Source organism: Rhinoderma darwinii, chromosome 11 (genome assembly GCF_050947455.1).
Source record: "Rhinoderma darwinii isolate aRhiDar2 chromosome 11, aRhiDar2.hap1, whole genome shotgun sequence".
Classification (NCBI taxonomy): domain Eukaryota; kingdom Metazoa; phylum Chordata; class Amphibia; order Anura; family Rhinodermatidae; genus Rhinoderma; species Rhinoderma darwinii.
The window spans coordinates 72,768,415-72,912,593 of record NC_134697.1 but is presented as its reverse complement, the minus strand read 5'-3'; the positions used below and the strand labels follow the sequence as shown (position 1 = coordinate 72,912,593).

General features: G+C 40.3%; 1 long non-coding RNA gene across 1 annotated transcript; it reads right to left on the bottom strand.

Annotated features, from left to right (window-relative positions):
• Positions 1–51,299: 51,299 nt before the first annotated feature.
• On the bottom strand, positions 51,300–123,700 carry LOC142664054 (uncharacterized). Its single transcript, XR_012851181.1, has 3 exons — positions 123,654–123,700; positions 118,087–118,200; positions 51,300–51,499 (listed from the first exon to the last, which is right to left on the bottom strand). It is a non-coding gene; the product is annotated as an uncharacterized LOC142664054 (long non-coding RNA).
• Between the last annotated feature and the right edge of the window lie 20,479 nt (positions 123,701–144,179).

Below are 144,179 nucleotides of genomic sequence, written 5' to 3'. Positions count from 1 at the left end.
TAGAGAGTCCTTTCACAGACCTGTTTAAGGTCAGATATGTAACATATAGATCTTATAGTGATAGATGGTCTTTTCACTGACCTTTAGGGTCAATATGTAGCCCTTAGACTTAAGCCTTAGAGGTTTTTACCTTGAACAGCCAGCGAATGCCAGGAATCCTTGCATGAAAGCAGTCGGTCCAATAGATGGAAGGTCAAGATCTTCACAAAAGGCAAAATTCACCTGTATGGCCATACATTTCATTTACGCCTCCAAATCTCCATCATCATATCAGTTGAGGATTTTTCTCCTCGGTCTCCACGGGCATTCGCCACTGCAGTCAGAGAGACACGGGCCCGGCAATGCAGGATCACACGCTGGCAGCCAGGTAAGTTTAAAATTTCAATCGTATGTCTCCTTCCACGTGGTATTTCCAACACTGGACAGGAATTCACAGGGCAAAGTGTAGACGTCACTACCCGCCCTGTCTAATTGAGACAGCTGACGCGTTTCATCCAGTACAGGATTTCTTCAGAGCCGTTTGACAGATACTGCCAAACCTGATACCTTTATAGTATCCCAAAGTTCATTCATTGGTTCCATGGTTGTACAAGTAATCTTCCATGGGGATAATCCAAAAAGCATTATAGGAGTCATATATAGATCTTTCAAAAAGTACAATGACCAATTTCAATAAAAGATAGAGGTATTTTTTTTGGGTCAAGTAAACAGTACATTTGTCCATTAATTTATATATATGTATAGACAATGTGTTTAGTGCTCTCATAGGGAGAAGAATTAATATTGCATCCCCATATAGTTTTAACAATAATATCAATTGAGTATGAATCCTCCATAAGAATATTAGTATTCCCTAGGTCTAATTATCAATATTAATTTATCCAAGAACATAATTAGCCAAAATTGCTATTTATTTAAACCTTGTGGCGGAATTATGGAGAAATAAGTTTTTTAAAAAAGAAATCCCTTGCTACACAGTTAATGTAATCATGCTATATCATAAGTTATATATAAAAAAAAAAAGAAGAAAATTGATTAGCTAAATTGATCACTATTTCGAAACTGAACAAATAATTTGTTCATTTTGCAGCTATCTTTATATATATATATATGGAATTCATAGTATATTTCAGGGGAAGCAGGGAGAAAGGACCCATATCCATTAAGGCATCAGGACCTGAGTCCCCACTTAAACCCAGACCTTCCATCTATTGGACCGACTGCTTCCCCTGAAATATACTATGAATTCCATATATATATATATAAAGATAGCTGCAAAATGAACAAATTATTTGTTCAGTTTCGAAATAGTGATCAATTTAGCTAATCAATTTTCTTCCTTTTTTTTTTATATATAACTTATGATATAGCATGATTACATTAACTGTGTAGCAAGGGATTTCTTTTTTAAAAAACTTATTTCTCCATAATTCCGCCACAAGGTTTAAATAAATAGCAATTTTGGCTAATTATGTTCTTGGATAAATTAATATTGATAATTAGACCTAGGGAATACTAATATTCTTATGGAGGATTCATACTCAATTGATATTATTGTTAAAACTATATGGGGATGCAATATTAATTCTTCTCCCTATGAGAGCACTAAACACATTGTCTATACATATATATAAATTAATGGACAAATGTACTGTTTACTTGACCCAAAAAAAATACCTCTATCTTTTATTGAAATTGGTCATTGTACTTTTTGAAAGATCTATATATGACTCCTATAATGCTTTTTGGATTATCCCCATGGAAGATTACTTGTACAACCATGGAACCAATGAATGAACTTTGGGATACTATAAAGGTATCAGGTTTGGCAGTATCTGTCAAACGGCTCTGAAGAAATCCTGTACTGGATGAAACGCGTCAGCTGTCTCAATTAGACAGGGCGGGTAGTGACGTCTACACTTTGCCCTGTGAATTCCTGTCCAGTGTTGGAAATACCACGTGGAAGGAGACATACGATTGAAATTTTAAACTTACCTGGCTGCCAGCGTGTGATCCTGCATTGCCGGGCCCGTGTCTCTCTGACTGCAGTGGCGAATGCCCGTGGAGACCGAGGAGAAAAATCCTCAACTGATATGATGATGGAGATTTGGAGGCGTAAATGAAATGTATGGCCATACAGGTGAATTTTGCCTTTTGTGAAGATCTTGACCTTCCATCTATTGGACCGACTGCTTTCATGCAAGGATTCCTGGCATTCGCTGGCTGTTCAAGGTAAAAACCTCTAAGGCTTAAGTCTAAGGGCTACATATTGACCCTAAAGGTCAGTGAAAAGACCATCTATCACTATAAGATCTATATGTTACATATCTGACCTTAAACAGGTCTGTGAAAGGACTCTCTATCATTATAAGTTTTATAAAAATCAGGATCCGCCTAGGAGGGAAAAAGATATGTTGTAAACTATATCCCCTTAACATATGGGACTGTCTTCCTATTTTGAGATCTATACTTCTTATAAAAAGAATGTCTTCGAAATTTCATTACTAATCACTCTACATAGGAACTCTGGCCACTTCGTGACAAAAACAGCATATATGGTCAAAAATCGCAAGTGTGAACATAACCCAGCGTTTTTGCTTTGAAAATTGTTATCTTTTCAAATTTGTTCTGTGCATATATGATGTTTATATACATACTCATGAGGTGACAGTATAGAAGCATAGAGGTGTTATTATATGTCTCTTTTCCTGGCCAGGAGAAAAATGTTTTAAATTATTGTTGTATAAACTTATACTGCCGGTACTATCTGGATTTATGAATAAAATATTTTGTTAAATTTTATCCAACCCAAGAGTGCCTAGTTATATTCCTGGATCATTTTTTTCTTTTTCTTTTTCAATATTCTTTATCAGGAATGGCACCGTGCTATATTATATTGCAAATTTGGGTATGTTTAGGTATGGTTTTCAATAACCACATCTTTTTTCTATAAATATATTTTGGAGGGTGGTTTTTTCCTTCCTTTTTTCTTATATACCTGTAGAATTGAATTAATTATAGTCTCTCCTCAAATTTGAGGGCGACTAGCCGTGTGTCTTCAGTATGGCGTATTGCCTAGACTTAGAGGTAGATGCTCGGATTGCTGCCCTATTAAATTGTGAAATGAATAAAAGTACTGAGGACTTTGGAGGAGACATATATGTTTTATTTAAAAATCATCGGAGATTAATTTTGAGTCATTTAAGACGTAAATGGGATATCCAGAGCCTAGAGGCATACAAGATGTCCAAAATAACTCCAAGAGGATTACGCAGACGTACAATACCTGCATCACACTTCAAGAGTGAGTTATTTTTGGAGAAATGGGATGAGGAATGTTTAAGACACTCAAGGAACCTGATGGATTTACTTATAGATGAGGAGAAAAAAATGCTAAGCTCGCTTAGTGTAGAGATTGAAGAGAGTGTCAAAAAATTGGATGTTTTCTGTAAGGATCCTGAATTTGAAAAATTAAATGATAATCTTAAAAAAGAGGTGGAAAAAGAACTTCGAGAAATATCGATACGTAAAAGGAAAAAATTTCAAAGGGATACCTTTGATTTTGAGCAGAAACAAATTTTCTCCTTCTCAAAAAATAGAGAGGGACAAAATAAAAGTAGACCACGAGTAAGAAGGAATACCTTTATGTCAACAGATGGGGAAACCACAAGTGACCCATCTAGTGACAATGAGATGGGAAAATACATTAGAGTGGAGGAATCACAGCCAAAGGTATCTTTTTTAGGGGATCGAAACAGAGGGAAATTCGGAGAGGAAAGAATAGTAGAGAAAAAAGGAGGACCCAATACAAGACAACGCAGGGGAAGATAGAAAATAATGCTAATAATGTAATAAATTTAACAGATTTTCCCTTATCAATACATCACATATCCCTATTGAACCGGGGATTGGGTTTTTCACCAGTCACCCCTGGAAAAGAATTTGAGATATGCAAAGATCTTCACCTTTTTCTCAGAAAGATTCTTTTGAGACTTTGGCATGGGGAAAAAAACGAGGGGAATAGTCAAAATGAGAATATTGCATCTCAGCTACAGAAAGACATAATGGAAGTTGATATGATCCCTAACTTAGAAATGTCTGATTTGGATACCTTGGCAGATTTAAATGAGTTATGGAGAGAAGGTAACACATTGGAGAATACAAAGGATCCTGAGGAGGATCCTATTGATATAATCCCAGAATATACGGGTCTGCGGAAAAAAAGTAGTACCATGCCAAGTGCATATTCCAATAGATACACACATGCATTCTTGGAGGCTATGCTCAGAGATATAAGTGTTATTGATTGGTCCTCGTTTCTGTGTGAGGACAACTTAACTGGAAGGGAACGGAAAGCCCTAAAAGAATTGCAGAATATTAAAAACATTGTAATTAAGCCCAGTGATAAGGGTGGAAATGTTGTCCTCCTCAGAGAGGAGGACTATGTCAGTGAAATTAAAAAACAATTGGAAACAGATGCATATTCTCTTTTGAATGACAACCCATCGGATAACATAATGACAACTTTAAATAGAAAATTAATTTTTGCGTTGGATGAGGGCTTAATTAACAAACATGAGTTCCAATATCTGGAAGTAAGGGAACCTCGCATGCCTACTATATATGTGCTTCCCAAGGTGCATAAAAATAGAAATTCACCTCCAGGTAGACCTATTATTTCGGGGTGTGATGGTCCAACAGATCACCTTGGGAAATACATAGATGAAAAATTGAAACCCTTTGTTCGTACACTCCCCTCATTTGTTTTGGACACAGGAGATCTTTTAAATAAAATTGACAAATTGACCCTAGAGGAGGATTTCATTTTGGTAGGTCTGGATGTGGAGTCATTGTATACTTCCATCCCACATGATGTTGGCCTAAAAGCGGTTGCACATTTTCTGGAGAGGAGAGGAGGAGATTGGGCTCACCAGAATGAATTTATTATTGAAATGTTGGAATTTGTTTTGAATTATAATTGTTTTTCTTTTGATGGCAAATTCTATCGCCAGATCCGTGGAACAGCCATGGGGTCCTCCTGTGCACCATCCTATGCCTGTTTACATCTGGGATGGTGGGAAGAATTTATAGTATACCCACACCCCCTCTTTAGAAAATGTGCTTCCGCTTGGCTTAGATACATGGATGATGTTCTCTTATGTTGGAGGGGATCATTGGATTTGTTGGAAAGTTTTATTAGAGATCTAAATGTCAATGAGCTAAATATTCTTCTGACCTTCACTTATAGTGAAGACCATATTAGTTTCCTTGATCTTAATATCCACAGGGAGGGAAATAGACTAAAAACGACCACATATCGAAAACCAACATCAGGTAATACCCTGTTGGCAGCAAGCAGCCATCATTTTCCATCTCAAATTAAGGGGATCCCGATAAGTGAATTTCTTCGAATTCGTCGCAATTGTACTGATTTTGGGGATTTCAAAAGTGAAGCACAAGATCTGTCTTCTCGTTTTGAAAATAGGGGATACTCCAAAAAATTGATTAAGAAAGGATATAATAGGGCATCCAGACAAAATAGAGAGGAAATCCTCAAAAGAGGTAAAAAAGACGACAGTGACAACAGAGTTAGATTCATTTCGAGATATGGGTCCCATTGGGATATACTTCGAAATTTGATGATAAAAAATTGGCCACACCTGACTTTGGATAAAAAAATCAAATCAATAGTAGGGAATGTACCGAGCATGGTCCCAAAAAAGGCCCCCACATTGAGAGATATGTTGGTGAGCTCGGAGTTTAAGAGAAGGACCCCAGGGAATGAGAACTGGCTACAAAAACGTCCAAAAGGAATGTTCATGTGCGGCTCTTGCAAATGTTGTAAGTATGTGTCAAAATCAGACACCTTTTTCGATAGTGAACATAGAAGGGAATTTAAAGTCCTTAATTTCATCAATTGCCGTTCGACTATGGTCGTCTACTCCATTGTTTGCCCATGTGGGAAACAATACATTGGTAAAACGAAGCGAGAGTTACACATTCGTATCAATGAACATGTCCGGGACATTATTAAAGGTGAAATAACAAATCCCCTAGCTGCACATTTTAAAACATATCATGCTCAATCACCGACTGGCCTAAAATTCATGGGGATCTACCAATTATTTCAAGATAGAAGGGGAGGTGATCTTAACAGAATACTTCTTCAAAAAGAAACCATGTGGATTTATACATTGGGAACCTTGAATCCTAGGGGACTTAATAATGAAATAAAATTTAATATGTTCCTCTGAGACTCTATCTATTGGGAGCTAATGGACTTCCACTGGGATGACTGTTTTCCAGCGCCCGCAGTGGTCTCCAGTTGCTCCTTTTGAATCTTGGGACAAGCATGCTGAGTGGTCTTATCTTTGTGGTACGGTGCTCTTCCTTCGATTTTCTGTATTTTTCGAGCTACATAGTATTAGCAAACAATATAAATATATATATGTACCCCTCTGAGAGCTCCATATTAAAATCGAATTTGAAACTCGTAGGTGACCTTATATATAGAAAACTCTTCCTTGGAATCGGACATTAATGTCAACAGTTGCCTCTGGTCTGGATGTCCCATTTCGTTTACATAATAGGATCTATTCTTTGTAGAATGAATGTGAATGGTTTTCTCTTAATATAAAATATTTAATCAATTGGGTGAATGTAATAAAATAAAATACTATATACCCCTTGCAATCCTTTACAGTGGGAGGGGTTGCTTATAGGTCCGCTGTGGGTGGTGGGGACTAGGGACCTGGTGCCCTTCGGGCATCCCTTGGGCATATGATCCCTCTCCCTGCCCCCCCTAGGGTTCCTTGGTGGCTCCCCTCATTAGTAATAGCTATATACATTTTACTAAACGACCACGAGATCTAGTGGTGAAAGTGTTCCTATTGGATCCTGCCACTATATCGATGGATCATTGTTTTTGAACATTTTCTGGGTTTAAGTGGGGACTCAGGTCCTGATGCCTTAATGGATATGGGTCCTTTCTCCCTGCTTCCCCTGAAATATACTATGAATTCCATATATATATATATAAAGATAGCTGCAAAATGAACAAATTATTTGTTCAGTTTCGAAATAGTGATCAATTTAGCTAATCAATTTTCTTCTTTTTTTTTTTATATATAACTTATGATATAGCATGATTACATTAACTGTGTAGCAAGGGATTTCTTTTTTAAAAAACTTATTTCTCCATAATTCCGCCACAAGGTTTAAATAAATAGCAATTTTGGCTAATTATGTTCTTGGATAAATTAATATTGATAATTAGACCTAGGGAATACTAATATTCTTATGGAGGATTCATACTCAATTGATATTATTGTTAAAACTATATGGGGATGCAATATTAATTCTTCTCCCTATGAGAGCACTAAACACATTGTCTATACATATATATAAATTAATGGACAAATGTACTGTTTACTTGACCCAAAAAAAATACCTCTATCTTTTATTGAAATTGGTCATTGTACTTTTTGAAAGATCTATATATGACTCCTATAATGCTTTTTGGATTATCCCCATGGAAGATTACTTGTACAACCATGGAACCAATGAATGAACTTTGGGATACTATAAAGGTATCAGGTTTGGCAGTATCTGTCAAACGGCTCTGAAGAAATCCTGTACTGGATGAAACGCGTCAGCTGTCTCAATTAGACAGGGCGGGTAGTGACGTCTACACTTTGCCCTGTGAATTCCTGTCCAGTGTTGGAAATACCACGTGGAAGGAGACATACGATTGAAATTTTAAACTTACCTGGCTGCCAGCGTGTGATCCTGCATTGCCGGGCCCGTGTCTCTCTGACTGCAGTGGCGAATGCCCGTGGAGACCGAGGAGAAAAATCCTCAACTGATATGATGATGGAGATTTGGAGGCGTAAATGAAATGTATGGCCATACAGGTGAATTTTGCCTTTTGTGAAGATCTTGACCTTCCATCTATTGGACCGACTGCTTTCATGCAAGGATTCCTGGCATTCGCTGGCTGTTCAAGGTAAAAACCTCTAAGGCTTAAGTCTAAGGGCTACATATTGACCCTAAAGGTCAGTGAAAAGACCATCTATCACTATAAGATCTATATGTTACATATCTGACCTTAAACAGGTCTGTGAAAGGACTCTCTATCATTATAAGTTTTATAAAAATCAGGATCCGCCTAGGAGGGAAAAAGATATGTTGTAAACTATATCCCCTTAACATATGGGACTGTCTTCCTATTTTGAGATCTATACTTCTTATAAAAAGAATGTCTTCGAAATTTCATTACTAATCACTCTACATAGGAACTCTGGCCACTTCGTGACAAAAACAGCATATATGGTCAAAAATCGCAAGTGTGAACATAACCCAGCGTTTTTGCTTTGAAAATTGTTATCTTTTCAAATTTGTTCTGTGCATATATGATGTTTATATACATACTCATGAGGTGACAGTATAGAAGCATAGAGGTGTTATTATATGTCTCTTTTCCTGGCCAGGAGAAAAATGTTTTAAATTATTGTTGTATAAACTTATACTGCCGGTACTATCTGGATTTATGAATAAAATATTTTGTTAAATTTTATCCAACCCAAGAGTGCCTAGTTATATTCCTGGATCATTTTTTTCTTTTTCTTTTTCAATATTCTTTATCAGGAATGGCACCGTGCTATATTATATTGCAAATTTGGGTATGTTTAGGTATGGTTTTCAATAACCACATCTTTTTTCTATAAATAAATGCAAACATACATACATGCAAACATATATATATATATATATATATATATATACACATGCAAATATACATAAAAACATGCACATATATACATACATGCATGACAACATACATGCAAACATACATACATGCAAACATACACACATGCAAACATACACACATGCAAATATATACATGCAAATATACATACACACATGCACATATATACATACATGCCAACATACATGCAAACATACATGCACAAATATACATACATACATGACAACATACATACATACATACATACATACATGACAACATACATACATGACAACATACATACATGCAAACATACATACAAACATACATAAATGCAAGCATACATACATGCAAACATACACACATGAAAACATACACACATGCAAACATACATACAAACATGCACATATATACATACATGCCAACATACATGCAAACATACATGCACATATATACATACATGACAACATACATACATGCATACATACAAACAAACATACATACATACATACATACATGCAAACATACATTCATGCAAACATACATACACACATGCACATATATACATACATGCAAACATACATACATGCAAACATACATACATACATACATACATGCAAATATATACATGCAAATATACATACAAACATGCACATATATACATACATGCCAACATACATGCAAACATACATGCACATATATACATACATACATGACAACATACATACATACATACATGACAACATACATGCCAACATACATACATGCCAAAAAATAATAATAATACGTTCATACTTACTTTCCTCCTGTCCGGCCTCCAGCGATGACGTTTCATCCATGTCGCCGCTGCAGCCTGTGATTGGCTGCAGAGGCGGTCACGTGGGATGAAGCGTCATCCTGACGTGCGTGACCGCCACTACAGCCTGTGATTGGCTGCAGCGGCAAAAGGGATGAAACGTCATCGCTGGAGGCCGGACAGGTGGAAAGTAAGTACGAACGTATTATTTTTATTCTTTTATTACATTATTTTCCGCGTGCCGAGCATGTACTGTCAAGGTTGCTGAAAGAGTTAGTGCAGCCCATTAACTCTATCAGCACCCTGGACAGTAGCATGCTCGGCGCACGGAAGTGACAGGTTCGGTCCGAACTAGTTCGGTCCGAATCAAACTTTTTTGTGAAATTCGGCGAACTAGCCGAACCGAACTTTTGATAAGTTCGCTCATCTCTACCCCTGATGAAACAAAAAAAAAAAAAGACCCCATTTAGAAACTACACCTGTCAAGGCATTTATCCTTTATGAGAATTTAGACCCACAGGTGTTTTGCAGAAATAAATACGCAGTGGATGATGCGAAGTGAAATTTGCAATTTTTCCACTGATCTGCCTATGCTGCTTGTGCCACTGGAGAATCTACCCCATAAATTGTTAAGCGGGTTCTCCTGAGTATGGTAATGCCTTACTTGTGGACGTAAACTGCTGATGGGCACACAGTAGGGTTAAGATGGGAAGTAGCGCCATTTGGAGCATGGATTTTGCTTGGTAATAGTTTGTTTGGAGTTATACTGGTATTTCAGTTTATAATATGAGGGCATATGTAATGTGTGCGGAGTACATCAGGGGCATAATAAGAGGGTATAATAATGGGTTAAATAATAAAATTATCCATAGATGTGTGGTATGATGTGAAGCAATCCGTTTTGCGCAGGCCAGTGTCGCACTTATAAACGGTTTTCTTACTTATCCCCTTTTGTAACACGCTGCAACTTTTGGGGACTTTTTCTCCTTTGTAGTTTAGGAAATTATGCTGGGAAAGTGTTGCGCTGGTATAATACGGGCACCCTCGCTTCCAGCAGATGTGCTATATCCCTTCCTAGTTACTAAATACTATGCCCCTGAAACTGAAGGAATGTTCCCCTCTGGCCTGCACATCGGGATGTTTTTTCATCACTGCATTACTAGTGGCATAACTTTTTTATTTTTCGTTGATAGAACTGTGTGCAGGCTCTTTTTTTGCGAGACAAGCTGTAGATTTTATTGGTATCATTTTGGGACACATACGACTTTTTGGTCACTTTTTATTTTATTTTTTGGAATGGGAAATTACTAAAAACAAACAATTCTGGAATAGTTTTTCATTGATTTTTTTTCGGCATTCCCCGTGTGCCATAAAATACAGTTAACTTTATTCTGCGGGTCGATACAATTATGGCGATACCAAAATTATATACTTTTTTATGTATTGCAGCATTTGCACGATATAATCACTTTTTTTAAAAATATTTTTTTTCTGTGTTGCCATATTCTAAGACCCATAACTTTTTACATTTTGTGTGGACAAAGCTGTGTCAGGGATTATTTTTTGCGGGATGGGTTGTCATTTTTATTGGTACTATTTTGGGGTAAATGTGACTTTTTCATCACTTTTTATACCCTTTTTTGTGAGGAGATGTGACATAAAAACAAAGATTCTGGCGTTGTTTTTCATATTTTTTTTTACGGCATTTACTGTGCGGGATAAATAACATAATCGTTTTAGAGATTGGGGTGTTATGGACGCGGCGATACCAATTATGTATATTTTCGGTTTTTTTAATGTTTTTTCCAATAATAAAAGACTTATTATGGGGAAAAAAAGGCAGTTTGGCTTTTTTTTACTTGAAACTTGTGTTTTTTTATTTTTTTACAACATTTTTACAACAACGTTTTTTTTACTTTTTTTACTTGTCCCACTAAGGAACTTGAAGGCCTGATACTCTGATCGCTACTCTAAAACAATACACTACATACGTAGTGCAGTGTATTAGAGCTGCCAGTTATTCACTGACAGCAAACCTATGAGGACCCGCCGGAGGCAGGTCATTATCGGCTTCATTACGAGGCAGACACGGAGGCCATTATTTGGCCTCAGGTTGCCATAGCAACCCAACGAATGTGTCGCTGGGTTGCCGTTTCGGTGAAAAAAAAACCTCTCAGATGCTGCGCTCTTTATTGAGCACAGCATCTGAGGGGTTAATCGCCTGAATCAGAGAATAGCTCCGGTCCTGGCTATTACAGGAGGGTTCCATCTGTATAATTCAGCTATCACCCTGCGGTGATGGTGCGGCCTCCGCTTCTGAGACCACACCATCACCATGACGTAACTGTACTGCGGTTTGCGGGAACACCTTCCTGACAGCGCCATATATATCCCAGGTGTTGGGAGACTCGTTGTGATCCAGTAGAGTAATACAGTTCATAGTGCTCTTTGCAAGTTGGAGGGAAGTTTTGGGGAGGGTATGGGTGGAGGTGAGGTTATTGTCTCATATTTGAATGTTTGGATACTATAAAAAACATGTCAATAAAAACCATTTGATTTAAAAAAAAATATACACATATTAGGTATCTACTCCACCGTAATAACCTGAAGAATTAATTTAACAGTTTATTTAGTGTGAAACGTGAACGGAATAAAAAAAAAAAAGACTATGCCGAGAATCCCTTCTTCCTATATTCACGCTGGAAAAATAGAAAATTGTTCTACCTCCAAACTGCAGGGAAAAAAAATACCATTTCACCCACATAAAATAATGACTCATATACCCACGTCGATGATAAAATAAGGTTATGACTGCTGAAAGGCAGAGGGGCAAAAATAGAAAATTTTAGCTGGTCATTAAGGCCTTTTCAGGCCCAGTAATTGAGGTGTTAAGTACCGGGCTTGAATACAAAATGTCCTCAAATAAACAAAAGGTGGGAAATGTGAAAGTGATTCAAATATGTTTAAATTATTCCATTTTGTGCAGCAGCCATCGCGCACGGTGTATCCATCTTGTTTCTTTTGTAGTGAATAAGAAAGTCATTGTTCCTTTAAGACAAGTATATTAATGCTGATTTTGTATGTTTCTAAGTTAGTTATCTTTGTCCTTGCTTCTCATGCGAAGCTTGTGGAAAGAAGGAAACGGGAGGAAGTGAGATAAGAGAAGGAGACACATACACATATGTATGTAAAACTCACCATCTTAGAAGAACCATCTATTATATCCTTGCCAAGAGAAATAAGACAGCTGCAAGACTGACGTCAGCAACTAATGAATTTCTAATATTATATTTAAAAATGTAATGCATGTCTTTGGCTGAATGTGAAATATTCTCATTGAATGCTATTGGCTGAATCAGAGTTATTGTCATATTGTAAACGATTGGCTGAAATTAAGCCTACTCCCTTTAATGAATGATATTACTGCAATTGATTTTGGCAATAAACCTCAAAGGAGTATTTTGAGCATGCCAGCAGCATCTGTGTGCTATTCCTCCCTGATATATTAATAAGATTTGGATCTGGATAAATCACTGAGGGTATCGGTTGATGTACCCATTACAAATTTCAGTCTAATATATTTTTGGGCCATGGTTGCGTTAATACCACCCAACCAATCCATTTAATATTTTGTCTTATAATATTGAAATTATAGCTGTAAAATAGTTTAATGCCAACTTTATTGTTTAATCATTATAATTATTGTTGTTTTTAATCAGAGCAAAGATTCTGAAAACATGTATAATTCTATTCCACTACATGAAAATTAACTTTGTTTTTAACGGTAAGGGGATCACATAAACATTTAATAAAAAGACACAGTAGGAGCATGATGACTGTGTCCATCATAAAACTAACAAGGGCAGTGATGTTTAAATACTTTAAAGCTTCTTTTGAAGTTTAAGAAGGGAACCTTAGATTATTATGCGATCTTAGTTTTAGTTAACATTGCTAGAGGATGCAGGTTTTGTTTTAATTTGTTTTTTTGAATCAATGACTTATCTTATAAAGCAACACTATGCCATATGCTAGATCAAAAACTTTTTATTGGTCTAAATATAGTGGTAACCTTGTTATCTAAGTCACAGCATTTCAAAAAGGCTCAGTTCACATTTTTTTTCAAAAACTAGTAATGGATCAGAAAAATATAAGTATTAAAAGCAACAGATTTCCGTGTGAAAATATTACCATTTCTGCATAAATTATTAGTCGTATTAATCATAACAGTTTCTCATAAATCATGCCAAATATACAATATCTGTAAGGTTTCATCTCATTCTTCTACCCAGTTCTGCTGTAAAATTGATTGTTTACTAGAATCCCTGGTAATAATTGTAAGCTCAATAAACCTAACTGTCAACATGTGTTTGTCAACACTATTGAAATATATAATACATTCCGATTTGATTCTTTGAAAGCTTCAAGAGATTTTGTAATTATGTTACGAATAGTTTAGGAATAAATCTTTATTCAAACAATAACCTTGACACAAAAAAATAAAACCTTTAACCCCTTAGTGACCAGCCCATTTTAGGCCCTAATGACCAAGCTATTTTATTCGTTTTTCTATAGTCGCATTCAAAGAGCTATAACGTTCTTATTTTTTCATCTACATAGCTGTATGAGGACTTGTTTTTTGCGGGATTAGTTGTGCTTTTTAATAGCACCATTTTTGGGTACATATAATTTTTATATTAACTTTTATTAACCTTTTTGGGGGGGATTATAAAAAAAACCTGAAATTCCGCCATTGTTCTATGCGTTTTTAAATTGACGCCGTTCACTATGCGACGTAAATAACATGTTACCTTTATTCTATGAGTCGGTACGATTACGGCGATACCACATATGTAGAGGTTTTTTTATGTTTTACGACTTTTGCACAATAAAAACACTTTTGAACTAAAATGATTTGTTTTTGCATCGTCGCTTTCCAAGAGCCGTAATTTTTTTATTTTTCCATCAATGTAGTGATTTTTTGGGCTTGTTTTCTGCGGGACAAGACGTAGTCTTGAATGGTACTGTTTTGGGGTGCATGGGACTTATTGATTCATTTTTATTATGACTTTTTTGGGGGGCAATGGAAAAAAATTGCAATTTCGCCATGGTTTTTTGTGTTTTTTTTTTACGGTGTTCACTTTGCGGTTTAAATTACATATTAACTTTATTAATGGAGTCATTACGGTCGCGGCGATACCATATATGTGTACTTTTTTTTTTTTTTTACACTTTTACTAAATAAAACCACTTTTTATGAAAAAAAATGGTTTTATTTATTTTTTTACTGTACTTTTTATTAATAATCTTTATTTCACTTTGATAACTGATTTTATTAGTCCCACTAGGGGACTTTACTGTGCGATGTTCCGATCGCTGCTATAATGCTTTGGTATACTTCGTATACCAGAGCATTATTGCCTGCCAGTGTAAATCTGACACGCAATCTGTTAGGACGTGCCGCTAACAGGAATATGTCCAGGGCAGACCTGGGGGCTTTTATCAAGCCCCCGGCTGCCATGACACCCCATCAGAGACCCGCGATTTCATTCGCGGGCCGCCGATGGGTGACAGAGGGAGCTCACTCCCTCTGTAAACAAAGTTAAATGCCGCGGTCGCTATTGACGGCGGCATTTAACGGGTTAAACGGCCGCGATCGAAGTAAGCTTCGATCGCGGGCGTTGGAGCAGGAGCTCAGCTGTCATCAGACAGCAGAGCCCCGGCTCCAGCCTGCACGGGAGACCCGTGCAGGACTTAGACTAGGCTGACGTGAAAAGGCGTCAGCCTAGCCTAAAGCCCATTAGTGACCGACGTAAAAAGGCGTATTAGTGGTCACTAAGGGGTTAATAAGCCTAGCGAAGATCATAACAAAATAGATTATATTAAAGAAAAATGCATATGCAAGAATTTATTTAAATTTTTGTAAATGGATAATAAATTTATTGTATTTTATAAAAATTCAACATACCAGCCATTAATGTCTGTTGCTTTTGAGAGCAAAAAGGAACAGAGAAAGCGTAAGAAATAATTGAAGTTGCATCCCGGGATAGGACTGCGATTTGCAGGCATGTGGGGCTGTTTATTTTGTCAGTTACTATCACAGCAAGTATTATTTCCTTATAAAGATAAAGTATACCTGGCCATAATGCGAAATGATTGTTCTTACAGTGAAGGAAATAAGTATTTGATCCCTTGCTGATTTTGTAAGTTTGCCCACTGTCAAAGACATGAACAGTCTAGAATTTTTAGGCTAGGTTAATTTTACCAGTGAGAGATAGATTATATAAAAAAAAAAAAAGAAAATCACATAGTCAAAATTATATATATTTATTTGCATTGTGCACAGAGAAATAAGTATTTGATCCCCTACCAACCATTACGAGTTGAGCCTCCTCCAGACCAGTTACACGCTCCAAATCAACTTGGTGCCTGCATTAAAGACAGCTGTCTTACATGGTCACCTGTATAGAAGACTGCTTTCCACAGACTCAATTAATCAGTCTGACTCTAACCTCTACAACATGGGCAAGACCAAAGAGCTTTCTAAGGATGTCAGGGACACGATGATAGACCTGCACAAGGCTGGAATGGGCTACAAAACCATAAGTAAGATGCTGGGTGAGAAGGAGACAACTGTTGGTGCAATAGTTAGAAAATGGAAGACATACAAAATGACTGTCAATTGACATCGATCTGGGGCTCCATGCAAAATCTCACCTCGTGGGGTATCCTTGATCCTGAGGAAGGTGAGAGCTCAGCCGAAAACTACACGGGGGGAACTTGTTAATGATCTCAAGGCAGCTGGGACCACAGTCACCAAGAAAACCATTGGTAACACATTACGCCGTAATGGATTAAAATCCTGCAGTGCCCGCAAGGTTCCCCTGCTCAAGAAGGCACATGTACAGGCCCGTCTGAAGTTTGCAGATGAGCATCTGGATGATTCTGAGAGTGATTGGGAGAAGGTGCTGTGGTCAGATGAGACTAAAATTTGACTCTTTGGCATTAACTCAACTCGTCGTGTTTGGAGGAAGAGAAATGCTGCCTATGACCCAAAGAACACCGTCCCCACTGTCAAGCATGGAGGTGGAAACATTATGTTTTGGGGGTGTTTCACTGCTAAGGGCACAGGACTACTTCACTGCATCAATGGGAGAATGGATGGAGCCATGTACCGTCAAATCCTGAGTGACAACCTCCTTCCCTCCACCAGGACATTAAAAATGGCTCGTGGCTGGGTCTTCCAGCTCGACAATGACCCGAAACATACAGCCAAGGCAACAAAGGAGTGGCTCAAAAAGAAGCACATTAAGGTCATGGAGTGGCCTAGCCAGTCTCCAGACCTTAATCCCATCGAAAACTTATGGAGGGAGCTGAAGGTCCTAGTTGCCAAGCGACAGCCTCGAAATCTTAATGATTTACAGATGATCTGCAAAGAGGAGTGGGCCAAAATTCCATCTAACATGTGTGCAAACCTCATCATCAACTACAAAAAATGTCTGACTGCTGTACTTGCCAACAAGGGTTTTGCCACCAAGTATTAAGTCTTGTTTGCCAAAGGGATCAAATACTTATTTCTCTGTGCACAATGCAAAAAAATATACATAATTTTGACTATGTGATTTTCTTTTTTTTTTTTTTTATATAATCTATCTCTCACTGGTAAAATTAACCTAGCCTAAAAATTCTAGACTGTTCATGTCTTTGACAGTGGGCAAACTTACAAAATCAGCAAGGGATCAAATACTTATTTCCTTCACTGTATATATAGGTTTATATGATTTAACACAGGAATTTTGAGTAAAAAGCAGGGTAAATCCTGAAAGGACTCCTAGGAGAAACAGTGAGAGTCCTGCTAACCCCGCCCACACACTGTGATTGACAGCTATCCCTGAAATAGCGTGTGTACCTAGCAGCCAGTGAATCACAGTGTGTGGGCTGGGTATGCAGGACTCTTCTTTCCTATGAGTTCTGTCAGGATTTAGTCTACGGTTTACTCAGAAATCCTGCTTCAAATCAAATAAACCTATATATCAAAGAGCTCCGCTTCTCTCCCTCTATCATATACTGTTCTCAGATAGGGCTGCATAAATTGAGTGACAGGTTCACCTTGAATAGTATTGATGTGGTTTAATACTTCTATAACATGTCTTAATGAGCTAAAAGAAAACTCAAGTTGTTATGATTTTTTTCGTGCAACCCCCTTAACCCCTTAATGACCGGGCCATTTTGCACGTTAATGACCAAGGATTATTTTTTGTTTTTTTCATGGTCGCATTCCAAGAGTCGTAACTCTTTTTTTATTCCGTTGACATAGCCGTATAAGGGCTTGTTTTTTCCGGGACGAGTTGTATTTTGTAATTGCACCATTTTTAGATGCTTACAATATATTGATTAACTTTTATTAACTTTATTTTAGGAGAGAATTGAAAATAAGCAGCTATTCCAGCATTAATTTTCACGTTATAAATTTACGCCGTTTACTATGCAGCGTAAATAACATGTTAACTTTATTCTATGGGTCGGCACGATTACGGGGATACCAAATATGTAAAGGTTTTATATGTTTTTTCTACGTTTGCACAATAAAAACCCTTTTAGAAAAAAATTACTTGTTTTTGCATCGCCGCATTCCAAGAGCCGTAATTTTTTTATTTTTCTGTCGATGTGGCCGTACGTGGGCTTGATTTTTGCGGGACAATGTGTAGTTTTCATTAGTACTATTTTGGGGTACATAGGACTTATAGATTAACTTTTATTTTATTTTTTATGGGGGGAATGGGAGAAAAGAGAGAATTTTGCCGTTGTTTTTTGCGTTTTCTTTGGACGCCGTTCATCCGACGGTTTAATTAATGTGTTCATTTTATTGGTCAAGTTGTTACGATCGCGGGGATACCATATATGTGTATGTGTGATTTGTTTTGACCGTTTTATTAAATAAAACCACTTTTTGGGGCAAAAAAGTAGTTTTATTTGACTTTGACTGTAATTTTTTATTTATTTTTTTCACAAACTTTATTTAACTGTTTTACATTTTTTTTTTAGTCCCACCAGGGGACTTCACTATGCGATGTGCCGATCGCATATATAATGCTTTGGTATACTTCGTATACCAAAGCATTATTGCCTGTCAGTGTAAAACTGACAGGCAACCTGTTAGGTCATGCCTCTGGCATCGCCTAACAGGCAGATGCTGAAGACAGACCTGGGGGTCTTTGTTAGACCCCCGGCTGTCATGGAAACCCGACGGCGACCCGCGATTTATTTGCGGGGGCGCCGATCGTGAGACAGAGGGAGTTCCCCCTTCTGTCAAACACATTAAATGCCGCTGTCACTATTGACAGCGGCATTTAATGGGTTAAACTGCCGGAATCGGCGCGCGCTTCGATTCCGGCAGTTGCAGCAGGAGCCAGGCTGTGTATAACAGCCGTGCTCCTGCCGCTGATCGCGTGGGTACACTGGCAGTACCCGCGCGATCACAGGACGGATATATCCGTCCTCCTGCGCGAACTAGCAGCTGCTGAGGACGGATATATCCGTCCTTCGGCGTTAAGGGGTTAAACTATAATAGCCATGCCTTGTTGGTTTTGTTGATATCAACATCATATCAGGTATACAGGTCTACCTCTCCATTCTGCTGCTCTTTTGTTTTACTTTCTGTGCTTGTTTACACCATTGTCACCTGTCAATTTCCTGTTGTCTATAATTGGTATAATGATAACATTGAGTGACAAGTATTGATGTTTACATTGCACTGAAGCAATTTTTTGTATACTATAGCAATATCATTATAGTCAAGGCACTCACCTCGCCTCATATGACTCTTACATGGGATGTTTACATTTTTTGTAACTGTAACAAGGTCTTTTCCTGGAACATACATTAAATATAATTAAATCCATCTTCCTATTCCTTTAAACATTGATATATGTTATCATGTTTATAGCTCCAGAGAAGTACAAATAATCTCCCATTTCTCAAAGCAAAGTCAGAGAGTTTATTTTTAATTAAATCTGGTGATTTAAGTGTGTACCTGTATTACTCCTAAAATACAATTTTAAGTCTATATGTAGGCGTCAGTTTTACTTCTTGTCATTTAACATTTACTCTTTGAGTAGTTACAAAATTAATGGGCACAATTCATGAACTTGGTACATAGTTAAAATTGTAATTTTACTCCAGGAAGTAATATATTTGTTTATTCCAAGCAATTGTCTCAGTTTTGTTCCAAGACCTATTCAAACATAAATATTTGTGAAATAAAACAAGTAGAAATTATCGAGACACTCACCGGATATTCAACAAACTTCTTTATTTCTGGATCTCGGTCAGGATGTGGAATTAGCCTACGGCCGTTTCACGTGCGTACACGCTTTCTCAAGGCCTTGGCGTCACTTCTTCTACCTGCCTTTTTATCCACATGTCAGTACAAAATGTTATGCAACAAAATACTAAAAGACAGGGAAATACACAATATATAATATGGTGAAGCAATATATCGTATTTAATCAAAATAAAGTAACAATATGTTACTATTTATTCATTATGTTTAAAAACAACAAGGTTCTTTTATGTTATAAAGGCACTGAGATCGTTCCAGTCATTAAGGCCGAGAGGTCCTAGTGCCCCTGTCTGTGAGATGATTTCTGCCTCTTTTTGCAATAGAACTCGATGCCTGTCTCCTCCAGACACTAACGGTTTAATGTGAACTATGCCCACAAAACGCATGCATCTAGCATTACCTTTATGTTCTTCCTGCATGTGCTGTATCAATCTAGGACAACCCTCACTTGTGACTAGTGATGTAATATGTTCATGAAATCTAATATACATGGGTCGGATAGTTTTACCTACATAAAATCTGCCACAGTTACAGACAATAGCATAAACAACATATTGAGTTCAGCATGTTATCAGCTCATTAATTTCAAACGCACAGCCCCCTAAATTAAGGTTCCTAGTGTGAATGATGGAGTTGCAATAATTGCACTGTCCACATTTATGATTACCTTTCGGTCCTATGGCTGATAACCAATTCTCATTTCCCTTCTCTTTTTGGGAAAAACTACCTCGAACTAATATGTCCTTCAAATTTTTGCATCTACGGAAAGATATTATTGGTTTCCTAACTGCGACCTCCATTAATAGAGGATCATTTTCCACAAGATGCCAATTTTTTCTAATGCTCATACGGATAACATCGCTCATTGGACTGTGACCAAAAGATAAAACAAACCTTTTATGTTATTTTGCATTAACTTTTTTCCTTCTCTTATTATTGTGTTGTAATAGAGATAACTGTTTATTGTTATTAGCTTTATTTAAAGCTTCTTCTACCAATCTAGAGGGATAGCCACGAATTTCTAGCCTTTTTCTCATTTCATCTGCCTGTTCAAGGAATATCACATCACTGCTATTAATTCTTCTTAAACGTAAAAATTGAGCATATGGTAAAGATTGAGTTACATGTTTTGGATGGTAACTATCATACCGTAAAAGTGTATTAGTAGCTGTGGGTTTTCGATATCCTTTTGTTTGTATTTCACCCTCCTCTATCGTCACATATACGTCCAAGAATTCGATTTCCTGATCACCAAACTTATGTGTAAAACTCATATTCATACTATTTTTATTTAGATATTGAACAAATTCTAAAAATTGTTCCTGAGTTCCAGACCACACTATGAAGATATCATCTATATAGCGCAGATATAACTGTAGATATATAGCATAAGGATTGGAAAGATTATAAATCATTTTTTTCCTCAAAATCTGCCAAAAATAAATTGGCGAAGGTTGGGGCCACTGGTGTACTTATTGCCATTCCTGACTTTTGACGATACCAAATGTCATTGAATTGAAAAGAATTATGACCCAACACGTACAGTAAAGCTTCACAAATTAAGTCAATAAATGTGGTATCACCTTTTGTATGCTGTAATTGACGTCTAATTGCCTGTACACCCGCATCCTGTGGGATGCGGGTGTATAGGCTTTCAACGTCAATACTAGCTAATTTAAAATCCTGCTGCCAACCGAAACCCATCAGAATGGATAGATAGGAAATCCTGAGTATCCTGTAAATATGAGGAATGTTTTTTAATAATGGGCGCATAACCCAGTCCAAATAGCGTGAAAGTGGCTCAGTAACTGATCCAATTCCTGCTATAATTGGACGCCCAGGAGGGACTTCAATTGATTTGTGTACCTTTGGAATAAAATACCAATATGGTATTTTTGGGAATGGTATAATTAATTTCTCTGCAAAATTTTCCGAGAAAAAAACACCCTCAACCCCCTTTCTTAATAATGATCTTAGTAACCGCAAGTACAATGATGTCGGTTCCTGTTTAAGAATCTTGTGGTGTTATAGGTAAGAGAATCAAAAGTAGGTTACTAGGAGGTAATTTCATAACTCCCTCTGACACAGAAGATACATCTGATTTGCATAGGAGATGCAGATCTTTGGCCATCAAAGGATGTCCACTGTCTGACAAATGTTTAATTGGCTCTTTCCTCACCAAGGTGCGAGATGTGCTGATTAAGGATTTGTCACTAGGGCTGACCAAACATCCTGACCAAACATCTAAAGCTATGCAAATGGATGCCTGTGGTGTGTCTGTCTGTGGACCAGGAGAAACATGGGAGAATGGCATGGTGTTCAAAGAAAGTATGATACATCAAGGCAAACCCCGTCATAATTTATATTTGTAATGACCCACATAGCTAGTTATGATCAGGGAAAATAGCCCTCATATATATGTCAAATTCAGATCCCTACACTCAGAGGAACTACCTGGGATTGGCTATTGGCTAAAAACATGGGCCTATTATAGTGGTGTTTGATATGCCCTGGTTGGTAAATGTCTGCACAGGTGAATGCAGGTAATATTATATTCCTAGGGGATTCCTGCAAGGACACATGATCACTTTTATGTTTCTCTATAGAAATCCAACTGTGTAATGGGAGGAGTACCCTTCATTATCATATGAACAGCCTCCTCTCAGTGACATCACCAGCCAGTGAACTGGAGGGAAAAAACTGGGTTTAAAATGCCATGAGAAGTGAGGGTCAGGGTCAGTCGTTGGGGATCCATATCTCGGTTGGAGTGACTGCCCATATTTTCAGCTGTCCCCACAGCCAGGATATCGCCGCTGTACATCAGTAAGGTTTTGTTCTGTTTCTTTTATCCCTTTTATTTTCATAAACTGTTTGATTGCATTGTAACTGTATGTATATTTTTTATCTTTTATTCTGACAACTATTTTATGTATTGCACTGCACTATTGTGTATTAAATCTGAAATATTTATAAGTCTCTTCCTTGTAGTCTTACAGAACTTAATCTTCCGAAGGTGAGGAACGTTACCTGTATTTTATGTTCAATTTAGATAACCTGTGTTATAGGAACTTGTGTTAAGGGAACATAGAGACTTAGGCCCCTATTGCCTAGATAAGTATAGGTGGTGGTAGCATACTGTGGTATAAATTATTGGGGTGTTGGAAACTACGGGAGTAATTTAGCATAATCCTGTCATCTAGAGTAGGTGGGCGTGGATTTATGAGGTAAATTAATAAACTCAGTAGTGTAGTTCACCCCTGTGACGTGACCTGAGATCGGCGATCGTCACAGATTGGTGGCAGCGGTGGGATGGTGTTATTGTCATTTACACTGTTAAAGACGTTAAGTGTTTTGTTTAAGAAATTAACCTTTACACTTAAGGGCTGGAGTATCCTTGAAAAGAATACAACAGTCCACAAGGAAGAACTCAGTGCATACTATTTGTCAGCTAACATACACACGTGCAAAACAGTTTCCCTTCCCCTTCTTGTTTTTTTTCTTTTCTTTCTTTTATTTTGAAAAACCGCTGATAAGATGGCAGAGGTGTATAGAAATAAGAGGAAAGATGAACTGCTAGTCCTCTGTGAGGAGAGAAGGCTGGACGGAACGAACAAAAGTAAAGTGGATCTGATCCTAGCGTTGGTGGCAGATGATACACAGCTCCACCATTCCGAGGGAACAGAGCAGGAAACTTCAGCCTCAGAGGAACGGACAGGAGACTCAAGTCAGGAACTGGCTGGGCATGGCAGTACCAGCAGTACCAGGTCTCAAAACGGTATGGAGTCTTCTCTTTCTTTACTCCTCCAGCAGATTGGCAACTGTGATCCGAATATGCGGATGCAACTGGTGATGCAAGAGCGCCAAGCAGAACGAGAAGCTGCACAACGCCAAGCAGAGCGAGAAGCTGCACAACGCAAAGCAGAGTTTGCGGAACGTCAAGCGGAGCGAGAGTATGCAGAACGCCAGGCAGAGCGGGAGTACCAGCTCAAGTTGACCCAAATGCAGCTGCCAAGTGCTTCATCCTCACCTCAGGGTGAGCCCACGGACACAGTAAACCTTAAACCCCGTCTAGAGCGTTTCCCTGTCATGGAGAAAGACGGCGATCTGGATGTTTATCTAAAAGGTTTTGAAAAGGTCTGCCGACAATTCCAACTGCCACCTGCAGACTGGGCTAAGTATCTGACTCCAGGGCTGAAAGGCAAAGCTCTGGAGGTGTTTGCAGCCCTGCCCACAACTATCGATCAAGATTATGAGGCTATTAAAAAGGCCTTAATCCAACGATTTAACCTCACCCCAGAGGTATACAGGAAACGATTTCGGGCTTTGCAGCACACGGGTACTGACAGTTACTCAGACCTGGCCGATGGACTAAAGAACCACTTCAGGCAGTGGACGCAGGGATTAGCTGTCAACACCTTTGAAGATTTGGAGGATCTGATGATCCTGGACCAGTTTCTCCACACCTGTCCTATGGAAGTACGACAGTTTATTTTGGACCGTGAGCCCAAGACCCTGGATAAAGCTGCCCAGATAGCGGATGTATATGCCGCCAACAGAGCGCCAGAGGCGCGAAAGCCTGCTGTTCCAGGCTGGAAAGGGGGAAAGCCCCCTATTAACACTTTTGCCCCTACTCGCAGATCACCAGGAGGTGTTGCCCCTGCCCCACTTCCCAGGCCTGCTGTTGATAATCGCAGGTGTTTTGGATGCAACCAAGTGGGGCATATCAGCACTGCTTGCCCAGAGAAGAGGAAAACTACCCCTTTGCCCAAACCATCTATTTTGTCCCCAGCAGTTTTGTTTGTGGGTGGGAGGGAGAGGGCATCTTGTGACAATTTACAAGCGGTCACTGTGGGCAAGACGGTTACCATGGGACTGAGGGACACTGGTGCCGAAATGACTCTTGTCCACCCAGAGCTTGTTTCTTCAGAAGACATTATCCCAGGAAAAACTCTAACTGTTTCTGGAGTTGGTGGTCTGATCCCGGCCTTACCCATGGCACGAGTTTACCTGGATTGGGGGGCGGGAAGAGGGATGATGGATGTGGGAGTGACGGATAAAATCCCCACTAATGTGTTACTAGGAACCGATCTGGGACGTTTAGTCTCCAGATATATTTCTTCAGACCATGAGGAGGACTCTAGCGTACTTGCTGCCCCATGTGTGTCACCGCAGGTAGTATATGATAATAATGAAACTGTCAATACTATGGAATGTGATGACCCTGTGTCCAGCAATGTTATAGAATTACATAATGTTACTGTGCTTAGTGATAGCCTAGACTCATCTAACAATGCATTGGATATAGACTGTATAACTAGCAATGATGTAGGATGTGGGGATTGTATAGCGTCAGATAATGATTTGTGTGTAGATTTAGTAGCGGGAAACGTCATAAACATGCATGAAATCCCTGTCACATGCACACACACACCAGTTCACCAAGACGGGGAGAAGGTTGTGTCCATTTCTCCTGTGACGCGCAGTCAGGGTGCCTGTAACACAAACCTGTGTCTGGGTTCTGGGCCCCCTACTGTGTCTGCTACAGAGGAAGTGGGGACAGCTGACAGCCCGCAGCCAGCGGCAGAAGTTAGTCAGAATGTGTTGCTATCAGCCAGTACAGACGCAGAATGTCAGTTGTTTCAGACGGCCCTACGCACTGACGATAGTCTGCAGAAGCTGCGACAGCTGGCTGATCGGACCCCAGAGGAGGGGGACACTGAAAAAATAACCTGGGACCAGGGGAGACTGTATAGACAAAGTATTTCCACTGACCCCCAGCAGGATGTATTAAAAGACAGGCAACTAGTGGTGCCACGTCAGTTCAGGGAACAACTCCTGCGGGTGGCTCATGAGATACCACTAGCTGGTCACCTAGGGATAAGTAAGACTAAGAGTCGTTTAAAACACAATTTTTACTGGCCTGGCCTGGGGAATGATGTGACAGATTACTGCCGTTCCTGTATTGTGTGCCAAAGGATGGGGAAGTCGGGACCTGTGCACCGGGCCCCCCTCATTCCTTTGCCCATAATTGATGAGCCTTTTCGACGGATTGCTGTGGATCTGGTAGGGCCCTTGGCCATACCCAGCAGTTCTGGAAAGCGCTTTATCCTGACGGTAGTGGATTATGCCACACGTTACCCAGAAGCCATAGCATTATCCTCCATCAGGGCTGATAAGGTAGCAGACGCCCTTCTGACCATATTTTCCCGTGTAGGATTTCCCAGGGAGATGCTCACAGATCAGGGGACCCAGTTTATGTCAAATTTGATGCAGTGCCTCTGTAAGAAAATACAGGTGCAACACCTGGTGGCCAGCCCTTACCATCCTCAGACTAATGGTCTGTGTGAAAGGTTTAACGGGACCCTCAAGCAGATGCTACGAATGCTTGTGGCGTCCCAAGGGCGAGACTGGGAGCGTTATCTCCCGCACCTGCTATTTGCTTACAGAGAGGTACCGCAGGCATCAACCGGTTTCTCACCCTTTGAGCTCCTGTATGGAAGGAGGGTACGGGGACCCCTAGATCTCATGAAAGAAGCATGGGAGGGAGAATTGGTTACACCAGAGGTCTCTGTGATAGATTATGTCTTGAAATTCAGAGAGAGGATGCAGGAACTGACAGGCCTAGTACATGAGAACATGGTGCAGGCACAGGCAAGTCAGAAGAGGTGGTATGATAGGAATGCCCGAGAGAGAGTGTATGCGGTGGGTCAGAAGGTATGGGTACTGGTCCCTATGACCCAAAACAAACTCCAGGCGGCATGGGAAGGCCCATATCCAATTCATCAACGCCTCAACGATGTGGACTACGTAGTCACGGTCGATCATGTTCGCAAGAAACACAAAGTTTTTCATGTGAATATGATCAAGGCGTATTATGACCGGGATATGTGCGCTCTGCCAGTCTGCAGTTTGCCAGAGGAGGGAGAAAGTGAAACACTGCTGGATTTAGTGGCTTCCGCAAAGGAGATAGGATCCATTGAAGATGCCGTAGTCAATTCACAGCTGTCTGAGGGTCAGAAGTTCCAGCTGCAGGAGGTACTTAACCCCTTCCTTGCCACTTTTACAGGGAGACCTGGGAGAACTCCGCTAGCAACTCACCATGTAGACACGGGGCATCACCAACCTGTTAGGCAAGCAGCTTATAGAGTTTCCCTAGAAGTGAGGGCTGACATGAAGAAAGAAATAGAGGAAATGTTAGGGCTGGGCGTGATCCAGGAGTCTCAAAGTGCCTGGGCATCACCTGTAGTGCTTGTCCCCAAAAAGGACAAGACAACACGATTTTGCGTGGACTACAGGAAGTTGAATACCATCACTGTGTTTGATGCGTATCCAATGCCCCGCATAGATGAGCTTTTGGATCAGCTAGCCGGTGCCCGGTACCTAACAATTATGGATTTAAGTCGGGGGTATTGGCAAATCCCTATGTCCGTGGAAGCGCAGGAGAGGTCCGCTTTCATCACCCCCTTTGGACTCTATGAGTCCAAGGTAATGCCCTTTGGTATGAAAAATGCTCCTGCCACATTCCAGCGCTTGGTGAACAAGCTGTTAGAGAAGTTTGAAGGGTTTGCTGTCGCTTACCTGGATGACATTGCTGTATTCAGTCAGACCTGGGAGGATCACTTGACCCACCTGTCACAGGTGCTCAGGCATATCCAGGATGCAGGACTGACCATCAAGCCTGGAAAGTGTCAAATCGGCATGACCGAAGTGCAGTACCTCGGGCACAAGGTGGGTGGAGGGACACTAAAGCCAGAGCCAGGAAAGGTTGATGCAATTTCTGCCTGGCCCACTCCTAAGACCAAAAAACAGGTTATGTCCTTTTTGGGGACCGCAGGATACTATAGAAAGTTTGTTCCTAACTATAGTTCCCTAGCAAAACCTTTGACAGACCTCACAAAGAAGAAACAGCCTCAAATAGTTAATTGGACTGCCGACTGCGAGAGTTCTCTGTCAGCTTTAAAAGCTGCCCTTGCTAGCTCCCCAGTCTTGCAAAGCCCGGATTTCACTCGTAAGTTTGTGGTGCAGACTGACGCCAGCGCCTATGGGCTAGGCGCAGTGCTCAGCCAGGTACATCCAGAAGGGCATGAACATCCAATAATGTATTTGAGCAGAAAGCTTCTACCGAGGGAGGTTGCGTATGCCACTGTAGAGAAGGAATGTTTGGCCATTGTATGGGCCTTGCAGAAATTACAGGCATACCTCTATGGGCGCAGATTTACCGTAGTGACCGACCACAACCCACTTAGTTGGTTGCACAGGGTAGCAGGTGATAACGGGAAGCTGCTGAGATGGAGTTTAGCCTTGCAACAATATGATTTCCCTATCCAGCACAAAAAGGGCAGTGAGCATGGCAACGCAGATGGGTTATCGCGCCAGGGGGAAGCTGCGGAGATCGGCTTGGGATATTGATGGCTATATCAATGATCCCATGCCATGTCTTAAGGGGGGAGGTGTGGTGTTATAGGTAAGAGAATCAAAAGTAGGTTACTAGGAGGTAATTTCATAACTCCCTCTGACACAGAAGATACATCTGATTTGCATAGGAGATGCAGATCTTTGGCCATCAAAGGATGTCCACTGTCTGACAAATGTTTAATTGGCTCTTTCCTCACCAAGGTGCGAGATGTGCTGATTAAGGATTTGTCACTAGGGCTGACCAAACATCCTGACCAAACATCTAAAGCTATGCAAATGGATGCCTGTGGTGTGTCTGTCTGTGGACCAGGAGAAACATGGGAGAATGGCATGGTGTTCAAAGAAAGTATGATACATCAAGGCAAACCCCGTCATAATTTATATTTGTAATGACCCACATAGCTAGTTATGATCAGGGAAAATAGCCCTCATATATATGTCAAATTCAGATCCCTACACTCAGAGGAACTACCTGGGATTGGCTATTGGCTAAAAACATGGGCCTATTATAGTGGTGTTTGATATGCCCTGGTTGGTAAATGTCTGCACAGGTGAATGCAGGTAATATTATATTCCTAGGGGATTCCTGCAAGGACACATGATCACTTTTATGTTTCTCTATAGAAATCCAACTGTGTAATGGGAGGAGTACCCTTCATTATCATATGAACAGCCTCCTCTCAGTGACATCACCAGCCAGTGAACTGGAGGGAAAAAACTGGGTTTAAAATGCCATGAGAAGTGAGGGTCAGGGTCAGTCGTTGGGGATCCATATCTCGGTTGGAGTGACTGCCCATATTTTCAGCTGTCCCCACAGCCAGGATATCGCCGCTGTACATCAGTAAGGTTTTGTTCTGTTTCTTTTATCCCTTTTATTTTCATAAACTGTTTGATTGCATTGTAACTGTATGTATATTTTTTATCTTTTATTCTGACAACTATTTTATGTATTGCACTGCACTATTGTGTATTAAATCTGAAATATTTATAAGTCTCTTCCTTGTAGTCTTACAGAACTTAATCTTCCGAAGGTGAGGAACGTTACCTGTATTTTATGTTCAATTTAGATAACCTGTGTTATAGGAACTTGTGTTAAGGGAACATAGAGACTTAGGCCCCTATTGCCTAGATAAGTATAGGTGGTGGTAGCATACTGTGGTATAAATTATTGGGGTGTTGGAAACTACGGGAGTAATTTAGCATAATCCTGTCATCTAGAGTAGGTGGGCGTGGATTTATGAGGTAAATTAATAAACTCAGTAGTGTAGTTCACCCCTGTGACGTGACCTGAGATCGGCGATCGTCACAAATCTCATAAATCCTATCATCATCTAACTGACGGTGAGCTTCCTGTATATAATACTCTCTAGACAGCAACACTATATTTCCTCCTTTGTCTGCCGGTTTTAGTATAACATTTTTATTGGAACTTAACCATTTCAAAGCTTTTCTTTCTCCCATTGATAGGTTATGAATGGCTGATGGATAAATCAAACATTTCACATCACGTAGTACTTCTTTTTGAAATAAATCCAATTGTGTACCGGCAGGCAATGGAGGATTAAAAGTGGATGGTGTTCCCCCCTGAAATCTCTCAGTATCCTGTAACTGTAGGTCACACTCTGTTTCATCTAATGGAACATCCATCAATATATGTAGCATCTTTTTTTCTTCAGCGGAAAAATTATCACTCAGGCTAAAACCTAAGGTACCAACAGTGACCTTCCTTTCCCCAATGGGAGGTATTCTGATTGGGATGTTATTAGAAAACACCCTGTGTAAATTTATTTTACGTGTTGATTTATAAAGATCTATTTCGAATTTAGTGAAATCAAATTCTGAATCAATGCAATAATTGAAACCCTTAGAGAGCAGTGAAATGCAATCTGAGGTCAGTGTGAGATCAGAAAGATTAATCACAGTGACCTCCTTGGTAGAATGAAGTACATCACGATCATATACAACTGTGGTGTCATTAGAGACACAATCTCCTATTGTCTCCAAGAGACCTGCTTTCTTTTGACACCGGCGTTCTTGCCTCTTCTGCCTTTGGCGCCCCCTATGGGGGCAAGCGGCCCCTCCTCCTGCACTATAATTGTACCTGTGTCGCAAGGACACAGGTACAATTAGAAGCAATGAATGACTGGGCACGTTCCGTGCCCGGCCATTCAGCGCTTCTCCACGAATGAAACGACTGGTACCTTTTGTACCAGTGACGCTTCCATCGATGAAAGGCGCTGACTGACTGGAAGGGAAAGTCATCCTGACCAGCCAATCAGCGCCTTTCATAGACGCCGCGTTCAAACCTCAGGAGACCTGCCCAGAAGAGAGCAGGTCTCCATGGCTGCCAGACGGCGTGGGAGCGGGAATAAGGTGAGTTTGATTATTTATTTTTTTAATTGTAATAGAAGTGTGGCTGTATCTGCGGGGGGGACTTTGTCTACACGGGGGACTTTATCTACGGGGGGTGTCTATCTACAGGGGGACTATATCTACAGGGCTGGGTTATATACAGGGGGACTATATCTACAGGGCTGGGCTATATACAGGGGGACTATATCTGCTGGGCTATATACAGGGGGACTATATCTACAGGGGGCTATATACAGGGGGACTATATCTACAGGGGGGCTATATCTACAGGGGGACTATATCTACAGGGGGGCTATATACAGGGAGACTATGTCTAGAGGGGGGCTATATACAGGGGGACTATATCTGCTGGGCTATATACAGGGGACTATATCTACAGGGGGGCTATATACAGGGGGACTATATCTACAGGGGGGCTATATACAGGGGGACTATATCTACAGGGGTGGGCTATATACAGGGGGACTATATCTACAGGGGTGGGCTATATACAGGGGGACTATATCTGCTGGGCTATATACAGGGGGACTATATCTACAGGGGGACTATATCTACAGGGGGCTATATACAGGGGGACTATATCTACAGGGGGGCTATATACAGGGGGACTATATCTACAGGGCTGGGCTATATACAGTGGGACTATATATGCTGGGCTATATACAGGGGGACTATATCTACAGGGGGACTATATCTACAGGGGGCTATATACAGGGGGACTATATCTACAGGGGGGCTTTATACTGGAGTGGGCTGTCTATAGAGCACCATATACAGGGGTGGGCTATATAGTATATATCCCCCTGTAGATATAGCCCACCCCTGTATATGGTGCTCCATAGATAGCCCACCCCAGTATATAGCCCCCCCTGTAGATATAGTCGCCCTGTATATAGCCCAGCCCTGTAGATATAGCCCCCTGTAGATATATTTCCCCTGTATATAGCCCACCCCTGTATATAGCCCCCCTATGTATAGCCCACCCCTGTAGATATAGCCCCCCTGTGTATAGCCCACCCCTGTAGATATAGCCCCCCTGTGTATATCCCAGCCCTGTAGATATGGTCCCCCTGTAGATATGGTCCCCCTGTAGATATGGTCCCCCTATAGATATAGTCCCCCTGTAGAGATAGCCACCCCTGTATATAGTATCCCACAAATAGCTCCACTATATACAGGGGTGGTCTATATGGGGGCACTATCTACAGGGGGTCTATGGCAGGCACTATCTACAGGGGGCTCTATGGCAGGCACTATCTACAGGGGGCACAGTGTGTGTGTGGGACACGGTGTATGGTGCTATTATAATTAGAGGTGCAGTGTATCGCGCTATTATATTTAGGGGCGTAGTGTGTGGTATAATGATAACTTTATATTTATTTATAGGTGCAGAAATGTTGGAAAAGTGAGAAGCTGAAGACATGTGAGCGGCAAACTGCAGAAATGGGCTGTGACCGGGAGAAGTCATCATAGAGGTCTGGACCAAATGGAGAAAAAGAACTAGAATCTGAGACGTCACCGGTGAGTCACTTAATGTAAATGTTCATTCTGCCTCTAATCAGCACTGTAGTCACTGTATGATCTGCAGCGAGATGATGGGTGGTATGATTATGATAGGATTTATTTTTTGTGAAACGGCATCTCCCAGCATATCCTTACCATTGTGCGGGCCATGCTGGGAGCTGTAGTTTTACGCCGTACACACCTATACAGCAGGGGTTGCACTAAATTGAGCTGTATTTGTTCTGGGGCTGTATATATGTACCGAGCTTGGTTCTGGTGTTGTGTATAGAACCATATTGCTTGTGAAATGTACAAATAATTTTATGCTCGCGTTACACAAAAAGAAATGACACGTCGATTGGTAGAGAAAACAAACACGGCGAGGGGGAAGGAGATGTCGGAAAAGAGGTGGGGGGGGCGCCAAACTGAATCTTTGCCCTGGGTGCTGGAGAACCTAGCTACGCCTCTGCCTAAAGGGTTGTTGTTTCCCTCAGTCACAGGACTGATAAAACTGTCCATCAACGGACCATATCTGGTCACTTCTTCTCCATGCTTTGAGTCGGATCCTGAATCTGTGGTCCAGTAATCAGAAGATCTATGTTGAATCCTCTTGGATCTAAACTTGCGATTTCTCCAATTGCCCCAATTGAAGATGTGACCGGTGGGGCAATCGGAGAAATCGCAAGTTTAGATCCAAGAGGATTCAACATAGATCTTCTGATTACTGGACCACAGATTCAGGATCCGACTCGAGCCAAGGAGAAGAAGTGACCAGATATGGTCCGTTGATGGACAGTTCTATCAGTCCTGTGACTGAGGGAAACAACAACCCTTTAGGCGATACACCCATAGGGAGCGCCAAAGGCAGAAGAGGCAAGAACGCCGGTGTCAAAAGAAAGCAGGTCTCTTGGAGACAATAGGAGATTGTGACTCTAATGACACCACAGTTGTATATGATCGTGATGTACTTCATTCTACCAAGGAGGTCACTGTGATTAATCTTTCTGATCTCACATTGACCTCAGATTGCATTTCACTGGTCTCTAAGGGTTTCAATTATTGCATTGATTCAGAATTTGATTTCACTAAATTCGAAATAGATCTTTATAAATTAACACGTAAAATAAATTTACACAGGGTGTTTTCTAATAACATCCCAATCAGAATACCTCCCATTGGGGAAAGGAAGGTCACTGTTGGTACCTGAAGAAAAAAAGATGCTACATATATTGATGGATGTTCCATTAGATGAAACAGAGTGTGACCTACAGTTACAGGATACTGAGAGATTTCAGGGGGGAACTCCATCCACTTTTAATCCTCCCTTGCCTGCCGGTACACAATTGGACTTATTTCAAAAAGAAGTACTACGTGATGTGAAATGTTTGATTTATCCATCAGCCATTCATAACCTATCAATGGGAGAAAGAAAAGCTTTGAAATGGTTAAGTTCCAATAAAAATGTTATACTAAAACCGGCAGACAAGGGAGGAAATATAGTGTTGCTGTCTAGAGAGTATTATATACAGGGAGCTCACCGTCAGTTAGATGATGATAGGATTTATGAGATTCTTAAACAGGAACCGACATCATTGTACTTGCGGTTACTAAGATCATTATTAAGAAAGGGGGTTGAGGGTGTTTTTTTCTCGGAAAAATTTGCAGAGAAATTAATTATACCATTCCCAAAAAGACCATATTGGTATTTTATTCCAAAGGTACACAAATCAATTGAAGTCCCTCCTGGGCGTCCAATTATAGCAGGAATTGGGTCAGTTACTGAGCCACTTTCACGCTATTTGGACTGGGTTATGCACCCATTATTAAAAAACATTCCTTCATATTTACAGGATACTCAGGATTTCCTATCCATTCTGATGGGTTTTGGTTGGCAGCAGGATTTTAAATTAGCTAGTATTGACGTTGAAAGCCTATACACCCGCATCCCACAGGATGCGGGTGTACAGGCAATTAGACGTCAATTACAGCATACAAAAGGTGATCCCACATTTATTTATTTTTTATAAATTCTTCATTTTAAAGTTTTTCATAACATATTCAAGGGGGATACAGAAAGGAAAAAAACAAAGGGGGAATACACAGTAAGGGGGGTAGATACATATCTCAAATTTGTCATATCATAAAACAAGTTATCAAGAGTACATAGGCGCATATACAGCAAATATCACAAGTTCTCATAAAATATTCCTAACATTGCATCTGATAGGCTGTTATTTCACAGAGAACCAATCATCTTATAATCACCGACAACACTCGTGGAGTCTACTAAAATTTACTACCAGGAGTAATCCAGGTACCTACTGTTCATAGGATTAGGGGGTAGGCAGGAATAGGCACCTTTCGGCGTGGATAAAACAGAGAGAGAAAAGAAAAAGACAAAGAACAAACTAAAATGCACCAGAGAGACGTATGTTTAAGAGTTAAGCGCCTCAAACTCTGGAGTGGTACGGAAATCATGCCACTTCTGCCAAGTCTGAAAGTGAGAGACAGTGCGCTGTTGGACTATAGCTATTGACTCTTCCATGTCGTGTATATGTGACATTTCCCTGATCCATTCCGACACCGTAGGGATAACAGTACTTTTCCAATGTCTGGGGATCACCGTTCTAGCTGCAACCAGGATGTAGCCCAATAACGTGCGGGCCCGTCCCTTGGTTGCCCCCGGTATTATGGATAGGAGTAATACTTCTGGGATGTCCTCTAAGGTTATGTCGAGGATGTTCTTGATCAAAGATAGTATTGATCCCCAAAATTGGCGAAGGATAGGGCAATCCCACCATATATGGGTCATCGTTCCCCTCGCTAGTCCACAGCGCCAACACCGATCTGATGTAGACGGGTATATCCGATTCAGTACTGCCGGCACCTTATACCACCGAGACAAGATTTTAAAATTAGTTTCTTGCACTTTGCATGAGATTGAGAATTTATGGCATAAAGTAAATGCCCTGGACCAGTCAGCGGGTGGAATAGATGCCCCCAGTTCTTTTTCCCAACTTAGGGCATAGGAAGGTTTGGATACCCTCTTCTCTTCCAGTAAAAGAGCATAAACCAGCGCTATCGGCCTCGGCGCTGTGGAGGACGAGGAGACCAGAGACTCGAAAGGGGTCAATTCCCTGGACAGATGTAGGGAGTGTTTATTTTTGCTAAAATAGTGCTGCAGCTGAAGATAGTCCCACTTCGACCGTAAGGACCTGGCGTCTACTGTGACCAAATCTTCATACTGTCTTATTTGACCCGATACCATCACGTTTTTAAACGGGACACCCAATACCCCATCACCTCCCAGTCTACCCAAAAAGGATGGCTGCAATCCCGGGGCGAAATTCTTGTTCCCTACTACTGGCGTCAACGGCCCATTTCTAGAGAACAGGCCAGTCCTGGCGAGGTACCTGTCTAGGGTACGCAATAGCTCCCCTACTACCATAGGTAAGGACTTGGATGCCAACCTACTGCCTGGTGGCCTAGGCGCCCAAGGAAGGGTGATCAATGGTAGTTTCATCTGGGCTGCATCTAACTGTATCCACCTCTTGTCCGATGGGGTATGAGCGATGTCAAGTAACCTCGCCAAGGTTGCAGCCATGTAATAGAAGAAGCAATCCAGTAAAGCCAACCCCCCATTATTTTTCCGTTGTACCAGGATGTGGCGTGCCACCCTTGGCCCTCTCGAAGCCCAGACAAATTTCTTAAAGCAAACATTTAAATCTCGAAACAGCGTCTTAGGGGGGGGGGGGGTACAGGGTAGCGTTTGATATAAGTATAGTAAGCGGGGTAATACATTCATTTTCAAGACATTGATTCTCCCTAGCCAGGACAGCCACTTTCCCTCCCATGTGTTCAAGTCTCGTCTTATAGTTTGTAAGAGGGGAACATAGTTCATGGCATATATTTGCGTTATGTCCGAGGGTATCAAATCGCCCTAGGTTGCCAGGTAAAGCCAAAAGAGGACTGCAAGTCTTGTAAGGTGCTGCTATCAAGAGATATGTTCAACGCCGTGCTCTTAGTGAGGTTGATCTTAAAATTGCTATGTCGGCTATATTCCTCAATAGTGGACATCAGTACCGGCAGGGAGATACGAGGTTGCGTGATGTATACCAGTACATCGTCTGCGAAAGCGGAGCATTTGACATGATGTGCCCCGAACTGTATGCCGCTGATGTCCGGGTTACGCCTAATCGCCTGTAGAAGGTGCTCCATGGTTAAGGCATAGAGAAGGGGAGATAGGGGGCAGCCCTGTCTGGTACCATTGTTTATTTTAAAAGTAGAGGATAGCTGACCGTTTATCCTGACCCTAGCTTGCGGGCCCGAATACAGCGCTTTTATACTTTGCAGCATGGATGGGCCTACTCCAATCTGTTCCAGAGTCTTCCACATAAATCCCCAGTCCACCCGGTCAAAGGCTTTCTCAGCATCGAGTGAGAGCAACATGCAGGGGAGTGAAGTCCGCTTTGCATGGTCTATAAGAGAGAAAGATTTCAGAGTGTTGTCTCGGGCCTCTCTGGTGGGGACAAAGCCAACCTGATCCGGATGGACTAGGGACCCCAGCAGGCCTCCCAACCTATTCGCCAATAGTTTTGCGTATATTTTTGCGTCTGTGTTTATCAAGGAGATAGGTCGGTAGCTAGTGCACAATTGTGGATCCTTGCCCTCTTTGGGAATAACGGTGATATGAGCTAATAAAAACTCAGGTGGTGTCGGTGCCCCTCCAGACAGCGCCTGTAAGGAATGTAACAATGTTGGAGAAATCCCGTCGGACAGAGACTTATAAAAGGCTGCTGTGAACCCGTCTGGTCCCGGACTCTTACCCATTGGCAGCTGTTTAATTACATTCGTTAACTCCTCTAATGTAAAGGGGGACTCTAATAGCTCAATATCTGCAGTGGCCAACGTGGGAAGAGCTGTGTCTAGCACGTACTTCGTCAGTGAGCGGGATTCCCCAAACGGGCTCTGGGGTTCCGCCGGAGCGGGGAGGTTGTACAATGCTCTATAATATTGTAGGAAAGTCTCCGCTATCTTTTCCGAGGTATGTACTGCTACCCCCGCCTCATCCTTGATCGAAGGGATATAGGAGGCTGAAATCCAGTTTTTAAGCGATAGGGCCAATGTTCTTCTGGGTTTATTTCCCCATTCATACATGGAGCGGGAAAATAGTTGGCGCAAGCGAGCATATTTTTTATTGAGCACATACTGAATTTCCTGTCTTTTTAGGAGTAACTTTTGTAGTGCGTCTGCCTGCAGTGTACGTTTATGTTGGGTTTCCTACGCGTGCAGTTCAGCAAGTAGGGAGATGGGTTTAGCGCTCGCCTCTTTTTTGAGTCGCGCTCCATGCTTTATAAGGATCCCTCTCAACACGCATTTGAGTGCTTCCCATTTAATTGGCGGGGAGGTAGGATCATCAGCATGATCCTGTTCAAAGTGCGTCACTGCTCTTTCAAGATCAAGCTTACATAAGGAGTCTTGTAGGAGTGACTCATTGAGCCTCCATGTGTAAGAACCCCTCTGTTTGGGGAGTAAGGTGATCGCACAGAAGACAGGTGCATGATCCGACAACAAAATATTCCCAATACGTGATGAGGTAATTTGAGGAAGCAAACTATGGTTCGACAAAATGTAATCAATCCTACTATAAGAGTTATGAACGTGGGAAAAGAAGGTGTAGTCCCTGTCCGACGGGTGCGCCAATCTCCATACATCGCAGAGCTGCATGTCATGGAAGAGTTTTTTTATTTTATTCAGCTTATTATGTGCAATGCTAGATCTCCCAGATGAGGTGTCCCAGGATGTGTTAAGAGGTATGTTAAAGTCACCGCATAAAAGCAGGCTCCCTTTCTTGAAGACTTGCAGTGCTTCTAGTGTCTTGATTAAAAATGCAACCTGATTTATATTTGGGGCGTATAAACTCGCAATCGTGTATATTTGTTCCCCTATCTCACAGGTAAGGAAGAGGAACCGTGCGTCGGGATCTGTTTGGACCTGAAGGACTTTGTGGGGGAGAGATTTATGAATAAAAATAGAGACCCCTTTTGTTTTACCCTCTGGATTAGTACTATGATACATGGATGTATAATATCTGTTCTTCATGTCAGGAAAATGGTTTGTGTGGAAGTGGGTTTCTTGTAGGCACACAATATGTGCTTTCTGCTTGTGCATTGCATAAAGGACTTGGGACCTCTTCTGGGGGACATTGAACCCCTGTACATTAAACGAGGCCACATTGATATCAGTCATCCTGTCAAGAAGCGAGCACCCTTAACCACGTCTGTCTCTTCAATAATAAACAAAAAAATAAAAAATATAGTAAGGTAAAGTAATGAAACGAAAAAGAGCAAGGTAAAAGGAGAGGTGAGGAAAAGGAACCAAAACAAGCGACAGTAGATACTGTCAGCAGGATAATCTATCAGTGAAGCGCACTCGCGCTAATTCTTTACTAGTAAACTAGTTTAAACCCTATGGGGGGGTCACAGAAGACTAGACCAGAGAACAATTACTCCCTCCGAAGGACCAGGTCTAACCCTATAAGTCAAACAGTAACATATGAAACAGGAGAATGCAAATGACATTAAGGAGAAAGAGAAACATTGGTAGAAATCTGCAATCACATCATCGGCCGTAGCATATTCACCCACTGGAAGCTGATAAAGAAACGGGAGTGAGGAGTCAGCGATCCCGGGGTCGTCTCGGCGGAGTGGCCGGTCTGCAACGCAGGCGCTGTGGTCTCGGCGATGATGGTCGCTCAGGAGCAATCCTCAGATCCCAAGAGGCGGCAGAAGATGATGTGCCCGATGGCTCTCGAAGGAAGCCTTCCCAGGCCGGGAGGGACATCCGCGGCAGTTCTAATTCTCGTAAAAAAGTAGGAAGCTTTTCCGGTACCGCAAGGCTTGCCATCGTGTTTCCCCACTTTACATGGAGAGCAAAAGGGAATCCCCATCTATAAGGAATGTTCCGGGACTGGAGAACCGCTAATAAAGGTTTCAAAAGTGCTCTTTGTCGCAGGGTGCGCTGCGAGAGATCTGGGAACAGTGAGATTGTTGCTCCATCGAAATCAATGGTCGGAAGAGCTCTTGTTTGCTGCATAATTTCCTCTTTGACTGCGAAGTAATGAATACGGCAAATTACGTCCCGGGGTCTACTGGGATCATTGCTGCGGGCTCTGAGCGCTCGATGGGCTCGATCAATTTCGATGTGGGACTCCACAGGTTTCTTCATGAGGCCATTGAAGATTCCTCTAAGGGTGGGAAGGAGGTCAGCCGTGCGTGTCGCTTCTGGAAGGCCTCGTACTCGTATGTTATTCCTTCGATTTCTATTCTCCAAATCGCCTTGTTGTGGCGCCAGGAATCGTTGTTGTGTCGCTTGAGTCTCAGTGACCCTTTCCAACTCCTGTACGGATTGCAAGATATGGATTTTCAACTCCTCCAAGTCGTCTACTCGGGCATGTAGTGCCGTGACCTCACCTTCTACTCTTTGAAGATCTTGACACCAAGCTGCTTTAAGGTCTGCAGCTAATAGAGACATGTCGTTCTTTGTGGGTAGAAGGGCAAGTAGTGCTTGTAGCTCCGGGTGTCCACTCAGGGTTAGCGCTGCTTCATCAGGAGGGGGCAGCCCCTGCATGGATCTCGCTCCCACGGCCGTTTTAGGTGGCCAGTGACCACGGTGATCGTGACCCGGCTCCCTGACAGGTAATGAGTCTGCCTCCACACATGAAAAGCCCCTCTCTCTACTAATGCCTGGTAAGGGGCTTGGTTTAGGTGCATACAGCGTTTGCTTCGCCGGCGGGCTCAGGATTCTGTCAGCATCTCCTGGGCTTATCGGGGAGTGCGCTGGACTAACAGGAGGAGAAGGCGATGTATGCTGTCCCAGGTAAGGTGCAGGGGAGGTTGCCACGTGGTCCTGCGGCTGGGGAGCTGTACCCGCCGCCGCCGCCCAGTCTCGCTGTCCCGTGGGCTGGTGATGGCGGTGATTCCGCTCTCCTTCCCCCCTATCTGAGGGCTGATCGTCGGGGCAGGGGCCCTGGTCTGACTCACCCTCCACCGAGGTTTTTTGCCAGGCTTGGCTCCATTTCCGGATGAGGCGCCTCCGCCTCTGTCTCATGGTCCGGGCAAGATGGTGCCTGCAGGCCTACTAATCCGGCGCCCTCTTCGTCTGGATCTGCCAGCTCCTGGAGCGGCTGAAAAAAGTTGCGGATGGGTACGTCCGAAGTGCCCGGTGTTTGTGGGCATTTGAGGGAGCTACGGGTCTTAGCTTTCCCCATTTCAGCGGTGTATTCTCCCGTTATTCACGGACCTGGCCTGGAGCTCTCTTTAGGTGCGTCCGCTCTCCAGTGCGCCTGATCCCACATTTATTGACTTAATTTGTTAAGCTTTACTGTACGTGTTGGGTCATAATTCTTTTCAATTCGATGACATTTGGTATCGTCAAAAGTCAGGAACGGCAATGGGTACACCAGTGGCCCCAACCTTCGCCAATTTATTTTTGGCAGATTTTGAGGAAATTTGTACAAGTATGATTTAAGTTATTCTGTACACGTGTTTGTTGTGACTTAGTTGTACAAATTTGCATATTTGAAAACAAATGGAAAAAAAGTGAAAAGGGGACTAACCTACGCATCAAATCTATATGGATCTTCTCTATCTGATTCTCAATCAATAGTTTCTATGCACTCATTTAGACCTAAATGTGTCGAATTAATGTATCCATGATGTCTCCCCTATTTTAAGGATCCCTAATCTACTTGTTCTGCATTGTTTTGGTATTTGTTCGAATGGGGTAATGTTGATACATCTAAGCTGAGAATCTTTCTATCTCTGCATTATAACATAGTTTACTGGAAGCTACAAGCAAATAAAAATAGTGCTGAATAAGTTTGAGAAAAGCAAAAGTTTCTACCTACACTTGTGGGCGAATAGAGCCACATGTAAGTGATGAAGGAAGAGTGGAGATGTATATTTCTTATTTTAAAAAAAGAGTTGTACTGAAATTAAAATGTATGTGTCTAAAATGTCAAATTACAATTCAAAATGCGGAGAAAATGTGGAGAAAATGTCAGTTCATGTTTAAGGCAAAAATATACTCCAGCAATGGAAAAAAAACTAAATGCACAGAAAAAGAAAAAGTGTTGCAATATTTTCGATAGAATGCCAAGAAGATGTTTTATTCAGTTGAATTCATTGTTTATTATATGTTTCTGCAAATAACAAAGCAAATACAGTTGCAAGAAAGTGTAAGTGAACCCTGGTTTTCTGCATTGAATTCTAAGTCTGATTGTTGTCTACAGTAAGTCACAATTAGACTGGCTTTTCGTCAAATTGCTGCAAAAGGTTGCGATTTTGACATGATTTGTAGCAAAAAAAACATGACGTGTGGACCCAGCCTTAACACCTTCCGCCCGTTTTGGCCTTGTGGCACAGCCGATTTTTTAAAATCGGACATGTGTCACTTTTTTGTGGAAATAACTTGGGAATGCTTTTACCTATCTAAGCGACTCTGAGATTGTTTTCGCGTGACATATTGTACTTTATGATAGTGGAAACATTTTGGTCGATAATTTCAATATTTATTCGTGAAAAACACCAACATTTTGAGAAAATTTGCAAAAATTTGCATTTTTCTAAAGGCTTAGAACTTTAGCAGCAATTTCTCACATTTTCAAGAAAATTTCAAAAGGCTATTTTTACAGGGACCAGTTTAGTTCTGAAGTGGTTTTGAGGGCCTTATATATTAGAATCCCCCAATAAATCACCCCATTTTAAGAACTGCACCCCGCAAAGTATTCAAAACAGCATTCAGAAAGTTTCTTAACCCTTTAGACGTTTCACAGGAAATAAAGAAATGTAGAGGGGAAATTTACAAATTTCTTTTTTTTTTGCCAAAATTCATTTGTAATAAAAAAAAATCTCTAACACAGAAGGTTTTACCAGAGAAACGCAACTCAATATTTATTGCCCAGATCCTGCAGTTTTTAGGAATATCCCACATATGGCCCTAGTGCCCTAATGGACCAAAACACCGGCACCTACGGGATTTTGGGGCCTGCTTATTTTTAGATTATATTTTAGGCACCATGTCGGGTTTGAAGAGGTCTTGTGGTGCCAAAACAGTGGAAACTCCCCAAAAGTGACCACCCTTTTTTGGAAACTAGACCCCTCAAGGAATTTATCTAGGGGTATAGTTAGCACTTTGACCCCACAGGTATTTTGCTATATTTATTGGAGTTAGTCTGTGAAAATGAAAATCTACTTTTTTTCTGAAAAAACATAGAAATTTGTAATATTTACAAGGAATAAAGAAGAAAATGCACCCCTACATTTGTTAAGCATCTTCTCCCGATTACGGAAATGCCCCATATGTGGTAATAAACTGATGTTTGGACACACAGCGGGGCTCAGAAGGGAGGGAGCGCCATTTGGATTTTGGAGCGCAGATTTTGCTGGATTGGTTTTTAGTGCCATGTCGCGATTGCAACGTCCTGGAGGGAACAAAACAGTGGAAACACCCCAAAAGGGACCCCATTTGGGAAACTACACCCCTCAAGGAATTTTCTAGGGGTATAGTAAGCATTTATACCACACAGGTTTTTGCATAATTTAGTAGAATTAGGCTGTGAAAATGAATATAATTTTTTTTGTCCACTAAAATGTTGCATTTTTTTTCATTTTCACAAGGGATAAAGGACCAAAAGTCACCCTAAATTTGTTACGTAATCTTTCCCGAGTATGCCAATACCCCACAAGTGGTAATAATTTATTTTTTTAATAGAAATGAATTAACCTTTGCAGGACTGATCCTTTTTTGCTTTTCCATTTTAGTTTTTCACTCCACGCCTTCCAAACGCCATAACTTTTTTATTTCTCCATGAATTGAGCGGTGTGAGGGCTTATTTTTGGCAGGACGAGCTGTAGTTTTTATTGGTACAATTTTTTGGTACATACAACTTTTTGATCACTTTTTATTACATTTTTTTAGAGCTTTGGTGACCAAAAAACAGTGATTTTGGTGTTTTAAATTCTTTATTTCTTACGGCGTTCATAATGCGCTACAAATGACAGTTTTACTTTATTTTGCGGGTCGGTATGATTACGGCGATACCATATGTTTATAGTTTTTTATGTTTTGCAGCGTTTGCACAATAAAATCACTTCTTTATAAAATAATTTATTTTCTGTCACCATATTCTGAGAGCCATAACTTTTTTATTTTTCAGTCAAAAAGTGGTGTGAGGGCTTGTTTTTTGCGTGACAGGTGTAGTTTTTATTGGTGCTATTTTGGGGTACATGCGACTTTTTGATCACTTTTTATTCTATATTTTGGGAGGGGTGGTGACCAAAAAATAATGATTCTGGCAATGTTTTTAGTTTGTTTTTTTTGTGGCGTTTACCGTGCGGTAAAAATAACATTATAGTTTTATAGATTGGGTCGTTACGAAAGTGGTGATACCAAATATGTGCACTGTTTTTTTAACGTTTTCATTTTTTTCCTATAATAAGAGACTTATTATAGGAAAAAAAAAATCTTTTATTTTTACACTTTTGCAAAACATTTTTCTTAACTTTTTTTTACATTTTTTCTTTACTTTTTACACTTTCTTTTTTTACCTGCAGCTCTGATCGCTGCTAGAATACATTACACTACCTAGGTAGTGTAACGTATTCCAACTGTCAGTGTGACGTCACAGTCACTCTGACAGTTAGTCTACGAGGACCAGCCAGAGGCTGATCCTCATAGGCTTGCATACATGGCAGACCCGGACGCCGTTGTCTGGCCCCTGGGTGCCATCACAAGCATCAGCAGCCCCCACAATTGCATGGGGGCTGCTGATGTGCTACAAAGCCCCTACATGCGAAGATCGCAATCGAGCTCTGCATTTAACAGGTTAATTGCCGAAATCAGCGGCAATGAGCTGCTGATCGGCAACAGTGGAGTGTCAGGGACAGCTGATGTTCCGGTTCCCGATGCACACTCTCACAGACACTGTCACCAACAGTGTGCATCGCGAACGGCAGTGACGTCTTGCCACTCTGACAGGAAGTCTATCACGAGGCTGGTCCCGATAGGCTTACTTGCATGGCAGACACGGAGGCCATTACTTGGCCTCCGGTCGCCATGCCATCCATCTGCAAACCTACTGATTTCAATGTGAGGTCTGGCGATGTGCTAGAAACCCCTAAAATGTGGCGATTGCAATAGATTACTGCAATTAAGGGGTTAATTGTCGAAATCAGCGGAAATAAGCCACTGATCGGCATACAATGGAGTGTCAGCTGTCAGGAACAGCTGGCCTCCCGGTTTCCGATGCACACTATCGCCGACAGTGGGCACCAAGAACTGCGTAGTAACTGTACGTCCCCGTGCGCTAAGACACAGGCCACCAGAACGTAGAGTTGCGTTGTGGTGCGCCTAGGGGTTAAAGACACAGACAATCTAACTAAATGAATAACACACAAACAGTTGTACTGTTCATGTCTTTTATTGAGCCCATTGAGTATACAGTGCAGGGAGAGAAACATAAGCGAACCTCTGGTTTAAAAACTTCCACTAGAGCTAATTGGCGAAAAGTGTTTCAATTAAGTAGATGAGATTGGTAGTGTGGGTTTTACAGGTGTTTTGCCCATTAAGTCCTTCCCGCACCTTCACGTAACTGCACTTCCAGGTGAGCAGTAACTTTTCACACCTAGACGTGCAGTTACGTCCGCACGTTTAAATGTTAACCGCCGCACGGCGCTGTAATGTAGCGGCGGTTAACTGCTGTGAGGGACTGCCCTTGTCTCTAGGCAGACTACAAGGGACCAATCAGAGTGGTCCTTTTGTCAGGGATCGCGCCAATTGGTTAGACTGTACAGACTAACCAATTGGAGCTCAGAAGTACAGTAAAAGTTTACGACAGACACTGATCTCCTCTGTTGGTGTATATGAAGTGGAGAGCCTGTATCATTGTCCTGAGAAAGATTTGTTCAGAGAGACCCCCAATTAACCCCTTGATAACTCTTTCCCACTGTGATAACTACCCTACCCCTACCATTGTATAAGGGAGATTATTTGTTGTTGTTTATTAAAAAGTTGTACAACGCTAAAAAAAAAGTAGATAGTCAGTGATTTAGTCAGTGTTCCTCAGTGTCAGTCAGTGTCAATTTAGTTTGTATCAGCCAGTGTCCATTTAGTTAGTGTCAGTCAGTGTAAATTTAGTTAATGCCAGTCGTTGTCAGTCAGATCGACAGACCGTCTGTTAGTCAGTGTCAGTCAGCGTCAGTCTGTTAGTGTCGATCAGCGTCAGTGCGTCAATCAGTGTCGGTTAGTGTCAGTCAGTTAGAGTCAGTCAGTGTGTGATTGTCAATCAGTCAGCATCGCTTAGTCATCGTCTTTTTGTCAGTGTAATTTAGTCAGTGTAAATTAGGCTATGTTCACATCTGCGTTGTGCCATTCCATTGCTCCGCTCCGTCAGAGGAGCATAACAAGGGAATAACGGAACCAATGGTCAAACCAACCCAAATCCATAGTAGCAAAGCATTGATGACTCGCCCCCTTTCTGCCTGAAAACACAAATTTGCATAAACACCACCTTTCCTAACCCGGCTTGATGGACTGTCTCCCACAAAACGGGGTTGTTGGCAAATATACCAAAATATACAACCTGCATATATATATATATATATATATATATATATATATATATATATATATATATATATATATATATATATATATATATATGCTAACCATTATCCAGTATAGTAGAAGGACTTTGATGTCTGCCATGTTACATGTAAGCAGTTGTTCTGATCATGTCCCAGGAAAACACAGTAGAGATGGCTTCTCTTTGTAGCAGGAGATGGAGTACGTTCTCTTGAGGAATATTGTGTGTCCTCTCCTGGATGTGGAGACTGGTGGCAGCAGGCGGTGTATCATCCCTACCAGCAGCCAAGGTAAGCTTTTATAATTTCCAAAGCAGGTATTAAAAAACCAAGCAGCGATCTGATTGGTTCTTATGGCTTACAGATGATGTGATCCATTTTAAACTAATGAAAAATCGGGCTTCAAACAAACTTTCGAAAATATATAATAGATGCAGACATCTTCTGCAAGGCAAGAGACAGACAAGTTCTGCAATCACTGGATCCCTGCATCATGCTAATATAATTGTGTGTGTGTGTGTGTGTGTGTGTGTGTGTGTGTGTGTGTGTGTGTGTGCGTGTGTGTGTGTGTGTGTGTTCCCGCCACAGACACTTTTGGGATTTTCACTTTAGTTTTTTCATCCCCACATTCCAAAAGCTATAACTTTTTAATTTTTCCATCAATATTGCCATATGAGGGCTTGGTTTTTGCGGGACACGTTTTAGATTTTCACGCCACCATTTAATGTACCATATAATGTAGTGGGAAACTGTAATAAAAATATTTATCTGGTAAAACAGGAAAAAAACAGAGGATATTTGGGGTGGTTTTGTTTTTACGGCGTTCACTCTGCAGTAAAAACGGTGCATTAATTTCATCAAGATGATTACAGTATTACCAAATTTATATAGTTTTTTTCATGTTTTAATACTTTTACAAGGAAAAAACTGATTGTTAAAAATAAAATTTTAGTTTTGTCGCCACATTCTGACAGCCAGGCATGACATTTAAATTTTTTCGTCGATTGAGCGGTGTGAGGGATTATTTTTTGCTGGGCGAGATGTAATTTCTATTGGTACCATTTTGGGGTACAAGAGACTTTTTGATCATGTTTTATTCCATTTTTTGTGGGCGATGTAGTGACCCAAAAAAAGTGTTTCTGGCATTTTTTTTTACAGCGTTCACCGTGCAGACTAAATAGTGATATATTGTAATAGTTCAGACTTTTACAGATGTATCGATACCAGTTGTGTTTATTTTTAATATTTTTTTTACATTGTGCTTGAGGGGAAAATTTATTTTTAATTTTTAATTTATTAAAAAAGTTATTTACTGTTCTTTATTTCCTCCCCAGGGGAGGAACCAGTGATCGTTAGATCGCTTGCACGATATACTGCAATACTAAAGTATTGCAGTACATCGTGATACTGACAGTCTCCTATGAAGCTGCCTTGCTTCATAAAAGTACAACCAATGGCACCCCGAAATCGTGTCGCAGGGGGGCCATTGGAAAGTTACAGGGGGCTGCGCATCCTGTTTCTAGTCGTTTAAATGCCGAGGTCGGTATTTACCACGGCATTTAACAGGTTAGACGAGCGGGATCGCGCTGAAGTGACGACTCTAACACCAAGCCGATCTGCTTGTTCTATGGAGAGGGCTCAGCCTGTGAGCCCGCTCCATGTTGCCCCATCCCACGTTCCCCCCCCCCCATATATGGCGGATGTCGGGAAGGGGATATATCATATATGTATATATATATATATATATATATATATATATACACACATATATATATATACACACACTCGTACGTACGTACGTACGTACGTACGTACGTACATATATATATATATATATATATATATATATATATATACAGAGAAGGAAATAAGTATTTGATCCCTTGCTGATTTTGTAAGTTTGCCCACTGTCAAAGACATGAACTGTCTAGAATTTTTAGACTAGGTTAATTTTACCAGTGAGAGATAGACAAGTTCTGCAATCACTGGATATTAAAAAAATCACATTGTCAAAATTATATATATTTATTTGCATTGTGCACAGAGAAATAAGTATTTGATCCCTTTGGCAAACAAGACTTAATACTTGGTGGCAAAACCCTTGTTGGCAAGCACAGCAGTCAGACATTTTTAGTAGTTGATGATGAGGTTTGCACACATGTTAGATGGAATTTTGGCCCACTCCTCTTTGCAGATCATCTGTAAATCATTAAGATTTTGAGGCTGTCGCTTGGCAACTCGTATCTTCAGCTCCCTCCATAAGTTTTCGATGGGATTAAGGTCTGGAGACTGACTTGGCCACTCCATGACCTTAATGTGCTTCTTTTTGAGCCACTCCTTTGTTGCCTTGGCTGTATGTTTCGGGTAATTGTCGTGCTAGAAGACCCAGCCACGAGCCATTTTTAATGTCCTGGTGGAGGGAAGGAGGTTGTCACTCAGGATTTGACGGTACATGGCTCCATCCATTCTCCCATTGATGCGGTGAAGTAGTCCTGTGCCCTTAGCAGAGAAACACCCCCAAAACATAATGTTTCCACCTCCATGCTTGACAGTGGGGACGGTGTTCTTTGGGTCATAGGCAGCATTTCTCTTCCTCCAAAAACGGCGAGTTGAGTTAATGCCAAAGAGCTCAATTTTTTTCTCATCTGACCACAGCACCTTCTCCCAATCACTCTCAGGGTATGTTCACACGTAGTCAACAAAAACGTCTGAAAATCCAGAGCTGTTTTCAAGGGAAAACAGACCCTGCTTTTCAGAGGTTTTTTTTACCAACTCGCATTTTTCGCGGCGTTTTCACGCCGTTTTCGCGGCGTTTTTTACGTCCGTTTTTGGAGCTGTTTTCCTTGGAGTCTATGAGAAAACAGCTCCAAAAACGTCCAAAGAAGTGTCCTGCACTTCTTTTGACGAGGCTGTATTTTTACGCGTCGTCGTTTGACAGCTGTCAAACGACGACGCGTAAATAACAGGTCGTCTGCACAGTACGTCGGCAAACCCATTCAATTGAATGGGCAGATGTTTGCCGACGTATTTGAGACGTATTTCCAGACTTAAAACGAGGCAAAATACGCCTCGTATACGTCTGAAATTTGGCCGTGTGAACATACCCTCAGAATCATCCAGATGTTCATTTGCAAACTTCAGACAGGCCTGTACATGTGCCTTCTTGAGCAAGGGGACCTTGCGGGCACTGCAGGATTTTGATCCATTACGGCGTAATGTGTTACCAATGGTTTTCTTGGTGACTGTGGTCCCAGCTGCCTTGAGATCATTAACAAGTTCCCCCCGTGTAGTTTTCGGCTGAGCTCTAACCTTCCTCAGAATCAAGGATACCCCACGAGGTGAGATTTTGCATGGAGCCCCTGATCGATGTCGATTGACAGTCATTTTGTATGTCTTCCATTTTCTTACTATTGCACCAACAGTTGTCTCCTTCTCACCCAGCGTCTTACTTATGGTTTTGTAGCCCATTCCAGCCTTGTGCAGGTCTATGATCTTGTCCCTGACATCCTTAGAAAGCTCTTTGGTCTTGCCCATGTTGTAGAGGTTAGAGTCAGAATGATTAATTGAGTCTGTGGACAGGAGTCTTTTATACAGGTGACCATTTAAGACAGCTGTCTTTAATGCAGGCACCAAGTTTATTTGGAGCGTGTAACTGGTCTGGAGGAGGCTGAACTCTTAATGGTTGGTAGGGGATCAAATACTTATTTCTCTGTGCACAATGCAAATAAATATATATAATTTTGAGAATGTGATTTTCTTTTTTTTTTTTTATATAATCTATCTCTCACTGGTAAAATTAACCTAGCCTAAAAATTCTAGACTGTTCATGACTTTGACAGTGGGCAATCTTACAAAATCAGCAAGGGATCAAATACTTATTTCCTCCACTGTATATATATATATATATATATATATATATATATATATATATATACATATATGTTGTGAAAAGGTGACATTTAAATTGTTGGAAATCAACCAAAAGTGTTTACTTATACCCAGGAGGACGTGGATCATATTCTACAGAGACTCACTGGAAATGTTGCTTTTTTTAAGTATACCTACAATTGAAAGTGTGAAAATTCCAAGAGGCTGATTGCTTTGGAACTACATCTCTCTTAATTGGGGGAATATTTTAAGTACCAACGCATATCACGTGGGATGCGATCTCATCTGAGACCCAACTTATTCCCATCGAATATCAGCTTTAAGGAGGGATTTGAGGGCATCTCAAATAAATATTCTCAGGACTTGTTACTATTGAATATTGAATATTTACATAAAAGAAATTGATATGATTAAGATACGACTCAGTGAAAGGGATGGTCAACTCAAGGAGTTGATGGTGGCATCTGAATATCAATTGTATCAAAACAAAATGTCTGATTTTCTCAAGAAATTTTGCAATGAGATTGAGGGAACAAAACGTCAAAAATGGCAACGTGATCTGGATGATTATACATCAGGAAAAATCTATTACTGGCAAGGAGATTAAGCAGAATACAGAGCACCAGTGAGGAAAGATAGAAACATACGGAGACGTCATAAGATGGCAGACAACTTTGTAACCGACTCAGAATTATCGGACGATCCATACAATGTTCATTCTTTGGGGGACAGCACCGAAACCCCAGGAGAAAGCAGTCTCGCAGGGGCGGTAGGAGGCACAAGAGAAATGGTAACCAACACCATATTAAGGGGCAAGGCAACCCTGGTGCGAGGGAATCGCCATTACCAGATGAGGAGAAAGAATCCTTAAGCCTCGTGGTGATTATTTCATCTATTTCATTGAATACGTTGCAATTGAAAGTACTTAATCGTGGGTTATCATTCTATCCCACAAACTTTGCTAATTGGTTTGAATTGGATCTTGATTTAAAGCGTTGCTTTTTAGAATGTTAAAATTAAAGCCACGTTTTTCAGATCAACCCAGTTTAGGTGCTCCTGATTTAAGTGTGCCTTTATATAAAGAGTGCATGTTTGATATGAAGAGTCTAAACTTAACTAAAAAGAGTATACTTCAACCTCCTAAAAACTCACATGAGATAGAGGCATATATTTCATTGGTAGATAAACACATTAAATCATTTTGTATAAAATAACTTAACAGAGAGAACCATCATAGGAATATGACACGGCTAGAACAGATAGCTTTAAAAGAACTAATTTATAATACTTGTCTTACTGTTAAACCAGCATAAAAAGGGTGTGCCATCGTGGTGATGAACACGTCCTTTTATCTGCAAGAAATGGAGACACAATTGAATGATCATGATGTGTATGTTAAACTATCAGGTGACCCCAAGTTTTTATTCATGAACGAATTGGGATTACTTGTTGATGAAGCTTTTTCTACAAAAGTCATTGACAAGGATCCCTGTGAATTTTTGAAGGTCAGACATCCGGTTACTCCACTACCGTACCTTCTCCCTAAGATTCATAAAGACCCATTAAAACCCCCAGGTCGTCCAATTGTATCAGGGAGTGAATCTTTATTTGAGGCAGTTTGCCATGGGGGCTAACTCCTACATCAAGATACCAGCGATTTTCTGGTCAGGATTGGCTCTCTTAGGGTCCCTGGCCAGTCGATCCTTGCCACCCTTGATGTTGAAAGTCTTTACACCTCCATAGATCATTCTTGAGGCGTTGATGCTGCTCTTCATACCTGATGCGTCTGGATTTTTCTAACAAGACAATTGAATTTGTTAGAATATTACTTGCGTTTATACTTACAAAAAATTAAGTCTGCCTGTAGTGAATGCCTGCTAGGTTATGCCGGAGGCATGTCCTAGCAGATGCCTGTCCATTTCAAACGGACAGGCAGTAATACACTGCAATTCAAAAGTATTGCAGTGTATTATAAAGCGATCGGATGATCGCATATTAAAGTCCATTAGTGGGACTAGTAAAAAAGTAAGAGAAAAAGCTTAATAGAGTTAATTTAAAAAAAATTTGGAAACTAATGAAAAATACACTTTTTCCCCTTACAAACTGCTTTACTATTAAAATAAAGTTCAAAACTTACACATATTTGGTATCGCCGCATCCGTAACGACCCCGACTATAAAACCATTACATTATTTAACCCGCACGGTGAACGCCGTAAAACATGAAAAAAAAACTATGGAAAAATTGCTGTTTTCTGTGAATCCTGATTTAAAAAATATGTGATAAAAAGTGATTAAAAGTTGCATCTACTTCAAAATGATACCAATAAAAATGACAAGTCTTTCAGCAAAAAAAAAAGGCCTCATACAACTGCATCGGCGGAACAATAAAAAAGGTATGGCTCTTCAAATATGGAGACACAAAAACAAATAATTTTGAAAAAAAAGCGTTTTCACTGTGTAAAAGTAGTAAAACATAGAAAATCTATACAAATTTGGTATAGTTGCAATCGTAACAACCCGCTGAATCAAATTATTGTGTTATTTATACCACACGGTAAACGGCGTAGATTTAGGACGTGAAAAAGTGTGGCGAAATTTCAGGTTCTTATCTACTCCCCCCCAAAAAAAAAGTTAATAAAAGTTAATCAATCGATAATATGTACCTCAAAATGGTGCTATTAAAAAATACAACTTGTCCCGCAAAATACAAGACCTTATACAGCTATGTCGATGCAAAAATAAAAACGTTATAGCTCTTGGAATGCGACGATGGAAAAACTTAAAAAATACCTTTGTCATTAAGGTTTAAAATAGGCTGATCACTAAGGGGTTAAGAAGGGATCTGTAAGTTTCAATGATTACATCATTATGGTCTCAATGAGATATTGGTATCAGTCTAATTTGTAGTTTGTCAGGTTCCTTCAGTTTTGTGTGGCCGTCTTTGCACATTTCCATCTCTTTCTACATATCGCTATACCATCATTAACCCCTTCCCAACATTTGACGTATGGGTACACCCTGGAAAACTATGCCAGAATTATGTTTTTTTGGTCACCTAGCCTCCCAAAAAATATGATAAAAAGTGATCAAAAAGTCGCATGTATCCCAAAATGGTAGCAATAATAACTACAGCTCGTCCTGCAAAAAAAACAGCCCTCATCCCACTACGTCTATGAAAAAATAAAATTAGTTAAGGCTCCAATAAATCAGGAAATAAAAAAAATATGCAGTTGTGTCAGCCCGAGGGGAACATTTCTTCTCTTTCAAGAGGCGATTTATCAAGGCTGTAAATTTAAGGAACCAGGAAGGGTAGGGCCCAAACATATCCACTGGAAGTGACGGTGCCCGTATTATACCAGGACACCACTTTCCTAGCAAAATTCCCAAAAATGCAAAGGTGCGGAGTATGGACCAAAATGGGGATAAGAAAGGATATTTATCAGTGCGACACTGGCCTGTGCACACATCTATGGATTATTTAATTGTTTTTTTTACCCCATTATTATACCACCTGACTATGCCCCTGTTGTACTCTGCCCAGCTCACATATGCCACCACATTGTAAACGGAAACACCAGCAATACTCAAACAAAACTACTACCAAGCAAAATCCGCCCTCCAAAAGCCAAATGGCGCTCCCTCCCCTCTGAACCCTACAGCGTGCCCAAACAGCAGTTTACTTCCACATATATGGCAATGTCATACAAGGGAGAACCCTTTTAAAAAAAATTGGGGTGTGTGTCTACAGTGGCATAAGCTGGACACAACATATTTGCCACAGAAACGGCATATCTAAGGAAAAATATTAGTTTATAATTTGCACCATCCGCAGCGCATTCGTTTATGGAAAATACCTGTGGGGTGAAAATGCTCACTATACCCCTTAATAAATGCCTTGAGGGGTGTGTTTTCCAAAATGGGGTCACTTTATTTTTATTATTTCACATCTGAGCCCTGCAATTGTGGACCAATACTTTGTAAATCGCCAAATTAGGCCTCGATTTTGCATGCTACTATTTCACTCCTGAGCCCTGTCAAATGTCCAGGCAAAAGATTAGGGTCACATGTAGGATGTTTCTAAAACTGGGAAACACCGCATAATAATTAGAGAGCTGTCTTGTTATGGTCGCAGAAGCTGGGCACCACATATTGGCATATCTATGGAAATAATCCCATTTTCATTCTGCAACATCGAGGCTACACTAATTTCTACAAAACACCTGCGGGGTTACCATGCTCACTACACCCCTAGGTGAATGCATTGAGGGTGTAGTTTCCAAAATATGGTCACTTCTGTGGGGTTTCCACTGTTTTGGTCCCACAGGCCTCCAGAAACCAATCCAGCAAAATCTGCACTCCAAAAGCCAAATGCCGCTCCTTCCCTTCTGAGCCCTATTGTGTGCCCAAATAGCAGTTTATGACCACATATCGGGTATTGCCGTACTCTGGAGAAATTGCTTTACAAATGTTGGGTTCTTTTTTTTCCTTTATTTGTTCATAAAATGAAAAATCTTGAGCTAAAGCTACAATTTATTGAAGAAAAAAGACTGTTTTTATTTTCACTGCCAAATTTTAATAAATTCTATGAAACTTCTGTGGGGTCAAAATGCTCACTACAACCCCAGATGAATTCCTCAAGGGGTGTAGTTTCCTAAATGGAGTCCGTTTTTGTGCGTTTTCATTGCTTTGTCCCCTCAGGTGATTTGCAAATGTGACATGGCCTCCGCAAACCATTCCTGCTAAATTTGAGCTCCAAAAGCCAAATGGCGCTCTTTCCCTTCTTAGCCCTGCCGTCTGTCCTAACAGCTGTTTATGACCACATGTGGGGCATCGTTTTACTCTGGAGAAATTGCTTTACAAATTTTGTGGGCTTTTTCTCCTTTAGTCCTTGTGGAAATGAGAAGAAAATCGCTAAACCTACATTTTCGTTGAAATAATGTAGATTTTAATTTTCACAGTCTACTTCCAATAATTTCTGTAAAAAACCTGAGGGGTCAAAATGCTCACTATACCCCTAGATAATTTCCTTGAGGTGTGTAGTTTCCCAAACAGGGTCACTTTTGATGGATTTCCACTGTTTTGGCAGTGCAAGAGCCCTTCAAACCTGACATGGTGCCTAAAATATATTCTAATAAAAATAAAGCCCCAAAATCCACTATGTGCTCCTTTTGCTTCTGAGGCCGGTGCTTCAGTCCAGTAGCACGCTAGGGCCACATTTGGGATATAACCTTGGCAATAAATATTGGGTTGCATTTCTCTGGTAAAACCTCCTGTGTTACAAAAAATGGATTAAAAATTTATTTCTGCAAAAAAATTTTAAATTTGTAAATTTCACCTCTACATTGCTTTAATTCCTGTGAAACGTCAAAAGGGTTAAGAAATTTTCTAAATGCTGTTTTGAATACTTTGAGGGGTGACATTTTTTAAAATGGGTGACTTTTTTTGTGGTTTCTAATATATAAGGCCATCAAAGACGCTTCACAACTGAACTGGCCCCTGTAAAAATAGCCTTTTGAAATTTTCTTGAAAATGTGAGAAATTGCTGCTAAAGTTCTAAGCCTTATAACGGGCTAGAAAAATAAAAGGACGTTCAAAAAACTATACCAATCTAAAGTAGACATATGGGGATGTTAATTAGCAACAATTTTATGTGGTATAACTGCCTGTCTTACAAGCAGATACATTTAGGCCTTATTTACACAAACGTGTTTCACGTCCGTGATATGCGTGTGAAAATCACACGCGTCATACGGACCTATGTAAGTCAATTGGGCCATTCAGACATTCCGTGTTTTTCATGCAGCGTGTGTCCGCTGTGTGAAACTCACAGCATGTCCTATACTTTAGCGTTTTTTGCGCATCACGCACCCATTGAAGTCAATGAAGGGAAAAAGAAAACCACCTCCTTCATTTGATTTTCTAAACCTCAAAACCGCATGTGATAAGGATGGCATATGCGCGAGAATCACGCAGCTACGCACCAAACACTGATGACACACGGAACTGTAACGCGCAAAAACGCAGCATTTTTTGCGCGCACAAAATGCACACGTTCGTGTAAATAAGGCCTTGAATTGAGAAAAATGCACATTTTTGCAATCTCTTGCTACATTTTTGTGTTTTTTATAATTAAATAAGGAACATATTTTGCCAGTAACATAAAGTCCAATGTGTCACGAGAAAACAATCTCAGAATCGCTTGGATAGGTAAAAGCATTCTGAAGTTATTACCGCATAAAGTGAAACATGTCAGATTTGAGAAATGAGGCTCTGTCAAGAAGGTCAAAGTGGGAAGGAGTTAAACACCAAGCCCGACTTTAGTTTCTGTATGGTTCAGAATGGTTTCTCTAAGCAGTTGGGATCGGGGCTAGCATCAGCACCTGGCAAAGTAGGGTAAGGGTATGTGCACACAATATCGACCATTACGCCTGAAATTACGGAGCTGTTTTCAGGAGAAAACAGCTCCGTAATTGCAGACGTAATTGCTCGTACTCGCATTTTGCGAGGTGTCTATGACGGCCTTAATTTAGAGCTGTTCTTCATTGAATTAAATGAAAAACGGCTCAAATTACGTCCAAAGAAGTGTCCTGCACTTCTTTGACGAGGCAGTCATTTTACGTGTCGTCGTTTGACAGCTGTCAAACGACGACGCGTAAATGACAGGTCGTCGGCACAGTACGTCGGCAAACCCATTCAAATGAATGGGGAGATGTTTGCCGACGTATTGGAGCCGTATTTTCAGGCGTAAATCGAGGCATAATACGCCTCGTTTACGCCTGAAAATAGGTCGTGTGAACCCAGCCTAAGGGGTTAGTAAGGATTTCTGCAACGTCCCAGTATATTGCTTTCATTTTAAACAACTTGTCTATGTCGGAGCACAAACTCGGGACCATGTGCATGCAAGGCAGAAACACTACCAGGGAGACAAAGGCTGCATTATTTTCTTTCTTTCTTTTTTTTTAAAGTATTTTCTCTGCCTAAATACTTTAATATATTATTATACACAGGCATAATGTACTTGAATGTAAAGATTTGGCAGTATTGTTTAAGGGATAAAAAAAGTTTTTCAAAAAATACAGCCAAAAAAATGCATTCGGGTTACAAATGTCTCTAAATATGGTTTTTAGTTGAGGCTACAACCTGCATATTTTTACAGAAAATTGCCAAAGGCAAATGAAGTCTGTTATTTTCCCAACTACACTAAATGAATTAAACTAATAGATACAATCTTTAATAAATAACAGAAATAGGGACACACCACATATAGTTAAAATTACAATACGCACTGACAGATGGGTATGAATACTAATACTGCTAGGTACAATTGAGGTATAATTGTGGTATAATGGTTTTGCTACAGACGTAGCGTCTTCAGGGGGTAGGGGCTAGTCCCTACCCCCTGAAGACGTTACGTCTGTAGCGAAACATGTCGCGGGGGTGGCTTTTCTGAATTTTATCTCAATATCTCTGGCAGTTACTATAGATCACAATCCGCACACTGCTGTTATTTACATCTAACTGTTTGGTCCGGTCTATACTTAGCCATCACTATACCCAGTAGTGTCAGTGCATATTAGGCACATGCTGCTACTCTACACCAACCATTCGTTCTGGTCTACATATGGCCGCAATTATACCTAGCAGTATTAGTATTTATACCCATCTGTCAGTACGCATTGTAAATTTAACTATAGGTGGTAGGTCCCTATTTTTGCTATTTAATAAAGATTGTATCTATTAGTTTAATTAGTTTAGTGTAGATGGGAAAATAACGGGCTTCATTTGCCTTTGGCAATTTTCTGTAAAAATGTAAGTGTTTTGCCCGCCAACTACTAGGACCTTCTATTAATATTTTTGAGTGCAACCTGGCATAGTTACGAATATGATTTAAGGAATATATCATGTTATATCATAACCATTTACAGCTGTCAATGCAATGTTTAATATCTATTTGTATTACATTATTCATATTTTAATGCTTTTCTTTTTATAAAAGTATTTTTCAGTTTCATAATATTTTATGTTAAAAAAAAACTATGCTTGAAGAATACCCGGGTCAAGGGTTAAAACACGCTGAAGATTTTACAGAATAAATATAATATTTATTTGTACATATTTTTACTCTGTTCACGTTCCTGGCTTTTTCTCAGCAGGTTCACTATAGGCCGGTAGCAGCGCCCAGTGTACTGTAATGTGTGTTGGCAGAAAAGGATATTTTTTTTTTACATTGGAGAATTAATGGCAGATAACATTAAATAGTATGTTGTGATATTTCCAGATTGAGCTGTCATAATGACAGCCTCATCTTTCAGTGCGATACTACAGATATAAGTAGAAAATCACAGAAACCACTGAACAGAGTGCTAAATATCACCGTTGTGTTCTTACTAGAAAAACAACCAACTATTTTTAGTTAACATATTTTACACACATATATATATATATATGATACATTTAGAGGATTTTTTTGGGTAAAAGGTTATTGGTTGCATCGGTTGGCAAACCTTGTATACTGGGTCCATATTTACTGTATTTCAGATTCAATTTTTTTTTTATAAGAGGCAAAAATGGGTCTGTAACAGGAAATTTGCCCATCAGCAAAATGTTATTTCCAAGTCTATACATCTATGCTGCAGAACATACACAGGAGTAGCTATAGCGGGTGCAGAGGTAGCAGTCGCACCCATGCCTTGGTGCTTGAGGAAGCCCAAAAGTCCCTCTGCCACAGAGAAGATATCAATATTAAATATATCACTGATGGAGCTTTTGATTTTATATCACAGTACAATATTTGTGGAAAAAGAACTGCAATACTATGATGTTAATAAAAGATTTTTCTCAATGCTTACGTAGTTAGGCTCCATGCACACGACCGTATTTTTCATCAGTAATAACGGACAGTAAATACGAACTCATTCATTTCTATTGGCCATGGACACCTATCAGTATTTTTACTGTTGGGTGTCTGTGCTGAAAAAAATTATAGAACCTGTATTATTCTTGTCCGTAATTACGGCAAGGACTCTCCCATAGAAGTCTATGGGGGCTTCGGTAAATAGGGACAGCTACTGATGTGCATCGGTATACCGTCTGTATTTACGGAAGCATTGCTATGCAACATGCTGATGACATCATGTGCATCCTCCCTCTTTATTTACGGACACCCTTCCGTGTATACGTATGAAATACGGATGCCTACGGATCCGTATTTACGGACAGTATTTTGGGATAGATGAAAATACGGTCGTGTGCATGGGGCCTTACACGGTATGTGTATTATTTCTGAGTTTTTACTATAAAATATGTTAAATCATTTGTATATTTAAAAAATAGATAAATGCAAAACATTGATATTTACATTGTGCATTTTTATTCACAATGTCTATTTCGGGGGCTGTTAAATCTCCAACTAATGCAATTAGAGAGAATTAGATGTAGAAGATTACGTTAGATATGTCATGCATCCCAACTCCATGGGGCTTTATTGGCAAGCAATTCTTTTGATATAAATGTTAGAAGAAATCTACTGTTATTTAGAGAATGCCAATGCAAATTAGTCCAAGGGAAATATTTAGAGAAGGGAAATCATACACGGCATTAATACTAAACAAAACATGGAGATGGAGGGGGCTGTTTTTGAAATAGAATTTGATTAATTCCACCCCCAGTGTCTGTTTATCTCTGTATGTTCCTACTCCTCTATGATTAGAAATCATTCCCGTAAATACTACCAACTCATTGATATAAATACTGCTTTGCGGAAAAACAAAAAAAAGGAATTCTTGAGTGAATTTATTTTATTTGAAATTATTTCATTATGTTTGGAACACAAAAGAATGTGATTGAAGGGACTTGTAGAAGCACTGCTTTCACTATTACAGACGGTCCATTAATGTAATGCCCCTTTCATTCTTTTATTGCTCAACTTGCTTCATTTTCATAAATTATGTTTTTAGATTCGTTTGGGTTTTATTTATTCTTTTTCTTTTATGGTTTTTGTATTTCTCCTGTCCTATGATTTGTCTTGAACATTATGTACTGCAACAGAGTGAGATTGTTATATTGATGTATATCTCTTTCTATGGTCTAATTAAACATTCTTACTAGCAGAAATCATTCATGTCAAAAAATGGTACTTAAATATGTAGATGTGGAATTTTTAACATGCAGTTCTCAAAAAACGCTTTTAAATGTATCTAAAAAATATGGTTCAATACGTTAACACAGCAATGAAGAATGTGTCCGTAAAATATAGTAATTTTGGCTTAGATAATACACTAATTGTGATGCCAAACAACATAAATATAAGAAAAACCTTTCTTAAACGTCAATATTAAAATGAAAAGAATCAGTTCTTTTCCATTTTAAATTATCCTTGCTGGTTAACAAATACATCAGTGTAGTTCATGACAAGGAGCTAGTGTGGCGCTGAAGTCACTACATACTCTGAGTCTTCTGGATTACTAGGTTACCTACTATACTGATCTTTATTTTTCTTGCAACTTTATGATTATCTAGATGGAGATGTGCAGCAGCTTTACTACACCTATATGCCCCTACAGTGTGTTGTGCCCCCCCCCATAGCAAAGCCCTGCCAGGTTAGTATGATAATTACCAGTCACCTTAAGGGAAAACCTTTTGTTTTAATGTTTGCTTTTCTCTACAATTTGAACCAAAGTCTGTACTAGATCACTGGTTGTGACAGATTTCTCAATAACTCTAACTTTGATGTTAAACTCCCAACCTCTATTAAATTGGTCATCCACTGAGTGTTTCATTTGGAATGTCCGGGTGTACTCACAGTCCAGGTCCTTTTGGCAGAGATTAAGGTTATTTTCCATAGGCTCTTGGGACTCTTGCAACCAATCTAGGAAATCAATATTATAATTGAAATCCTTTTTAATTGATATAATCTCAATCTGCACAAAGCCTTCATGTATCGGGTTTGGGACTCAATATGTCTGGTTTGTGCTAAATTTTATTTAGTTGAGGAGGGTCAGTCGTTTAGTCTGTATTTTTTTTTCACCCTGACAGGTGGTTGACCAATACCTAGGATAATTGCACAAAACCTTGAGGCCTCTGGGTCCGTTGAGGGTTTAGATGTTTTGTACAAGGAGATCATTGAAACTTACCTGGCTTGGTGCTGATGCCATCAGTAGGGAAGTACTCAAAAGGAAAGTCTCTATCACATGTGCTTTGTTGCCTCGGCGTAGATTGGTGAATCACCATTTAGAGTTCGACTAGACGAAGAAGGTGATGTTACATTTTCGGCCTTTGGGTCAACTGTGGTAGGAGAGATGTAAACTTCCCAATTGCTTCTACAGGTGACAAGTACTTGCATATATCTCTTGATGGTGTTTGGGGCCCAGGATACGGTAGCAGAGGCAAAGTCAAAAGCAAGGCTGACAATTTGCTGCCTTCTGCAATATAGTTGTTGAGGATTATAATAATAAAGCTTTTATCAACTTTTACTACTTGGTCCCACCAGAGCCAGATTTACTTACAAGCTCAGTACAGGCTCAGTAGGCACGTGCCAATAGGTAGCCCTGACAGAAAGGCACATGTTAGAGAGATCATTTAAATATGAGTGCACCAGAGTTTTGTGTATTTATATGCAAGTTATATATTTATGTATGTTAATAAGGTGTTTGCATTACTTTTGGATAAAAGGAGGATGTATAGGGACAAGGGGAAGGCAGTAGAGGTTTGGTAGATGATTTCCCTAATGTTTTTAGGGACGCACCACAATGGCTTGCTGCACATGCAGTACACTGGAGAAGTGACCAGTCCTAGATATCAAAATATGAGGTGCAGGAGTGGAGAATAAATATAACAATAAGAACAGCAGTCCCAGCATTTAACATATGGCCAATAGATGGGGAGTGCCTACAGGCTTCTTTGTGCCAGGGCTAGAAAAAGGGTACACATGGTAAGGACCAGTAGTCTTATGGAGCCCCCCCCCCCCCCACCGACCAATACTCATCCAATATCTTGTGCCTACTCACAAAATAATCACTACCTAATGCAGACATAAAAAAACACATAGTTCATATCTATAATACTTTTTAAAATATTAGGATTCTTTACAAAATGCATCTTGCCAATGCTTTAATACTCTGGGACATACGAGAGATTTATCAAAACTAGCTCAACATAAAACTGGAGCAGTGGAATCAATCACATTGTTCCTTTAATTTTTACTGTGCCCTAGAAAACAAGGTGGACAGCTGCTCAAATTTCCTTTGCATTAGTTTGTATACATTAATACACCATTATCTCTGTTCTGTCAAATTACTAAGCCGGCAGAGGCAGGACCACCTTATTCAGTTGCCTTTCCTCCAGGGTGGAGCACCACATCTGAAATCTGCCTGCACATTAGACTACTACTGTCACGAAAATGATGGATACAGGATGTAGAGATTATAAAGATAATAAAAAGAGGGTAAGTTAGGATTTCCTCATAGATCACCATTCTGGACCCATTGGACAACATTGTGTCATTTAGATGTTATCCAAATTAAAGGGGTTTTCCAGTGGAGAAGGTTGGCAAATTCCCTCAAAGAATAGAAATGTAATATTGTTACAATTAACCGCAAATGGTGTGCACCACCGGTCTATATATAGTATGCTTGGAGGGAAAAAGGAAAAGGGAAAAGATGGGACAGTGTATGGTTATTTAACAGTATAGATTAAAATATTGTACTTTTAAAATTATTTTTAATATTAAAATTCATATGTTGATATCATTGTGACAAATGCAGAGGACCCCTTTGTCTGCATTCTGTAGGGCCCTGGTGAACAATTAATGCCCAACCTAATTGTATTATATTCCTCTCTCCGTTGTGAGGCATAGACAATATGTGTGCCTATAATTCCTTTGAGCTCTTGCCTGTATATCTGCAAATGACACCTTAGCTCTAATACCTGCAGTGTGGGTAAATCACCATAACTGGTGAGATACAGTGTGGCTTATGAGATATATTGCGACAATTAAATGCCTGATGTTGAATCACATAGCAAACACCTGAAAATGATCTGTACAGTTCTCTATATTGCGCTGTGATAGAGGCTAGATTCTAACTGGAGAGACGAGTACAACCTCGCATCTGACTATTATAGATTATATTTTAAGATTCCAGACCCTGAGGATATAGTCATGTAGTCCCTTCAGTTCAGTTGTGAGTGCACTGAATTAAATTTTCAGCTGAGCACCGACAGCTCGAAATTGTCCTCTTATACTCAGCACTCTCTACTAGATATGTTAGAGAACTGAGTATTGTCTCCTGTTTCGCTGTGTGTCCGCTCGTTTAGAAGTGGAGACAGCAAGAGCACAGCAGAGAGGAGCTAGCAGGGGTACACAGAACGTGGCTCTCGTCTGTGCACCACTGTCACTGATTCTTCCTGTAGCGCTCGGAGCTTGCTGTGGTCAGAGCACCGGACACTACTACTCTGCCTCGCAGTGTCCTCGCTCATGTTCAGAGCAGAGGCAGCGAGAGAGCAATGGTAAGGAACTCATTACTTGTTATTATTGAGAGGTATTGTGAGATATACAGATGTAGCCGTCTTTACCTTGACTTTTAACGCATTAAATAAACAGTGGCTAGATCCCTTATCTTGACTTTTTCAATGGCTTTTGTTGTGTGATATCATGCTGCAGCAAGTTATCAGAAGCAAGTTAAAGATGGCTACATCTGTACATAGTGGTTATGGGGCTAACAGGGTTAGATTAAAAGCTTGTGACACCCGACGCGCGTTTCACCAGCATTTCTGGCTTCTTTTAGGGGTGGCAATTGCCAAAATGACTGCTCTTTTATAGGTCAATTGATGGTTGACATCACAAAGAGCCAATGAGAACAAATTTAGAACATATATTATGTCTCAATGTGTGGTAACAAGGCTTGTAAGTGCAGAGCTCTGTCTATGGCATGCTATTATGTTTGCTAGGTAATGGACAAAAGAGAAGGGTAATAGCCTACTCATCTCAAGTACTACTACTTTGAACTAAAATAGAGCCTGATAATTATTCTTTAACGGACTGGAAAATGATAATATTAGCTCCTATGAGTAAAGTGGAGTTTGAAAATAAAGCACAAAAATTATTATTTTTATAATAATAATGATGATACTGCACTGGTAAACCTAATAGTGGATTGTAGGAACCTAAATGTATATTTTCATGGAAACAGTGACATAAGGTTACTCCATAAAGGGTTAATTGACAACCATTTTATTAATTGTCATTCCATTAGTGGCTGTACTTACAATTAAATGTGAAAATAAATCATATGCATATACGTATAAATATGTATGCATATGAATTCTAAGGCTATGTTCACACAGAGTTATTTTGCAGGCGGAATATATGCCTCAAAATTCAGTTTGGAGGTTTGAGGCAGATTTTCCTCTCCCTGCACGCGTTTTTTGCGCCGTTTTTCACGTAGTTTTTCGCCCATGGCCATTGAGCGCCGCGGGCATAAAACACAGTGAAATACGCTTTCTCTGCCTCCCATTGATGTCAATATGAGGTCAGAGGCGTAAACACCCGAAGATAGGGCATGTCCCTTCTTTCTCCCACGAGCCGGTTTTACTGCTCGCGGGAAAAAGACGCCTCCGCCTCCCATTGAAATCAATGGGAGGCATTTTCTGGCCGTTTTGGACGCGTTTTGCGGCGCGGTTTTCGCGTCAAAAAACTCGTCAAGAAACTCTGTGTGAACATAGCCTAAAGCTCTCCTAATAATACTCAGATTAAGAATTAAGTAATAGAAAGGGGTTTTCCAGCCAGTAAAAATGTATGGCCTATCGTCAGGAGAGGCCATCAATAGCTGATGGGTCGGGGTTCGACTCCAAGGACCCCCACCGATCAGCTGTTTTGAAGGGGTGCAGCAAATTTATGAGTCCTGCTTCCTCTTCTTTTCTACTTGCTCGCTGTGAATCTTCGACATGCATTTAGTGGCGATTCACAGGTATTTCAGCCTTTTCTCCCATTGAAGTGAATGGAAGAAAAGGCTGCTGTGAAGTGCCGCTAAATGCGTGTCGAAGATTCACAGCGAGCAAGTAGAAATTAAGGGGAAGCAGCGCTCACACAAGCGCTGCACCCCCTTCAAAACAGCGGATTGGCGGGGGACCAGGGGGTCAGATCCCGACCCATCAGCTATTGCTGGCTTATGCTGAGGATAGGCCATCATTTTTTACTGGCTGGAAAACCCCTTTGATGTAACATTCTTGAACATAACATCTACAGTATGTGCACTATGTGTTTATTTCTCTATGTGATCATCTATAATACATTCATTTATTTAAATCAATTGTCTTACCAAGAAAGGGATTGACATTGCCAAAAAAAAATACCTTCAAGAAAATACTTTATTTATAATGCTGTTAATGCTATTTTAGAACATACAATAATATTTGTATTATATTCACATGATAATGGTGTTATCTTGGCTGTGCTTTTTATGCTTTTAAGATGCATATTTAATTTTAAAAAGAATGATGTTATGTAATATAAACATGGGAAAGTTTAAAATCATATTCTTTTTGTTTCATTTTTTATATATATGATTTATTCTCATAAAATAAACATTATTTGCAAACAAAAAACAACATAAAACAACATAACAATTGATGCCGGTTTGACACAATTGAAGAAAACACTTTAATTAATGTCTCACTGCCACTTTTGAAACTTGAAAATTATAATAGCCCTTATGATCTCTCTGATACATACAGGGAGTTGGACCAGAGTATTCTCAAGAGGTGAAATATGGCTTTAAATTTTCAAGTATCCATTATCTGCTTATAATTTTCTCAGTGACCTTATACAATCATTTTAGCATGATTATGTGTATACTGATATTGAGAGGTAAGATATTTATGTACAATTCAACAAACATTGTTTATGTAGGAAAATGCAATACTGTAGAATCCACAAAAATAAAAGGGTAAAGCTTTGTTCACGCATTGGAATTTTCACGCTGATTCTGACGCGTTTTCCGCATTGGAATCAACGTGAATTCTGTCAGTAACAAAGCTCTTATTGACGTCAATGAGAAACCGCCACATTGTATGGACCGGCACGAAATTTTAGGGGGAGAAACGCCTCACTGAAAAAAAACGCCATGTTGCTTCTTGACGCAGTTTTGGTGGCATATTCTGCAGCAAAAACTGTGTCGGAAGCCACAAGCAGATTATCCCTATTAAATGGGCATAATCTGCATGCAGAAAATGTGGAATATTGTCACAATACATGTCAGATTTTACCGCTGGAAAAATTGTCATGTGAATATACCCTTACACATTTCTTACTAATAAAAAAAAATTGCTTGTGTTTCAAAGGTTTATGCAGGGTTGGTTTAGGGGGTGACAAATTGGACAATTGCCCAGGGCCTCATTTTCTAGGAAAACCATAGGACTAGATACCCAGAAGCAATCTGAGGGTAGAACAGAAAAATATTCCACACCCCTATCAGGCCCAGTGGAAGGGCAGAATGCTTATTGTCATTGCGCACACTGCCCAATAATAGATTAAACTCTTACCGCCCTACGCCGTATATAAATTCAAGCCCAGCGTTTAAGCCCCTTCTCGATGGGTTGCCATGGCATGATTGATGCAGGTGTCTCGAAAAATGTTCTGCAGTCATGACACGCAATTAGGGTTGCAGACCTCCATTTATTAAAATAATGTACGTGTTAGGGGCTTGAGGCGACATTAAGGCACATGGATGTGAGATACATCTGTGGTGCCTATGTCTACCTCTCTGGTTGATGGCAGTGTCTGTTTATAATATTCACTGACCATTTTCCGCTCTACTTTCTAGATTTATAGCGAATTGAGAGGTTTTGCTTAAATTATTCGACAGTTCTAATTGAGTACACTGCTGCTCATAAATATGCTTGATTTACACCATCCTCAGGCACTATAGTAATATTTCCCCTCTGTTCATTGTTTGATAGACATTACTCTACGTATATGACCTTAGTCTCGTATCTTAGAAATCACTATAGTTACCTGTTCCCACTTCCAATATGGCCGCATCCGCGCTTTCGCCATAGTGCGCCTGCATCCGGATATCCCTGTTGCCGAGATTGTGATATAACCACCTGACGCATGCGCAGTAGCGCTCTCTGCTGGCCATAATGGCGGCGCCGTGATCAGGATGAATCCAGGAGGTGATTATTTTTAATACAGACACCGTTTTTCACAGGTGTTTAGAATTAACTTCATTGGATAGTTTAGTTAGAATGTTATCTGTACGATGCCATCTCTTAATTATCCATCTTATTTATAGATTTTATGTCTGTATTTTATTCACTGCTTTACATGATACACTTTGAATATGTTCTATATTGTGTTTTGATACATTTTTTGCTTGATGTCAATATTGATTGTTAGAGATGAGCGAACCGGGACAACCGAACCCGGTTTCGGTCCGAACTTCAGGAAAAGTTCGGTTCGCAGCGAATCCGAACTTCACCGGGTTCGGCCGAACCCGTTTTGACCGAACCCGGTCAAAAATATTATACAAATCGGCAGCCACTTATCTCTATCAATCACTGATAGAGAAAAGAGGCTGCTGATTAAAAATAAAATAAAAAGCATTTCATACGTACCTGGTCGTTGTCTTGCGGAAGAGTCCCTCTTCTTCCTCCAGTCCGACCTTCTCTTCTGACGCGGCAGCCTGTGATTGGCTGTAGAGGCCTCTGCAGCCTGTGATTGGCTGCAGAGGCCTCTGCAGCCCGTGATTGGCTGCAGCGCTCACATGGGCTGCATCGTCATCAAGGAATGTCGGGCCGGATGTCGCGAGGGACGCGTCACCAAGGCAACGGCCAGGAGACCGGACTGGAGGAAGCAGGGAGTTCCCGGTAAGTATGAACGGCTTTTTTTTTTTACAGGTACTCTATATTGTGATCGGTAGTCACTGTCCAGGGTGCTGAAACAGTTACTGCCGATCAGTTAACTCTTTCAGTACCCTGAAGTGTGACTATTTACTGACGTCGCCTAGCAACGCTGCAGTAATGACGGGTGCACACATGTAGCCACCCGTCATTACGGGGCCTCATGCACACGACCGTAAAAACACCCGTTATTAAGGGTCGTAATTACGACCCGAAATAGCGGGCCCATAGACTGTACGATGCCATCTCTTAATTATCCATCTTATTTATAGATTTTATGTCTGTATTTTATTCACTGCTTTACATGATACACTTTGAATATGTTCTATATTGTGTTTTGATAAATTTTTTGCTTGATGTCAATATTGATTGTGTGTTAATTGACACCATGTTATATACACTGTAATATGCACTTGTTATGTGCTTGAGAAAGGCTCTAGAGGACAGAGCTGAAACGTTGCACATGGGGCAATAAAGTATCCTCACTTTTTTCACCATACTGCGGAGTGCTGCCTATTTTTTGAAGTTTGTATAGGTGGAACCTAGGTCTGGTTCCTAAGGCTTGCACCCATTTTACACCGGTGCTGCTGGGTTTTCTATTTTTGCTGTCTATATATATATATTTATATATATATATATATATATATATATATATATATATATATATATATATATATATATACTACCGTTCAAAGGTTTAGGGTCACTTAGAAATTTCCTTATTTTTGAAAGAAAAGCACAGTTTTTTTCAATAAAGATAACATTAAATTAATCAGAAATACACTCTATACATTGTTAATGTGCTAAATGACTATTCTAGCTGCAAACGTCTGGTTTTTAATGCAACATCTACATAGGTGTATAGAGGCCCATTTCCAGCAACCATCACTCCAGTGTTCTAATGGTACATTGTGTTTGCTAACTGTGTTAGAAGGCTAATGGATGATTAGAAAACACTTGAAAACCCTTGTGCAATTATGTTAGCACCGCTGTAAACAGTTTTGCTGTTTAGAGGAGCTATAAAACTGACCCTCCTGTGAGCTAGTTGAGAATCTGGAGCATTACATTTGTGGGTTCGATTAAATTCTCAAAATGGCTATAAAAAGAGAGCTTTCATGTGAAACTCGACAATCTATTCTTGTTCTTAGAAATGAAGGCTATTCCATGCGAGAAATTGCCAAGAAACTGAAGATTTCCTACAACGGTGTGTACTACTCCCTTCAGAGGACAGCACACACAGGCTCTAACCAGAGTAGAAAGAGAAGTGGGAGGCCCCGCAGCACAACTGAGCAACAAGACATGTACATTAGAGTCTCTAGTTTGAGAAATAGACGCCTCACATGTCCTCAACTGGCAGCTTCATTAAATAGTACTCGCAAAACGCCAGTGTCAACGTCTACAGTGAAGAGGCGACTCCGGGATGCTGGCCTTCAGGGCAGAGTGGCAAAGAAAAAGCCATATCTGAGACTGGCTAATAAAAGGAAAAGATTCATATGGGCAAAAGCACACAGACATTGGACAGAGGAAGATTGGAAAAAAGTGTTATGGACAGACGAATCGAAGTTTGAGGTGTTTGGATCACACAGAAAAACATTTGTGAGATGCAAAACAACTGAAAAGATGCTGGAAGAGTGCCTGACGCCATATGTCAAGTATGGTGGAGGTAATGTGATGGTCTGGGGTTGCTTTGGTGCTGGTAAAGTGGGAGATTTGTACAAGGTAAAAGGGATTTTGAATAAGGAAGGCTATCACTCCATTTTGCAATGCCATGCCATACCTTGTGAACAGCGCTTGATTGGAGCCAATTTCATCCTACAACAGGACAAAGACCCAAAGCACACCTCCAAATTATGCAAGAACTATTTAGGGAAGAAGCAGGCAGCTGGTATTCTATCTGTAATGGAGTGGCCAGCGCAGTCACCATATCTCAACCCCATACAGCTGTTGTGGGAGCAGCTTGACCGTATGGTACGCAGAAGTGCCCATCAAGCCAATGCAACTTGTGGGAGGGCCTTCTGGAAGCATAGGGTGAAATTTCTCCCGATTACCTCAGCAAATTAACATCTAGAATGCCAAAGGTCTGCAATGCTGTAAGTTTGAAGGAGAAAATTATTATTTCAAATAAAAATAATTATTTCTAACCTTGTAAAAGTCTTGACTATATTTTCTAGTCATTTTGCAACTCTATTGATAAATATAAGTGTGAGTTTTCATGGAAAACACAAAATTGTCTGGGTGACCCCAAACTTTTGAACGGTAGTGTATATATATATATATATATATATATATTTATACTATTATAGAAAACCCGTAAACGTCCTGAAAAATGGCTGAAAATTTGGAAGCCGAATGCCTCCAAACATCTGTCCTTGATTTCAATGGGAAAAACGGCGTTCTGTTCTGACGGGGCGTTTTTTACGCGGTCATTTATTAAAACGGCTGCGTAAAAAAACGGCCGTGAAAATGAATTGCATGTCACTTCTAGAGCCGTTTCTACAGCCGTTTTTCATTGACTCTGTAGAAAAACAGCTCCAAAAATGGGCGTAAAAAACGTCGCAAAAATCGCAAGCGGCCTAAGAAACGTCTGATAATCAGGAGCTGTTTTCCCTTGAAAACAGCTCCGTATTTTCAGATGTTTTTTAGTAAGAGTGTGAACATACCGTGATAACTCTCAGAGTACAGATAATGTAGTAGTGTTACCTGCAGTCCTATGTAACACCACAGATAACACAGTGATAACTCTCTGAGTACAGATAATGTAGATGTTACCTGCAGTCCTATGTAACACCACAGATAACACTGCGATAACTCTCTAAAACAACAGATAATGTAGATGTTACCTGCAGTCCTATGTAACACAACAGATAACACAGCGATAACTCTAAGTACAGATAATGTAGTAGACACACAGAAATATATACAAATACAGATACATATATAGGCACTTAGACACACAAATACACACACACAAAGACACACATACTGGAACTTATACACACACAAGCACAGAGACACACAGACAAATAGAGTTACAAACAACAGACAGACTGAGCACTCACATCTCCTTCCTAACAGGCTTCGTGCATGTCGGGCTGTGGGCGGAGCTAACTGTGCCTCAGACACCACGTCCTTGCCAAATATATATATGATATGTAGTTCTCAAATTTAAGACAATGAAGGCTTAAAGATGGATGTCTAGAAATAAGTGGCATGTGATGTGTGATGTCCCAAACAACAGGGAGAGAGGGGAGAGGAGAGAGGAGATAACCACGTGTTCAGTGTACAGATTGTCACACAAACAGGAGATAAACATCAGGGGCATGAAAATGTGACCGTGTGTGAGACCTGGCTTACATAGGAAATTCAGCAACAGATTGTACATTCGTATTTGATTAATCCTGCTGCAGTAAAACCATTTGTATACAGTTTTTAAAGATCGGATAACCCATTGTTAAAGATTGGATAACCCGTGTTTTTATTTCCAAAATATTGTAGATTTCTATGAATATTTTTAGGTAGGTGACTATAAAGAATTTATTGGGTAATTTGTACTTTGATTCTTTTTATCACCGAGATAAACTTTTGGGCGTTTTATGTGCTTTCATTGGCGTTTTTGTGGTGCATTTTTTGGTGCAGCCAGCTGTTATATTAAAGTCTATAATAACATAGAAAAAGCACTACATACACTGTGTTTTTGCTTGTAGTTTTTGTTACATTTTTGTGGGTTTAGTGTTTTTTTTTTTCATAAGCTTTCCTATAGGACTTCTAAAACAGCAGAACAAATACAAAATTATACTTAATAAAAAATGTCGCCAAAAACGCCAATAAAAACACCATAAAAAAAAGCTGTTTTAAAATTATTTTTCATACAGTTTAAAATACCAATGAAAACAACTATGGGTAAGGGAAGCCTGAGAGGAAGTGTTGGTGGTCCTAAAGGAGTTCAAAAGAATGGCTTCCAAGATCTATGAAAGAAGCAGTGATTATTCTTATAACTGGCAAATATCCTCCAGCTTTAGATTTGTATTATTGGTTTCCGTTTTTCCATTACACCGTGGATACCACCAGTGGCTGAAGGAAACCACTGACTTTAATGGGTTCCGTTGGCTTTCCATCGGGGTGTCCGTGGTTTTACCGGAAACAATAGGGCATAATGCTGCGCTACTGATTCCAGTAATTCGACGCAGCCTCCAACGCAGATGTGAACAGAGCCTAATATAAGGTGGTTAATTATGAATTTACAAATGCTCCTAGAGAATTGAGGCTTTTGATTCAGTTTAGTTGAGGTACTAAGATAAATGGGATTTGATACTAAATTTATGGAATAGCTAAAGTTGTTACACCATGATCCGCAGACAATGATTAGTATAAATATGTTAATGTCACATTCATTTTCAACAGGTAATTCTTTTTTTTTCTTGCTTGTCATCTTGTGCTAAACAAAAAAACAAAGCAGTGGATGACATTTTAGGATATATATTCAAACCATTTGATACTCAAATGTACAAAGGCTTCATTATGATGACTGTATTCTAGTGAGTCATCAAAAATATGCAGTCAATAAGTACTAACAACTAACAACGAGACGGAGGCCATGAAGTATAGATGTGACTTGACCCATGACATTGATAATTGTCAACAAAGTTGTATTATAAATGAATTCTATATCTATTTTAATGTCTTTAGAATGTGATTTCATAAATCATTTCTCAATTCTATTGTTAACCCCTTAAGGACGCAGCCTAGTTTGGGCCTTAAGGCTCAGAGCCCATTTTTCAAATCTGACATATTTCACTTTATGTGGTAATAACGTCGGAATGCTTAAACCTATGCAAGCGATTCCGAGATTGTTTTCTCGTGACACTTTGGGCTTCATGTTCGTGGTAAAATTTGGTCGATATATTCAGTCTTTATTTGAGAAAAATTGCAAAATTTAGAGAAAATTTAGAAAAAATAGCATTTTTCAGAATTTAAATGCATCTGCTTGTAAAACAGACGGTTATACCACCCCAAATAGTTACTAGTTCACATTTCCCATATGTCTACTTTAGATTAGCATCGTTTTTAGAACATTATTTTATTTTTCTTGGACGTTACAAGGCTTAGAACATAAACAGCAATTTCTCATATTTTTAAGAAAATTTCAAAAGCCTTTTTTTTAAGGTACCTGTTCAGTTCTGAAGTGGCTTTGAGGGGCCTATGTATTAGAAACCCCCATAAAGCACCCCATTTTAAAAACTAGACCCCTCAAAGTATTCAAAACAGCATTTAGAAAGTTTTTTAACCCTTCAGGCATTTCACAGGAATTAAAGCAAAGTGGAGGTGAAATTTGCAAATTTCGTTTTTATTTCTGAATTTCAATTTTATTCTATTTTTTTTCTGTAACAAAGAAGGTTTTACCAGAGAAACACAACTAAATATGTATTGTCCAGATTCTTCAGTTTTTAGAAATGTCCCACATGTGGCTCTAGTGCGCTCGTGGAATAAAACACAAGCCCCAGAAGCAAAGAAGCACCTAGTGCATTTTGGTGGTGCTTTTTTATTGGCATATATTTTAGGCAGCATGCCAGGTTTGGAGAGGTGTTGAGGTGCCAAAACAGTAGGAATCCCCCAAAACTGACCCCATTTTGGAAACTGCACCCCTCAAGGAATTAATTTATGGTTATTGTTACCATTTTGACCCCGTAGTTTTTTCACAGCGCGTATTTGAATTGGGCTGTGAAATTAAAAGAATGACAATTTTTCCAATAAGATGTCATTTTTGATCAGAATTTCTTATTTTCACAGGGAACAAAATGCCCCATTTTGTTGCCCAATTTGTCCTGAGTGCGGCAATACCCCATTTGTGGTGATAAACTGCCGTTTGGGCCCATGGGAGGGCTCAGAAGGAAAGGAGCGCTATGTGTTTGTTGGAGTCCAGATTTTGCTGTATTGGTTTTCGGGTGCCATGTCGCATTTGCAGAGCCTCAGAGGTATCAAAGCAATGGAAACCCACCAAAAGTGACCCCATTTTGGAAACAAAACCCCTCAAGGAATTTATTTATGGGTGTTGTGACCATTTAGACCCCACAGTTTTTTCACAGAATTTATTTGAATTGGGCTGTGAATTCAAAAAAATGAAATTTTTTCCAATAAGAGGTAGTTTTGGCTCAAAATTTCTTATTTTCACAAGGAATAAAATACCCCAATTTGTTGCCCAATTTGTCCTGAGTGCCGCAATACCCCATTTGTGGTGATAAACTGCCGTTTGGGCCCATGGGAGGCCTCAGAAGGAAAGGAGCGCTATGTGTTCTTTGGAGCCCAGATTTTGCTGGATTGGTTTTCGGGTGCCATGTCGCATTTGCAGAGCCCCAAAGGTATCAAAGCAATGGAAACCCACCAGAAGTCACCCCATTTTGGAAACTACACCCCTCAAAGAATTTATTTATGGGTGTTGTGACCATTTAGACCCCACAGTTTTTTCACAGAATTTATTTGAATTGGGCTGTGAATTAAAAAAAAATATATTTTTTCCAATAAGAGGTAGTTTTGGCTCAAAATTTCTTATTTTCACAAGGAATAAAATACCGCATTTTGTTGCCCAATTTGTCCTGAGTGTGGCAATACCCTATTTGTGGTGATAAACTGCCGTTTGGGCCCATGGGAGGGCTCAGAAGGAAAGGACCACCATGTGGCCTACTGGGAATTTTCTGGTGCTAAGTCGTGTGTGCAGAAGCCCCTGAGGTATCAGTACAGTTGAAACCCCCGAGAAGTGACCCCGTTTTAAAAACGACACCCCTTAAGGAATTCATCTAGAGGTGTAGTGAGCATTTTGACCCCACAGGTATTGTGTAAAAGATAATGCGCAGCAGATGGTGCAGAGTGAGATTTGCAATTTTCTATATATATGCCATGTCAGTGTCCGATATATTGTGCCCAGCATGTGCCACCGGAGACCTACACCCCATAAACTGTAATGTTGGCTCTCCCGGGTACGGCAATACCCTACATGTGGCTGTTATCAGCTGCCTGGGCACACAGCAGGGCTCAGAGGGGAAAGATGAGGAGGGGTAAGCTGTGCGAAGTGGATCAGAGCGAGTAAAACTGGGGTAAATTAAAAATAAAGGGATGGATGATAAATTTGAAAACACTCTTTCATACAGAGCTCTGGTTTTTCGGGACACGCGTCACATTGATATATTGTGTCCTTCCTTATCCCCCTCTTATAGCAGACCCTGCACCTCTTTTGACTTTTTCCCTTCTTGCCAGTTTGGGGAACTTCTCCTAAAAAGTGTTGCCCTGGTACGATGCCTGTGGCCCCGCTTCCAGAAGTACTGTAAGGCTTCAGGACTTGATCTGACAAGTCCACCCCTCCCATGTACCTATTGTAGTCCAGGATGCAGTCTAGTTTGGGGGTCCCTGTACTGGTACCTCGTACAGGTACATGGGTACTGGTGTGGCATCTCCCTGGTCTTGTGCTTGAGACACAATATGTTGCTGCTAGATTGTGCCCTGCTCTCACCCCTTCTGAGTGTTTGCCCAAGCAGAGTCGTAGGGAGGCCTCTCAGGTTTCTTCTAGCAGTGCCGCATGCCGCAGGACTTCTGGAAGCGAGGCAGTTGAAGAGTGGGACGCTGGTATAAAAATTATCCAGGTAGAGGTGGTAACCCTGGTCCAGCAGTGGGTGCACCAAATCCCACACAATTTTTGTATTAACTCCCAGTAAGGGGGGACATTCTGGGGGCTGAGAACTGGTGTCCTTCCCTTCATATATCCTAAATTTGTAGGTATACCCTGATGCACTCTCACAGCTTATACATCTTCACGCCATACCTTGCCCTCTTACCCGGCAGGTACTGGCGGAATTGAAGCCTCCCTTTAAAATGTACCAAGGACTCATCATTAGAAATACACTTCTCGGGGGTGTATGCTTGGGCAAACCGGGCACTGAAACGGTCTAATAGGGGTCTCCGTTTATACAAACGGTCAAAACTGGGGTCATCTCGGGGTGGGCACGGCTCATTATCAGTATAATGTAAGAAGCGAAGTATTGCCTCATTTTTATTTTATTTTTTAGTTTCCAGCTCAGTTCTGAAGTTGCTTTGAGGGGCCCATATATTAGACACCCTTATCAAACACCCCATTTCAGAAACTAGACCCCTCAAAGTATTCACAACAGCATTTAAAAAGTTTATTAACCCTTTAGGCGTTTCACAGGAATTTAGAGCAAAGTAGAGGTGACATTTAATTAATTTAATTTAATTTATTAGGCACCATGTCCGGTTTGAAGAGGTCTTGTGGTGCTAAAACAGTGGAAACCCCCCAAAAGTGACCCCTTTTTGGAAACTAGACCCCTTGAGGAATCCATTGTAGTTTTCTTGGGGTGCATGCGGCTTTTTGATCAGTTTTTATTCTATTTTTAGGTGGCGTGGTGACTAAAAAAACAGCAATTTTACTATTGTTTTTTATTAAATTTTTTTTACAGCGTTCACCGTGCGCTATAAATGACATATTCACTTTATTCTGCGGGGCGATACGATTACGGCGATACCAGATGTTTATAGTTTTTTTTTATGTCTTATGGCGTTTGCACAATAAAATACATTTTGTAAAATATAATTTATTTTTTGTGTTACCTTATTCTAAGAGCCAGAACTGTTTTATTTTTCCATCAGGAAAGCCGTGCGATGACTTATTTTTTGCGTAACGAACTGTAGTTTCGATCAGTACCATTTTTCGGTACATGCGACTTTTTGATCTCTTTTTATTCCATTTTTTGGGAGGTGAAGTGACCAAACAATTGTGATTGTGGTACGGTTTATTATTATTTTCTCTTACGGCGTTCACCGCGCGGGATAAATAACGACATTGTTTTGTAGTTCAGGACGTTACGGACGCGGCGATACCAATTATGTATAGTTTATTTGTTTATTTATATATTTTTATTAATAATAAAGAACTGATAAGGGAAAAAGGGGGACTTTTACTTTTATTACTTTTAAATCTTTTATTTTCTTATTTTTACACAACTTTTTTTTACTTTTTCACACTTTTTTTACTTTGTCCCACTAGGGGACATGAGAGCAGGAGGCTCTGATCGCTATTCTAATACACTGCACTACATGCGTAGTGCAGTGTATTAGAGCTGTCAGCTGTTCGCTGACAGCAAGCATAGTGGGTCCTGATTTTGTCGGGACCCACTAGGCTTCCGTCGATGGCGTAGCCAGAGTCCATTGTTAGGATTCTGGTTGCCATAGTAGCCATCACGGCCCGCTATCGTGTAGCAGGCCGGCGATGGCAGCTTAACCCCTAAGAAGCCGCGATCGCTATTGAACGCGGCTTCTAAGGGGTTAATCGGCGGGGACCACCGCGATCGGTCCCTGCACACTAAGCTGTGATAGCCTGCTGTCGGAAACAGCAGGTATCACAGCTCAGACACGCGCCGGGGAAAGATGGCGCCGTGTTTACTCAGGTCAGTAATAGTACTGACCTGAGCGCGAACGTTCTACTTAGCAGGACGTACTATTACTGACCTGAGCGCGAAGGGGTTAAGTGGAAAACCACTCTGGAGTCAAAGCAATGAATGTAACATAATAAATCACTTTATTACATCATTCAGGTTATAAAGTATATTATACGGTAAATGCCACATGTCACTTGTGCTTCTTTAATACTTTGCTTTATTGATTTTATTCATTTGCTGCAATGTTATATTTATAGAGTAAGTGTTCCATTTAGTAAAGGTTAAAGCTATACAGATATAGTCATCTTTATATTGACTCTAACGCATTAAATACACAGAGGCAAGAAACTTTGATTTGACTTTTTCAATGGCTTTTGTTGTGTGATATCACGCTGCAGCAAGTTATCAGGGCCAAGATAAAGATGGCTACATCCGTACTTTAAATTTTGGCCCCCAAACCTAATAAAATCACTGCTGCTATGGTAGTCCATCTTTCGCTGTAGCAGCTTTGTCAAGCAAATGTATATATAAAAAACAAATCTTCTCAAATCTTCTTGCTCTTTTTTGGGCCTGCTGGATTAAATGGCTTGTGATATAAGTGGAGTTATTAAACCGGAGTTAAAAAGAGGTGTTAAAGTCCCTGTAAGTACTCTTCTTTTCTTTTACTTTAACACTTGTTCACTCTTTTTTTGTAACTGGGATAATAGATTGCAGGATTGGAGGTTTTCCTCAGTGCACAATCTGCCATATGTATGCACGACTGGAGCCTGAGTTCCAGGGTGAACACCCCTGTGGCAGCTGTGAGCATGTTGTTCACCTGGAAGCTCGCATTAAAGATCTGGAGGAGCAAAATGCAACACTGAGAGTGATAGACGATTTTGAGCGGAGCCTGCTGCTCACTGAGCAAGCAGTTAGTGGGGTAGGACTGGAGGATGAAGACATGGGTCAGCAGGATCAGGCAAATAGCTGGGTTAATGTAGTTTGGGGCAGTAGAAAGGGGTCCAATAAAAGGAAGACCAATCCTGTTTCTGATATTTCAAAGCAAAATTGCCAAGTTGGGTGATGATGCGAGGGTGTCAGTCTCAGAAATGGCAGCACTAGTGGATACTGATCTCCCTAACAGAATTCTGTATATCTTTGTCCAGGCCGGCCTCCTGGGATGACATTTCATCCCATGAGACCACTGTAGCCAATCACAGGCTGCAGCAGTCACATGGGGTGTCGTAACATCATCCCAGGAGGCTGGGCTGCAGAATGGTGGAGGGACGTGTCGCCATAGCTACGCAAGTATGAATATTTTTTTTATTTAGGTGCAGTTTTCTGCAGCGGACATTCCAGTTGAAAAACTGCACCACAATTTGGTGCGGTTTTTCGGCCAGAATTCCCTGCGGCGCACAGGGTGGATACACTATTTGCTTTTACGCAGCGTATTCGCCCTGTGTGAACATACCCTTATTATTATCTTGTTTTGTTGTAAGCTGTATAATTCCATACTATAAGGTGTGCTTTTTGTTACTAGGCAAATATATGACAGAAGTTTGTTCTCATGGTGACTGAAATTTGATGCTAGTAATTGTTCAGGATACATTTGTTACATTATACAAATATCTCTTTGTTGAATAATATATCTTTGACATCAGAATCTAGCCAAAATATTTGCAAAAGGTGAGTTTTCATGATATTAAGAATATATTTTGATAATAATTGGTTCTTAAAAAAGACCAAGTAGACTGAGCAGTAGTAATAAGTTGTCCTTTAATTATACTGTAATGTGGGATGTCAATGTAGTCAAGCTCAATGAGCCCCTAGTCTTTACCCTTAAACCGCATCAAGAGAGTTTGGACTCAGCAACACAGGACTTGCAGGTTGTGACCTTCAGGACAATCTACCCGGGAAACAGGTGTTGGATGAAACAGACCAGCATGGCCATCACCAGATAGACCCAGTTGTGAGACATGCCGGTTCAGATGTCAAAAGACACCTACCGTGTAGAATGCTGGAGAAGTTAAGAAAGGTCAGAGAGGCCCGTATGAAATGACTAACATCAGAGTCTCTTGAGCATGCCCGTCCTGGGGAGAGAATAATGAGCCTTCAAGGCTACAAATTTGTTCATAGATGAGATGAAGCAAGTTGTGGCAGAAAATAAATTGTACCTTTACTGCTTCTTTGATTTTTCTAAGAAATTACACAATTTAAAATGTAAACCTCACTTTTCAGCCTCTATTTGTATTTGCTATAATTCCATTGTTTAAAGAACAAACAAGTCTTTATAAAGAAAAATATTATTGAGTGCTTTCTTTGAGCACATCACAGTATGTACTGGAGAGTTCTTCTATGACATCTAAACTGTGCTCACCATTTTGGCCAATTAGATTGTGCATAAAGCAAACAGACCTCACTTAGGTCTGTTAGCAGAGATGGGCGAATCAATTTACACTAATCAAATTGAGTCCGGATTTTCCAAAATTATTGGGATTCGCAACACACATATCGTGCCAAAGGGCGGACACTGGACGGATTTTTATAAAGGATTACATAACCTTGGGTAGCTTCCCCATAATGCCTTGCTGGAAGTGTTCCCAAAATGCACTGCAGTTGAAGTGAATTGGAAAAGTACTGTGAACCGCCGCTACTGCTGTATCGGCGATTCACAGTACGAGCAGTGACCGAAATGAAGGGGAAGAAGCACTCGTGTGAGCGCTGCAACCCCTCCTAAACAGCTGATCGGCGTGGGTCCCGGCAGTCGGACCCTGAGCGATCAGCTATTGATGGCCTATCCTTAGGATAAGCCATCAATTTTTACTGGCTGGAAAACCCCTTTATTGGTTCCAAACATTGACTGTCTTAATTTCGATTTTATGGAATTAAGTAGCTTGGAAATGTTGTATTCTTTGGAAATTCTTTGTATTTTATATCTTATTTGTTTCTTACTAGCAGTATAAGAAGGGATGATTACCAGATTTTTTGGACTATAAGGGGGGATTCACACGAGCGTGTATTCGGTCCGTGCGGGCCGCGTGGTTTTCACGCGGCACGCATGGACCAATACAAGTCTATGGGGCAGCACAGACAGTCCGTGCTTTTTGCGCAGCGTTTGTCTGCTGCGCAAAAAGCGCGACAGGTTCAATAACTCTGCGTATTTCGCGCATCACGCACCCATTGAAGTCAATGGGTGCGTGAAAATCACGCGCACCACACGGAAGCACTTCCGTGGGACGAGCGTGATTCGCGCAACAGCAGTGAAAAGGATGAATGAAAACCGAAAAGCACCACGTGCTTTTCTGTTTCCGAACATCCAAACGGAGTGTCTTTGCGATTAGCGAAGCCGGACAAGCGTACCGAACTTCACCGGGTTCGGCCAAAGTCGTTTTGGCCGATCCCGGCAAAAAAATTATCGGTACGCGACGTCAGGAGATAGTCACTGTCCATGGTGCTGAAAGAGTTAAACTGTTTCAGCACCATGGACAGTGACTTGCGATCCCAAAATACATTAACCTGTAAAAAAAACCGAAGTTCTAACTTACCGATTACTCCTGTCTCCTTCCTGCAGTCCGACCTCCCGGGATGACACTTCAGTTCAAGTGACAGCTCCAGCCAATCACAGGCCAAGCACAGGCTGCAGCCAATCACAGGCTGCAGCGGTCACTTGGACTGCTGCGTCATCCAGGGAGGTGGGGCCCGATGTCAAGAGAGGCGCGTCACCAAGGACGCATCACCAAGGACGCGTCACCAAGGCAACGGCCGGGAAGTTCTCGGTAAGTAGGAACTTTATCTTTTTTTTTTACAGGTTTTTCGCTGTTGTGTTCGGCATTCACTGTCGAGGGTGCTGAAAGATTTAGCTCTTTCAGCACCTTGGACAGTGACGGGCGTTGACAAGCCTCATCTCTATGATGCCGGCTGCGCGAAAATCACGCAGCCGCGCATCAGACACGCATGACACACGCAGCTGTCAAATGGTTTTTGCGCTCGCAAAACGCTGCGTTGTTTGCGCGTGCAAAAACGCAACGTTCGTGTGAATCTGGCCTTAGACACAGTTTTTATCTTAGGCCCCATGTACATGACCGTGATATACGGTCCGCATGTCGGGTGCATGTCCCGGACCGAACACTGTGCAGGGAGCCAGGCTCCTAGCATTATACTTATCTATGACGCAAGGTGTCACTGCCTATCCACGGAACTACTGTCCCGCACGGAAAATATGATTACATACTCCAGCTGCGTCTTATCTCCTGAAGGCAAATAGCTGCCAGTGTATGAAGAAGCCGGAGCTTGGAGCTTCAAAAGGTCAGTGCATTGCAGTGTAATGGGAGCGGCATGTCCTGTGCTGTGTGTAAAAGATCTCTGTGTTATCTGCTCACTGAAAAGTCACAGAATTCTGCCAAACCTGACTGTTCAGTGAGCAAATAACGCAAACATTAGTACACACAGCACAGTAAATCTGTGCAGGTCCTGATCTGCAAGAACCTCCTAGCCACGCCCCCTCCTATGTACAGCGCCATAAGAAGAGCAGATTCAACACCATTAACTCCTGTCTCTCCACACCTCTGATGTCTGGTGAGTTCAGGGGAGGGTGAGAGACCTTTCTGTGTCTGACATTGTTATGGGGCACTGTGGCTGGCATTGTAGTGAGCCACTGTGGCTGGCATTGTAGTGAGGCACTGTGGCTGGCATTGTAGTGAAGCACTGTGGCTGGCATTGTATTGGGGGCACTGTGGTACCCTATTGTCTAAATTTTACCCAGGAAATGTACAGTTAAAGGCAAAACCTTTTTTTTCTCCTCTTTTATGCTACAATTTATGGGTGCGTCTTATGGTCCAGTGCGTCCTGTAGTCCGAAAAATACGGTAAAATTTTTTATACTAGTACGTATTAATTAATTAAAAATGACTTGTTAACTTTAACCTACAGTTAACTTAAAGAAGTACTCCACTTTTTTCTTTTATTGCACCGTCCATTTGTGCATTGGTGATTCTGTGGGGTGCTGTGTGCAGAAATACTTACCGATTCCCACACTGTGTCCAGCGCCACCCACGTTATCTTTATTCTGACCTGTTCTGCTATCAGAAAACCAGTAGTCAGGCACTTAATGCATTCCTATGAATGAAGATCACGTGGGCGGTGTTGGACCCGAAAATGACAAGATGCAGGGATCATAAGTATTTCTGCACACAGCACCCCACTGACATACCAATGTACAAATGGAGGGGGCAATAGAAGAAATAAGTGGAGTGCTCCTTTAACTATTTTTTAGTCCAACTAGGGGACTTGAATATGAAATCGTTAGATCTCTGGTACAATACACTGCAATACTTATGTATTGCAGTGTATTGTTATTTTAGTGTTCTTATATTAACCCCTTCCCTCTTTAGCCACTTTTGACCTTCCTGACCGAGCCTCATTTTTCAAATCTGACATGTTTCACTTTATGTGGTAATAACTCCGGAATGCTTTCACCTATCCAAGCGATTCTGAGATTGTTTTCTCGTGACACATTGGACTTTAAGTTACTGGCAAAATTTGCTCGATATGTTCAGTATTTAATTGTGAAAAACACCAAAATTTAGCGAAAAATTGCAAAAATTAGCATTTTTCTCAATTTAAATGTATCTGCTTGTAATACAGGCAGTTATACCACACAAAATTATTGCTAATTAACATCCCCCATATGTCTACTTTAGATTGGTATCGTTTTTTGAACATCCTTTTATTTTTCTATGACATCACAAGGCTTAGAACTTTAGCAGCAATTTCTCACATTTTCAAGAAAATGTCAAAAGGCCATTTTTACAGGGGCCAGTTCAGTTGTGAAGTGGCTTTGAGGGCCTTATATATTAGAAACCCCCAAAAAGTCACCATATTTTAAAAACTTCACCCCTCAAAGTATTCAAAACAGCATTTAGAAAATGTCTTAACCCTTTACACATTTCACAGGAATTAAAGCAAAGTAGAGGTGAAATTTACAAATGTCATATTTTTTTGCAGAAATAAATTTTTAATACAATTTTTTTTATAACACAGAAGATTTTACCAGAGAAATGCAACTCAATATTTGTTGCCCAGTTTCTGCAGTTTTAGGAAATATCCCACATGTGGCCGTAGCGTGCTACTGGACTGAAGCACCGGCCTCAGAAGCAAAGGAACACCTAGTGGATTTTGGGGCCTTATTTTTGTTAGAATACATTTTAGGCACCATGTCAGGTTTGAAGGGCTCTTGCGGTGCCAAAACAGTCAAAATCCACCAAAAGTGACCCCATCTGGGAAACTACACACCTCAAGGAAATTATCTAGGGGTACAGTGAGCATTTTGACCGCATAGGTTTTTTACAGAAATTATTGGAAGTAGACCATGAAAATTAAAATCAACATTTTTTCAAAGAAAATGTAGGTTTAGCGATTTTTTTTCTCATTTCCACAAGGACTAAAGGAGAAAAACAATACCCCACATGTGGTAATAAACTGTTGTTTGGAGACACGGCGTGGCTGAGAAGGGAAAGAGCGCTATTTGGCTTTTGGAGCTCAAGTTTAGCAGGAATGGTTTGCGGAGGCCATGTCACATTTACCCCCACAAGTGACCCCATTTTGGAAACTACACCCATTGAGGAAATTATCTAGGGGTATAGTGAGCGTTTTGACCCAACAGGTTTTTTGCATAAATTATTGGAAGTAGGCCCTGAAAATGACAATCTAAATTTTTTCAAAGAAAATGTAAGTTTAGCTAATTTTTTCTCATTTCCACAAGGACTGAAGGAGCAAAATTTGTAAAGCAATTTCTCCCGAGTAAAACAATACCCCACATGTGGCAATAACCGGCTGTTTGAACACACGGCAGGGCTTAGAAGGGATGGAGTGCCATTTGGCTTTTGGAGATCATATTTAGCAGGAATGGTTTGCGGAGGCCATGTCACATTTACGAAGTCCCTGAGGAGACAAAACAGTGGAAATCCCCCACAAGAGACGCCATTTTGGAGACTACACCCATTGAGGAAATTATCTAGGGGTATAGTGAGCGATTTGACCCCACAGTTTTTTTGCAGAAATTATTGGAAGTAGGCCCTGAAAATAAAAATCTACATTTTTTCAAAGAAAATGTAGGTTTAGCTTATTTTTTCTCATTTCCACAAGGACTGAAGGAGAAAAAGCACCACAAAATTTGTAAAGCAATTTCTCCCGAGTAAAACAATGCCCCACATGTGGCGACCGGCCCGGATCTGGCAGCAGCTACCCCGTGGACCCCAGTGCTCAACTCTTCTAACCCACACGGTGAGCATTATATTTCTTCACCTTCTTACATCATCTTCTTTGATCCATACCAAGTGGCGCCGTGGCTTTTTTTCTCTCCTCGTTCCACATGTGGTAATAAACGGCTGTTTGAAGACACGGCGTGGCTTAGAAGGGAAAGAGCGCTATTTGGCTTTTGGAGATCACATTAAGCAGGAATGGTTTGCGGAGGCCATGTCACATTTGCAAAGCCCCTGAGGGGAAAAAAACAATGAAAACGCCCAAAAAGTGACTCCATTTAGGAAACTACACCTCTTGAGGAATTCATCTAGGGGTGTAGTGAGCATTTTGACCCCACAGATGTTTCATAGAATTTATTAGAATTGGGCAGTGAAAATAAAAACAATCCTTTTTCTTCAATAAGACGTAGCTTTAGCTCAAATTTTTTCATTTTCGCAACAAATAAAGGAAAAAAAAGAACCCAACATTTGTAAAGCAATTTTTCCCGAGTACGGCAATACCCCATATGTGGTCATAAACTGCTGTTTGGGCACACGGCAGGGCTCAGAAGGGAAGGACCGCCATTTGGAGTGCAGATGTTGCTGGATTGGTTTCTGGGCACCTGTGGGCCCAAAACAGTGGAAACCCCCCAGAAGTGACCCCATTTTGGAAACTACACTCCTCAATGCATTTACCTAGGGGTGTAGTAAGCATTTTAACCCTGCAGGTGATTGGCAGAAATTGGTGTGCACTCGATGTTGCAGAGTGAAAATGGGATTTTTTTCCGTAGATATGCTAATATGTGGTGCCCAGCTTGTGCCACCATAACAAGACAGCTCTCTAATTATTATGCTGGGTTTCCTGGTTTTAGAAACACCCTACATGTGGCCCTAATCTCTTGCCTGGACAGTCAACCAGGCTCAGGAGTGAAAGCGTACCATGTCAAATTGAGGCCTAATTTGGCGATTTACAAAGTATTGGTTCACAACTGCAGAGGCTCTGATGTGAAATAATAAAAATAAACCCCTGAGAAGTGACCCCATTTGGGAACTGCACCCCTCAAGGCATTTATTAAGGGGTGTAGTGAGCATTTTCACCCCACAGGTCTTTTCCATTAATGAATGCGCTGTGGATGGTGCAAATTCAAAATTTATATTTTTCCCTAGATATGCCATTCAGTGGCAAATATGTCGTGCCCAGCTTATGCCACTGGAGACACACACCCCAAAAATTGCTAAAAGGGTTCTCCCGGGTATGACGGTGCCATATATGTGGAAGGAAACTGCTGTTTGGGCACGCTGTAGGGTTCAGATGGGAGGAAATGCCATTTGGCTTTTGGAGCGTGGATTTTGCTTGGTAGTAGTTTTGTTTGGAGTCTTACTGGTGTTTCCGTTTATAATGTAGGGCATATGTAAGCGGGGCGGAGTATATAAGGGGCGTAGTCAGGTGGTATAATAATGGGGTAAAAAAAAACAATAAAATGATCCATAGATGTGTGTTAGGCTGTGACACAATTCTTTCTGCACAGGCCGGTGTCGCACTGATATATGGCGTCCTTTCTTATCCCCCTTTTGGTGCACAATCCGCGCCTTTGCAGTTTGGGGAATTTTGCTGGGAAAGTGTTCCTGGTATAATACGGGCACCGTCGCTTCCAGCGGATATGTTTGGGCCCTCCCCTTCCTGGTTCCCTAATTTTAGGTCCTTGATAAATCGCCTCTTCAAACAAAAGAAATGTTCCCCTCGGGCACAACTGCATATTTTTTTATTTCCTGACTTATTGGAGCCATAACTAATTTTATTTTTCATAGACGTAGCGGTATGAGGGCTGGTTTGTTGCGGGACGAGCTGTAGTTATTATTGGTACCATTTTGGGGTACATGCAACTTTTTGATCACCTTTTATCCTATTTTTTGGGATGCCAGGTAAACAAAAAAACGCAATTCTGGCACAGCTTTTTTCGGTTTTTTTATACAGCGTTATAAATTACATGTTCACGTTATTCTGCGGGTCAGTACGATTCCGGCGATACCTACTTTATAGCACTTTTTTATGTTTTACAACTTTTTGCACAATAAAGTAACTTTTGTAAAAAGAATGTATTTTTTCTGTCGCCAAGTTGTGAGAACCATAACTTTTTAATTTTTTTGTCGACGGAGGTGTATGAGGGCTTGTTTTTTGCGGGACGAGCTATAGTTTTTATAGGTATCATTTTTGGATACGTGCGACTTTTTGATCACTTTTTATTCTAACATTTGTAGGGCAAAGTGACCAAAAAACAGAAACTGTGGTAACGTTTTTATGTTTTTTTTTTACGCTGTTCATAGCGTGCAATAAATAATATAATATTTTGATACCTCCGGTCGTTACGGTCGTGGCGATACCAAATACATATAGTTTATTATTATTTTTCAATAATAAAGGACTTGATAAGAGTAAAAGGGGAATTGTGTTTTATTTCATTACTTGAAACTTTTATTGTTTTCAAACTTTGATTTTTTGCACTTTTTTTTACACTTTTTTATACTTTTTTTACACTTTTTCTCAAGTCCCACTAGGGGACTTGAAGGTCCAATGGTCAGATTTTTTTTTTTTCTAATACATTGCACTACCTATGTAGTGCAACGTATTAGATCTGTCAGTCATTCACTGACAGCAAGCCGATTAGGCTTCGCCTCCCGGCGGGGCCTAAATTGGCTTCCGTAATGGCAGAGCAGGAGACCATTGTGTCTCCTGTTGCCATAACAGCAGTCGCCAGTCCTGATTGCCTGTCAGGGCTGGCGATCTGCTAGTAACCGCTACGATGCAGCAATCGCTTTCGATTGCTGCATCGATGGGGTTAATGGCAGGGATCGGAGCTAGCTCCGGTTCCTGCCGTTACAGGTGGATGTCAGCTGTACAGTACAGCTGACTTCCACCGCTGATGACGCCGGATCAGCTCCTGACCCGGCGCCATCTTGCCGGCAGCTACGGAAGCCGATCAGGCTCCGCCGCCGGGCGGATCTTGACCGGCTTCGGTGCTAGGCAGACCGGGAGGCCAGTATTAGGCCTCCGGTTGCCATTGCAGCCACCGGAACCCCGGCAATTTCATTACAGGGGTTCCGATGAGCTGCAAACACCTTAAGTGCAGCGATCGCGTTTGAGCGCTGCACTTAAGGGGTTAATGGCGGGGATCGAAGCTAATTTCGGTCCCCGCCGTTACAGCCGGATGTCAGCTGTAAGATACAGCTGAGATCCGGTGATGATGGCACCGGCTCAGCTTCTGAGCCGGTGCCAAACATTCGGCGTACATGTACGGCAAGATGCGGGAAGTCAATGCTTTCAATGCTTACATGTACGGCAAATGTCGGGAAGGGGTTAAGCCCTGCTTCTGGCCTCCATGCTTCCATGACAACTATAGCACCTATAGTGGGGGTGGGATAGGGTGACAGAGGAGGCCTCTTCTCCTCTGTCTAACAACTTAGATGTCGCGGTCGTTATTGACCATGGCATGTAATTGGTTAAACAGCCGGTATTGTGAGTTATCTCTGATCCTGGACATTAGTGTAAGGTGTCAGCTATAATATACAGCTGTCACGTGCGGTGTATGGATTGAGTTAAGCCCGTAAGCATGCTCCAAACTTCCCTCCTACTGACTATAGTTTATGAAATCAAAGTGGTGGTGGCGCGGTGGCCTATATTGATATAGGCAACTCAAGTTTCATGGTATGAGTATTTATTAAAACCACATTAATTAGTAATAAATTAAAATAAAAACATGCAACGTGTTTCAACCCTGTACTAGGGTCTTTGTCAGGCATAAAAAAAAACATTAAAAAGCATGGTACAAATACAATGGTTCGTGACTAATGACACTAAGGTCAAATAGTGTGGGTCGATGTTCAAAACGGGGAGGTGGTTAACACCCGTGAAATGGTTTGAGCTTCCGTTCGAACATTTTGACATTTGTTTAAAAAAAAGAGAAGTAAAACTTTACATAGTACAAATGGATTAACAAAATGGAACAGATTGCTGTGTTAATAATTTAGGATAATAATTTAGAATTGTGCTCTATGCTAGTTGTTAAAGCATAATGTGGGTTACGTTTTTACTCACATGCTTGGCTTTTTGCATCAAACAAGGGGGGGGGGGGGGTGATACCTTGGGTGGAAATGTTAATAAGTCTAAAAAATAAAATGAAACAAATTACCGTGTTAGATATTTCAAAGTAGCGTACTTGTTACGTGTGAATCTACGATGGTGATCAGAGCGTCTCTCAGTTGTTAAGTGACAGATATCCCATAGCTGATCTGCCATATTGCTGGTTGTCTCATCCTCGTTGCTAAATGACGGATATCTCAGATCTGGTCTGTGGTATAACTAATCGTCTCGTTCAGACAAGGAGTGTAAGGGGTGAATGACATTTCCCATGGATCGCTCAGCCTGTCACCCAAGGTATGCCCCTCCAGGGGGTTTCGGTAATAGGGGTCTTATAAAACAAGTTTCTTCTTTCTGGTTTAACTTTTTATTACAAGGCAGGATGATATCTTGTGTGCCTATTTGTATATGTGCACACGTATCTGTTATTTGTGAACCCCGATAAATGTGAATTTAATTAATTTTTGCAGAAAATTCTTATGAAACCCGTGTGTGTTGTATCTGAAAAAACTTATGGGGTTTTGGAAATAGAAAGGTGCAGATCTCGTGTGGTCCGTAAGTGTTACATTTCTGGAAATGTCGAAGTTTCCGGACATGGAGGCACGGGGTTAAAAAGTCAAGTTTCTCAAACTGTTTCAATGTTTTTGTTCAAGCCATCAGGGGTGAAGGTTTGGAATTTAAAAATCCAATAGGCCTCTTGTTTAATTAGAGATGTTACCCGGCTGTGTGTGGTTTTAGGGATTTGTTCTATTGGCGAGATTCTTATATGAGCAAACGAAGAGTTGTGAAATCTTAATAAATGTCTTGAGAGACTATGTTTTTAAAAAAAAACTATTATTGTATTAAACTTATGGCTGTTTAGTCTGCATCTTAGAGGTTGGGTAGTTCTTCCAACGCTTTGGATGCCACATTCACATTAAATTACATATTCCATGTAGTCAGAACCACAATTTAAAAAGTAGTTTACTGGGAATTCCTCTTTTGTGATATTGGATTTAATTGTTGGACAAAGTTGATGCCAATACAGCAGAGGCATTTATTTTTGCCTGATTGAAAACAGCTTAGTGTTTTCATTGGTTGTATAGGTTTTAGTCTACTTTTGTATGGTTTTCCCTTGTCTGAAGGTGATATTTGTTTGTTTTTTTGTATTATTTTATTTAAAATTGCGTCATTGAGTAGTATTCCCCAGAGCTTATTTAAGGTATTTCTAACGAAGCCATTACCCGTGTTAAATTCAGTGATGAAATGACTTGAATAGTGCCTTTTGTCACCTGTTTAACGTTTTTCTATGAGACATTCTTCTTGTGATATAGCCAAATTGTTTATAAAGCACTGGTTTTTATTATTTCTAGGGTAACCTTTTTCTTGAATCTCTGATTTTAAATTTTTGCTAGATCCTTATATGATGTTGTTGAAGAACATTTTTTTCTCACACGACTGTATTGACTATATGGGATAGTTAGTGTTCATTTTTTAAAATGAGTGCTTTTGAAGTTTAAAAATCTGTTGATATCCACCTTTTTAAAGTGTGTTTTGGTTATAAAGAGGTTTTCCGACCATCTGATTTTCAGATCCAGGAACACTATTTTAGTTTTAGATAAAATGAGTGTAAAAGTGAGACCCCAAGTATTTTTATTGAGGGACTCCACAAAATCCAAGGCTTCTTTGGTTGATCCTGCCCATAGGATGAACAGATCATCGATCTATCAATGCTAAATGTCCTTCTAATATATAGAGGGACTCAAAGTGCCGCATAAACAGGTTGGCGTAACTGGGGGCATTTCTGGTCCCCATTGCCGTTCCTTTCGTTTGGTGGTATAGTTTGCCATCATATTTAAAAATGTGGGTTTTTTTAGGTATAAATTCCAGGCCTTCTAATAGGAAGTTACTTTTATCTTTATGTAATAGGTCATCTTCTTCTAGGTAGAACCTTGTTTCTTGCAAGCCCAATCCATGTTCGACGTTGGATTGGGTTTGGACGTTGGGCATTGTGGATCTTCGGTAGATGATAAAAGAAGGGGGTCCCAGGGTTTTTTACAATCAGAAAATGTTTTTCTTTTTTGTTTAGGAGACGTTTCATAAAAGCTTTCTTGATAAATAGTTGAAATTCACGTTGAAATTGTACAGTGGGGTCGCAGTCGCATGTCAGTATCTGGTAATAGGATGTGTCAGAGAGGATCCTGTGCACCTCCTTATTGTATGTTTCTCTGTACGTTTAGTGTTCCTGGATCTGCAAATCAGTTACTCAGAAAACATCTTAATAACCAAAACACACTTTAAAAAGGTTGATATCAACAGATATTTAAACTTCAAAAGCGCTCATTATAAAAAATGGAAATTAAATATCCCATATAGTCAATACAGATGTGTGAGAATTTTAAATCAGAGTTTCAAGGAAAAAGGTTACCATAGAAATCTAATAACCAGTGCTTTTCAAAACAATTTGGCTATATCACAAGCAGAATTTCTCATAGAAAAGTTAAAGAAACAGGCGACAAAAAGCACTACTCAAATAATTGTATCACTGCATTTAACACGGGTAATGGCTTGATTAGAAATACGTTAAATAAACACTAGGGAATACTACTTGATGATCCAATTTGAAAAAAAAATAATACCAAAAAAACAAAATATCACCTTCAGACGAGGGTAAAACTATACGACCAACGAAAACATGTTCCCATCCATTGTAGGCATCTACAAATGTGGCAAACATAAATGCCCCTGCTGTACTAGTGTAACATCCGCCAGGGTTCTGAACCCACTGGGCCACTCTGCCGTAACGGAGTATCAGCAAATCAAACAATATAGGACAGTCACTAGACGGAGGTACCTGGATGGCAGGCTGTGCCGGATAGCTGGAAACGGCTTGTGCTGTATTATCGGAAGATGGTTTGTGCTGGATTATCGGAAGCTGGCTTGACACGGACATGGATACTGAAGTCATCACAGACGGTGAACTTGACACGGACACCGGACACGTATACTGAAGTTGTCTCGGACACTGAATTTGACACGAACATTGGAATCAGGAACAGGCTCCAGAACCTTTGCAGATTAACATAAGGTTAGCAACAACATTTCTCAGACTCTGGGGAATGGGGCAGAATCACTTATAAGGGCCAGGGTGCACAGGGATAGGCTGGGGACAATTTTACTGGTGCACACGCTGACCCTTTAAGAATTGCAGGGAGCTGAGCGTGCCGCTGTCACTGGGAAGGGAAACGCCGGTGAATAGGCATAGTCCCACTGTCGCGGCTGCTGGTAAGAAGGGGATGCCGGCATTACAACTAGTATCAAAGCAATTAAATCCAATTTCACAAAAGAGGAATTCCCAGTAAAATACTTTTTTAATTGTGGCTCTTACTACGTGGTATATGTAATTGAATGTGGCATCCAATAGGTTGGAAGAACTACCCAACCACTAAGATGCAGACTAAACAGCAATAGGTTTAATGGAAGAATTGCTTTTTTTAAAACATAGTCTCTTGAGACAATTATTAAGAATTCTCGTTTGCTCATATAAGAATCTCACCAATAGAACAAATTCCTAAAACCACACAGCCGGATAACTTCCATAAATAAACAAAAGGCCTATTGGATTTTTAAACTACATCCCTCACACCTGACGGCTTGAACGAAAACATCAAAACAGTTTGAGAAACCCTTTAACCCATACCTCCATGTCTGAAGGTTTGACATATCAAGAAATGTGACACATACAGACCGCGCGAGATCTGCACTGATCTGCCCCTTTCTATTTCTAGAAACCCCATATTCATCTTCAGATACAACAGGGACAGGTTTCATAAGAATTTTCTGAAAAAATTGTATTCAAATCGAGTTTATCGGGGTTCACATATAACAGAAACTTGTACACATATACAGATAGGCACACAATATATCATCCTGCCTTGGTAATAAAGAGTTGAACCGGAAAGAAGAAACTTATTTTTTCAGACCCCTATTCCCAAAACCCCCGCGGAGGGGCATACCTTAGGTGACAGACTGAGCGATCTATGGGAAACCTCATTCACCCCTTACCCTCCTTGTCTAAACAACGAGACGATTAGTTATAACACAAACCAGATCCGAGATATCCGTCATTTAGCAATGAGGATGAGACAAATAGCAATATGACAGATCAGCTATGGGATATCAGACTTAGCAATCAAGAGACGCTCTGATCACCAGCGTAGATTCACACATAACAAGTATGCTACTTTGACGTATCTAACACTGTAATTTGTTTCATTCCATCTTTTAAACTCATTAACATAGTAGAAAATTACCACCCAAGGTTTCACCCCCCTCCTTTTTGTTGATGCAAAAAGCCAAGCATGGGAGTAAAAACTTAAACCACTCTATGCTTTGACAACTAGCGTAGACTCAAACGTAATGAGCACGATCCCAAATTATTAACACAGCAATCTGTTCCATTTTATTAATCTATTTATATAATAGAAAGTTACTATGTAAAGTTTAACTTCTCTTCTTTTGAACAAATGCCAAAATGTGCAAATGGAAGCAAAAACCATTTTATTGGTGTTAATCACCTCCCCGTTTTGAACCTATACCCACACTATTTGACCTTAGAGTCATTAGCCATGGACCAGTATATATGTACCATGCTTTTTAATGTTTTTTATATGCCTGACAAAGACCCTAGTACAGGGTTGAAACGCGTGGCATGTTTTTTATTTTAACTTATTCCTTTTGAATGTGGTTTTAATAAATACTCATTCCACGAAACTTGAGTTGCCTGTATCGATATAAGCCACTGCACCACCACCATGAACATAGGAGTGTTTCCACCGTGAGTATACATATTTTTCTTTTATCTCATAAACTATCTTTACCCTTGGAAGAAGCTTGGTTTCTACCAACATCCTATGCTAACTTTGGAGGCTTGCAGACTGTGGACTTCCCAAGCACAGATTTATAAACCAAAGCACGAGAATTCAGTAGGTGAGTTGACTAAGATAACTCACTTGTATGCCTGCCTTTTCCTATCTGTACATCTCCCAAAGTTATTCACCTTAGAGGAGCGCCTGTCTTTTTTCCTTTTCTTTTGTTACATGCTTCTACTGACTATGACATCAATTTAACCCACATTAGGGTGTATTAACACGATGCAGTTTTGCTGCGTTTTTGCCTTGTGGTCGAAAACCGCACAGAAAAAAAGCATGCGTTTCTAGAGCGATTTTACAAATCGCAGCAAAAATGTGTGTCCTATTTGGTGCGGTTTTCGTCCACAAAGACTCCCATGTGAATACACCCTTAGATATATTTAACTATGGTGGGCACATGATTTCCCTACCAAACACTTTACAAACTTCTATGGCAATAATAATTGAATTGGAAGGATTTTTATATACTGTAGCTAATGATCAAATGTTACAAATTATACTCAGTTGCAATAATTTGAAAAATAATAATTAGATGTTTGCTAAAGATTGTCTTAATTCTATTCTCCTTTATGTATTTGAGTATTTAAATTCTATCCCAAAATAAATGAAGAAACTTTTTTTCTTGTTAATCCTCTCTGTTAACATTGACTTCTCTTGCCAACATATGTTAAGTTGTTCAGTAACAAATGTCGCCTCAAAAAAATAATGAGATTTATGGTCCACTGTGCAAAGCAAACAAGGCCTCTCTCAAATGACACTTAGATGAATAATTCTTAATCTAGCACTAATTAGAACATTCTTTATTACTTGCATCTGTTAGGAATTCTTTTTAACACGGGTGATGAACAAAACTGTTTTTTTTAGTATGATTCCTACACACCTGATAGCGATCCGACTTCCAACCAAGATCTTACCCAACAGAAAGATACATCCAAAAGTGGAACCAATAATTTTATTTACTTTATTATTAAACAGAAGGTCAATTTTTTATTGTTTTAATGCATCTGAAACATTAATAAAGTTTGCAAATAGTCCTATTTATTACATTTCATATTGTTTTGTGTTTACAGCTTCTAAGCAGACCTATAATTTTCCATGGTAACAGACTACAAACACGCGCTCTGAATCCACCCAAACGTGACTAAGCAGACCAACAGAACTCTCCAAGTCTTTCTACGCCAGATAGAAGGACAGGAGCCATGGGACTATTTTATCATGCTAGTTCATTATGCACAGATTTAATTTATAAGGGAAAAAGTAGTGCATGCTGAAAAAGTTATGAGTTGTGATACAGCATTTTCTGACACTTTACACATGACTGACATAAACTGCTAGAAAGAGTGAGACAAAAAAAACAAAGAGGTGGCGCTTCTCTAAGATAATATTGTTTTACACAAGGATATAAATATTTTCATATAGGTAGTTTGTTCCACTCACCTATTTGGGTTGTGCTATGGCAGGCATAACTCTACTGTATTATATCTGTGAGGTAATAAGTATGGCCGGCTGCCACCCACTGTTTATCTTGGGACATTGACGGCTCCCGGGATCGGGAATATAAAAGAGTATAGAGAAAAATTGCAGTGTTTGTGTACAGTGCCTGGCACATCTGGGAGAACACTGGAAGCTTTGGAATCAGGGAGTTGAGGCAATGGAATGAAATGACACATTTTACTGAAATAGTTCAACACCAACCAAATGACAGTGTAGCGTCCATGGTTGCTGACCACGAACTCCTTCCATCCAGTCGACGCCCTTCCCTCTAGAGATTTTTGCACATACGGCCATCCTGTTCCACAGTGACCACCAGGGTGCACTCACGAGCTCAGTCCAGACTCAAGAAGCCAGAGCGCACGCATGTGGGAGATTGTGCTGATTGCTCCCTGAGCACCCTGGGCTATAAAAAGGTCTCAGCCCCTTCCTCCCACGCCTGAGCGTTGTTGTCGTATCCTAAGTTTGGCTTGCAAATGGTACCCTAGCGTTTCCTGCTTTCAGTGTTTCCTGTTCCTGTATCCTGTAACCTGTATTCTGAACTAGTGCCGTGTTGAGCTGTTGCCGTGTTGTGCTGTATACCACGCCTGTCCTGCTACTCCACACCTGACGTCTACCTGCTGCCTAGTCCTAGCCAAGCCTGCCTTGCTACTGTCCGAGCTGCCACAGGTAACTTATATGAACTATAGACTCTGACCTGTGCTGTGGGTCCACGAACCCTACGTGACAGACAGTTTTCCCTTCAGAGGGAGGCAAATCGGTGATAAAATCCATAGACAGATGAGATCAAGGTTTCTGTGGAACAGACAATGGTGGTAGTTCATCAATAGGACGAGTTCGAGGAGTCTTAGCGTGAGTGCAGACATCACAAGCAGAGACATAGGAACTTACATCACGATATAGAGCCATGAGACTAATTTTTTAGTACCAGTTATCCCTGGATGGCCACACAAACCAGAATCATGTAACTCATTGAGTAAACAAAATCTAAACTGAGGAGGTACAAACAACTTCCCAGCAGGAATGGTTTGCGGAGCAAGTTGCTGACATTCTTTAATCTCAGCTGCAAGATCAGGAGATATTGCAGAAACCACTATGCCCTTAGATAAAATAGGTTCAGGATGAATGTCGGGGAACTGTGACTCCAATTAGTCAATACAAAAAATCCTTGAGACAACACAGCCCCCATACCTATTTCTGAGGCATCAACCTCAACAATAAAGGGGCTAGAGAGGTCAGGTTGAACAAGTACAGGTGCTTCCATAAAACACCATTTTAAGGTTTCAAGGGTGGAGACTGCACTTGGTTTCCAATTTACAAGATCAGAACCCACTTTCGTAAGATCCGTCAAAGTCTTGGCAATGGAGGAAAAATTATGAATACATTTTCGGTAATAATTAGCAAAACCCAGGAACCTCTTCAGAGCTTTTAGTGAAGTGGATTGGACCAAATCAAGAATTGCCTGAACCGTCGCGGAGTCCATACGAAAATCATAAGGAAACATCACATATCCCAAGAAATTAACTTCCTGAACTCCGAAAAGACATTTTTAAAATTTTGCGTAAATTCAGTTTTCCCTCAGTACTTGAAGGACGGACCTTAAATGTTGAAAACGAGAGGACTAATCGGAAGAAAAATAAAGAATATCGTCCAGATACAAAACCACAAAGCGTCCAATAAAATTTCTGAAAATATCATTAACCAGGTTTTGAAAAACTGCTGGAGTATTACATAAACCAAAAGACATGACCAAATGCTCATAATGACCATCTGGAGTATTAAATGCTGTCTTCCACTCATCCCCTTTGCGGATACGAACCAAGTTGTAGGCCCCGCATAAATCTAGTATAGAGAACCAGCTGGCTCCTTAGATCTGATTAAACAGGTCCTGGATGAGTGGAAGAGGATATTGATTCTTAACGGTAATCTTATTTAATTCATGATAGTCGATACAGGGTCTTAAGCCGCCATCTTTCTTTTCAAGAAAGAAAAAACCTGCACCCACCTGAGAAGTAGATGGACGAATATGACCCTTACGGAGACTGTCTTTAACCACTTCCCACTCAGATCAGAACTATTACGTCGGGCTGAGTGCATCGTTCACGCTTAGATCAGTAATATTACTGACCTTAATAAATACAGCGCCATTTTTCCCCGGAACGTGTTTTAGCTGTGATACCTGCTGTTTCCGACAGCAGGCTATCATAGCTCAGTGTGCAGGGACCGACAGCGGTGGTCACCACCGATTAACCCCTTAGAAGCCACGTTTAATAGCGATCGCGGCTTCTAAGGGGTTAAAACACCATCGACGTTCCGTGACATAAATGCGGCCGCCGATAGTTGCTATGGCAACCGGAAGCCTAACAATGGCCTCCGACTATGCCATCTCGGGAAGCCTAGTGGGTCCTGGCAAGGTCAGGACCCACTATGCTTGCTGTCAGCAAGTAGCTGACAGCTCTAATATACTGCACTACGCATGTAGTATAGTGTATTAGAGTTGTGATCAGGGCCTTCTGCCTTCAAGTCCCCTAGTGGTACAAAAAAAAAAAAAAAGTTGCACAAAAAAAAAAAGTTTCAAAGTTATGATTGGAAAACTCCCCCTTTCTACCTTATCAGACCCTTATTATTAAAAAATAAATACATAAATAAATAATACATAATTGATATTGCCGCGTCTGTAAACGTCAAAATAATTTTGTTATTTATCCCGCGTGGTGAACTCAGTAAAAGAAAATAATAATAAACCATACCAGAATCACAATTTTTTGGTCACTTCACCTCCCCAAAACTGGAATAATAAGAGATCAAAAAGTCGCATGTACCCAAAAATTGTACTGATCGAAACGACAGTCTGTTATGCAAAAAACAAGCCCTCACAACGCTTTTGTGATGGAAAAATAAAAACGTTATGGCACTTAGAATATGGCAATACAAAAAGTAAATTATTTTTTATAAAAAGTATTTTATTGAGCAAACGCCATAAGACATAAAAAAACTGTAAACATACGGTATCGCCGTAATCGTATCGCCACAAAACAAAAGGTGAATATGTCATTCATAGCGCATGATGAACGCTGTAAAAAAAGGAATAAAAAACAATAGTAGAATTGCTGTTTTTTAGTCGCCACGCCTCTTAAAAAATAGAATACGTCGCAGCGCCCCATGGAAACTACAGTGAATTCCTTAAAGGGTCTAGTTTCCTAAATTAGGTCACTTTTAAGGGGTTTCCCCAGTACTGGCACCCCAGAAGCGCTGCAAATGTGACATGGTGCCCAGAAACCAATCGCATCCCATATCCCGTGCTGTACTTGGTCTTGTGCCATCTCTAGTGTGGAGTCGTGTTGTGCAGTCTATTACGCCTGCTGTGTTACACCACGTCTGGTTTCCTCCGCCACGTTTTGCATCACCTGCTGCCAAAGGTTCCGTCTATGCCTAGCCGTTACTACTGTCTATACTATCACAGGTACCCTTGTGCTTGGACTATATATATTGACTTGGTGCACTGTAGTTTGGCCAGCTGCTATCCCGCTACATCAGTGTGGCCCAGTGGGTCCAAACACCCACAGATTGTGACACAGATCTTTCATTTTTTCGCTCCCGTAGTTGACAGTCCAGATGTATAAGGGTCATGTATCCTCTAGAGTCAAGGGTGGAGGGTTATTTATTAAGAGATTTTTCAAGGTTTCTGAAAGGCCTCGGCGGAACTCACATCGAATGCAGCATCATTCCATTGTGAAGAAATGGACAATCGTCTAAATTCAGAACAATAATATTCGACAGGACGCAGTCCTTCCGGGAGAGATAACAGATTGGCCTCAGCCACTGCAGAGATATACGGCTCTTCATAAATTAAACCTAAAGCCTCAAAGAAGATCTCCACAGAAAAAAGTTCAGGTGCAACAGGTCTCAGCTAAATGGCCCAGGTTTCAGGATCACCCTGCAAAAGTGAAATGATGATACCGACTCGCTGTTGCTCAGTTCCAGAGGAGATAGGTCTTAGTTGAAAATATAATTTACAACTTTCACGAAAATTAACAAAAGACTTACGATCACCAGAGAAACGATCAGGTAAGTTCACTTTTGGTTCAAACTGAGTTACAACTGGAACGACTGCTTGGGCCTGTGTAGTTTCATGCCGTTTGATCCTCAAGGCCATACCTTGTACCAGCTGTCCATCTGTTCTAACAGGGCTTGCATAGGTTCCATCGTGAAAAAATATAATATAAATGGGCTTGTGATTATGTTATGGAATTGCTATGCGAGCATTATCCCAAAGGCTGCAGGAGACTGGCAGGTGTGAGCGGGCAAATGAATCCGCAACCTCAAATCCGTCACAACCCTGATCAACAGAGACTAAGCCTACTCTATGGTTCTCGCCAGAGCCGACTGCAAGGCCGGATGGTTTTTGCTGCATAGAACCCAGGTTGTTTTAGCAGAGTTCAGTGTTGGATAAGAGGTGCAATGCAGGCAAATCCGAACAGGATAACTAGACAGCCAAAAGGTAAACAGAAAGTCAAAATCAGAAAGCAAATGGATAACAGGTATAGGAGAGTTCACTGGAGACTGGCAGCCATACACTACACACAGTAAGAAGTGGAGAATCTGCTCCATAATGTTCTCTCTCACTCACAAACAGCTCCAGGATTATGCAGGACATATATGGAGAAGTACTGACCTGTACTGATGTGAATAAAGTGTTTTGATTGTGATAGACAGTTTCTACACCTGTCGTTCTGCTCTTATCTTCTTCACATCCTGATCACTCTTCCCCGCTCCCCTCTCCATAGGTTTCCATAGATATGTGTAATCTGATAGATATGAGCTGCAGTCTGACTCAAGACGGTTATAGATTAATTTTCATAATGAAAGTCAGTTTTACAGAGGGAGGGGAAGCAGGAAAACAGCCAGATAAGAGCAGAAAGAGGCTTGTTACTCTAATAAGATATATTACAACATTTCTTATAATCGCCTGTATTAATTTATGCAAAGTTTGTTGATATGAGAGTACACTGCGGGTGTCGGCTGTAACACACAATGACACTTCACAGTAACGAACTGGATCGCGCTCGATCACGATCCCTCTCGTTTAACCTAATAAATGCCCGCAAAATTTTTGTAATCATTTAAATCATGCAATCACAGTGTGACGATGGTTGCTAATGCAGCCTGGGAGCCTAATGAAGACCCCCAGGTCTGCCATCTTTTGTGCTCCTATTAAGCCCTGTCACTGGCAGGGCTTAATAGAAGCCTGTCAGGAAGATGATATACTGCAATACATTAGTATTGCAGTTTATAGTGCAAGCAATATAACAATCGCTGGTTCAAGTCCCCTAGAGGGACTAATAAAAAAAGTAAAAAACAGTTAAATAAAGTTTTTATTTATGTACAAAAAAAATATTAAAAGTTAAAAAAACAACTTTTTTCCATTTCCCCCCCTAAAGCATTGTAAAAAAATAAATAAATAAACATAATTGGTATCACGACATCCATAAAAGTCTGAACTATTACAATATATCATTATTTAACCGGCATAGTGTGCACCGTAAAAAAAACAAAAAAAACGCCAGAATTGCTATTTTTTGGTCACCTAATCTTCCACACAAAAATTTAATAAATGTGATCTAACCTCGCATGTACCCCAAAATGGTAGCATTAAAAACTACAACTTATCACGCAAAAAATAAGCCATCATGCTGCTTAATCGACGGAAAAGTAAAAAAGTTATGGCTCTCAGAATTTAGCGACACAAAATGAATTTTATTTTTCACAGTTAGTTTTTTCCTTGTAAAAGTAGTAAAATATAGAAAAAAACAATATCAATTTGGTATCCCGTAATCGTATTGACCCACAGAACAAAGTTAACATGTCGTTTTAATTGCCGGTGAACCGCTGTTTTTTTTTTTATTTTCTACCTACCCCACAAATATGTTTTTCCCATTTCATGGTACCTTATATAGTACAATTAATGATGCTACGAAAAACTACAACCCGCCCTGCAAAAATCAAGCCCTCATAGGACTATATTGACGGAAAAATTATAAAGTTATGGCTTTTGGAAGGTGGGGGAAAAATTTAATTGAAAATCTGAAAAATGGCTGCGGCGGGATGGGGTTAAATTCTCTTGTTTTATAATATCCTTTATTAACAACCAATTCTTCTATTCTTGTAATTTTATGTTTCATTATGTAAACAGTTAATTAGTCTTAATAACATCTAAAGGCAGAGTACAGAATCACAGCATCCATAATCAATATTAATAATTAATATATTTAGCAGATTCCAGTAAATAGATGTACAACATATGGAAAGAGCCCGGCAAAGACACCACATATCAAAGCAACACTTACAGAAGTGAAGCCTGGAGACAGTCATCAAAGAATTAGAACTGGCAAATTGCTACCACAACCATTATTATTGTTCTTTATTGATAGTCTTTGATTTTAGTGACAGAAGTGACGTTTTGGTCATAGTGCAGGATTAAAAAAAATCATATTATTTATTGAAGGCATCCAATTGGGATACTCTTAAGAACTTCAAACAAGTCTAGAACACAGCTGGACTCTGTCAGGCCTCACTGCATTTTTAAATGAAGATTATTCTGTTTTACATAGATTATGTAATAGATGACATCTGTCCCATTTAGTGCTAGAGTCTACTTAAGTGCTGGTTCAACCTACTTCTTGATTCTTTTTAGCATTTTTCTCAAAGTGAAAACATTATTTTATTTCTAAATTTTAGAACATGAAGTGGGCATAAATATAAATAAATAAATATATATATATATATACTGTATATACATACTTTATGTGTGTGTGTGTGTGTGTGTGTGTGTGTGTGTGTGTGTGTGTGTGTGTGTGTGTGTGTGTAGATATAGCATATTCAACCCCTATTGATGCAATATCAGTGAGCTGTTGAGGTTTATTTGTGCACTGTCTGGAAGTGATTTCCACCTGTTCTAACTGACAGATTTTCTCCGGGTTGCGGAGTTTGGTTGGGTTATGATTGCGGACTGCAAGCTTTAAAGTGCATTGGAGTCTCAATTGGATTGAAATTTAGACTTTAATTTGCAGAACATTAATTTTTTTTCTTTCGAATGTGTTACTTTGGTCTTGTGCTTAGCATTGTCCTGCTAAAAGATGAACTTTTAGTTTTTTAGGCAGACTAAATCAGTTTGTCTTGCATTATCTCATTGTAGTTTGCATTATCTGCCCAGCTGTGGAAAATAATACCCACAACAAGATGCTGTCAGTCTCATACTTTACTTTGTCAGGATTAGAGATGAGCGAACTTATGAAAAGTTTGGTTCGGCTGGTTCGCCGAATCTCACGAAAAAGTTCGATTCGGACCGAAATACTTCTGACCGAACCTGTAATTTCCGTGCGCCGAGCATGGTACTGTCCAGGGTGCTGAAAGAGTTAGTGGGCTGCACTAACTCTTTTAGCAACCTTGACAGTACCATGCTCGGCGCGCGGAAAATAAAATTTTAATGTAATAAAAATAAATAAAAAATACATTCATACTTACATTCCTCCTGTCCGGCCTCCAGCGATGACGTTTCATACATGTCGCCGCTGCAGCCAATCACAGGCTGTAATGGCGGTCACGCACGTCAGGATGACGTCAGAAGGCCGGCCTCCAGGGATGACGCTTCATCCCACGTGACCACCTCTGCTGCCAATCACAGGCTGCAGCGGCCTCTGCAGCCAATCACAGGCTGTAGTGGCGGTCACACACGTCAGGATGACGTCAGAAGGCCGGCCTCGAGGGATGATGCTTCATCCCACGTGACCGCCTCTGCAGCCAATCACAGGCTGCAGCGGCCTCTGCAGCCAATCACAGGCTGCAGCGGCCTCTGCAGCCAATCACAGGCTGTAGTGGCGGTCACGCACGTCAGGATGACGTCAGAAGGCCAGCCTCCAGGGATGACGCTTCATCCCACGTGACCGCCTCTGCAGCCAATCACAGGCTGCCGCGTCAGGAAAGAAGGTCAGACTGGAGGAAGAAGAGGGACTCGTCACCAAGACAACGACCGGGTACGTATGAAATGCTTTTTATTTTATTTTTAATCAGCAGCCTCTTTTCTCTATCAGTGATTGATAGAGACAAGTGGCTGCCGATTAGTATAATATTTTTGTAATGTTTTTTCTGCCCTCCCGGGTTCGGTCAAAACGTATTCGGCCGAACCCGGTGAAATTCGGATTCGCTGCGAACCGAAATTTTTGCGATGTTCGGACCGAAACCGGGTTCGGATGTCCCGGTTCGCTCATCTCTAGTCAGGATGATAGAAATTTGTTCAGCTAGCAGCACAGGACGCTGAGCTTCCTGAGATGCTAGACATGGGATAAAAAGAGAAAAAACACGGCGCCACCTTGTGCAGATCAGTCGGTAAAGTTGAGACAATGATGCCGTATTACAGGTATTATGCTCACCTAGGTAGGGAGTTAAAAAGCATGTAAATGAAACCACAGTGCTGCTGCCAGATCCGAGTCGGCATCCAATAGGACCGCTTGGGAGGAGAGTTTATGCAGGAAAAAAGAGGATCATTCCAGGGGCGCTGCTGTGTGGTGATATTGATAGGATCGAAGTACGGAGAAAATAATAATAAATGAATTTATTCGAATGAGTGGCTACGCGTTTCGACGATGAACAATCGTCTTCATCAGGCCATATGCATAATACATTGGACACGTCTTATATACCATCATGGTTCACAATTAACACGAGTGAAAAAACCGCCAAATCTGCAAAGGTCAAGATGCGTTCGTGACGTCACACCCGGCTTTTTACCTTTGCATCCAATCACAACGTGGATCAGTGAAAAAAATTTACAAGTGTTCAGTATATCACTCATACACAGTAAGCTTGTTACATAACATAAGAAAAAAAGAAAGAAATTAAAAGTAGTGTCGACATATGAATAATCAAGAATTAAATAAAAACAGGCTTAAAATAAATGGTTTATAAAAGACACAATACGTGGAAGTTAAAAGTACTGTGCTACAGACCAGTATGTTGTTAGGTAGCAACGAAGGACGCCGGGACGCGAACTTGGTAACCAGGGCAACCTGGCCGAGAACAGTGCTGCAGAGCGTACAAGGATATGTATCTGCTGTGGAAACTTTGTAAAAGTTAAATCTTTATTAAGAATATGTATACAATATAATGCTCTTTGTTGCCTAGGTGGATTGTTCGGGATTTTGTGTGGCTCTAACAGAAGCGTTGCCAGGCAACTGAAAAAACAAAGAGGACGGGAACAGCGAACGAACAGAAATATCAGCGCTCGCTGTGAATAGACCAAAGAAGACCGCTACGGGACAGGTTTGTTAAACATATGTATAATATTATTAAATATATAGTATTCTTAGGTCAAATCTAGTTTGCAGTTTTCTGTGCCCTTGCGACTAAAAAGGGAAAAACGATATATTGTTGTGTATTGTCATAGGATGCACAGCGTATTTTTCGGCACTGGTGTAATATTTTATCAGCGGAATAAACAGAAGATGATTTATAAGATGATTTATAAGATGATTTATAAGAGATGTTGGTTCTGAGATGTATGAAATTCTGTTAATAGACAAACAGTACGTGGTAAGCGGCATAGGGGGATCAAAGGGATTGGGCACTATATATACTACGGTAGAGTTAACGAAAAATAGTTATATATACAATGATTGGACTAACGGGGGAAGGTCACAACATGATGGACCTAATAAATACAAGGAAATTTGATTAAAAAGGGCAAAAAGGAAGTAAATAGGTATGAATAGGATTTGTCCCTCATATTGTCGGATCATATGTTTATTATTTATTGTTGTGTAATGATGACAGTCATATGATTTTGGGTACTTCTTTACATTTGGAAAAAATAAAGCTATTGATTAGTCAAGTGTTGATTCAGAAATATCATTCAAGCCCCCTGGGTATAAAGTCTGCAATTTGAAGATCCAATAATTTTCCCTCTGTTTCAGTTTAGTGTATCTATTGGGGACATCGTGGTGTATGTCTTCGATGGGTGTAACTGTGATTTGTTTAAATTGACACTTGTGTACATAAGTGAAGTGTCGAGACACACTGTGCTTCAAAAAACCTGTGTTCACATTGGATCTGTGTTTATTAATTCTAGATCTCAGATGTTGTGTGGTTCGGCCAATGTATTGGAGTTGACATGTACATTCCATTAGGTAGATAACGTAGGAACTGCTGCAACTTAGGGATGACTTAATTGGGAAGGTTTCTGCTAGACAGACCCCTTCCTAATGTCAGTACCCAGATTTGCCCAGGTGTGATAATTACCAAGCTTGGTTTTTCTAGAACTATTAGCTCGACCCTCTTATTTCCTATATACATACCCTTGCATGTTTACTTGCCCTTGCATTTTCTGATTCCCACATTTATGTGCTTTTCTTGTATTTTAGCTGTGTGCTTCTACTCTTCAAAACAGTTGTTGCTCATTTGTGCATCAAATTTGGCCTTAGCTATTCTTGCCTTATAATACGATCCTTCACGATTGCTTCAGTCACTGGACTCGGAACCTGATTCCAACCTTGACCCCTTGGGTCACCCATTTCCTGTCAATTGATTTAACAGTGTTCCTCTTGGCCCTTGTTTCTCTTTTATATGACTATATGCATTGTATTAATTTATTGTTACAAGTTTGAACTAATACACTTTAATAATCTTCTTTTAATATTTATGGAATATTGGTGTGTCACAATCTGTGGGTATGTGGACCCACTGGGCCGTATCGCTGTAGTGGTATAGCAGCTGGCCAAACAGGGTACAAAGTAAATGTGTATTGTTGCGATAATGGGACCTGTGGCAAATCAGACAGTAGCGATGGTTTAGGCTCGGATGGAACTCTGGCAGCAGGCAAACAACAGGTGCGGAGAAACACAGCGGGTGTAGTAGGTGACACAACACGACTCCAACACGGTACAGCACAGGATCACGGTAGCACAGGAAACCGGATACAGGTAGCAGGAACTGGAACACTGGAAATGGAAAACACTCAAGGAACCATTTGCAAGACAGACACGGGTAGATACAAACATGCTCAGGCAATGCAGGGAGGGGCAGAGCCCTTCTTATAGTCCAGAGTGATATGGGAGCAATCAGCTCAATCTCACACATGTGTGCGCTCTGGCTACTTAAGGCTGGACTGAGCCCGCGAGCGCATCCTAGTGGTCACTGCGGAACAGGACAGCCGCATCTGCAGACATCTCAAGAGGGAAGGGTGTCAACAGGATGGGAGGAGTTCGTGGTCAGCAACCACGGACGTTACAGGGTGTGTAGCTTAGTTTTTTGCTTTTTTGGTTTGTTTATTTTGCAGATTGCCTATTTACCCAATGTACAGTTCTAAATTAAATTTACATGATGAATTTATTATATTATGAAAAATATCCAAAATTAAAGTAGTTGTAGATTTTTTTGCCTTTGCAAACCTCAACTCATTAATTTTTAGCACTGTAGAGGGGTATGGCATGACAACTCTCACAGATGAGGAGCCTGATTATGTTCATTGCAACCCGTGACTAAATGGATAATGGCCATCATGAGCAGCAGGAAATAAGCGAGTGGCCAAGAGAAACCATGCATTCTGCACAGAGGAGGGACCTGCCATATTGAGAGGCAAGCCGCACAACAGGACAGATACTCACACTCCTGATTTTCCCAACTCAAGAAGCCCAGCTAAACAAAAGGCAAAATACTCTTACCTCCAGATAGAAACAAGACCATCAGACCTTCTTTTTTCCGAATCACTTGCACCAGACACATACCATGTGGTATGTGTCAGGCATTTAACCGACCTGTAGGTAAACAATTCATGAAATAGGAGAAATGGTCTCTGATAAAAAGCTGAAAACTTTCCAATGTGCCAACAACAGGAGCTGGTCATCTATAGTGTTCATAGACTTCCTAAACCGTAGACCTTATTAGACTCCATACCCATAAATGCATTGGCCTGCATCCATTTTTATTATGAGATTCAAGTTTTGAAAATAGAAGAACATTACAAAATATAACAAGTCATATATATCCGGGCACATGTCCTGTAAAATACTGTAAAGAAGTATCCCAGAAGGAATAATAAGCGACACATGTCACAGAAAATCTATTGTAAATGGCCGCCCCTCATCTTCAAGAGCGACCACCTGGATTCACAGATGTTAAAACAATATCCACTTAAATAACAGATATGTATACATCAAAACAAAACAGGGTGGTGGTGGTGGTGGTGAGGTATAAAAATATACTAGTTACTAGCTTTTATACCCGGCGTTGCTCGGGAGGTTGACTTACGATATAGATAGAGTAGAAGCTCACTATTTAAATACCCAATTATGTGTTGTAAGGCCCCATGCAAACGAACGTAGAATTTGTCCGTAATTACGGACCCATTCACTTCTATTGCCCATGGACACCTTCCTGTATATTTACAGGAAGGTGTCCGTGCCGTAGAAAGGCTCCGCAAAAGATAGGGCATGTCCTGTTTTTGCTTTTTACGGACCGTGCTCCCATACTTTATATGGGAGCACGAGCCACATAATAATTAGAGGGTATTAAAAGTAAACTTACCTCCTTCTTCCTCCAGTCCAGCGTCCCTGGATGACGCGGCAGTCCATGTGACCGCTGCAGCCAATCACAGGCCAATCACAGGCTGCAGCGGTCACATGGACTGCCGCGTCATCCAGGGAGGTCGGACTGGATATCAAGAGGGACGCGTCACCAAGACAACGGTATGTATGAACTTCTTTTACTTTCAATCGCTGCGGAAACTCTGCCCGAAAGGGCTGCCCCTTCTCTCTTTCCAGCACTGATAGAGAGAAGGGGCTGTCGATTAGTGCAGAGAAAACGGGTCCGTAAGTACGGGTGGAATACTGGTGACACCGGACCCAATGTTATTGGAAGCACCATTAAATGTCCTTAACACTATGATCACATGATCAAAAAAATGTATTCCCTTTAGGAAATAAAAGTCCTAAGCCAGTGCTCCTAGACTAAACTACGAAGTGGTGGATGAGGGGCGGGGACTTCTGATTTATGCCCATTTGGCATCATTTTTCCTCGCTACTCATCTCTACCATTAGTCCCTGTATCGCTCATTGCTTCTCCATGCATTTCAGTCCCTCAATCCCTCATTGCTTCTCCATGCATTTTAGTCCCTCAATCCCTCATTGCTTCTCCATACATTTTAGTCCCTCAATTATACGAGACAGGACAACAGTCCTGCCTCTGTGTAAACCCGCTGTGGCCAACATCGCAGTGCTTCTGTGTTAGGCATTTTAGCGAGGAATGATGTACGTTGCAGCCAATTATGGGCTGCCACGTCATCAATAGGGGGCAGGGCCTGTCAGTGCAATCCGTTACCTGGGGAACACGTGTCCAATCTAAAATAGCTATTCCCTTATTTTAAACCAATGAAAAATCGGGGTTCAAACAAACTTTCGAAAATATATATAAGATGAAAAGCAACTTTCATTAATTTAAAATATGTGACACGAAAGTGACATACAATAAGACAATAAAACAAAATATTATAAACTGATTGTCTGTGGAGGAGCAAATGAAGATGAGGCAAATCCTACTGGGGGGGGCCCAATTAGTCAAGCATCTATACCCATTTGAGATAGCAAAATGTAGCTCATGTTGAAAATGCAGTAAAACTCTATTAAGTACAGTTTTGTACAGTTTAAGTACAGTTTTGCACTGTGAAAACTAGTTGCCATATTAACCCCTTCCCGACATTTGACGTATCCATACGCCAAAGTCGGGTAGGGGAAGTATGGAAAGGGCTCACGGAGTGAACCCGCTCCATACGATGCGGGTGTCGGCTGTTTGTTACAGCCGACACTTCAGAGTAACGAACGGCATCGCACTAGAGAGCGATCCCGCTCGTTTAACTCGTTAAATGCTGTCAATAGCGGTCAATAGCAACCGCAGCATTTAAATCGTTAGAAAGAGGACGGCGACCTCCTCTAACAGCTCACCGCATCCCCCACAACTATATCGTGGGGGGGGGCGATGGTTGCTATGGCTGCCTGGGGGCCTCCGGCAGGGCTTAATAGTTGCCTGTCAGAATCACGATATACTGCAATACATTAGTATTGCAGTATATTGTGCAAGCGATCTAACGATCGCTGGTTGAAGTCTCCTAGGGGGACTAATACAAAAAGTAAAAATTAGTTAAATAAAGTTGTTTTTTTGTGTAAAAAAAATATATATATATATTAAAAGTTAAAAAAAAAAACCCTTTCCCCATTTTCCCCCTAGAGCATAGTAAAAAAATAAATAAATAAACATAATTGGTATTGTCACGTCAGTAAAAGTTTAAACTATTACAATATATCATTATTTAACCCGCACGGTGAACGCCGTAAAAAAAAAAAAAAAAAATGTAAACGCCAGAATCTATATTTTTTGGTCACCTAATCTCCCACAAAAAATTAAATAAAAAGTGATCAAACCATCGCATGTACAACAAAATGGTATTATTAAAAACTACAGCTTATCTCGCAAAACATAAGCCCTCATACCACTTAATCGACGAAAAAATAAAAAAGTTATGGCTCTCGGAATTTGCCGACACAAAATAAATTTTCTTTTTTACACTTTGGTTTTTACTTGTAAAAGTAGTAAAATATGCAAATATATATATATATATATATATATATATATATATATATATATATATATATATTTGGTATCTCCGTAATTGTATTGACACACAGAATAAAGTTAACATGTTTTTTTAATTGCACAGTGAATTCCGTAAATTGTTTTAATTTTCTACCCCACAAATAATTTTTTTTTATTTCCTAGTGCATTATATGGCACAAAAGATGGTGCTACGAAAAACTACAACTCGTACCGCAAAAATCAAGCCCTCATAGTACTATATCTACAGAAAAATAAAGATGTTATGGCTTTTGGAGGGTGGGTAGGAAAAAACAAAAATTTAAATCTGAAAGTCGTTTACGACGGGAAGGGGTTAATATGTCCTACCGGCAGGGCCGGACTGCTCATTTGGCAATTGTACCAAATGCCGGATGGTCTGGTGTCTTCAGTAGGCCGCTTTCCTCTTCATCCCCGACAGGCTTCTGTAGCTTCTCCCCCTCCACTCTGACCTGTCTCTACATTCTACAGGGTCAGTCACCCAGTCAATACAGTTTCCTCTGACCTCTCTCTCTGAATCAGCAGCGGACATACCGCTAATGCAGTAGGTGCAGGTGCACAGGGGCCCCAAGACGTGGGTGGTACATCTCTACCACAGTTAGATTAAGGAAGCAGAAGCTAAGTTGGCACGGTACTGAAGTCTTGATTTTTTAGAAAGTTGCTATGTCGGGAGGGGCGTGGCTTAATGGCAATGTGGACAGAGTTAACCTGACTCGAGGGCAAGATTTTGTTGCAGCTTATAGGTATTCTACCAGGGTTTACCAATTGGAAAAAAGAGACCTGGTAATTTTGATTGATGTGTAATTCATGTAGTCAGTGTGTGTTATGTGTCCTGTGCATGTGTGTGGTGTGTGAATGGTGCTTATGCATCATGTGTGCTGTCTGAGTGGCGCGCGTGTGGCATGTGTGCTTTGTGTGTGTGGCTTGTGTCCAGCATGTGAGTGATGTGTAAATGACGCTTGTTTGTTGTATGTGTAAGTGGTTCATGTGCATACTGTGTCCTGTTTTTGAGTGGTGCAGCTGCTTCATTTGTCCTATGTGTAAGTGGTGCATATGCGGCATGTATCCTGGTTATGGGTGGCACATGTGCAGTATGGCATCAGTGCAGGGCCTGCTTAAGGTTTATATGGGCACCTGGGCGACACAGACTTAGTGGGTCCCTTTGTAGGGGAACTTACGGCGGCAGTAAAACGGCAGAAAATCGCAGTTTGTCCCCCATATATAAGTTAGGCCGTTTTTATGACCACAAATAGAAGTTAGTCCACCAGTTTGTGCCCCCAAATAAAAGTTAGGCTCCCTTTATGTCTCCATATAAAAGTTATGCTACAGTTTGTGCCCTCATATATACAGTGCCCTCTGTAGAAATTTCCACAGTGCCCTCTGTAGATAATGCCACATTGGCCTTTTTCGATAATGTCACAGTGCCCCCTGTAGATAGTGCCACACACACACACCTTTGTAGATAGTGCCACACACACCCTTGTAGATAGTGTGACATCCCCCTGTAAATAGCACCACACCCCCCCTGTAGAAAGCGCGACAAACACCCTACTCTGTAGATAGTGCTGCAATCCCTATCTGTAGATAGCACCAGTGGGGCTCCCTTTAGGACTGGAATCCCCAGCCAGAGAATTGCTGACGCTCTGGCAGGGGATTCCTCTCCTGGAGGTGCTTCTGACATCACTGTCCATAAATGGATACTGATAATAGGGGCTTTTCCAAGAGCAAAATCCCTGGTCAGAGCTTTGGCAACGCTCTGGCCGAGGATTCCGCTCCTGGAGGAGCCCCTGACGTCACTGTGCGTATCACGTCAGGGGCTCCCCTCCCTCTAGACAGGTCAACGCCAGCTCATGCTACTGTAAGCAGCTTGCGTGGCCTAAATGTGCTACCATGGCCTGTAGCGTCTCCGGACTTGTCTCCCATCGAGCACATCTGAGACTTCATTTGTCGGCAAGTGCAAAGGGAGCTTCCAGCAGCCAATCTTGATGCTTTGTGTTCCCAAGTGCATTCAGCATGGCATAACATTCCTCAGAATACCATCAATAACCTTATTGATACCATGCCAAGGTGTGTAAATGCATGTAATTCTGTGCATAGCACTCATACCCGATACTGAATAAATCAAGATGTTTTGGAATATTTTGTTTCCATATTTTTTTATCATTTACATATTCTTAACATGTCTATCGATCCAGTGATTTCCACAATTCCAAAACTAGCAATTTCAATGTTCAGGAGTGTATATATACATATATATATATATATATATATATATATATATATATATATAGTGATCAAAAAAGTAGGCAGCACACCATCGGATTTAGTGAAAAAGAGGGTACTTTATTAACCCTAAGTGCGACGTTTCAGCTCTATCCACTAGAGCCTTTCTCAAGCAAATGACAAGTGGAACAACAGTGGTATAAAACAGGTTCACAATTGAAACAATTAATAACAGTAATTAAATACAAATCAGAACATACTGTATAGAGATGTAAATATAGTGTAAACAAATCAATGGTGATAATATATCGATGCACATATAGACAAAGAGCAATAGTACAAAAAGTGCTGAGGGATACACTAACGCATTAATGCATCTAATATGTGTAAATGGTGATAATATCCACACATGTGTACATAATCATGATCAAAACAAGTTAAAAACAAGGGGATATCACCTGGGGATGTTAGATCATACAGCCGCCATAGCGGCGTCCACGAGGCGCAACCGCGCATGCGCGGACATATGACTGAGGGCGAAGGTCACCCAAGACGAGTGACATACTCGGCGCATGCGCAACTAAGTGTATCGGCGCCATCTTAGGTACTGGCTGTAAAGAGGTAAAGGCAATTACTAGGTAACGTGCCCAGAAATCAAACAAATACTGGTGAACCGAACGAGGACAAAGGTGGTAGACATAAAGGTCCACAGATATCACGGACCCCGACATTTAGATAAGCTCTTATCCAGTAAGGGGAGACACCGTCCAGAATAAGCTAGAGGGAGGACAGGAGGACATAGATCAGCGGAACGCCGATCCCTGCCACTCTCATATAGGGAAGGCACTGTCACAAATGCGTGAAAAAACACACAAATGCATATAGGCGCAATCCCAAAACCCCCCCATTAGCAACATAGGACGTGTATAGGGAGCGAAACCGGAGAGCACTTATGTCCAAGACGGGTTATGGTCACATGGAAGCATATATGTTAATAATCACCACCAGTCATCTCCGGACCCAGATTGCATAAATTTAATAAGACAGTACCATACAGCATAGCACCAGGATAATCAGTCATAAAAACAAAATAAAACAATGATCCAACCGATCCATATAAGTGATATCCCAAAAGATGAATCTTCATCTAGAAAAAGAGAAACAGAGTTAGTATGTATTCAGTAAAACATTCTTGTCAAATATACGGAACAAGAGGTCAGAGCATACCACCCCTGGGACTCAATGTAGGGGGTCTACATCAGACCACCTAATGCGAAATCAACATTTAAACCCCTTGGTTTTAAAGTATCCAGTTTCCCAATCCATTGAAGTTCTCTTAGTTTCAGGAGTTTAGTCCTGTCACCGCCCCTTCTAGGTAGTGGAATGTGATCTAGAATTGTAAATCTAAGTTGCTGTTCGGAGTGTCCAAGGTCGGAAAAATGTTTGGATACAGGAAGATCCAACCTCTTTTTCCTGATGGTATACCTATGTTGGTTGAGTCTGGTTTTTAAATCTAAAGTGGTCTCACCCACGTACAGAAGCTTACACGGACATTGCAATACATAAATAACAAAATCACTGTTACATGTTAAGTAATGCCTAATGTGAAATTGTTTGCCTGTGCCAGGATGTTCAAAGATTTGCCCCTTACACATAAGGTTACAGTTGACACAGCACAACCACGGATAACATCCAAATCTCTGTTTGTATAGAAACATTTGTTTCTTGGCTCTAAAAGGGCCAATATCGGCTTTGACTAACTTATTTTTAAGACACGGTGGTCTACGATATGAAAAAAGTGGAGGTTTGGTAAATTCATTGACACGGGGAAGACATTTGCCCAACATGGGCCAATGTCGCCTGATCACATTAGCGATCTCTTTGCTACTTTCCGTGTAGGTCGAAACAAAAGGAATACGACCTAATTCAGTTGCTGAATCCGTTGATTCTAAAAGTGTCGTCCTGTCAATTCTGTCTACTCTGGCTCTATGTTTGTCCAAGAGTCTCGTCGGATATCCGCGTTTTTTAAACCGATCCATCATCAAATCCAATGTCTTGTCAGAACTGTCTTTGTCACTGACCACCCTTTTGACGCGCATAAGCTGACTAGTAGGTAAGCTTTCCACCATTTTACGTGGATGACTACTAGAAAAGAGGAGTAAATTGTTACAGTCAGTCGATTTAACAAACAATTCAGTACTGAAATGATCACCTGTGATCCTGACCAATACATCCAGGAATTGAATCTCTGACTCAGACTGCACCAGTGTGAATTTTACTCCCTCGTCTACTGAGTTTAAAAAGATGTGAAAATCAGTCAGCATTGTGTGGTCTCCAGACCAAATTAAGAAAATATCATCGATGTAACGCCACCACTTCACAACATGTTTGAAGTGATGGGAAACATAGATGGAGGTTTCTTCTAGTGTACGCATATAAATATTGGCGTAAGTGGGGGCAATGTTCGACCCCATTGCAGTACCTCGTAGTTGTAGGAAGAAGTCATCCCCAAACAGAAAATAGTTGCATCTCAAAATAATGTCTAACAGTTGTAAGAGAAAAATGCGACAATCGGGTGAGAGATCAGACCGTTGCAAAAAATCTTCCACAGCCTGCAGGCCCCTGACATGGTCAATGACGGTATAAAGGCTCGTAACATCAAAAGATGCAAGTATGATACTTCTATCCTTAGGTATAGAGACTCCCTGCAATTTTGTTAAAAAATCAGAGGTATCCCTAATGTAAGAATCGGCCCCTATAGCATAGGATCTTAAAATTGTATCAAGAAAAATAGCCACATGGCAAAAAATTGAATCAGTACCGGACACAATAGGTCGACCCGGAGGATTGTTAAGGGTTTTGTGGATTTTAGGGAGCGTGTATAGAACCGGAGTTCTAGGATGTTCAATAATCAAATAATTGCTCAAATTCTCATCAATAATCCCTCCTAGTTTAGCTTCGTCCAGTACCATCCTAATTTTTCTACTGATCTCAAATTTGGGATCATATGAGATCCGCCTGTATACAGAGGAATCACTCAATTGTCTCCGTATCTCACTTACGTACAGAGTAGTGTCCATAATAACAACCGCCCCACCCTTGTCAGCTGGTTTAATTGTAATACTCCTATCTTTAGTGAGCTCATTAAGTGCCTCAAATTCTGCTGTAGTAAGATTGGGGTGTGCAAATCTATTGTCAGAGCTGGGACCCACTTTAATAGCTTCAATATCATTCCTAACTGCAGTACTGAATGCCTCAATAGCCGGTATATTCGATGGAGGTATGAAATTACTCCCTTTAAAAAGACCCACACATTTAAGATTCAATTCAGAACTCTGGATTGGTGTATCAAAAAGCTTCTCAGAGAACCACCATTTTAATTTAATGGATCTAAAAAAGCGAAATAAATCTTTTTCAATAGAGAACCAATCAGTGCATGCAGCAGGACAAAACAACAAACCCTTATTCAGAAGTGAAGATTGAGCAACAGTCAATACCTTGGAGGAGATATTTATGATTATCGTTTCCTCAACTCCATTGGACCTCTCCTCATCTGTGGTCTGGGCCTGTTCACTCTCTGGTTTAGACCGCCAACCGTGCCTTCTGCCCCCTCTCCTAGTACGCTTCCTGCCGGTAAAGAAGAGTCCGGGGTCTCCCCTAAAAAAGGAAAGGAATTATCCATCCCAACTTTATTGGGTGCGAAAGATCTCCTGCGTCTCTCTTTCTCTCTTTTTCTAGATGAAGATTCATCTTTTGGGATATCACTTATATGGATCGGTTGGATCATTGTTTTATTTTGTTTTTATGACTGATTATCCTGGTGCTATGCTGTATGGTACTGTCTTATTAAATTTATGCAATCTGGGTCCGGAGATGACTGGTGGTGATTATTGACATATATGCTTCCATGTGACCATAACCCGTCTTGGACATAAGTGCTCTCCGGTTTCGCTCCCTATACACGTCCTATGTTGCTAATGGGGGGGTTTTGGGATTGCGCCTATATGCATTTGTGTGTTTTTTCACGCATTTGTGACAGTGCCTTCCCTATATGAGAGTGGCAGGGATCGGCGTTCCGCTGATCTATGTCCTCCTGTCCTCCCTCTAGCTTATTCTGGACGGTGTCTCCCCTTACTGGATAAGAGCTTATCTAAATGTCGGGGTCCGTGATATCTGTGGACCTTTATGTCTACCACCTTTGTCCTCGTTCGGTTCACCAGTATTTGTTTAATTTCTGGGCACGTTACCTAGTAATTGCCTTTACCTCTTTACAGCCAGTACCTAAGATGGCGCCGATACACTTAGTTGCGCAGTGCGCATGCGCCGAGTATGTCACTCGTCTTGGGTGACCTTCGCCCTCAGTCATATGTCCGCGCATGCGCGGTTGCGCCTCGTGGACGCCGCTATGGCGGCTGTATGATCTAACATCCCCAGGTGATATCCCCTTGTTTTTAACTTGTTTTGATCATGATTATGTACACATGTGTGGATATTATCACCATTTACACATATTAGATGCATTAATGCGTTAGTGTATCCCTCAGCACTTTTTGTACTATTGCTCTTTGTCTATATGTGCATCGATATATTATCACCATTGATTTGTTTACACTATATTTACATCTCTATACAGTATGTTCTGATTTGTATTTAATTACTGTTATTAATTGTTTCAATTGTGAACCTGTTTTATACCACTGTTGTTCCACTTGTCATTTGCTTGAGAAAGGCTCTAGTGGATAGAGCTGAAACGTCGCACTTAGGGTTAATAAAGTACCCTCTTTTTCACTAAATCCGATGGTGTGCTGCCTACTTTTTTGATCACTGTTGATATTGAGAGCTTCGGTCTGCTCTCGGAGGCTTGCACCCACATTCTTTGACCGGTGCTGCTGGATCCCCTTTTTTTGTTTCTGTATATATATATATATATATATATATATATATATATCAACGTCTACAGTGAAACTCGACAGTCTATTCTTGTTCTTAGAAATTAAGGCTATTCCATGCGAGAAATTGCCAAGAAACTGAAGATTTCCTACAATGGTGTGTACTACTCCCTTCAGAGGACAGCACAAACAGGCTCTAACCAGAGTAGAACGAGAAGTGGGAGGACCCGCTGCACAACTGAGCAACAAGAGAAGTACATTAGAGTCTCTAGTTTGAGAAATAGACGCCTCACAGGTCCTAAACTGGCAGCTTAATTAAATAGTACCCAGTGTCAACGTCTACAGTGAAGAGGCGACTCTGGGATGCTGGCCTTCAGGGCAGAGTGGCAAAGAAAAAGCCATATCTGAGACTGGCTAATAAAAGGAAAAGATTAATATGGGCAAAAGCACACAGACATAGGACAGAGGAAGATTGGAAAAAAGTGTTATGGACAGACGAATCGAAGTCTGAGGTGTTTGGATCACACAGAAGAACATTTGTGAGACACAGAACAACTGAAAAGATGCTGGAAGAGTGCCGGACGCCATCTGTCAAGCATGGTGGAGGTAATGTGATGGTCTTGGGTTGCTTTGGTGCTGGTAAAATGGGAGATTTGTACAAGGTAAAAGGGATTTTGAATAAGGAAGACGTGCCCATCAAGCCAATCCAACTTGTGGGAGGGCCTTCTGGAAGCATGGGGTGAAATTTCTCCCAATTACCTCAGCAAATTAACAGCTAGAATGCCAAAGGTCTGCAATGCTGTAATTACTGCAAATGGAGCATTCTTTGACGAAGGCAAAGTTTGAAGGAGAAAATTATTATTTCAAATAAAAATCATTATTTCTAACCTTGTCAATGTCTTGACTATATTTTCTAGTCATTTTGCAGCTCATTTGAAAACACAAAATTGTCTGGGTGACCCCAAACTTTTTAACGGTAGTGTATATATATATATATATATATATATATATATATATACACACACATACATATACACACTATCTGGCCAAAAGTATGTGGACACCTGACCATCACACCTACTGTATATGAGCTTGCTGGACATCACATTCCAGAACCATAGAAAAAAATATGATGTTGGGCATCTTCTTGCGAATAAAACAGCCTCTCCTTTTCTGGGAAGGCTTTCCACATGATTTTGGAGTATGTCTCTACAAATTTATGCCCATTCAGCCAAAAGAGCATTTGTGAGGTCAGTCACACAATCGGAATACCTATTCACTATTCATCCTAAAGTTGTTTAATGGGGTTGAGGTCAGGGCTCAGTGAAAATCATGCTTGTCAATCCATGTCTTTATGCACCTCACCTTGTGCACAGTGGCACAGTCATACTGGAACAGGAAAGTGCCTTCCCCAAACTACTGTCACAAAGTTTCAAGCATACAGTTGTCCAAATTGTCTTGTACATTGTAGCATTAACATTATCCTTCAATAACGGGTCTAGACCAAACCTTAAAATACAGCACCAGACCATTATCCCTCCTTCACCAACTTGTACAGTATTCTATGCATTCTTGTAGGTGGGGTTCTCCTGGCATCTGCCAAATGCAGATCAGTTCATCAGACTGCCAAACAGCAAAATGCACGGTTAGATAAGTACTGTACTTTAAATTTTGTGAAGCCTTATTTATGTAGAAGTATCCTATTAAATAAACTAATTTGCTACTCCATATTTCTTGTCTTGTCATTGTCAATGTGTTATAAGAGCAAAGTGGGCTGATGTCTATCTCTCTGCTTTATAATAATAGTCTCTGTGCTTTACAAATTGTAAGATTAGAAACTTTAATTGGGATTTTAGTATGAGTCTATGGCAATTGCTTGATTACTTGAATTATTGCTCTGAGGATAAGCAGTCTTGAACTCTCAGCATTGCCTTTAAATTCTTGTTTAAATGTGTGTTCTATATAATCATTGCCAATTTGGATTATTATGGAGCGCATTTAGTTTAAATTACTTACACTTCCTCAACCTCCATACATCTATAATTACAAAAACAATCCATTAGTCATGCAGTCAACAATCTTAAAATAAAAATAAACCACACACCTTTTTGTGTGAGTAAAAGTATACCGAAAGAAGAAAAAAGGAAAAACATTACAAATAAAAGAAAAACAGAATAAAAAAAAAGAGGTATTTTAAAAAGAAGTCGAGAAAAAGAAGAAAAGGGAGGAAAAATATAGCAAAATTCAAACAAGCATGAACAAAAAAGAAGAGGAAGAGGAAGAAGAAGAATGAAGAAGATATAAAAAGATGAATAAAAGCAAAACAGGTTGAAGAAATTGAAACAGAAATAAGAAAGAAGCCAAAAGAAGCTGAAATAAAGAAAAGGTTGAAAAAGAAACGGAAGTAAGAAAGGAAAGGAACCAGTAGTACTTTATTTTGTGTTTGTGTACAACTGAGTATAAAGGAGATGTATCAAAACTGGTGCAAAGGAATAAGAAGACTAGCTTTTGGCATTACCTTATTACCTTGCGGTATTATGAAGCATTAGACAGCTTATGTACTTTGTTTCTTACTGTGTTTCATTTTTTGTTATGTTTCCCTTTTATAATATTCTTATATTAAAACTGGTTACAATTAATTTTTCTTGGAGCTGACATTATCTTCTAATGTACCATACATATGAAGAAAAGTCAATGCAAGTATGTCACCGACACAATCATGTTTTTACTTTCTATTGAAAACTTTCAACAAAAAATATGTTTATAAACAAAAACTGGTGTACTTGCCCATAGCAACCAATCAGTTTCCTTCTCTCATGTGTCAGATGCCCTTTGGAAAATTAAAGCATTAACCTGATTGTCATGGGCAACTATTCCACTTTCATTTGCAACAAGTTTGGTTGTTCTTCATTAACCTCATAGACTTTTAAAAAAAAGGGGCAACACACATGCTCGACCAAAGCTCCATTCAAACTCCTTCTTATTGAAAACAGGGCCTAATAAACTACTAATCAGTGTAAAATGTATTGAAAACCAAATTCCAAAGTAAAACAAAAAAAGATAAACCCCTTTTACCTTACAAAATATTTTATTCTGAAAAAATATATTAAAAAAATACAATACATGATTGGTATCACCGCAATCATAATGAAAGGTACAATACAATGGCGTAATTGTTGTTTTTTGTTCATTACCCCATCCAGATTTTTTTTTTTTTATAAAAGTTAAGAAGTTCTATATACCCCAAAATATGTGGCAATGAAAACTACAACTCGTCCTGCAAAAAAAAAAAAAGCCCTCATAAAGTTGACAAAAAATAAAATAGCTATGGCTTTCGGAATGGGATTATAAGGGATCAAAATAGACTGCGTTCTTAAAGGGTTAAATGATTTGTGTAAACACAGTTCTGATATAGAATGAGTCCGTTCAATCTGTATACAGGACATGATGCTGTAGAACAAACATGTATGTGTTTTGTCTCTAACTGAGAAAGAGAGTGGACTAGTCCATTCAAAGGTTATACAAAGACACTAATTTCATCTCACTGTACAAAAATACCAATTCAGTCCAGATCAATCCTTTTTCTATTATATAGGCCTCAATCGACTCCGCCATGCAAACATACTGATGAGAAACAGCCATTTAAATCAATACAATAATCCCGTGTTTGCCTGAGGAACAAGCTGATGTATTGCTGTGTATTATGTATGGGAAATGTGTTTTTTTCTTAATTTTTATTAATATATGATTTAAACGGGAAAAAAGGTGTTTATTAACACCTTCCCGCCCAATCACGTAACTGTACTTGACAATTGGCGGTGCTTTGTGCCTTCTCACGTACAGTTACATGACGACAATAAATTGTCACCATGTCAAATGACACGGTAACAGCGGGCAGATCGCGGCGGCGAGTGACAACAGACACTCACTGCTCGCAGGTGATGGGTTGTTCTGCGCACATTACCGTTCCTACTTTGCCGGGCAGAGACCTGTAATGGTGTGCCAATGTCCCTTGGCACGTTCGTCTCGGATATAGAGATTGATGAGGCTAAAGGGACGTTGCATGAGCAGTCCCTTTGAAAAATAGAAGTAACATTATAAAGCCCCGTTCTTTCATCCTGTGAACATGCTCAAGTTCTACAATTTTTCCTTCAGTTCTCAAATATATTGCCCTTCAGTCCAATACAGTTCTAATTTTAATTCTCACTGCTTTAACTGTTCTTAACAGCTGTGGACTGACACATTTGTTGGTCATCTGCTTTGTTAGCATGACATAGTTACATACACTGGAAAATGCACTTCTAAGGGTTAATATGCTGTGGAAGGCAACCATGCCCCAAAAATAATAGATTTGGTAAAAAAATTACCACCTAAATACCATGATTCCGGCTATGAAAACCTAGCCAAATTTCCACAAGATTCTGCAAAAACACTTTTGGGTTAAAAAAGTGATCACACCCCTAGCAAAATTCCATGAGGAGTGTAGTTTACAAAATGGAGTCCCTTTTTGGAGTTTTTAATGTTTTTTAATGTTTTGGTCCCTCCAGGGCGTTGCAAACACGACATGGCACCGAAAACCATTCCAGCGATATCTGCGCTCCAAATGCCACTTCTTCCCTTCTGAGCACTGCCGTGGGTTTAAACAACAGTTTATTACCACATATGGGGTATTGCCGTAATTTGAAGAAATTGCTTTACAAATGTTGGGGTGTTTTTTCTTCTATATTCCTTGTAAAAATTAGAAAACTCTATGTTTTTTCAGAAATAAGTAGATTTTCATCTTCACAGACTAATACCAATAAATTCAGCAAAAAACCTGTGGTGTCAAAATGCTAACTATACCTCTAGAAAAATTCCTTGAGGGGCATCATTTCCAAAATGGGATACATTTTGGGGGGTTTCCACTGTTTTGGTCCCTACATTGCATTGCAAACGCGACATGGCACCGAAAACCATTGCAGCAAAATCTGCGCTCCAAAATCCAAATGTCACTCCTTCCCTTCTGAGCTCTGACGTGGGTCTAAACAGCAGTTTATTACCACATATGGGGCATTGCCGTAATCGGGAGAAATGGCTTTACAAATGTTGGGGTACTTTTTCTCCTATATTCCTTGTAAAAATTAGAAAACTATGTTTTTTCAGGAAAAAGTAGATTTTCATCTTCACAGACTAATTCCAATAAATTCAGCAAAAAAACTGTGGGGTCCAACTTCTAACTATACCCCTCACACAGGGCTAGCTTAGAAAAAATCTTGGCTCCTCGTATGCGATCAAAAAGTTCTGATATCAGTGGCAACGGATATCTATTTTTGACCGTGATCTGGTTGATTTTCGTATGAATCCCCTCCCCAAATTCTCCTTAATATAGGCCGACATAGATTGAGTCTCTTGCAACTAGAAAGGGTATACCCTACCACGGGGAAGGGATGCGTCAGTAACCAGTTCAATAGAGCAGTTATATGCCCGGTGTGGGGGTAGCGTCTCCGCTTCCCTCTTGCTGAAGACATCTGAGAACAGAGACTAGTGAGAAGGCAATCCTGCCAATGACTGAGGCAGAGGAGGCTGGACCGGATGGATCTACCCCAGGCAGCGGTTGAGGCACTTGGGACCTCACTGGAGAACTTCTCCAGAATTCCAGTGCAGAACTGTGGCATGTAGTCAGAGCCAAGGCAGACCCAGCAGCACAGGGTTGACGGCTTTGGGCAGGACAAGAAACTAGATGAGTTGAGAATGAAGGGAGCTTGGGGCTTGGAGCTTCAGCGGTTTGGTCACAGGTTACAATCGGGTTGGGCAGAGGCAGTCCATTCACTGACGCAATGATCAACGGCCTCTCCAGGAGGATTGTAGGCAACTGGAGAAGATCCACCAGGTCTCCCTGAATGAAGTTAGCTGCGGATCTAGAGTCCAGATAGGCAGAGACCCGGTGCGTCTTTCCTACTCTCTATGGCACTATGGTTACTGAGATGGAGAATTTTGAAGAAAGTCTTTCTCCACCCAGAGTTGTGTCTCCAACCAACCCTCTGGGGCTTCTGGGGGCACAGACACACAAGATGGCCTCTGAGGTCGCAATACAGACAGAGTCCCGTAAGCTTTTCTGCGTTGTTTCTCCTGCATAGACAACTTGAGATGGTCCATTCTCATAGACTCCTCTGGTGGATCAGCTGATGAGGGCAGCAGGGGTTGCTGAAATGTAGGTGCCGGCTTAGGGGCTCCTATCTCCCGACGAACCTCTTGGGACCGTTCTCGGATCCTCATGTCAATCCGGGAGGCCAGGAGAATGAGGTCATCCAGGGTAGATAGCAAATCTCGGGCAGCAAGTTTGTCCTTAATTTCAGGGGACAATCCCTGCCAGAATGTAGCCACCAAGACCTCGTTGCTCCAGGTTAGTTTGTCAGCCAGGGTGCGGAACTGAATTGTGTACTTGCACATGGACGTGTCTTCCTGGGATGCATCCCTGTCTTGCCCACGGAGGGTCAGCAGCGATGCAGCAGCCGATGAAACTCTCCTGCGTTCCTCATATATTGTACGGAAAGTCTGTACGAACCGCTGTAACTCACGGATCTCACAAGCGTGTGTGCGCACCCTATGGAACACAGCAGAGTGAAGTGGAAGTGAGGGGGAGATGCAGACCATGGCTGCGGCCGTCAGTGGGTGAGTAATCCCGACGGTCCGCGTCCATGGGTGTCACATATATACTGTGTTTTTTTTTTTTTACACTGTGTTTCTATTTAGCCCTTATACAGTTAATATTGTCGGGATCTCCTGTATATTTTATATGTTCTTATTATATATAATAAAAATAAGATATTCTATTTTAATACCATTAATAGTATATGATTCCTGGTCCTATTGCTTTTATGTCAGTATTAAATAGCATCATGGTAAGCGGGGGACCCTGATATCATTTTGCATTGGTGCCAAAGGTGTTTAAGTTAATCCTCTGATTACAAGACTTACATATCACATATATAAATCAAAATATGAATGCAATAAAGTTGTTGCAAGTTAATAGCAATCAACCTGTAACATCCAGTAAGGAACCAGGGTCAGTTTGCATCCTAGACTTATATACTTACCCCTTCACTGCGGCTGGGTAATTCCGGGTGATGCAGATCTTTTAACTGTCTGCAGCTGTTCAAAGTTATTAAAGAAACAGAATTACAATATTCCATCCAGATGATGACACAATAAAAATGACAAAGATCTGTCGGCCTTCAGTTGGAACAGTTGCCGTGACAACCCTCAGAGTTTTATTTTAATCTTTTCTGCTGTAGCTGCTTGATTATTTGGCAGAAAAATAAATATGTGTAAACACTTAAATGAACAAAAGACATTACAGGCAATAAACAAGATTACTGACAGTAAGCTAATCTGGTGAGGCGGAATATTTTCATGACAGTGCGGTCTTATGCTACATTAATGCAACCAGGGACTCTAATTTATTCACAAAATAAAAGGTTGACATGGCCAGCAGAGAGATAATTGCAGTTTTGTGCCGGAGCGATCCTCGTGCTGGTTTAGTGGCCATTTGTTGGAGTGTGTGTTTTAAACATTAGGACACAATAGGGAGCCCTTCACCTGGGCATATCTGCTCAATATAGGTGTGCTTCATTACACAAGACTGATGAGTTTCACTGACTGTGCTGAGGATCATGTGGAGACTGTCCAGATGTTATGTTCATTTCTAGATAGCTCTAAATGGCTTATGAAAAGAATTCATGCTCTATCTTTCTATGTACATGAAAAATGCCAGAAAGTCATACACTAGACATGCTGCAAAAAATACAGTAGTGTAATGACATTTTTTTTTTTAGGAAAAAAATGCCAAAGAAATGTAACTTTTTGTGCCCTTATCCATCTGTCGACTCACGTACAAGGGTTGTTTGCATGTAAGAAAATGCATTACATTTATTGGGACTTTGTACATGATCCATACAACAATACCCACACTGAGCGAGATTACTGGAGGTCTGGCTGTATATTTTTAGTCCCTCTCTATTTAGCCATAACCAAAATAATTGTGGTCACTATTGTCTGTATTTTTTATTGCTGTTGCTATTTATTTTTAATAATTGTATTCACTTGCCCGGTGAAGGCCTTGCAGGAGCTGATTTTGCATGTAGTTTATTATGTTTTATGTGATATTAGTATATTTTACTCTGCACGTTATTCAGACTTTGCATCTTGGAATCAATTTATAACAAAAACCATGAGGCAGTGCCGTTTCTGTTGTACCCCAGATGTAACCAGTGCCCAACTTACCCCATTAACTTACACTGAAGTTTGTTGGGTTTTGATAATAGTCTTCACATCAAATTTAGCAGAATTATTATAATTTTTTATTTTTTTGGGGTGAACAATCATTAACTTTAACGGTATTCTAAACATTTATCATGGTCGTCTAGTCCTAGGTCGCTTGATAAACGTTATCAAGTGTGTTGTTACGGTGAGCTACATAGGTATCTTTATACGGTAGATATGCTTGTGCTTGCTTTTGACTTTAATTATATACATGTGTGAATGCTATAGTAACTTTTATTGATTATATCTAATGTAAAACCATGTCTAGGGTGACCTACAAGAAACCGGTTCACATATGGTCAACAAAACTATCTAATATAGTTAACACCTAGGTCAATTGTGTATTTTTTTCTATTTAGAATAATTGTACCTGTTAAAAGTTTATACGTAAGCTTTTTCAATGAAACCTAAAAAAAGATACAACATTATTGATCATATATAAGATAATATTTAACCCCTTCAGGACAGAGCCTATTTTGGCCTTCAGGACGCAGCCCTATTTTTCAAATCTGACATATCACATTATGTGGTAATAACTTTGCAATGCTTTTGGTAATCCAAGTGGTGCTGAGATTGCTTTTTCATGACACAGTATGCTTTATCTTAGTGGTAAATTTTGCTCAATATGTTTACTCTTCATTTATAAAAATAATACAAAATGTAAAAAAAATTTGGAAAAATCATAATTTTTCTCTGTTTCTAAAATGGATAATGATACCACACAAATTAGTAAATAAATAAGGTTCACCATATATCTTTTTGTGCTAAAATATTTTTTTCTGATATTCAACAAGATTTACAAATTCTATTTTTTTAGACATCGATTCAGTTTTGAATTGATTTTGATTGGCCTATATAATAGAAACCCCTCATAAATCACCCCATTTTAAAAACTGCACACTCAAATATTCAAAACAGCTCCTAAGAAGTTTGTTAAATTTTAAGTGTTACTGAGGAATTAAAGCAAAGCGGAGGTGAAATTTTTACATTTCATTTTCTTTGCAAAAATGCAATATTTTTTTTTCTTAACACAGAAGGTTTTACCATTGAAAGACAATATTTATTTCCCAGATTCCGCAGTTTTCTTTTAAATATCCCACATGTGGCTCTTGTATGACACTGTATTGAAACACAGTGGTTTGTTAGTATTATCCTTTTTAAAAGCTTATTGGTTATTGCTAAAACCAATATGGAGGGACATTAGACAAACGGCACAACGTATGTGCTAGTTTCCCTTGCCGTGCACAGTGTTATTTAATGCAGGCCACTGGTGAATGTGCCTGGTCACATGTCCCTCCATCAGCGGGAAGGTTCAGAACCGGAGAACTCGGAAAAGGCTGTACTAACAAGGGGGAGGCACTTCACACGGAAAAACATTGAAGTTGATCTTCTGATGACTATGTATTAGTAAGTGGCACATAATGATGTTTCCCACACAATAGTAAAAATAAACATAATGTGGCCACCTAGTGCTTGAAACTAGTTGGATCCAGTCCTAGAAGACATCAGAGAGTCGTACACAAGTTTTTAGAGCAATTGGACCCAAAATGAATTTAATGAAATTCGCTCATCTCTAAACAAAAACCTTTGGTCTCTATCATCCTTCTAATCCCACCCCTAGTATCCCCTCCCAGCCTGTCTCTCCAATTTAGTCGAAGAAAGACTCCAAATGCCACCTTATCTTTTGCTCTCCTGATCTGGTCCCAGCTCTCTTTTGCCATCAAAATAAAATCACTTTTATGGAACAGCCGAAAGGCTCTTTTACACCGGTCAATTATCGGGCAAACGAGTGTTCACAGAATGCTCGCTCCCGGAAATTGGCCTGTTTAAACAGGGTAATAATTAGCCGATGAAGAATCAATCGGCTGATTGTATCATTTTGCAATGCCAAAACTATTATCGTTGTCGGCAGCACATCTCCTTGTGTAAAATGGGAGACCCGCTACCGACATGATAAAAATGTATGAGGACGAGCGGTCAGAGAAAGGAGCACTCGTCCCCATACTAGCTCCTTGTGAAAGGAGCAAACAAGCGCCGAACGAGCTGTTCCGTTCACAGGCGCTCGTTTTCACAGCCCACGTCAGGCCATGTAATATCACCTTAAGCAAAGATTCAAGGGCAGATTTACTAATACTGTTTAGACAGTGAAAACTTAGACAAGGCAGTCAGAAAATGCGCTAAATTTATGAAAGTGGTATATGCTGTGTAATACATTTGCCACATACAGTGAAGGAAATAAGTATTTGATCCCTTGCTGATTTTGTAAGTTTGCCCACTGTCAAAGTCATGAACAGTCTAGAATTTTTAGGCTAGGTTAATTTTACCAGTGAGAGATAGATTATATAAAAAAAAAAAAAAAAAAATCACATTGTCAAAATTATATATATTATATTTGCATTGTGCACAGAGAAATAATTATTTGATCCCTTTGGCAAACAAGACTTAATACTTGGTGGCAAAACCCTTGTTGGCAAGCACAGCAGTCAGACATTTTTAGTAGTTGATGATGAGGTTTGCACACATGTTAGATGGAATTTTGGCCCACTCCTCTTTGCAGATCATCTGTAAATCATTAAGATTTTGAGGCTGTCGCTTGGCAACTCGGATCTTCAGCTCCCTCCATAAGTTTTCGATGGGATTAAGATCTGGAGACTGGCTAGGCCACTCCATGACCTTAAAGAGGCTCTGTCACCAGATTTTGCAACCCCTATCTGCTATTGCAGCAGATAGGCGCTGCAATGTAGATTACAGTAACGTTTTTATTTTTAAAAAACGAGCATTTTTGGCCAAGTTATGACCATTTTTGTAGTTATGCAAATGAGGCTTGCAAAAGTCCAAGTGGGTGTGTTTAAAAGTAAAAGTCCAAGTGGGCGTGTATTAGGTGCGTACATCGGGGCGTTTTTAATACTTTTACTAGCTGGGCGCTCTGATGAGAAGTATCATCCACTTCTCTTCAGAACGCCCAGCTTCTGGCAGTGCAGATCTATGACGTCACTCACAGGTCCTGCATCGTGTCGGCCACATCGGCAAAAGAGGCTACAGTTGATTCTGCAGCAGCTTCGGCGTTTGCAGGTAAGTCGATGTAGCTACTTACCTGCAAACGCTGATGCTGCTGCAGAATCAACTGTAGCCTCTGGTGCCGGTGTCCTCGCTCGTCTGACACGATGCAGGACCTGTGAGTGACGTCACAGCGTGATCTGGCAGAAGCTGGGCGTTCTGAAGAGAAGTGGATGATACTTCTCATCAGAGCGCCCAGCTAGTAAAAGTATTAAAAACGCCCCGATGTACGCACATAATACACGCCCAGTTGGACTTTTACTTTTAAACACACCCACTTGGACTTTTGCAAGCCTCATTTGCATAACTACAAAAATGGTCATAACTTGGCCAAAAATGCTCGTTTTTTAAAAATAAAAACGTTACTGTAATCTACATTGCAGCGCCTATCTGCTGCAATAGCAGATAGGGGTTGCAAAATCTGGTGACAGAGCCTCTTTAATGTGCTTCTTTTTGAGCCACTCCTTTGTTGGAGGAGGCTGAACTCTTAATGGTTGGTAGGGGATCAAATACTTATTTCTCTGTGACAATGTGATTTTCTTTTCTTTTTTTTTTTATATAATCTATCTCTCACTGGTAAAATTAACCTAGCCTAAAAATTCTAGACTGTTCATGACTTTGACAGTGGGCAAACTTACAAAATCAGCAAGGGATCAAATACTTATTTCCTCCACTGTATAGCTAGACATGCTAGACAATTATGCCTTCCTTGTGACTTCTATTAATTGGCTTAGTTTACGACAGTTATTTGAGCCAAAATGTTAACATTTTAAGCTACACCCTCTTTCCACTAGGCCACACACATTTTCTGATAACCCACGCCCCCTGTTGAGCATGTAAAATAAAAAGTGTCTAAAGCTGTTAATAAATGTAGCGCACAGCATGTAAGCCATAATTTTGGTTCAATTTGAGCCAGAATTGTGGTGCATTTTGGATAATAAATCTGCCTCATTTTTTTTTCATCAACCTAGTGGTTTAAAATAGCTTTGTACACAATCTAACATAATTTAGGCCCTTCAATGGACATCTGTATAAAGATTGAATCTATCCTTTTTAAGAATTAGGTTTTACAAGACATTAATAGGTGTAACTTGCACATTGTACCATGTTAACTTTTATTGACTACATCATAGTAAACTGGTAATGTCACTGGTAAATTGCAAGCACAAAGCCTGTTATTCAATCTGTCCACCTAAAAGAAAAGCTAATGGAAGGATCATTGTTGTCCATTCCCTTTAAAAATTGCTCCCTATTTTTTTCTCTACACAGCAAGATATATTTTTCCTCTAGTACAATGTATCTGCTTTCACTACTCTGACTCCCAAAAGACCTCAAGGTTCAATTACAGCTGCAGATATAATCAATACTGATTTTACTCTACAAACACAACAATAAATTCTGAAGCTGGTACTAGCAGCCGACACATACTTCACAGTCTCTATACTGTATATCTGTGATGTAATTCAATGATACTGATGCTGTGGTTCCATTTCTTTAGATTAAACCATAAAAAAATTGGACAAAGTTAAAAATATGTGATTAGATCTTTCAAAGCATCAATGAAGTTAGTATTTCATTACAGATGTCATTTCAGTCTGGAAGAAATAAATGCTTCAATATTTTTAAGAATACCAATGCAGTGCTAGCCTCTTCTTAAAGGGATACTTCCATCTCAAAAGATCCTATTTAATATAGCATCTGATGCCTAGATATTAATATATGTTATAACCCTTTTTTTTTACACATTCTCCAAATATTCTTTCCAGGTTCCTAGTCCTGTTATTCTTTGTTTCTAGTAGTTACGGCCATCACTGCAGTCAGTCTGCATTGGTGGCCAATTCTATTATCCTGGCCGTGTTCTTAGGAACAAGCTTTGTTGGAGCATGGGCAGTAGCTCCCGATCCGGTTACCCCTCTGATAGTGTATAGGGCTGATTAGGACAGTTTCCGTGCATGCGCAGTAGCCCTGGACCAGTCCTATTCTGCTGTACTCTGCATTTACTGCATTTTCTTATATATATATATATATATATATATATATATATATATATATATATATGTATATATATATATATATATATATATATATACATATAAACAACACAAAAGTTTGAACTGCACATTCCAATAAAATAATATAACAAATTTATGCAGGTGCAAGAACACCTGTGACTGCAAATATACAGCAGACGAAGAATGGCGACAGCACACTGTGAACACCAATGTAACCTAAACCACTAAATATAAATAAATATGCATTACTTCTGCTTACAATAGGGAGGTTCTTAGTGCACATTTTGATCAAAAAGTGTTTGCCCACCTGCCACGACAAGGCGACCTCTGTAAGGTGGGGACCTACTCTGCACATACACTCAGAACTGGGTCTAAGCCTACATATATACCTGGGGATGCTAGGAACCAGCATTAAACTAATTAAAATCACCAGGGTAGTATGGGAGGAGTGCAAGAACAAAAAATAGAGGCAGTCACTAACCCCACATATATGGATCACAAAATGTGCACTAAGAACCTCCCTATTGTAAGTAGATTTAGCAGTTACTATTTCACATATCCCATATGTCTACTTTATGTTGGCATAATTTTTTGAAAGTTCTTTTTTTTTTCTAGGCCATTACAAGGCTTAGATCTTTAGCAGCAATTTCTCACATTTTCAAGAAAATTTCAAATGGATTTTTTTTCAAAGACCCAAACAAACCCCTATAAATCACCCCATTTTAAAAACTGCACCCCTCAAAGTATTCAAAATAGCATTAAGAATGTTTCTTATCTCTTTAGGCGTTTCACAAGAATTAAACCAAAGTAGGGGTGAAATTTACAAATTTTATTTTTTGGGCAGAAATTCATATTTAAAGGGGTTGTCCGAGATTAATTTTTTCAGTAAATTTAAACACACATTGCACATATTTACAGTTGAATAATATACTTACCCGTGCAATCTTGCTTCTGTTCTCCGCTCTGGCTGTTCTTTTCTTCGGATCACATGACTTCTGACGTCACTTTTTCAGGCTCCTCCACTGTCGTGTCGTATCCCGATCACATGGTCTCGCCCCCTCGGCGTGTGCTGGTTGATTACTGCCCGCCCAGCCTATGTAGCTTTTCACTGTGAGCGCGCCTATGCGTGTTCACTGTGAAAAAGGATGGCACCTGCGTAGGACTAGCCAAGTCTACGAGGTACAGTGGCAGCATCGGCACTTTTAGATCAAACACTGCCAAAGCCTACACATACTAGGCTTTCATAAGGGATTATCCAACACGCGGCTAGCTGCTGACAGGCGCCCCGTATGTCGGACACCTGCAGCAGCTTTAGGAAGAGCCAGGAAATTATGGCGTTCTGACTGGGGTCTGTGGCGGCCAGGGAGTGGACCAGTCCAGTCACCTTACCTGTCACCTGAACTCACGTCAGTGACATGAGGCCAGATGACTCAGGTCAGGGGACAGGTCCACTCCCGTGCTGCAGCCTTGCAGCTCTGCCTCTACTCTGTGCTCTGCTGTTACACACGCCGAGAAGCAGAGAGGAAGCTCTGCCCACAGCCGGTCCTGACTTGTGATGCTGTCAGCAAGGAGACATGGTGAGTGTCTGTGTGTGTGTGTGTGTGTATGTGTGTGTGTAGTGTGTATACAGTGTGTGTCTCTGTATTTGTATGTGTATTTGTTACAGTGTATGTATGTGTGTGTGTGTCTCTGTCTGTCTGTGTCTCTGCATGTGTATGGCTCTTACATCTACTACATTATCTGTTCTCAGAGAGTTATCACTGTGTTATCTGTGATGTTACATAGGACTGCAGGCAACATCTACCACATTATCTGTAATCAGAGAGTTATCACTGTGTTATCTGTGGTGTTACATAGGACTGCAGGTAACACTACTATCTATACTGAGAGAGATATCACTGTGTTATCTGCGGTGTTACATAGGATTGCAGGTAACACAACTACATTATCTGTACTCAGAGAGTTATCACTGTGTTATCTGTGGTGTTACTCAGGACTGCAGGTAACACTACTACATTATCTGTACTCAGAGAGTTATCAGTGTGTTATCTGTGGTGTTACATAGGACTGCAGGTAACATCTGCATTACAGGGGATCATGGATATGGTGGGTTACAAGACAGGAAACAGACAGTAAGAGATGTAAACAAACAGCAAGGGATGTAAACAAACAGAAAGAGCAGCAGTGACAATGGAAATCAAACAGAAACTGGTTAGAAGTTTAATAGGGGGTATTAGGGAAGGCAAACCAAGGCTGGGGGACACTTTTTAGAATTTATTTTTTTTCCTGGACAACCCCGTTAATCCTTTCTTTCCTGTAACACAGAGGGTTTTACCAGAGAAACGCTACTCAATATTTATTGCCCAGATTCTACAGTTTTTAGAAATATCCCACATGTGGCATTAGTGTGGTAATGGACTGATACACAGGCCTCAGAAGCAAAGGAGCACCTAGAGGATTTTGGTGCCTTCTTTTTATTAGAATATATTTTAGGCACCTTGTCAGGTTTAAAGAGGTCTTGTGGGGCCAAAACAGTGGAAACACTCCCAAAAAGACACAATTTGGCAAACTACACCCCTCAAGGAATTTATCAAGGGGTGTAGTGAGCATTTTAACACCACAGTTTTTTGCTGAATTTAGTGTAATGAGGCAGTGAAAATGAAAATCTAATTTTTTTCCAATAAAACATAGATATTTTCAATTTTTACAAGGCAAAAAGGACAAAAAACACCCCAACATTTGAAAAGCAATTTCTCCAGATTACGGCAATACCCCATATGTGGTAATAGACTGCTGTTTGGACACACGGCAGAGCTCAGAATGGAAGGAGGCCATTGGGCTTTTGGAGCTCAAGTTTTGCTGCAATGGTTTTCGGGTGCCATGTCGCAATTGCAAAGCCCCTGTGGGACCAAAACAGTAGAAAACCCCCAAAAGTGACCCCATTTGTGAAACTACACCCCTCAACGAATTTATTGAGGGGTATAGTAAGCATTTTAACCCCACCGTTTTTTGCTGACTTAAGTAGAATTAGATCGTGAAAATAATTTATTTTTTTTTTAGAATAAAATGCAGTTTTAGAACCAAATTTTCCATTTTCACAATAAGTAAAGGAGAAAAAGCACCCCAAAATTTGTAAAGCAACCTCTTCTGAGCACATCAATACCCTATATATGGCAATAAACTGCTGTTTGGACCCATGGCAGGGCTTAGAATGGAAGGAGCACCATTTAACTTTCGGAGTTGAAATTTTGCTGGAATGGTTTGCGGCGCCATGTCACATTTGCAAAGCCCCTGCGGTACCAAATCAGTGGAAACCCCCAAAAGTGACCCCATTTGGGAAACTACACTCCTAAATAAATGTATCTAAGGGTATAGGGAGCATTTTGACCACACAGTTTTTTTTTGTCAAATTTAGTGGAATTAGGCTATGAAATTGAAAAGCACATTTTTTTCCGATAAAACGTGGACATTCAATTTTAACAATGAATAAAGGAGAAAAAGCACCCCAAAATTTGAAAAGCAATTTCTCCTGATTATGGCAATACCCAATAAGTGGTCATAAACTTCTGTTTGGACACAAGGCAGGGCTCAAAAGGGAAGGAGCACCAATTGCAGCTCAAATTTAGCTGGAATGGTTTGCGGCGCCATGTCATAGACTCCCAAAAGTGACCCCATTTTGGAAACTACACCCCTCAAGGAATTTATTTAGGGGTATAGTGAGCATTTAGACCCCACGGGTCTTTTGCAGAATTTATTGGAATTAGGCCGTAAACATGAATATCACCTTTTTTTCCACTAAAAAGTAAAAAAATTTCATTTTCACAAGGGATAAAGGAGAAAACGCACACAACATTTGTAAATCAATTTCTCCCGAGTACGGCAATATCCCACATGTGATCATAAACTGCTTTTTGGATACACAGAAAGGCTCTAAATGGAAAGAGCGCAATTTGGTTTTTGGTGTGGAGATTTTACAAAATTAGTTTTCTGACACCATGTTGCATTGAGCTAAGGTACCAGTACATTGGAAAGCCCAAAAAATTACCCTATTTTGGACACTACATCCCTGAAGAAATTCATCTAGAGGTATTTTGAGAATTTTGATCCTGCAAGTAATTTGCAGAAATTAGTGCACCGAGGATGTTGCAGGTTGAAAATTGCCATTTTCCCACGGATATACGATTACGATATGATGTGCCCAGCTTGTACCACTGGAGACACACAGCTCAAAAATTGTTAAGCGGGTTCTCCAGAATACAGTAATACCCCATACGTGGTCATAAATTGCTGTTTGGGCACACTTCCAGGCTCCGAAGGACCGCCATTTGGCTTTTGGAGCGTAGATTTTGCTTGGTAGTAGTTTTGTTTGGGGTTTTACTTGTATTTCAGTTCATAATGTGGGGGCATATGTAATGTGGGTGGAGTACATCAGGGCATAATAGGATGATGTAATAATGGGGTGAATGAATAATAAAATGATTAATCCATGAATTGGTGTGGTACACTTTGAAACAATCCTTTATGCACAGGCCGTGTTTTTTGGGTATCAGACAAAATATCTGCGCCCCAGTATTGCCTAATCTTTGACTTCTTTACTAGCCCTATAAACAGCACAAGACCCTAAAGTGTCCTCATCTCTGCTGCATCTACGGGCTGCATCTACATGAGATTTTTTTTTTCATCACTACTTATTTAATTTTTTGGTAGACGAGGAAACCAAAAAACAGCAATTCTAGCAATGTTTTGTTTTTTCTTTTTTTACAGTGTTCACCGTGCAGTATAAACAACATGTTTATCTTCATTCTGTGGGTCGATACGATTACAGCAACACCAAATTTATATTGTTTTTTTTTTACGTTTTACTACTTTCACACTATAAAAATACTTCTTCAGTTGATATCGCTGTAGGAGGGCTTGTTTTTTGTGTGACGAACTGTAGTTTTTGTGTGTACCATTTTGGAGTACTTTACATTTTTTGATCACTTTTTATTATTTTTTTTCTGAGACAAGGTGACCAAAAAAAGGAATTCTGTCATTGTTTTTTATTCAAAATGTTTACATTGTTATATTTTTATAGTTCAGGCCATTCCGAACGTGGCAATGCCTATTATGTATAGGGTTTTTTCAATTATAATTAACTTGATCAGGGAAAGAGGGTGATTATTGTTTTTATTACCTAAAACTTTTTATTAAACTCAAACATTGTATTATTTTTTTCACTTTTTTTTTTACACTTACCTGGGGACTTGAAGATCTGATCTTCTGATCCCCAGTACAATACACTGCACTACTTACGTAGTGCAGTATATTGTAACTGTCATTTTTCACCTGACAGTTAAGCCTATTATGTCCTGCCTTGGGCAGGACCTAGCAGGCTTCCGTACCTGGTCGACCAGGAAGCCGATGCTAGGCTTTCTTTTTTTTAATTATAATATTTCTTTATTGTTTTCATTATATATATATATATATATATATATATATATATATATATATATAGCAACAATTCCAAAAGACAAGACAGCACTCCAAATTCAGTGAAAAATGGGATCACTTTTAATCACCTCTTGCAACGTTTCAACCCTGCTCAATGGGGTCTTTTTCAAGACCCCATTGAGCAGGGTTGAAACGTTGCAAGAGGTGATTAAAAGTGATCCCATTTTTCACTGAATTTGGAGTGCTGTCTTGTCTTTTGGAATTGTTGCTGGCTATTTGGGACACTGGTCGAGTGTCTGAACAGGAACCTGTGCACCCGATACTTCGAATTACGGTGCTGCTTCTATTTTTCTTTTTTATATATATATACAATCCAAAGGCAAATAAACACAGCACTCCACAGATCAAGGAAATCAGGCCATGTGCTCGTCACCAGGGGATGAATCAATTCCCGTTCTTTTTAGATAGATACCAAGATAGAGCGTAGTAACGGCACCAGGACTTCAAGACGGATGAAAAACAGGGTGGATTTATTCACCTCAAGAAATAACAGCAACGTTTCAGTTCAACAGGAACCTTTCTCAAGCCATCACAAACTAACAATAGTGTCAGGTATAAATAGGGGGAGCATACATTATATATATATATACAGCAATCAAGCTAATAACATTACAATTCCCATTATATGCATGTGAATAAAAATTTCACAACAGATTACAAACAGTATTACAAAAGTGTATATCTTTATCTATAAGAAGCCGACCATAGGCAGTGTTTCAAATGTATAGATAGTGTACAAACATCATAAATAACGACAATAGGAGCAATTAGAATGATTAGGAAGGAGGCAGGGGCCAATTATATTCAGGTGAGAATCAATAGACTTACAGTTAACAGTCCAACAGCAATGTCCACATAGCCAGCGTGTACAGTCCGCACGCTTCAACTGCGCATGCTCCAAGATGGCGTCCAAACCGGATGTTTAATCCGGTGGAACGCATCAGACAGAGCAGGCGTAACTGCGCATGCGTGGAAACGGAACTTGCGTTCCAATCTCACTGCGCAGGCGCCAGTATCGAAGCAGGTCAAATATATATATATAAATAGTGTAGACATATAGTTTTAGCAACAGAACAAAGTCCAAGAGTTTAGATAGGAACTATAATGCATCATCCACCGAAACCAATGGATTCTGCAGCACAGTGCCCATAGTCTGAAGGGAAAATTGTCTATGCAAAACCCCATACACTGTGAAACCACAGATTTTGAGAGCACTCAAATCCAAATAACATGTAATGTGACTGTAGTCACCTTAGGAGCAATTAAAAGGACTTGTGGCATTACTAACATCCTAACCAAGGATGTAATGTATCCCCCCAAAAAAAATGGACAATCATGCTCCACATATATGCTCCACATATATTAAATATACAAAAATTTGTATATTAGTATATTAGTATACCAATGGATTCTGTGCTGCAGAATCCATTGGTTTCGGTGGATGATGCATTATAGTTCCTATCTAAACTCTTGGACTTTGTTCTGTTGCTAAAACTATATGTCTACACTATTTATATAAATATTTTGACCTGCGTCGATACTGGCGCCTGCGTAGTGAGATTGGAATGCAAGTTCCATTTCCGCGCATGCGCAGTTACGCATGCGCAGTTACGACCGCTCTGTCTGATGCGTTCCACCGGATTGAACATCCGGTTTGGACGCCATCTTTGAGCATGCGCAGTTGAAGCGCGCGGACTATACACGCTGGCTATGTGGACATTGCTGTTGGACTGTTAACTGTAAGTCTATTGATCCTCACCTGAATATAATTGGCCCCTGCCTCCTTCCTAATCATTCTAATTGCTCCAATTGTCGTTATTTATGACGTTTGTACACTATCTATAGATTTGAAACACTGCCTATGCTCGGCTTCTTATAGATAAAGATATACACTTTTGTAACACTGTTTGTAATGTGTTGTGAAATTTTTATTCACATGCATATAATGGGAATTGTACTGTTATTAGCTTGATTGCTGTATAATGTATGCTCCCCCTATTTATACCTGACACTATTGTTAGTTTGTGATGGCTTGAGAAAGGTTCCGGTTGAACCGAAACGTTGCTGTTATTTCTTGAGGTGAATAAATCCACCCTGTTTTTCATCCGTCTTGAAGTCCTGGGGCCGTTGCTATGCTCTATGTTGGTATCTATACATATATAGATATATGAATAAGCTTACATAGTATACATATCAACACATATTGCATAACTCCAACATTGCATCAATAGTATAAAGTACATGCCTATATGCATATTACACATACGTATAACATTATATTAACACCCCCCCCCCATACCACCTCCACCCATATCACCCTGGTGGAGGGGGAGAGAATAAATAAGTAAAAAAACAACAAAAAAACAGAAAAACAAACAATCCCTATTATTTAATACATGTTCACAAACCAAAATAATCTCTCCAAGGGGTACACGGATCACCTGCAGTTCTTGTTTTATTACTTTCCACTCTATAACACACCGCTGCCCTATTCATTAATTTCTTCCATGCATCCACTGTTGGGGTCTTAGATGATTTCCAATTTAAGGCGATTACTCTGAGTAAAAAAAAAAGCTTTCAAACAAGTTGGAAATTGACCTCTAGTCCTGAATCAGTACCTAACATACCTTTTTCAATATTTAGTGAGAACGGGGTCCCAAAAGCTGCTCCCAAAACCTGACTCACTTATTCCCAGTATCTTATTAATCTTGAACATATGTATCTTATCCGCTCTAATTCTAAGGCACCTCGGACATTTAAAAGGTTCCCAATTGGAAAATGTACCCATAATCTTTGGGGTATACTACAACATATGTATTGTATACCAGTGCAAAATTCTATGTGTCGGATTCCTTAATACCAAAGGGGCCAAACGCAAGGCTCTCATCCATTGCTCTTTTTTCAAGTCACCCAAATCCTTCTTCCACGTATTACAACTGGGCTCCATATTCATCAGCTCTAATCGTATTTAACATGCCATATGTTCTTGGTATAAATCCCTTTCTAATTTCTGACAAATTAACATAATTAAAAAAGGGGGAAAACTCTCTCCTAAATTCCTCCAATCCCAACTGCACACTAATAGCGTGATTCAACGGCATATAATAAAAAATAAATATAGATGCAATGTGAAAATCTTACTGCACCTCAGCAAAGATTTTATTTCTATTACCACTCAATACTTGTGAGATAGAATATATTCTGTTTCCACCAAAACTCCTTATTCTCTAAAATGTTTAATTCATCCCAATTATTACACTAAATTGGTGTAAAACCAAAATATCCTTTTACATCACACATATCTTTTACCTTCTCCTATATCTTCTGTAACATTACCCCTGTGACCAATTTAGTATAAAACATTTTTTAAATACCCTTGCTTCAAGAATTGAAAAAATATCACACGATTCATGACATCACATGTGATCCTTCTTCAGTGAACTCTTTAACAATTCTACATTACTTCCCCTCAATTGTTGCAGTTGAGACATAAAGTAATATAATTTAAAGTCTGGTACTCCCAGTCCCCCTTGATTATTCGGCAATTTTAGCAACTGTAATTTCGCTTTTGGTTGCTTCCCCTTCCATACAAATTATCTTATTATCCTATCTTAGGTTATAGACACTTTATCAGAAATCCAAACAGGTGAATTCTGCAAATAATACTGTATTTGTGGAAGCCAGATCATCTTTATCAATGAGATTCTAGTAGCCATTGAAATGGGCAATTTACTCCATATCTTGGCCTTATTTCTCATTATTTTTAACAGAGGGATCAAGTTTAATATCTCAAACTCCTCCACTCTCCCTGATATCTCTATACCCAGATATTTAAATGAGGTGGAGCAAGGCATGGGGAGATTCTAATGTATCTAAAGTAGCATCCAAAGGAAGAAAAGCAGATTTCTTTCAGTTCATCCTTACTCCTGAGTACTGCCCAAATTCTTTTGTAATCTTAATCACTTTATTCAGCAAGTCCTTTGCCTCACCCAACATTAACAAAATATCATCAGCATATAAGAAACTTTTTTCCTCCACAGACCCATACATTATACCCTTAATGTCAGATCTAATTCTTATAACATCAGCCATTGCCGCCATTATCAGGGCAAACAAAAAGGGTGAGATAGGACATCCCTGTCTTGTCCCTCTATGTAGATTCAAGCAAAACCACAGCCCGACCGCCCACTTCTTCCAGCTGACACTGCAAATTCCAATATAATCTACGCAAATTCCAAGAGGTGGTCCTACAGGGCATAAAGCCCGTCTAATCGGGGGGTAAATCAATGAAACATAAACCCCAGCCAATCTATCAGCCAATACACTGGCAATCAACTTATAATCGGCATTGAGAAGTGATATGGGCCTATAAGAACCCATATCCAAAGGATCTTTATTTGACTTAAGAATCAAGATTATCAATACCTCCTTCATACTACCTGGTAATTCACTCCGATCAAACAAGCGAGCACATATATCGACCAGTATTGGATACACTTTCATTATAATACACCTCAGGCCTTCCAACAACCCATATAAGCAAATAGATATACCTTGATCATCAATTCTCTTATCTTCAATCTGAAATCTGATTATTATGCACTAGAATTGAAAACTCCCTAGCATAATTCGAATAACATGAGTGATATGCCTAACCCACCCAACCTTTACAAATCAACTGAACGGAATCTACTGTCAAATTAGTTTCTTGTAATATTATTATCCCTGGAAGATACGTTGTAATCACACTAAACACTGCCAACCGTTTTACTGGAACTTTTATACCCCTAATATTCAAAAAATAAATCTTAATATTCATTACTAGGCTATACAATCGGCATCCGCGATCGCTCGTGAAGGGGGGTGGGGGGTACAGAGGGAGCCCCCTCCGTCAACCACTTCAATGCGGCGGATGGCATTGACCGCTGCATTGAAGATGTTAAACGGTGGAAATCGGCGGTTACTGCCCTTGCCGCCATTGCAGTGGGATGTCAGCTGTATATTACAGCTGACACCCGCTGAAGATGAAGCAAGGTCCAGAATTATTGGGACAGTGACACAAGTTTTGTCATTTTAGCTGTTTACCAAAACATATTGAATACACAGTTATATAATCAATTTGGGCTTAAAGTGCAGACTCTCAGCTTTAATTTGAGGGTATTCATATCCTAATTTGAGGAAGGGTTTAGGAATTACAGCTCTTTAATATGTAGCTGCCTTTTTTTCAAGGGACCAAAGGTAATTGGACAATTATCTCAAAAGCCATTTAATGGGCTGCGTGGGGTATTCCCTCATTAATACATCATCAATTAAGCAGGCAAAAGGTCTAGAGTTGATTCCAGGTGTGGCATTTGCATTTGGAAGCTGTTGCTGTGAACCCACAACTTTAGGTCAAAGGAGCTCTCAATGCAAGTGAAACAGACCATCGTTAGGTTGAAGAAAATAAAGAAATCCATCAGAGAGATAGCACAAATGTTAGGAGTGGCCAAAACAACAGTTTGGTACATTCTTGAAAAAAAAGAGCGCACTGGTGATGTCGTGAACTCCAAAAGGCATGGACGTCCACTGCTGAAGACAACAGTGGTGGATCATCACAGAATCCTTTTCATGGTGAAGAAAAACCCCTTCACAACATCTACCCAAGTGAAGAAGACTCTCCTGAAAGTAAATGTATCAGTCTCTAAGTCTACCATAAAGAGAAGACTTCATGAGCGCAAATACAGAGGGTTCACCACAAGGAGCAAACCATTATTCAGCCTCAAAAATAGAAAGGCCAGATTAGACTTTGCCAAACAACATCTAAAGAAGCCGCCCAGTTCTAGAACAGCATTCTTTGGACAGATGAAACTAAGATCAAGCTGTACCAGAATGATGGGAATAAGAAAGTATGGAGAAGGCTTGGAACGGCTCATGATCCATAGCACACCACATCCTCTGTAAAACATGGTGGAGGCAGTGTGATGGCGTGGGCATGCATGGCTGCCAAAGGCATTGGGTCACTAGTGTTTATTGATGATGTGACTGAAGACAGAAGCTGCTGGATGAATTCGGAAGTGGTCAGGGATATACTATCTGCTATGATTCAACCAAATGCAGCAAAGTTGATTTGACCTCGCTTCACAGTACAGATGGACAATGACCCAAAACATACTGCAAAAGCAACCCACAAGTTTTTTTGAGGCAAAGAAGTGGAATATTCTGCAATGGCCAAGTCAATCACCAGAGCTCAATCCAATCGAGCTGCATTTCACTTGCTTAAGACAAAGCTTAAGGCAGAAAGACCCACAAACTAGAAACAACTGAAGACAGCTGCAGTACAGGCCTGGCAAAGCATCACAAAGGAGGAAACCCAGCGTTTGGTGATGTCCATGGATTCCAGACTTCAGGAAGTCATTGGCTGCAAAGGATTCCCTCTCTCTCTCTCTCTCTCTCTCTCTCTCTCTATATATATATATATATATATATATATATATATATTTATATATATATATATATATATATATATATATATATACATATATATGTATATATATATATGTATATACATATATATACATATATATATATATATATATATATATATATATATTAACATTTTCTAATACAAGTGTACTACAAAGTGTTTCACCTCTACCATATGGTTTGAAGTTTTGAGATTTACCAATGTTTTATCAATGTTTGTCTTTATTGTAGTATATTATGTTAATAAGCTGATGTCAATTGGTGCCTTTTGCTTTTAAATATACAGTGAAGGAAATAAGTATTTGATCCCTTGCTGATTTTGTAAGTTTGCCCACTGTTAAAGTCATGAACAGTCTAGAATTTTTAGGCTAGGTTAATTTTACCAGTGAGAGAAAAAAAAAAAAAGAAAATCACATAGTCAAAATTATATAGATTTATTTGCATTGTGCACAGAGAAATAAGTATTTGATCCCCTACCAACCATTAAGAGTTCAGCCTCCTCCAGACCAGTTACACGCTCTTGGTGCCTGCATTAAAGACAGCTGTCTTAAATGGTCACCTGTATAAAAGACTCCTGTCCACAGACTCAATTAATCAGTCTGACTCTAACCTCTACAACATGGGCAAGACCAAAGAGCTTTCTAAGGATGTCAGGGACAAGATCATAGACCTTCACAAGGCTGGAATGGGCTACAAAACCATAAGTAAGACGCAGGGTGAGAAGGAGACAACTGTTGGTGCAATAGTAAGAAAATGGAAGACATACAAAATGACTGTCAATGGACATCGATCTGGGGCTCCATGCAAAATCTCACCTTGTGGGGTATTCTTGATCCTGAGGAAGGTGAGAGCTCAGCCGAAAACTACACAGGATAAACTTGTTAATGATCTCAAGGCAGCTGGGACCACAGTCACCAAGAAAACCATTGGTAACACATTACGCCGTAATGGATTAAAATCCTGCAGTGCCCGCAAGGTCCCCCTGCTCAAGAAGGCACATGTACGGGCCCGTCTGAAGTCTGCAAATGAACATTTGGATGATTCTGAGAGTGATTGGGAGAAGGTGCTGTGGTCAGATGAGACTAAAATTGAGCTCTTTGGCATTAACTCAAGTCGCCGTGTTTGGAGGAAGAGAAATGCTGCCTATGACCAAAAGAACACCGTCCCCACTGTCAAGCATGGAGGTGGAAACATTATGTTTTGGGGGTGTTTCTCTGCTAAGGGCACAGGACTACTTCACCGCATCAATGGGAGAATGGATGGAGCCATGTACCGTCAAATCCTGAGTGACAACCTCCTTCCCTCCACCAGGACATTAAAAATGGCTCGTGGCTGGGTCTTCCAGCACGACAATAACCCGAAACATACAGCCAAGGCAACAAAGGAGTGGCTCAAAAAGAAGCACATTAAAGTCATGGAGTGGCCTAGCCAGTCTCCAGACCTTAATCCCATCGAAAACTTATGGAAGGAGCTGAAGATCCGAGTTGCCAAGCAACAGCCTCAAAATCTTAATGATTTACAGATGATCTGCAAAGAGGAGTGGGCCAAAATTCCATCTAACATGTGTGCAAACCTCATCATCAACTACAAAAAAAGGCCTGACTGCTGTGCTTGCCAACAAGGGATTTGCCACCAAGTATTACGTCTTGCTTGCCAAAGGGATCAAATACTTATTTCTCTGTGCACAATGCAAATAAATATATATAATTTTGACTATGTGAATTTCTATTTTTTTTTTTTAGACAATCTATCTCTCACTGGTAAAATTAACCTAGCTTAAAAATTCTAGACTGTTCATGTCTTTGATAGTGGGCAAACTTACAAAATCAGCAAGGGATCAAATACTTATTTCCTTCACTGTAAATGCACGTATCTGTGACGTATCGATATGGTAAAGAACAAGCGTGTTCAAAATGAGTAAGCGTCTCACATAAGGATCTCTAACAACAGCATGTTTTACTTATTTTTCAATAAAGAAAAGTGGTTGTTTTTTTATCAGAATGTGCTGGATTCTATTTATTGCTACAGAAATTTCCCACTCAACCTTGTAAAGCCGACAAGGCATCCGTGTACTCCGCGCATACCAGGACACAACATCGATTTAGGAGCTATAGGAGGGGTGAGCATTACATTTAGTTTTCATGTATATCTACTGTGCACAAATCAATCTCTCTGTGACAATTCCCAAGAGGAGATTTCTGGCAGTTTTCAAGGGTCACACATCAGCTCAATCCCATTAGAAGATTAAACCAAGGGAAAACATGTATAGCAATTTAA